The sequence below is a fragment of the Prenolepis imparis genome, unplaced genomic scaffold, assembly GCF_030444845.1.
Source record: "Prenolepis imparis isolate NDT839.2.m4 unplaced genomic scaffold, iyPreImpa1.0 SCAF_13, whole genome shotgun sequence".
Taxonomy (NCBI): domain Eukaryota; kingdom Metazoa; phylum Arthropoda; class Insecta; order Hymenoptera; family Formicidae; genus Prenolepis; species Prenolepis imparis.
In genome coordinates this window covers 1590105-1713411 of record NW_028141171.1, presented here as the reverse complement: position 1 = coordinate 1713411, position 123307 = coordinate 1590105, and the positions used below count along the sequence as shown (strand labels likewise).

General features: G+C 36.6%; 2 protein-coding genes and 6 pseudogenes across 2 annotated transcripts; 5 read left to right on the top strand and 3 right to left on the bottom strand.

Moving 5' to 3' along the window:
- Window positions 1-21676: 21676 nt before the first annotated feature.
- Window positions 21677-48330, top strand: LOC145944795 (uncharacterized). The gene is made up of 4 exons (XM_083053347.1): window positions 21677-21730; window positions 21898-22046; window positions 22116-22315; window positions 48164-48330. Exons 1-4 carry the CDS (start codon window positions 21677-21679, stop codon window positions 48328-48330), a joined length of 570 nt encoding a protein of 189 aa, XP_082909473.1.
- On the top strand, window positions 33337-35177 carry LOC145944720 (cyclin-C-like; annotated as a pseudogene).
- LOC145944719 (cyclin-C-like) lies at window positions 41077-45095 on the bottom strand (annotated as a pseudogene).
- LOC145944718 (uncharacterized) lies at window positions 46814-48097 on the top strand (annotated as a pseudogene).
- A 5785-nt stretch (window positions 48331-54115) lies between the features above and the next one.
- On the bottom strand, window positions 54116-55613 carry LOC145944794 (uncharacterized; annotated as a pseudogene).
- Window positions 55614-69629: 14016 nt separating this feature from the next.
- LOC145944543 (uncharacterized) lies at window positions 69630-70157 on the bottom strand (annotated as a pseudogene).
- A 6206-nt stretch (window positions 70158-76363) lies between these two features.
- On the top strand, window positions 76364-86400 carry LOC145944793 (uncharacterized). Its single transcript, XM_083053346.1, has 4 exons — window positions 76364-76663; window positions 76872-79355; window positions 79485-79796; window positions 85276-86400. The coding sequence occupies exons 1-4, from the start codon at window positions 76364-76366 to the stop codon at window positions 86398-86400; spliced, it is 4221 nt and encodes a 1406-aa protein (XP_082909472.1).
- A 1768-nt stretch (window positions 86401-88168) lies between these two features.
- On the top strand, window positions 88169-108382 carry LOC145944792 (ATP-dependent DNA helicase Pif1-like; annotated as a pseudogene).
- Window positions 108383-123307: the final 14925 nt, after the last annotated feature.

The window sequence follows — 123307 nt, the reverse complement described above, 5'->3', positions numbered from 1 at the left end:
GTGGAAGACATACGAGCAGAGATTTAGCTTACAAATGTTCTTTTTCCTGCTTTATTCTATCGCTGATAATGAGGCTCTCCAGATAAAACCTTTTCGCGTGCACGTGTCCGGAATTACCCATCAGCACTGGTCTTGGCAGTTCATCATCGTTCGCGGTATGTTTTGCAGCATGCTTTCTTCATTGGAAGCGTCTACAGAGAGATGATCATATTGAATTTAATAATAATAAATTATTGGAAATTAAAAATTACTTGCAAGGAAGTTATGCAAGACTATGTGTTTGCGTCGGTCGATAATAACATTTACATAAACGGCAAAATGAAAAAATGGCAACGTGTTAATCACATGAGATATTCCATGCAGCCCATAAATATGGCAAGAATGAAGATTCTACGATTCAAATATTTATCAGAATAAATGCGAACGAACGAAACAAATGACAAGGCTGAAATATTTAATTCTCGAGTTCAAATCTATGTTAAATAGATTAGACGAAAAAAGTAGCATCAATTTATAATAGGCTCGTTTTAATAAATAATACCATAGGTGGTCCCAATTTACTTCGATATAAAGATACAGCACATCAACATCCCCATAAGGTTACAACAATCTTAAATTGTAAGATTGTAACATTTCACGGAGATTAATAAACCTGCCATTAACCTCCCAGTAACATGTGCATGTTCGCCAAAACTCATTCCCTCAACATTCCAGAGACCTTGCAGGGCATGTCGTATTAATATTCATATAACATGCCAATAACCTTTAATATTATTTTTAAGTAAGAAATATCCCATATAACAGAAATATTGCAGGCATAATTAAAATGTTACAGTGATGCAATTTACATATTATAAAATAGTCATATATATATATAATCTATAATTATATGTAAGATCACTTTACAATACGTAAATTGTATCACTGTAACATTTTAATTGCATTTTTTTATTTATTCCAACATTTTATCCATTCAATTTTTGAATTTAACAAAATCAGTTTAATTTCTAATTTCTAGGGTTGAAATCAAACTGATAGGTATAGTTATCATATATATGTAGGATCGGAATTATTTTAAATTATAATATTGTATCGCGTGAATAATTTATCTTAGATATTGCGAATCGATAATAAAAGTATTTGTCTCGACCGTTATATTTACTCGAGACAAACTCGGTATTATAATATGGACGCAAACAAAACAGTGTAAGTCGACTCGGATTGTTTCGTGAGACAACCAAGTAAAAACAATATCTCCGATTACCTTGACGAGGTCGTAAGACAAAGCAATAACCGAAAAGTCAAGAATTATCTAGAAGTCTAAGCGAAAGAAATAAATACAGCCGATTAACTGTCGGAAAGGACAGTCCTCGCTCGAATTTAATACCGTTGACATTGCCAAATTATATTGTATCTTGAGCCAAATATATTCTATCTTATTTTTCACTGAGCGATTTAGAACAATTTCTTTACTGCCGTTCATCTGCGCTTACAATTTTGGGGGCTCAGCCGGGATCTGACGTGAGTTGACGCTGCGAAGGGCAGTGAACGGCTGCAACGCGAAATCGATAATTGATAATTGTTCCACAAGTATTGATTTTTCGCGATTGTTGTGAAAATTGGTTGACGAGAGAGAATGGCAAGCACTGAGAAAGACGCAAACAATTTCACCGTCAACGAACTTAAAGCGATACTGCGAGAGAAGGGCCTGGCGACTACTGGCGCGAAAAATGAATTAATAGCCAGACTTTTTGAGAGAGATCCAGCGAGAGGATGGATGTCGCGGGTGCCGAGTGAGGAGGAGAGTAACGAGGAAGTAGACGAACCGAGCGTGATCGACACTGAGGTCGAATATCTGCGACGAGAAATGGAGTTGTGTCGGAGAGATAAGCAATTGATGGAGCGCGAGCTGCAGTTAATGCGGCGAGAGAATGACTTATTAAGACGCACCCAAAATGCAAATATTGACGGAGGCGAGTCGAGAAATGAAACGATAGCAAGGAGTCCGACGACCTCCCATGAATCAGGCGCAACCAACATCAACGCCATTGCGAGTCTATTAGGATATTTCGAGGGCGACGGCAGCACGTTTGAGTCCTGGGTGAAGCGTGTGGGATCCCTGAGAAGTGCATATAATCTGACAGACGATCTAACGAAAATTTTGATCGGAGCACGCCTGAAAGGCAAGGCGCAAGAATGGTTTCATTCCAATTCGACGTACACCGAGATCGCTGTTGACGAGCTGTTACTCGAGTTGAAGAATATGTTCTTCCACGAGCTGGGAAGAGTGCATATGAGGAAGCAGTTCGAGCAGCGTGTCTGGCGAAGGGATGAGACATTCAACGAATACTTGCATCAGAAAGTAATTCTCGGAAACCGAATTAAAATTGAGGAAGACGAAATGGTCGAATATGTTATTGAGGGAATTTCGGATCCAGTATTACGAGACCAGGCACGAGTGCAACGGTTGCGAACGAGGAGGGCGTTACTTGAGGCGTTCGAGAGAGTGTCGCTGCGAGGGAGAGAGCAGCCGGGAGCCCGAGGAAGCACGGGAGAGCGGCGCGCCCAGGGACGTGACGAGAGAGAGGACTCAGTGGCGACAAAGAGTGTGATGCGGTGCCATAATTGCGGGGCGCAGGGACATCGTGCAGCGAACTGTCCTTCTAAAGCAAAAGGTACACGATGTTTCGAATGTAAAGAATTTGGCCATATTGCGGCGAATTGCGAGAAAAAGAAAATTAAAATTAATGAAGTTAAAAGTGCGTGTGATATCGCGAAAACGGAGCGTAAATATCTTAAAGACGTAAAAATTGATAACGAGAATTTAGTCGCGTTAATTGATACGGGCAGCGATTTGTCACTAATTCGCGAGGATCAATATTTAAATATAGGGTCACCGAATTTGACCCATCGAGAAATTGTGTTTCGGTATAGGCGCACAGAACTTTAAAACTAAGGGAAAATTCGACATTGAAATTAAAATTGATGACGACTATTTCTTAACAAGCCTATCGGTAGTGCCGAACGAATTGCTGCAATATGACTTGATTTTAGGAACCGATTTAATAAACAAAATTAATTTATATGTCGAAGAAGGGAAAATTACGGTGCGAAAACCTAGTGCGGAGATCCGAGCGGCGAACAGACTCCCTGAAATTTTTAAAATCGAATTAACGAGCGAGTCTAGCGATGTCGATTTATCTCATTTGACGAGCGAGCATAAAAATAATGTAAGTGACATAATTAATAAATATAATCCCACCCAAAAATGCGAGACCGAATATAAAATGACTATTGTACTTCGCGACGATGAACCGGTTTATCAAAGGCCGAGGCGTTTGTCTCCGTCGGAGAAGGAAAAAGTTAGCGCACATGTAAACGAATGGTTGACCGCGGGTATTATTCAACCTTCGCTTTCAGACTACGCGAGTCCAGTAGTCCTAGTACAAAAAAAAACGGAAGAAATGAGATTGTGTGTCGATTATCGGCAATTGAATAAAAAAATAATTAAAGATCGATACCCACTCCCATTAATTGATGATCAATTAGATGCGTTGCAGGGGGCATCGGTATACAGTACAATCGATTTAAGAAACGGATTCTTTCACGTGCCGGTAGAAAAAGAGAGTAGGAAGTACACCTCCTTCGTAGTTCCGGATGGACAATACGAGTTTCTCTACGCGCCTTTCGGTTTATGCAATTCTCCGGCAGTATTCCAGAGATTCATAAACCAGATCTTTCGAGAACTGATTAGGGACGGCGTGGTTTTAACCTACGTGGATGACATAATTGTCCCGTCTGCGAATTTTGAAGTCGCGCTGTCGGGCCTTGAGAAGGTTTTGTGCGTTGCTGAGAAATTCGGATTAGATATCAATTGGGGGAAATGTAAATTTTTGCAAACTAGAGTTGAGTTTTTGGGCCTAATTATTGAAAATGGTTCGACGCGCCCAACCGAACATAAGACGGAAGCCGTGATGAGATTCCCGCAGCCGAAAACGATAAAACAAGTACAGAGTTTTTTGGGACTGACCGGATACTTCCGGAAATTTATTAAAAATTATGCGCTAATAGCCAGACCTTTGAGCAATTTGTTAAAAATGAATGTGAAATTTGAGTTCGGCGCGAAAGAAAAAGAAGCCTTTGATAAATTGAAATTTATATTGAGCGAAAAACCGCTGTTAAGATTGTATAAGCAAAAAGCGGAAACAGAATTACACACCGACGCATCGATGTACGGTTTCGGCGCTATATTGTTCCAGAAGTGCGATAACGATGGTGCTTTGCATCCGATATACTACGCGAGCGGAAAAACTACGGACGCCGAGGCGAAATATACAAGTTACGAGTTAGAAACTCTAGCAATAATAAAGGCTCTGCGAAAATTTAGAGTCTATTTGTTGGGGATTAATTTTAAAATTGTGACAGATTGTCAAGCATTTGCGTTAACAATGAACAAAAAAGATCTGTGCGTTCGCGTCGCTAGATGGGCTTTACTATTAGAAGAATTCAGTTACACTATTGTACATCGTCCGGGTAAGAATATGATTCACGTGGATACCTTGAGTCGAAACCCGTTACCTCATAGTATGTTAATAAGTGAATCAGAAGAGAGTATGGTTGCGAGAATTCGGAGGGCCCAGCGAGAGGACGTAAATTTGCGAGATATTTATACATTAGCTAATAAAGGAGAGAGAGACGGTTATGTAGTGAGAAGCGGACTGTTGTATAAAGAAAACGAGGGCGACCTACAAGTAATTGTCCCGAAATGTTTACAAGCGCAGGTAGCTCGTCACGCGCATGAAAACGGTCACTTTGCGGTTAAAAAAACCGAAGCGTTGATTAAGCAAAATTATTGGTTCCCAAACATGCGTAAAATCGTCGAAACTATAATTCGGAATTGCGTAAATTGTATTTTAGCAAACAAAAAGACAGGTAAATTAGATGGGTACCTAAATCCGATATCTAAAGGTCATGTACCTCTTGAGACATATCATATCGACCACCTAGGACCGCTTCCTTCGACGAAAAAAAGATATCACCACATTTTCGTTGTCGTAGATGCATTCTCTAAATTCGTATGGCTTTTCGGAACGCGATCGACTAATACAGCAGAAGTAATAGATAAGCTTGATAAATTGGCGGTTAATTTCGGAAACCTGAGAAGAATCATTTCGGATCGAGGAACGGCCTTCACTTCGAATGAATTTCATGAGTACTGTCGAAAAGAAAATATCGAACACGTATTAATTACGACAGGCGTTCCTCGGGCGAACGGGCAAGTAGAAAGAATAAATCGAACATTGATACCGGTATTGACAAAATTGACCGCTCCTAAACCAGACGAATGGTACAAATATTTGAGTCAAACTCAGCAATATTTAAACGCGATATCGAGTCGAAGCACGGATAAAACTCCATTTCAAGTAATGTTCGGTACGCATATGAGGCTGAGAGATAATCCGCAATTATCTAGAGAATTAATTGAAGAGGAAATGGAAGCGATGTTCAGTATTGGTCGAGATGAGTTAAGAGAGCAGGCGCAAGAACGTATAATGCGCACACAAGACGAGAATAGGCGAAATTATAATAAGCGCCGTAAAAAAGCGAAGCAGTATCGCGAGGACGATTTGGTAGCTATTAAGAGAACACAGGCCGGACCAGGTTTAAAATGCGCCGCTAAATTTTTAGGACCATATCAGATAGTTAAAATTTTGCGCAACGATAGATATGTCGTTAGAAAAATCGGCGACCACGAAGGACCGATCGAAACTTCAACAGCCGCCGATCACATAAAACCATGGCTAGAAAACGACGATTCTTGCGATGACGATAATAATCATGACGAAATCTGAGGACAGATTTAATTGTCAGAACGGCCGAATGTAGGATCGGAATTATTTTAAATTATAATATTGTATCGCGTGAATAATTTATCTTAGATATTGCGAATCGATAATAAAAGTATTTGTCTCGACCGTTATATTTACTCGAGACAAACTCGGTATTATAATATGGACGCAAACAAAACAATGTAAGTCGACTCGGATTGTTTCGTGAGACAGCCAAGTAAAAACAATATCTCCGATTACCTTGACGAGGTCGTAAGACAAAGCAATAACCGAAAAGTCAAGAATTATCTAGAAGTCTAAGCGAAAGAAATAAATACAGCCGATTAACTGTCGGAAAGGACAGTCCTCGCTCGAATTTAATACCGTTGACATTGCCAAATTATATTGTATCTTGAGCCAAATATATTCTATCTTATTTTTCACTGAGGGATTTAGAACAATTTCTTTACTGCCGTTCATCTGCGCTTACATATACTTTTAATAAATTTTATTAGCTATTCTTTGTAAGCTATATATTTGTTAAAAGTAAATGGCAGATTTAGTTGTTCATGTCTTTTTATTTTCTATCTCTCTTCTTTGGTAAACATATGGTTGTTTCCTTTAGTTATTTTTAGTTTTCACTAGTTTTAAGTTGGCGCGTTTTTTCGCTTCTTCGTTTTTTTCCTGTCTAGGCTAAAAGTGTGCATTTTATTATTACAAATATAAGTATTTACTTAACAAAGTTATCCAAGTTTTTTTTTATATTGCGCACCCATAAATTTCCAAAGCTAACAATATTCTCATAACTATAACTTAAGTACGAGATAGACAGAGCATAGCGTCACATAGCGGTAAGCGATGTGAACGAAGTAGCATAAATGTATTTTATATATAATTATATAAATTTATATATAAATTATAAAAGAGCTCATATATAATCATGTCAGATTATATATGAAACATCATATATATTTGTATATATTTTATATTGTTATATATATGATTATATATATAAAATTTTTTACCGGGAAGATTACTGGAATATTGAAATAAGATTCTATTAATCTTCCGATAATATTATCATGTAAGATTATATTGTAAAGTTAGTGGTATATACCAGTAACCTTACAATATAATCTTACATTATAATATTGTCGGAAGATTACTGGAATATTGAAATAAAAGGTTTTATTAATCTTCCGACAATATTATAATGTAAGATTATATTATAAGGTTAGTGTGGTATATACCAGTAACATGATCATTAAATGTGTAAGGTTGTAACCTCCCTATAATCTTATTGCAATGTTCGGTGCTGTGAGAGATTCTTTACAATGACTTACAGGTCTCTTTTTCGTTTTTATTTAACAGCAATATTTCTTTATTATATATTATATGTATACTATATTCATTAATCTTTCTGTATTAACAAAAAAGTACATAATTATTTTCCTCCAATATATACATAATTATTTTTTAGAAACTGTATTGTTTCATAACTAACATTTTAATGTTTGGAGTTTGACATTCAAATAAATTAACAAATATTGAGTAATTATCATTTGTCTTGTTCGGAATTTGATTTATTTTTATATATTTGTTTGATAGTATGCAAATATATTTATTTGATAGAGCTTATTTGCTCTATTGCAAATGATTTTGGATTTATGGGAAAGTTTACAGGTTTTGGAGGCGGATATATATATATTCTGCTATCATCGAGTATTACAGAAGATGAAATCACGAATATTTCAACACACTTAATGGAAAAGGATTTTCATGTCATAAAGTACCAGCATCAATTATGTGATGAAGTGAGAATTGATAATTGATTTTATTAAAATTATTACGATAATATATAAATTATTTGATAATAACAAATAACTAAAGGTAAAAAAATGTGATAAGATTACTTAAAACTGTCGTATTTTAAGGGAAGTAGGAAAAACCATATACATTATTTTCAATATATATATTTTGTTGCTTAAAGTTCGCGGTCTCTTAATGACGTATAAAATTATCAAAGGTGAAAAAATCATTAAATTTTTGTATTTCTTGTAAAATATATCGAAAAATATTAGTTTTTTTTCGTATTCTATCCTATCCTACTTTAAGAATATAAGCGATGTTGCACTGCAATAAATATGCAGAAGATTTTTTCAATTTGTAAATTAATTAGTATACAGAATGCTTCATGATTTAAATGATATGATACAATTTGTGAATAAAAAACGATTCGAAAATTAGAATTATATTATTTCTGCGAAGCAAAAGAAATTATTAAATAAAATTTATTTAATCAACATTATTCATTAGATGGACTAATATATATCTATTAGTTGCGAGGTTGATAATATCCGTGTTACATATTATCCAACGCATGTCTTATGGATGTATGTTTGTGTGAAAAGTAGGCCTGGTTAAATGATTTTGATTTAATAATTTTTCCTTTGTTATAATATTTCAAATATATTATAATATTTCAAAATTTTTATTTTTTATTACGTTATGCTATATAATTCATGAGCGCGAATTATGAATCATATGTATATGTATATCCATGATTTATTATCACATGTTCTACTTTTGAAAGTATTTGGAGATAAATTTAAATAAGTTATACATGCAATTATTAAAGTAATCAAAAAATAATATTTTGATATATTTTAATACTATCGAAAACGAGTGGTATATGAAAAGATTAATTTATTTTCATAAACTCTTGAAAGGAATTTACATGTTTTTTTTCACTTTTAACTTTATTATTTAATGTAATTGAATTGAATAAAAAATGGAAACCGTAATAGAGATAATAAAGTATTTGTCGAATTAACATATGAATTATTGTATTATTACTTAAAAAGATGACAGCAAAGTTCTCTTTTGCGCTAATAATGTATATATACGAAAATGATTACATTACTACAACGTAAATTAATTACGACAATTGAGTTTGCGCAATATGTATTAAATAGCCTGATGAAAAAAGATATTTGTTTGTATTTCATGTCTTTATATATCTTCCGTTCTATATACTAAAAATTTATAAAAGATTTAATGTGAAAAGAATGTAGATTAATATATGATGAAATGATGCACGATGCATCAACACAATTTAGCCGGAATTGAAATTAAATAAACGATTCAAATTATTTAATTAACTATTATACACACGTCGTATATGTATTGTATAATAACATAGCAAAACAGACAGATAGACGAGGAGAGAATGAACAAAAGACGATAATATTCGTAGTTCACAGTTCCGTTCAATGCTCGGAATCGATAAATAAATTTCAGATGATTAATCGCGGAGAGACGCTAAATTCAATCTTTCTAACAATATATATATATATATATATATATATATATATATATATATATCAAAATGTAAGATGTGATTGCCAGTCGAATTTTATTCATATTGTATATATATATATATATATATATATATATATATATACAATATATATATATATATATATATATATATATATATATATATTCTTTAGTCTTACTGCATTGACAAGATGATCCAGTACATAATTATCTGTTAGAATATGTACCGTTTTATAACTAACATTTTTCATGTTTTGCAGCGATACATTAGACGGACTCATCTATTATTGAGGAGATATAATTTGTCGGATCGGGCATTTGATAATATTTGCGCAATTGCATACGATTATGAATTAGCGGGAAAGCTTACAGGTTTTGGACCTGAATATGTATACATTCTGCCACCACCAAGCTTTACAAACGATGAAATTATGGGAGTTTCGACGCAATTAAGGGATCAGAATTCCACCATTATAAATACTACCATCAATTGTGATGGAGTATAAGAATTGATAATTAATTCTATTATAATGATCGATTATGTATAAATGACTACATAATAACAAATGATTAAAATGTAAAAAATGTTCAAAAACAAGATTACTAACTTAATTACTGTGGTATTTTAAAGAAAGTATGATTCAACAATATACAATTTTTTTTCATATACAATTTTGTTTAATATAAATATATATATTCTATCCTATTGCTTAAAGTTCGTCATTTTTTAATCATTGTCGTATTAAATTATGAAAAGTGAAAAATCATTGAATATTTTTCTTGTAAAATATATGGAAAATATTAGTTTTTTTCATATCAATTTTATCTTACTTCAAAAATACATGATGGAAATGCCTTAAGAATATAGGCTGCAATAAATATAATCTCGAAGACTCTTTCGATTTGTAATTATAATAGATTATAAGTTAACAGATATACACAGTATTTTCGATTCCATGAATACATTTCGTAATTTGTGACTGAAAAATAAATCGAAAAGTTTTGAATTATATTTCTTTCTGCAAAGCTTAAAAAAATTATCAAATAAAAATTATTTTTCAGTGTTTTTCATCAGGCAGATATATGTCTATGAGTTGATAATGAACGTGATATAGTCACATATCATTCGTCATATGAACTTCGTCTGCCTAAAGACTCAGGCTGGTTATGTGATTTTTATTTTATTAATAATTCTTTTAAGCATCAGAAAATCTTTTCAGAATCTTTCATTTTTTATCAGGCAATAACACAATATAATTTGTGGGCGCAAATTATGAAAAAAATAGGACACATAGATTCTTGTGATTAATTGGTCTACATTTAATTATGAAACAAGTGTAAATAAGTTATACGTGCATTTACTAAAATAATTAGACAGAACGTTTTCGGCATATTTTATGAGTATTGAATACTAATGGGTACTAGTGGGATGTAAAAAATCTAGTTATTTTCATAAACAACTAAAAATATTTACATGCTTTTTCACTGTTAATATCATTATTTAAAGTGTCTTAAATAGAAAAATGACAATTGTAATAGATACAATAAATTATTTGTATTGGTAATTAACATGCGAATTAATGTATTATTAAATGGATAGATGTCAGAAGAATTATTTATCTTTTGCCTAAGAATATCTATAACGTGATGTAATGTAACTGATAACGTGGAAAATGACTAATTTACTACTACGTAAAACAATTACAATAATTATTCCAATTGGATTTGCTCAATATGTAGTGTAGCTTGAAAAAAGATGTTCATTTTTATTCCATTTGTTTATTTATATATATATATATATATATATATATATATCTTTAATTTTACTATAGATTTATGAAAGATTTAAAGAAAAAAATGTAGATTATACACTCCGCACAATAATTAAGGGATCAAAAAATTATCTAACAAATAGACAAATTTTAAATAGTTGTAACTTTGTTTCAAAAAATAAAAATTTTAATTTTAAAAAAGGGTTTCAAAGCTTGAAATCTCTACTTTTGAAAGGTTTTTCACAGCTCTTTTTCACTATCTTCAATTCTGGTATTTTTTATATACAGAAAATGACGGACTTAACGAAATTGGAAAATTTTCTTCTCACTTTGTAGACGTGTCGCATGCACAAAAAAATTTGAAAAAATTTGTTTACTTTTCTACGTTAAAGCCTGAAATGTTCCCTGCAAAATCGTTTTCTAAAATTTAAATTTAAATTTTTCCATATCAAGTAATCAAGAATTGAAGAGAAAGTGATCATTTTAATCATTCATAACTCTTAAACTCTGTTAAAACTCCTGTTACGTCCTGTGGACTCCACGATTCTTTTCTTTCGGAGAATGCAAGGCGATATTTGAAATATTGCAGCTGCACTAATAAACTGTGATCTGAGCGAGAAAAACATACACAGAGATAGTTTAATAATAATAGTAAAAAAATCGTTACGCCCTGTGGACTCCACGATTATTTTCTTTCGGAGAACGCAAGGCGATATTTTAAATATCGCAGACGCACAGATAAACCGACAATCTGACAGGCGAGACAAACATATTCCGAGACAGTTCCATCGTAAAAGTAAAGAGTAAATACAGAACTTGAGAAGCAAACAGATCAACTCATAAAATTCAAACTATAACTCATTATATTCTAAGAAGTTAAACTATAGTCGACAGTTCTCTAAACGAAACCAACACTCGGAAACTAATAAAAATTTAGAAGAAAGACTAACAACGATAACCGAACCTAAACAATTCTCGCCTGACAGATCGTCGTTACGCGATATCTGGCTGAGATAAATTCGAGAGGGTAATAAAAATATCAACCTCACTTGACTACAACAAATTCTCCATTGGTCGAAACCTAGAGCTCTAAACAAAAGCCCTAACCAATCGTAGTAATTGTAAAATTAAAAGAGACGCCTCCGGGACCTAAAGAGCGTCATTGAAAAATTTCCTATTCGTCAGGAAATGTTAATAAACCAATGGAGAGGAGGAGCAAGAAGGTTTATATACCCGCGATATCCCTCGAGAGATTAGATTTTAATCCGAACTTTCGAGCGTAGTTTGCCGTGTACAAACTATCCGAGCTCGTATCTAGACTCTTCGGACTTTTTTATACTTTCAATTTCGAAATCCGCTTTCAACTCAAATTCCGACGTTCGTTAGAGTGCAAGTGAAAAAAACATAGTGGAAGTCCGGAAGACCACACAACCAGACTAGAACCTTGCAGCCATTATTAACAACGCACTCTACTAACAGTAAGTCAAGACACACATATATAAAGTACAATTTTCACCCCGTATCAAAATAATTCTTGGATTTAAGATAAAGCCATCTTCTTTATCTCCTTTTGCGCAAGTCCTATCATATCCAACCCTAAACCTTCTTCTCCCTCTCTCTTCCGCCCCGAAAATCACTCAGGATTTCCCGTGATAACGGTGAGATCCGTGATTTCACCCATCTACAAAAATCACTCAGGATTTCCCGTGATAACGGCGAGATCCGTGATTTCACCCGTTCCAAAAATCACTCAGGATTTCCCGTGATAACGGCGAGATCCGTGATTTCATCCATCTCCAAAAATCACTCAGGATTTCCCGTGATAACGGCGAGATCCGTGATTTCACCCGTTCCAAAAATCACTCAGGATTTCCCGTGATAACGGCGAGATCCGTGATTTCACCCGTTCCAAAAATCACTCAGGATCTCCCGTGATAACGGAGAGATTCGTGATACCGTTTCCCATACCTTTCCCGTACTCAACATTATCCAGTCTCTCTCCCTCTCTCTCTCTCTCTCTCTCTCTCTCTCTCTCTCTCTCTCTCTCTCTCTCTCTCTCTCTCTCTCTCTCTCTCTCTCTCTCTCTCTCTCTCTCTCTCTCTCTCTCTCCCCCTCTCCCTCTCCCTCTCCCTCTCCCTCTCCCTCTCCCTCTCCCTCTCCCTCTCCCTCTCCCTCTCCCTCTCCCTCTCCCTCTCCCTCTCCCTCTCCCTCTCCCTCTCCCTCTCCCTCTCCCTCTCCCTCTCCCTCTCCCTCTCCCTCTCCCTCTCCCTCTCCCTCTCCCTCTCTCTCTCTCTCTCTCTCTCTCTCTCTCCCTCTCTCTCTCTCTCTCTCTCTCTCTCTCTAGAATCCTACAAGCACAAGGAATAAGAAATAGAATTAATAACGACAGAATGGAAAGAGAATAGTATTCCAAGAATTATTTTGAAATTGCACTCCATCGCCTCGATCGATTTTTCTTATCGTTCGTCATTCTTAGTGGACGACTTAAGAAAGCGGACTTCGAGAGCTGGAGCAAAGCATGCGCGAAATCGTCGGAATCGACGCCTGAGGCAAGAAGTGGCTCGGGCTACGGCCGATTCATTCCCGGACGATAGTCCAACCCAGGAATTATTAGAGCGCTTAATTACAGAACACATTCATATAATAAATAAACACAGCAGAAATAGGAACCCTGACACTCCCCTTGACCCTCTGATTTCCTCTCCAGAGCCATCGCACATTCCATCTTCTGCACCTCAGAACCACCCTCCCTCTCCTTGTCACAATCATTCTCCCTCCCCCTCACCACTTAATATAGAGTGTGACGAAGGTTGCACTTGTCAAGAGGTAGTAGAAATCCCCTTCATTTATAACGAGGCCTACTCCTTTTTAAGGAGACACATCGGGCATATTCCATTCCAACACGAAGACGAATGTTATAGATTGCTCCTTTCTAATTTCCCTATACTAGAGCTCCCACTCCCAGAAGGTGTTTACACCTGCGGGCCAGACGATCCCGATGAAGAGCAGTTCATGAGAATTGTAGCGGGAAGTCTCCCCGGCGCCCTCATCCCTATGTTTACCCCTATCCATCCCAACCCTATCGGATTCCCCGTCGATGTCCTCCGCGCCTTCCTTTTCCCCCCTGCCGTCGAAATTACCGAACTCTCATAAACTAGCATTCTCTCTCATACGCACACACATGGACATTATTTTTATATATCTATTATCGTTTAAATTATTGTAACCACCAATCGGGATCCTAAAATTTAAACAATAACTCTTTCCCCTTTCTGCCCCGATTGAAGACCTCCGTATCTATGTATCACCCGCGATTTATACACAATCACTCACTCATACACACGAGCATCTATTTCTTTTCTTTTTTCTCGACTAAGAGAAGTACACAATTAGAATAAATAATAATAATAATAATGTATAAGTATAATATGATTCTTATGAATTTAATTCTTCTTTTCTCGTTCTTTAAGAGTAAACTAAATTAATTGTTTTAATATGAAGCCTAATACTCTTTAATTTATAACCCGTTCCCACTCATTCCCGTAAACCAAGATCGCACAAGGTCCCATCCTGCGCAAAAGAGATTAAATTCTCTTGCCGAAAAGGGACCACCGAGTGAACGGCCCTTTAAATAGAGTAAGAGCGACCCTTGCGGTCGTTGACCTATTTGGGCCCAGACGTTCGTTCAGGTCGAACAGACGGATTGTCTGCCGTCGTTCGAGATAAATTTAGTTACGTCCTTCCTTTCGACTCTTCCTTCCTTGAGTCTGGACGTAACACTCCGTTAAAAATCATCGTACAGCAATTTTAAAACTGAATTTTTAAAGTTGAATTTTTGATCTATAGTATGATATAGTGGCCGAATTTTCTTTTAACTCGTGAACTTCTTTACAAATAGGTAAAAATAACGAAAAAATTCGCGAGTTTTCTCTTTTTTGTTTAAACTTCGAAAAAAATTACGCAAGGTGACTAAAAAAATTTATTAAAATTGCTGTACGATTATTTTTAACGGAGTTATGAACGATCAAAATAAAAATGATCATTTTCTCTTCAATTCTCGATAATTTGATAAGGAAAAATCGAAATTAAAATTTTGAAAAACAATTTTGCAGAGAAAACTTCAGGCTTTAATGCGAAAAAGTCGAAAAACTTTTTCAAATTTTTTGTGCATGTGACACGTTTACAAAGTGAGAAAAAAATTTTCCATTTTGTTAAGTTCGTTCTTTTCTGCATGTAAAAAAATACCAGAATTGAAGAAAATGAAAAACAGCTGTGACCTTTCGAAAGTAAAGATTTCAAGCTTTGAAAACCTTTTTCAAAATTTAAATTCTCACTTTTTGAAACAAAGTTACAGCTATTTAAAATTTGCCTATTTTTTAAACAATTTTTTATCCCTTACTAATAAATTATTATTAGTAAGGAATGTATTTTAATCCGGATTATTCCGTCGGAATTCATGATAAATCCTATCCATCCATCCATCCTATATGAAAAAAGTCGTGAAACGCATGAAATGCGTGTTTGAAGTCGAAATGTACCGCGTGTATTGTTGCCTCTTTTCCGCGTATGTGATTGGCGGTCGTGAGAGAGATGTGTGAACGTAATCACCAAATTCGTAGTTCGGTGACAGTTTGGTGACGTTTCGTGACACATCGTGAGTGGGGTTCTTATCTTACTTGCCACTTCATTTTTATAGCTGTTATTATTTCGGGAGAAAGTGTTAATTATAAACGAAAAGTTTTGCCGACTTCTTATTTGACGTATTTTGATGGTGCATTGATGGTGCATAATGTGAAATGAGACGCAGCATATTAGTTCGTGAAACAAGCATGATATAATCTCTAACAGTATTACTTTTTAGTCAAGGAGAAACTCAATGTTATGAGGTAATTAAATAATTATTCAATTAAATTGTGTGTGTATATATATATATATATATATATACAGTGATATTCCATCTCATTGTGTATTTAAAAAAATTTCAATTAACGGCAGAACTATTAGTAGAGATACTATGCCGATTCTAAACCATGGGGCTCCGAGGGGGGTGCGGGGCGCGGGGGTATCTCCTTGGCGCGGGGTATGACGTCACGCGGGGCGGGGGTATCTCGGTTGGCGCGGGGGCTGACGTCACACGGGTTGAGGGGATTTCGACAAAGGAGGGGGAGTTTTCTGAGTGCAATATTTGTAGATGGTATCTTTACGACTTTTTTATGAGGGATCTTAGACATTTTCCCAACAGGCAGGGCCGGATTAACGTAATGGCCAACCCGGCTTTTGCCGGGGGCCTCGCAATTAGGGGGGCCTCAAGTTTGTTGAAATATTTTCCAAAAAAAAAGAAAAAAAAACCATTTAACAGCAAATTAGCAAATGAAAACTTTTTTTTAATTTGTGAAAATTCTCGTAGCGCTCGGTGCTTGACGCTCAGTGATGCGCCAACGATGCCGACAGCGTCGAGCCGTCAAGCCGTCGAGCCGTCGAGCCGCCGAGCGCCGCCGAGTCGCCGAGCGCCGAGCCGCCGAGCACCGAGCTACGATTTTCATTTCTTGTATGCGCCCCCACCACGCGCTCCGGCAGCAGGCAGCTAGCGTAGCGTCCCGAAATCCGAAATCACTGATAGCTGATAGCGGCGGCAGCGGCGCGCGGCGCTTCGACTCTATTCGACAAGTCGGCAATAGGCTCCATTTGTCCGCTACTACTTCTTGCGCTCGCTAGAGAAATGTAACTCTAGATCAAGGAACAGCTTCGTATATTTTCTAAGAGATAATTTAGTTTTTTAGCGCTCAGGGTTAATGAAACTTCTAAGTTTTGATTGAGAATAAAGTAATTTATTTCAAACGCTTGTAATAAGAAATACTAAAAAAAGAGAAGCCAGGAAATTAATTAGTGTCTTTTTTGTTGCTTTGTGTCTTTCTATTTCCTTGTCTTTTGCTATTTTTTACGGCACATTTATAGCAAATTGAAACGAAATTTTGAAAGTGGAGCTCAAAAAAGGAAAAAAGTTAAAAAAGAAGAATTATTCATTAAAAATCTGAAAAATATAAATTCGTATTTTCAAACAACAAATACTAGCACTGAAAATAGTACAGATGTCACTACTCTGTCTGTTAATTTAGATTCATCTGTGTCTAATTCTTCTTCCATTTTACCTGTCGATCAAAATGATAATACTGAAACTGTCATTTCTTATTCTGACAATGACAACGGATCTAAAGAACAGAGTACAGATCCACCATTGGAACCACATGTTTTGGAAATCGGTCCATCTACATCTAATACTCCCAACTATATTGAATCAAATTATACTGATGATCGGATAAATGATAATGGACAAAGTGCTATTCCTCATATTTCTGATAGTCAATTAAATGAACCAAGTTCAGATCCAGCTTTATGGGAGCTTTTTCGAGGAAGTCGAAACGCATTACAGGAATACTGGATTAAAAATGGATTTACAAAATGCCAAAATTTCGATATACATGCGGATTATAAGGCGTCAGTTCGAAACTATGAAAGTATTGAAGGAAACAAAAAAATCAATCGACCCAGAAAATTACAAAATTCCTATTTTTACCGGGAACTTCAAAATGGAGAAAAGGTTAAACGCGAGTGGGTTTTATATTCGCCGTCTCAAGGCAAAATTTTTTGCTTTCCTTGTAAATTGTTCAATGAGTCGGATACTTCATTTACAACTGGCTTTAATGATTGGAAACATGGATTAAAATCCATTTCAGATCATGAAAATAGCTCTGAGCATAGAAAAAATTTATATACTTATATCAGGCGCACAAAAGTAGTCGGAAGAATAGATACTGAACTACAACTTCAACTTAACGAAGAACGTAATTACTGGATCGAAGTATTTCGAAGAATAGTTGCTGTAATAAAATTTCTAGCATCAAGAGGTTTGCCTTTTAGAGGTAGCAATGAAATTTTCGGTTCTAACAGAAATGGTAATTACTTAGGAATGTTAGAACTAATAAGCGAATTTGATCCATTTTTGCGCGAACATATAAAAAAGTTTGGAAATAGTGGACGAGGAAAAACTTCTTTTCTTTCCTCAACAATATGTGAAGAATTAATCGAGATTATGGGGAAAAAAGTATTTATGGGAATTATAGCCGAGATACGACAAGCGAAATATTATTCTATTTCAATAGATTCAACGCCTGATGTAAGTCATGTAGATCAGTTGACTTTCATTATCCGATATTGTAAAAACGGTAAATCAGTTGAACGATTCTTAAAGTTTATACCGATTTATGGGCACGACGCAGAGAATCTGTGTGAAGTTGTCATCAAGTTTCTAAATGAAAATGATATATCCATTTCAAATTGCCGAGGCCAGTCGTATGATAATGCCGCAAATATGGCTGGACGATATAATGGATTGCAGGCCAGAATTAATGACATTAATTCTTTAGCATTTTTTATTCCCTGTAGTGCACATTCTCTAAATCTTGTTGGCGTTCAGGCCGCAGAATCAACAGAAGAAGTTTGTAAATATTTTGATTTCGTTCAAAACCTATATACTTTCTTTTCTGCGTCAACGCACCGATGGGCTGTATTAATAAGAGCATTAGCTACTTTAGGTCCAAGACAAAAAGTAGTTCAAAATTTGTCTAATACGCGCTGGTCAGCTCGTGCTGATGCTGTTTTCGCATTAAATAATGGATATAAACCTATCAAAACAGCTTTAGAAACACTCATTACTGCTGAAAATGAATCCGAAGAAACTAAAACCCGAGCTACTGGTTTGAAGAAAAATATGGAAAGATTGGAAACGGTTTTTCTAACTATTTTTTGGAACGATGTATTAATGAGACTTAATAAAACGAATAAGATGTTACAGAAAACAACGTTGACCTTGTCTGTTGCTGTCAAAATGTTGAAATCTTTAACGTTATATATTAGCGAAAAGAGAAATAAATTTGATTGGTACGAAAAGCGTGCAAATGAGATTGCGCCAAATTCTGTTTACAAAGATATTAACAAACGCATCAAAAAACGTAGTACTCGTTTGACTTATTTCGATAATACAGATACACCAGATCCAGATGTGATTCTAGAAGGAAGTGAAAAATTTAAAATTGAAACTTTCTTGCCTATTATTGACACACTTTTAAATAATTTGACTAAACGTTCTAAAGCTTATGAAAACATTTTTGAAATATTTGGATTTTTGGAAATTTTGACTGATATAAATGAACAAACGTTGACAAATTCATGTACACATTTTGCTTCTATTTACAATAAGGACGTAAATGAAACAGAATTGATATCAGAATGTTTTCATTTAAGAGCATATTTGAAAAATGAATTAAAAATTAATTCACACTTATTGCAAAAAGAAAAATTTTCTACAGAGAAGGAGGAATTTAAAGATGGGACAAAAGATATAGAAGGTCAGGAAAAAATAAAAAAGCAGGAGGAAGAAATGAGTGAATCGGAAAGAACTACCAATAGAGAAAGTGACAGTGATCAAGAAGCAGATCTTAATGAAGAAAAATCTGAAAATGCCTCAATACAAAAATTAAATTTAAAAAGTTTGTATTACTATTTATATGAAAATCACCTCTTTGAAGCTTTTCCAAATGTAGAAATAGCATTGCGCATTCATCTCTGTATGATGATCAGTAATGCTACAGGGGAGAGATCATTTTCAAAATTGAAATTAATTAAGAATGTTTTAAGAAATACAATGACAGAAGGAAGATTGAACAATTTGAGTATTATTAGCATTGAAAACGAGTTTTTTAAAACATTAAATTTCAATGATGTTATTCAAGATTTCGCGAATAAAAAGTTAAGAAGACGTTTGGTACATTAATGTGATTTATTTGAAAATTATATATATATATATATATATATATATATATATATATATATACTAATATTAACACTAAGATATATATTAAAAGAAAGACAAATAAAAATTTTTTATTGTTCATTAAAAAGTAAAAAAAAAACAAAAATCTCAAAAAAATAATAAAAAAAAATCATAAAAATCATAAAAACTATACAATAAAAAAACATAAAAACTATAAAAACACAAAAAAAACAAGAAGAAAAAACTCCATTGACGGGTCTCCACCTTGACGTGGTAATGGAGCTTAGGAATACGATTTCTGACCAAGAGAAACCCAATATTTAATAAAGCCAAATAGCCAGTATTATTGGACATGGTACTAAGGGGCCTCATTACAAGAGATAGCCGGGGGCCCCAAACATGTTTAATCCAACCCTGCCAACAGGTATAGAACAAACGCCGATGATCGACAATTTTGTACCCTCGTTAGTATAATTTTATTACGGAAGCGCCGATGTCCGGCTGCTCGAACTTGTCAACGGAGCATTCTAGAATCCATAAAAAACTATGTTTTTTTTTCATTTTATGTCCATAAAATCATTAGGATATTATGGAAAGAAATGAAGATTTTAGGGCCGACGCTGCGACGAACATGTCTAAACGTTATTTATAGGTGCAAATGTAAAAGCGTTGACGTAGGGCAGCTTTGTACCCTCGCGGAAAATCGGTCGTAAACGAGAGCGAAACATCTTCCTTAATATTTTTTTTTAAGGAAGAATGCAACGTATCGGCGCCAACGTTCGGCTGCTTGTAACCGGAGCGTTCTAGAATTCATAAAACTATGTCTCATTTTATGGACATTTTATCATTAGGATATTATGGAAAGGAATGAAGATTTTAGACCCGACACTGCGACGAACATGTCAAAACATTATTTATAGGTGAAAATGTAAAAGCGTTGACGTTCGGCAGCTTGTATCCTTACTCCTCTATCCTTAAAACCGATATCTCGGGAAACTATCTTTTGAGATACGCCAAATGTTAAAAAAAGAGACAGAATTAGGTGAAATATATAAGGAGGATGAGAGTGCGTCAAACCATAGTACGATTTGAAAGCGTATAGATGCAGCAGTGAAAAAAGTTTAGTGGCTACTTTCTTGTGTCAGAAGTGTCAGTGGCATAATAGTGAATAAAAGAAATAATGGAAAACATCGAGCAGACTGAACGCGACCTGTTGGAGCGGTCCCACCAAGTCACCACTTTGGGCGAATATTTTGAATGGGCGCTACGCTGCGAGGAGTTTATCGAAGAGCTCGAAGAAAACAGCCGTAACAAGCGTCCGTGACTCTCGATTGGATATAGACAATCTTTGGTGGCTAGAATCGCGCGACTCGAGGGTGCAAAAATTCGATTGCAGAAACAATTTATATCCAGTGGTGGTGAATACAGTGGCTACAATAACACGGAAAGACTCGTTTGGCGCGAAATTGATACGGCGTTCGAAAGTCGCATCTTGACCGGTGCGGTAATAAACAATAATTACATAGAACCTCGTCAATTTCTCGAGGATGCCAAAGACATTGTGATCGAACACGTGCAGAAAGTGATGCAAAAACACATTAATGTAAAAGTGAACACCGTGTTTAATGGCGAGTTTGTGTCCGGTGATAAACGCGCCAACAAAAGTGTCAATACAAAAAACTATGAACTCTTTCACACGTCCGATTTACACGAGCGCCGCGTTATTGAGCCCACGCTAGCATCGTTAGAAGAGTTTCAAGAACGCGATAGTGGTTGGGCGTTGTCACAAATAATTAACTTGACTATAAATATGAACAAGTATAATTCAATGCGCGCGGGGTGTTATCTAAACTTGCCGCGAGAAATTGTGACAAAGAGAGCGGTGGTGAACATGCGATCAACGGACAATGCATGTTTCGCATGGTCATTGGTGGCCGCTCTACATCCAGTTGCAAAATATAGTGAGAGAACATCGTCATATCCTCATTACACGACAGTGCTAAATTTACAAAGCATTGAGTTTCCAGTGACGTTGAATCAAATTAAAAAGTTTGAATTAGCAAATAACATCTCAATCAACGTTTACGGCATCGAGAGGAAGAAGGAATTATCTATTCTTCCGATACAGCTTACTGATCGAAAGAGAGAAAAACATGTAAATATGCTGTATGTGGAGGAGGACGACAACGTTGGGCATTTTGCGTATATCAAAAATCTGTCTCGCCTCGTAAGCTCGCAACTGAGCAAACATGGTCACAAGAAATATATCTGCGATCGGTATGTATATTTATTGCAATAAAATTATATAAAATAATTGTAAATAAAATTGTAATTTTTATTTTACAGATGCTTGCACTTCTTTAATTTGAGCGAAAAATTGGAGACTCACATTGCGGACTGTCGAGAAATGAACGACTGCGCTATCCGGTTACCAAGCGATAAAGACAAGTGGCTCAGCTTCGACAACTACAACAGAAAGGAGCGACTTCCGTTTGTAGTGTACGCCGACTTGGAATGCGTTTTGGCAAAGACCGAAGAAGCGACAAATTATCACAAGGTATTCAGCATCGCTTATTATATACATTGTTCATACGACAACTCGTTATCCGCGTATAATTCTCGCCGTAGCATCGATTGCGTTTCATGGTTCGCCGAAGAACTTAAAAATTTAGCGCATCGCGTAAAGGATATTTTGTCTGATAATGTCCTCATGACAAAATTAACGCAAGATGAATGGGAAAAAGTTCATAGCGCCATGCAATGTCACATTTGCGAAAAACCGTTTGCGCTGGATGATACACCCGTACGCGATCATTGTCATCTGACCGGGCGATACAGGGGTCCCGCGCACTCAAACTGTAATATAAATTACAAAGACTCTTATGTCATTCCTGTAGTTTTCCATAATCTATCCGGCTATGACGCACATTTTATCATAAAAGAAATAGCTACCGCCTATAAAGAAAGCGTAGATGTGCTTCCAATAACAAAAGAAAAATACATTTCATTTACGAAGACTGTCAATAGTACCGACGACGATAAAGATCGGAAAGCTTGCGTGAAATTACGATTCATCGATTCATACAAATTTCTCAGTGCCAGTCTTGACAAATTGGCATCCTTCCTCGATAAGGATAAGTTAAAAATTTTGCGTTCCAATTTTTCCGCATTATCCGTTCACAATTTCGAATTATTAACGCGAAAAGGTGTCTTTCCGTACGAGTACATTGACTGCGTGGACAAGCTGCAGGACACGCATTTACCACCACGCGAATCGTTTTACAGTTCTTTAACCGGTGACACTGTATCCTGGAGCGAATACGCACACGCCGTCAACGTGTGGCAGCAGTTCTCCATTCAAACCTTGGGTGAATACAGCGATCTATACTTAAAAACTGATGTCTTGTTGTTGGCAGATATATTTGAAAACTTTCGCAACACTTGCATCGCGAGTTACGGACTCGATCTTGCGTCTTATTATACTCTTCCCGGGTATACATGGGACGCCATATTAAAACATACACGCGTAAATTTCGAACTGCTTACCGATATCGATATGCTCGAAGTAGATTTAGAGTATCCACAACATCTTCACGACACGCACGCTGACCTACCGTTTTGCCCGACGCGCGACAAGCCGCCCGGCAAGCGGGAAGATAAGTTTCTCGCAACGCTATGTGACAAGAAGCGTTACGTCATACATTATCGCAACCTGCAGCAGTGTACACGTCACGGTCTACGTGTCGTAAAGATACATCGTGTATTACAATTTACTCAATCCGCATGGCTCCGCGATTACATTGAACTAAATACAAAATTTAGAACACAAGCGAAAAATGATTTTGAGAAAAATTTGTACAAATTGATGAACAACGCGGTATTCGGCATAACTATGGAAAACGTTCGAAATCATGTAGATGTAAAATTATTGACAAAGTGGGACGGACGATACGGTGCGGAAGCGATGATAGCGAAACCAAATTTCCATAGCAGGAGCGTCTTTTCGGAAAATTTAATTGCCGTAGAATTACGTAAACTAGAAGTAAAATTTAACAAACCAATCTATGTCGCCATGTGCATACTCGACATCTCTAAAACATGTTTGTACGAATTTCATCACGAGTACATGTCACCGCTCTATCGTGACAGATGCCGGATAATGTACACTGACACCGACAGTTTAATATACCATATTAAATGTGAAGACATGTATGAAAATATGAAACGCGATATCGCTAGATTCGATACGAGCGATTACGCTATGGATAATGCGTACGGTATACCGCTCGTGAATAAAAAAGTACTGGGTCTAATGAAGTATGAAAATAATGGCACGATAATGACCGAATTCTTTGGGCTCAGAGCAAAAATGTACGCTTTGCGAGTGGATGGCAAAAAGGACACTAAAAAAGCAAAAGGTGTCAAAAGTAACGTTGTCGCGAGAACGATAACATTCGACGATTATACGCGGTGCCTGAATGACGAGATTGAAATGACACGTCAGCAGTCATGTATTAGATCGAAATTGCACGAAGTGTATACCGTCCGCGAGACAAAAATTGCTCTAAGTCCGTACGACGATAAGCGGTATATCATACCTGATTCGACTGACACATTACCATGGGGACATTACCAGATACCCTTATAAAATATAATGTAATATAATGTAACATATGTGTATGTATTTCATATATTGTAACGGAAAGGATGTTTTAATAAAGATTTTGTATTTCATATATATTTCATGTATATTTTTATATTTTAAATACTTTATATGTTGTACACATTATTTTTTTAATTTTAAGAAATTAATAAATACAGTTTGTATGAATTAGATTGCATTATCCATATGTATTCAAGAGTTGTGCGAATTGTCAAATCCCAGCCATTTCACGTAAACCTCGTCACCTCTCCTGCGCAGTACTTTTTCCACGAGATACACGTCTGGATAATTTGCGCGATGCAACTCATGCTCGTAAAACGCTCCAGCGATAGATGTTTTGCGATAGTCCTCCAGTAGATAGGTTACGGGATTAGTACGCTGCACTCTAACAATTTTAAACACTTCGGTTGTCCAATTTGGTGTGTAACACTTCTCGAAAAGTTTCTTGTACTTGCTAACGCGTACCGGGTCACCTACTTTGAACTTTGCCGGAGGAGCAATCTTTATGTTAATATATACCGTTTTTAAAAGTATATCAGCGATCGCGGGGGTGACGCCGGCGGGTCGCATGCCGATCGTTCGATGCTTGCGCGCATTGTAATCCGATACGAGTCGTGGTAACGCGTCGATCCACTTGTAAGTTCCGTTCAGCGTAAACATCATCCACATGTCGTTCTTCAGCGTGCGATTGAATCGCTCGACGACCGATGCCTTTATTACTGAATATGTAGAATAGTGATTGATGTTATGTTTCCGCATAAGCCGTTGCACGTCGGCGTTGTAAAATTCCTTCCCCATATCGGTTTGCATGTTTCTCGGGCATCTCTTGCTATCTCGAATTATCTCGGCGATAGCGTCAGCCGTCTCGCTTCCACCTTTACTCTTGAGTGGTATGGCCCACGCGTACTTGCTCAACACATCGATGACGGTGAGTATGTAGTGATAACCTTTGTTGAAACGAGAATACGGACGCATCTCGACGATGTCGGCTTGCCACAGATCATCGTATCCCCGCACTATGACATGTCTTCGGGGAAAATTTTTCCTTGCCGGCGCGTGCAGTTCGTTCAACAACTGCCGTCTCTCCAAACTATGTTGTTTCTTCGCTTCGTCGGTTTTTCTCGATCGCCGTTTGTCGCTCGTTTTATGATTCATTTTCGTTTGCCGTTCTTCAATAGCCATTCTTGAACCGTTCCTGACCCGTTCATAGCCGTTCTTGACCCGTTCTTGAGCTGTTCGTAGCCGTTCCTGACCCGTTCGCAGCCGTTCCTGACCCGTTCTTGAGCCGTTCGTAGTCATTTCTGACCCGTTCAAAGCCGTTTCTGAGCCGTTCGTAGTCGTTCGTAGCCGTTCTTGAGCCGTTCTTGAGCCGTTCTTGCGTTGTTTACTTCCGTTCTTGACCCATTCGAAAATCGTTCTTGATTCGTTCTCTGCCTTGTTCACAGTCGTTTCTAACCCGTTCGTAGCCTTTCCTGACCCGTTCACAGCCGTTACTGACCCGTCCGCAGCCCTGCTTGAGTTGTTTGTAGCCTTGCATGTAGCCGTTAATGACTTGTTCATAGCCTCGTTCGCAGCCCTGCTTGAGTTGTTGGTAGCCTCGTTCGCTGTTGCTAGGCCGTTCATAGCCTCGTTCGCAGCCCTGCTTGAGTTGTTGGTAGCCTCGTTCGCAGCTGTTGCTAGGCCGTTCACTACCACTGCCACTCATTGTAGTTAGATAGTAGTTCGATAATCCTTCGTAGCTGTTCGATAATTGTTCGTAGCCGTTCGATAACCCTTCGTAGATGTTCGATAACCGTTCGATAGCCGCTTCTAACCCGTTCACTGCTGCTCATTCAGGTTGATAGCCGTTTCTGAGTTAGCGTTAGCCGCGCGTTGAAGTTCGTTTATCACAATCTGTATTGCCCGCACGTCCTTCTCGAACGAAGTCAGCTTCTCATCTGATTCTTTCTGTTGATTCATCAATCTTTTAACGCAGGATTCCACATACAGTTTGTTGACGGCATCGGTGTCAGCCTCAGGTTGCGCTACACGACGAATCTTCCGCGACCTTGCGTCATAGTCCGTAACGACGCGACACAGAGCGTTTTCGTGCACATAACTTTTCACCAATCTATCCCAAGAACCGCTTGTGTCGGTTGCATCATTTCTTGGTTCGAATAATCCAAATTTGTTGATAGGCATTTTTTTTCCCCGATATGAGTGACGCCAATCGACTGATTAGATTTGTCGAGACACCATTCAATTTATAATAATGCCTGCTTCGCGAAGTTCCTCGATGATCGACAGGATCTCATTGTCGTGAGCGTTGTGGCCAGCTCGGCGCGATGCGTCCAGCAATCGTACCCGATTCACTAGCTCGTTGGGGTCATTCCAGTGTATGTAAACGATCTTATTGTCGGTTAGCGCCATCGCGTGAGGCATGAATACTCCCTTTCCAGATTTTTTCTTTTCACTCGATATCAATGGTGCGATTATATGTTTGTACTTGTATCCCCTGTTACTTCGTAATAGGCCTTGTGTGTCATAATTGCGTTTATGCGCGTTCGTCACCAATAATATGTTCTTGTATTTATGCATATCATCCTCCGTGTAAATGTTACCATCGGGAATTCTCTTGAAGATCAACTCGTATAATCCTGGTGTACCAATGTACCTCTCTTTGTCTATAATTATAGAGTCATATTTGTCAATGTCGAATCGTTTGTTACCGAGACGCATTTCATCCTTGTCGAAATAGACACCGTACACGTGATCGATTTTCCTTTCTTTGTCGCTACCGAGGAGAGTGCTCATGTACTCTTGTCCCAGTGGTCCCAAGTGCTTTCGCAACATTTCTTGACCTTCCAGCGTTTGTAATGTGTTTCGAACAAACGATGTTTCGAGCGTGCTGCCCGAGGTTTCGAAAACATTTTCATTTGCGAGTGTTTCGGGTATCATAGGTTCTACGATTCTCGTTGTCGCGAACGGTGTAGAGGTTATCATCAGTTCATCCAGTAAAGCATCCGATGTACGCGGTGTCGATGAGCGATTCGGGTTTGACCGTTTCCTCTTTTTCGGTGTCGCATCATCCTTCTCCTCTTCCTCCTCCTCCTCCTCCTCCTCCTCCTCCTTGTACCGCTTGATGGGTAAGATTTTAATCTTTGCGGTACTTTCCGGCTCGTTTTTCACCGCGATCGAGTTGTCGACAATCTTTTGTAGCTGCTCAATAATAGGTCTAAAATGGGTCTTGACCGCGATATCGTCATCGATCTTACCGGTCTTCAAAGCGCGATGTTTCTTGCGGATTGATTCACTCGTTTTCGCAATCTCCTTCGCTATCTTTTCACGCTCGCGAATATTATCGTTCTCAGCCATGTCGGTAGTGTCGAACGCTCGTGTTTCACCTCTCTCGATAGAACATTGGCAACGACTAATTGTTTTGCGGTATCGCGAACACGTTAAATCCGTTTATTTAACGGCCGTTCGTAAGCGAGCTATCCTTGTCTATTACTAGGAATCCATACTTTTGCTGCCAACAAGTACGACATAATTCACTAAAATCCTCGTATGACATGTCGGTATTCACGTGATCATTGTACGCGTGTTTCAAGTTGGTACCATCCTGTTTAAACAAGATTAGCAGGTTTGCGTTGTCGCGTATAAGATGTTTCGGTATTCTTGCGTATGTCTGACAGAGATAGAAGCAGTGGACGTTCGAGTGGCGTCCCATTGAAAAGTACTCTCTTATCGTATTTTGTTTGTCGCACGCCACGTCATCGAAAACGAAAATCGAGTTTGGACATGCTTCGTTCGGTGGAACGACGTCACTGTTATTGGAGAATGTAAAATAGCCGATTTCATCGATCGACGTTAACAAATTCTCTAGATACCGATATTTTGGCTGTTGCAGGGGCTTTGAGTACACGTACACGTTTTCAAAGAGGACGCCGTGCGGGCTTTCTAGCAAACTAATCAACACGTTAGTTTTACCGCAATTCGAGGGGCCGCAAACGATCGCGCGTATAGTAGTCGGCAGTATTGTACCGTGTCTACGCATCTCCGCGTTGTCCCCCATCGATCGTAATCTGGCGTCGTAATTCGTCACGCGTGTCGCGAAAGGTTGTCGCACGAAATTCATTTTCACACTCCTGACTGGATCGAACGTCTGCCTATTTATAGCTGCGCGGAACCGCGAATTGCTCAGTAACGAAAAAATGTTTGTCTTGCTATCAAGTCCTTACGATATTTGTAATTTGAGCGCCGAACAGCTACAATTTGTGTCGAAAACAGTTTTATTGCGAATGTGCGGCAATTACGTCCACTGCGTGTGGGACAAGCTTCCGGAACATATAAAGGCGGATTTAGAGGTTCAAACCTATCGCCGCTGTTTCGAACATTATAATCGACCGTGGCAGCGAACGCACATTGACGGTCCAGCGCCGATGATAAAAGATTGCAGCGAATGTCAGCAAAAATAGATAGAGGCCTATTAAATCTCGCGATAAACGCACTTCCGATCGAATTCCATATCCCCGGCTATCAGTTTTGCGGTCCGGGCACGCGACTACAAAAGCGATTAGCCAGAGGCGATCGAGGTATCAACCCATTGGACGCGGCGTGCCATGAACACGATATAGCGTACTCTCGACGCAACGATCTTATCGAGAGACACGCGGCAGATAGGATACTCGCCAAGGAAGCGCAAACTTGCATCGTTGCGAGAGATTCGACTCTCGGTGAGAGAGCCGCCGCCACAGCTGTCTGGGCAGCGATGAAAGCCAAGACGAAGTTCGGTATGGGCCTGAAGACGACAAAGACGAAGACGTTTTACTATGCCCTCCCGCTGACTCATTGTCAGAGGTCAACAAAAGGTTTTCATAAAAAAATGTTTCATTCACAAAAGTTGTGGGATTATGAGAGAGACATTTTGTCGTAAGCATATAGTCTTATTCCAGGTGGAGATATTTTTGAGATTTCGAGGTCATCATTACTCATTTAAACGAAACTACTTATAATTTTCTTAAAAAATATGCGTAGTTGTTATTTTAAAAAGAAATGCATTATTTAAAATAAAACATCCTGTATGGCTTAATTAATATTTTTTTATTTCTGCAAAAAATAATAAGTTTCTCACAATAAAAAAATCCATTTATTTGATATTAAATCATTGAAGAAAATTTTATTTCTTTTAAAATTATACAAAAGGTATTTATATGTTCTTTCTATCAAAACTATTTTTAATTTTTAAATAAAAAGTAAATGACTTTTCTTGTAATTTATAATGTTATTTATATAAAAACTAATGTGTGTGTGTTGCGATGTGCATATTTTTATTACAAGATTTTATTATTATAAATCATAAACTTGTTTTCACATTGTAATCTTCAATTTAATACAATTTCTTGTTTTAAAATTAAGCAATTATGACGACAACAGCAATTCTAATCAATTTTCATTATCTTCCGATTTTCAGTTTACAAATAATTCGTAATGCGAAAATAGGTTGTCTAGATAGCTTTCCCAAATGATATCAAAGTATTAATTGACTAACGAAAAAGTTTTAAAATTTTTGTCAGCTTTTCAGCGTATTAAGAAAATCTTGAATTTTAAATCTTAAATTCATGGCCTTTTATATAAAGAGCAAAATAATTGTGATTGACAGGTGATCGTAATGCTGCGAAATCATGAATTTATTGTTACACGCTATCTCTGGCATCGGAGGTAGCTTTTATCACATCTATAATATGATGGATCCAATCACTAACATTTTATACTTAATCATCTGGTGATCTCCTACCGCAAACTCCGTAACTGAAAAGACAGCCTTTATAGCAATCCGCGGTTAGTCACGTGCAAGAAAATATAGAGGAAAAGTACATATTATAATTTGAAAAAAATGAAAATATAATATTCATATTGTGCAATGTTCAGTTTAAGTCAATTCAGATTTCTTCGATGTTTTTCAAACATAAAGAAGAACAACTGTTTACATTTACAGAGTTCTTGGCTAAGATCTCCAAAGTATGCTATACGTATTGCTAAAATTCTTTCATTCTTTTGTAATTCTAATACTTTTGTCCTTTCTTTTGTTCAAAAAAGTGATACATTATCTCTAACGCTGTTTTTGTTGCGAAAAATATTTTTTCTCTCTTATTTTTTTTCATTCTCTCTCATTCTCTCTACTTTTGTTCTTTCGTGTTTCTCTCTCTCTCTCTTCTTCTCTCTCGCGTTCGACACAATCATATCGATATGAAATATTTTTATTTGTAAGTAATGTTTTGTTTCATTTTTAATTTATGTTTTCTCTACTTTTTTGATAGTTCTTCTTTTATCTCACGAGATCTTTTTTTCTTTTCTTCTTGTGTTCCAATTGTCATTAACGTCTACTGTTCATAACGATATGATTCGGATATAGAACTCGCAATAAAACGATAGAATTATAAGATCATGTAATTAAAATAAGGATAAGTTCAGTGATACATATTTTTTTAATAAATATAATAAATTTTAATGAATAATTCAATGTGTTCTATTTTAAAGCACAAAACACAGAAGATAAAAAATTTTACAAAATCACTAATAATGCGTTATAGTTAAAACTTCAAATTTCAAATGTTTCTTTTTTTTATTTAGAATGATTTTTTGCCGAGTCTTCTTCTTTGTATATACTAATGACGGTTCAATTTTAAAGAAAGAAAAAATCATACTTCAAGAAATTTCTTTGGAATTCTCTGTCGCAATTGTATATCTAAAATATGAGTATACATATATACAATATTAAAAGATCAAAAATAATTTATAACTTTATAATATAAAGTCGGTTTCTGATTTAAAACAGACATTGAATTAAATCGTCGCATTGCTGGCATCATCATTGCATTTATCATAGTTTAGTCTGTAACAACAACAAAATATTGTTGTATTGAATTACAGACGAAATTCACTTCACGCGCTGCTGCTGAATGTCAGCGTAAACTCGCGCAATTTCACTGGCGCGTCGAGATCCGTATGTAACGTCTCGCTAGATTAGCCGATCTTTTGCTCTTCTTTTGTTTGTAATTTAAAGATATTAAGAACTACTACTATACTATTGCTACTATTACTACAACTGACATTCCTGACTTTAATATTTTATATTTTTTTTGTTTGTCTTTATCGATTTTGTAATAATTTTTTCGGAATAATCACAATTGAAAATATTACAATTACAATTTTAATGCAATAATTTTTATAATTTTTCCTTTTTTAACAAAATTAACATTAAAAAATATTTTAAAAACTGAGAAAATCTTATACAGATTTTGCTAAACTTATAAATAATATTTTTCTTATTGTTATATTATTGAGATTATTTCATAAAAAATTGTATTTTTGCGACGTTCCTCAGATTTTCTCTTTTTAAAAATAAATATATATTACATTGAATTCTTCTTAAATATGGTTCGGTTACACATAAAAATAAATTTGGCAACGTCACTCATTACAAGTGTCTCTATAGATACAATTTATTTATTATAATACAATTATATGAAGACGACATATACAGTAGTCATACTTTTTAGTCGGTTTTCTACGTCGAATAATCGTAAAAGTTGGTCTTTTTATTTTTGTATTTGTAAAATTACAAGGTCAATAATTTGTTTATGTTTCTTTTAATATTCCTAAAGACTACTTCTAACATTTATCTGCTTTTTTGTTATTTTCTTATTAGTAATTTGTTCTAATTAAATTAAAATTTAAATTCAAAATACGAGATTTTCGCTTTGTGAATGCAATATATAGAAAAAAATACAATTTTTGATAGCGATTATCTTGCGTTCCAAACAATCAATTATTTTTAAATTGTATAAATGTGTAGGTACCATATTTATTAATGTATAGCCATATTTATTAATGTATAGCTAAATTTTTCAAATTTTTCTTGTTAGTTTTGATTCCCGAGACAACTATCTTAAATATGCAACCCACTGATTTATAGTGACAATAGCAATCGTTCGACGTCAAAAATCATTCGACGTCAAGAATCATATATGAGTAAACAAAAAAGAAAAAAGAAAGCAGGAATTTTTTCACCAGTTTTAACAGATTTATGCAAGTAGTCGGTCCTCAAAGTGAAGTAAAGTGTGAAATAAATAATTTAGGAAATTTTTAATAAACAAATTATTAAAAAATGTTTAGTAATTTTTTAATAAATTGCGAATATCTTAATCCCTCTGTCAATGATGAATACTCGGGTATCTAAAACAAGTTTTTTCTCCTTGAAACAAAATTCTAAAGACCTTTGTATTCGAAAATCTCGTAAAATATAACGAAAAAGTTTGTTCAATGCACTGCTATGCAGATGCTATATAGAAATTGTCATAGTATATTATGTGTTATAGTGTATGGTACCTCACATTGATGAAAATGTTAAAAATTATGCATTAAGATGCAGAAAAATTAATGTTAGAAATTTCGTATTATATTAAGAAAAATATTTTTAAGATATGAAAGTAAATATCTTATATACATATAATGTTTAATGTACTAAAAGCTATCAAAAAATGTCTTTTTTCATTTATATGTATTTCGCGCGCGTTTACAGTTGTATAAAATCTTATATGAAATGTAAATTTTATTTATGTATGTAAATACTAATATATATATTGATATAAATCTATAGTTAATATTTTTTTTACTTGTCAAATAATTTCAATTTTAAACTACAAGCCTCAAGACAGTGCACGTTAATTTTAATCTCAAATTTAATTTTTATTTAATATATAGAATATATAGATAAATATATAGAATGATAAATGAGACAATAGAAAGTAGATATTTGGAGAAAAAGTTTTTACGAATGTGTTATTTAAACCTGTTATTCTAACAGGTAAAAATGCAAAAAATTGCAGTTAAAAAGGTCACAAGCAGAAATTTTCGAGCAATATGGATATTGATTCAAGTAACATTTCCTATTTCAAAAAACACTGTGTTTGTAAATGATAAATAAATAATCAAAATAAAAATTTTTTGACAAACAAAAACCTGTTACATAAATTCGATAAATCCAAATATTTCTTTTTTTCATGTTATATTTTCGTATGTAAAAAACTTTGAATATAATTATGTTTTTCTTGAAATTATATTTTTTATTCCGTTTAAAACGATCATTAAAAAGTTATAGAAACGATATTAATATTTTTTCACGACAGTACACAATAGCTGCAAAAAAGATTTATTATCCATAGCTGGTAACAATCCTTAATCCGGTAACGTCGCGATGCCAAGTCACATAAAAAATTAAATCCGTCCGTTAAGAGTGCATATGTCATGTATTATCAAGAGACACGGTAGTGTCTCGCGCCTAGTATGGGCGAAGCCGACCCCTCAGAAGCGAGGCACCGTGTATCTTTACGCGAATCGGACAGTTGAGATAATCATAGATTTCGGATGCTCAATAACGGCTGAAGCGATCGAGTTTTTACTAGGCTTAATCAATAGATTGAGTTCGAATTATATAATGAGTGTTTTTATTTTTGCTCTACATGCTTTGTAAGCAGAAATATCATAATACAAAGTATAAATATAAAAAATTTCTTGTAAGAAACGTTTACGTCGTCATCATTATCATCATCGTTCACGCAAGTCCCCATTGTGCATGCGCGATTCTTGTACAGTTCCAACTTTTGGTGGCGTTTCGTGATTATGTTTATTACCACAGATAGATGTGTGCTCATAGATTATAATCGTTAATGTCCTTTGTCTGGACCCAATTCTTGAGCTTCGGGAACTTAGCCGGTCAACTTTGACTTTTTACATTTTTGTTGGTGATGTCAAAAATAAAAGTCAAATAGAGAAAAATGTATATATTCTTGTAGTCAAATGCTTGACTCTTTCAAAAATAAGCTTCATAATAAAGAGTAGCTAGGTTACGGTTTAGACATACCATGTTTTATAATTGTACAATATAGTCTATGCATACATAATTATGTATTTATTATTTCTGTTTTCTGTTATTAGTGATACAAATGTTAGATGAACAATTAACATTGAGGCAATAAGTGATAGCTACTGCAATAGTATTTTAAAGTTTTATGCTCGCAATAGCTTAAAATGTATAGATCCTTTATTATTAGCTCCTACGGCATTCTTTTTTGCATCAAAAGTAGGAGAATTTGGAGTAATTTCTAATACTAGATTGATAACGACAATGGGAACTATAGGTACGTTTTGTGAATATATTCTCTATTATAATTTATTAATGATTAATATGCTAATTATATTTTATTGTTATTTTTTTTCAGTTGAAAACAATTATGCATACACAAGAATTTCCATATCGTACAAATCATATTTTAGAGTGTGAATTTTATCTTTAACACTCAGATTGTTGTTTAATAGTATATCAATCATACCCCCTTATTATCATTAATTCAGGATGTGGGACCAGATGATAAATTACTTACTCTTGCATAGCGTATAATTAATGATAGTTTAAGATATATGTTTATTATATCCTTCTTATCAAATAGCTATTGGTAAGCAGTATTATTTTTACAATCTAGTGTGTATTAAAAAGAAATTTTACATTTAACAATGTCTATTTTTTTTTTTACAGATTGTCTGCAACTAGCTTGTCTGCTAAATTGTGGTTCACAGAAATAAATACAGATTTGAAAAAGATTCAAGAAATAGCACGGTATATAATTAATCTATATGAATTGTGGAAGAGATACAGTAAGATAAACATTGAAGAGTGGAATAACTACTCAAATAGTAGGGTATGATGATGACATTGATGACGTTTCATTCACATCAATATCTAACATAAATAATCAAATATTTTCTATATTGCTTTATATAATTATTTGCAACATGTACACAGTAAAATAATAGAAAAAGGACCGCCTCAATTATCACCTAATATTGTAAATCAAATTAAGCTGTGGGAAAATGAAAGAAAGATTCTTGTTCAGCGAAGGTGTTTTATATAGTCAATTTCTTTCACAAATTGATAATATTGTCTACATTTTTTATATATTTTTACCAATCATCACATTTATACAACAAAGAACCATTTAAAATTCGATAATTCATAATAAAACTTATTGTAATTTTGTACATCGAAATAAATGAATTTCACGTTGGAAAAAAATTCGGCTATTTCTCTGGCATTCTTTTAACATCAAATTTCTGTAGCAAATTAGTACATTTAGCTGGCTCTTCATATAATGTTTACAATTAATACTTGTATGATGGAAAAAAAATAATTAAATATACATTTACAGTACTAACATTCAATATTGCAGATAATGAAATTAGACATGCAATTAAAGTGCAAACTGATAATCCATTATACATATATATTAGATATTCAAGAAAATTTAATAAAATTCAATCATAATTAGTTAAAATGTAATGTTTGTCGTAACTTTTAACCATGTTATAGATAGATAGATGTGTTTATTAGATCCCCTATGGGTTACAATTATTTTACAACTATTTGATAGCTTACGTCTAAACTTATTTCTACGTACGCAACTTAATCTAGCTTATCTCTACCTTCTTATTCTACGCTCCTCTCGCTCTCTCTCTCCCTTCCTAACCTCTCCTCTCCTCTCTTTCTTTTCTATATCAGACTGTTCTCTCTCTTACATTGCTTCGCTATTTACATTTCCTTAACCTACTCTTAATCTAATTGGACCTCCGTTTCCGCTGTACCATTTTATTCTCTCTTTATCTTCTCTCTCTCTCTCTCTCTCTCTCTCTCTCTCTCTCTCTCTCTCTCTCTCTCACCCACCTTCTCTTTCTCTCACCCACCTACTCTTTCTCTCACATCCCCTCTCTTTCTCTCTCTCCGATTCTTATGCTCTCTCCACTTTCCTCACTCTCTCCTTCCCTCCCGCCTTTCCCATGTTTCCTCCTCCCTCTCGCATTCCCTACATTTCTTCTTCTCTTCTCCCTCCCAATACCATCCCTCCCTCATTTCATTCCCTAGTCTAAACCTTATCACTCTTTTCCATCTCTTCTCTGTCCATCCTTTTTTTAAGTATTGCGGAATTCCTTCTTCCCTTATTTCTCCATACCTTTTATTGTATCTCGACTCCTCTATTTTTTCCTCTCTCTCCTCTTTCTGCCTGCTCTTTTCCCAATTTTCTCGTTCTTCGTATGGTACCCCTCCCTCTTCTCCCTCCCTTACTCCTCTTTCGCTCAAGAACTCCCTCCTTTCCTGCTCCCATTTTCCTGTTATTTTCCCTCTTCCCCACCTTTCTTTCAACTCTCCAGCATTTCCTTGCTATCTCTCCTCCTTTCCCTTCTTCTAATCTATTTTCGAAGCTCCAAGCTCTTTTTCCCGCTCTTCCTCTCATCATCCCTCTCCTCAATTCTTCTCTTATCGTATACCCTGGAGTTCTTCTATCCAGACCCATCGTCCATCTCATAAATCTTTCGTGCACTCCTTCTATCGCTTTCCTTTCCCTCCATCCCCATATTTCTGCTCCGTATCCCATCACTGTCCACACCAATGTATCATACAGCCAAAGTCTTTTTTCCCAGTCCTTCCCCCATAATCTCTTTCCTATTCCCCATACCTCTCTCATCACTATTGCTGCCCTTTTCCCTGTCTCCCTGACGTGCTCTTCCTGTCCTCCATTCCTTTGTATCTTATATCCTAGATATTTCATTGTCTTTACCTCTTCTAATTTCTTTCCCTTCCATCTCCAGTCTATTTTTCTGCTTCTTTCCCCTCCCCTTCTGAATCTCATTACCTTTGTCTTCTCCTCATTCAATACTAACCCCTTCTTATCTAAATATTTCTTTAGCCTGCTCAGCATTGCCCTCATCTCCTGCTCCTCTTCCGCTAATAGCACTATATCATCCGCATACGTCAGTGAATATATTTTCCCCTCTCCCAGCTTCACTCCTCCCCATCGACCTTTTTCTATCTCTTCCTCCAAGTCCGCTATCAGAATGTTGAACAGCGTCGGACTCAGCGGACACCCTTGTCTTAATCCCCTTGCTGTCCAGAACTCACCCCCCCACTCTTTCCTTTACTTTAACTCTATTCCTTGTTTCCCTCACCATTTCTTCCACTCTCACTACCAACCCTTCTCTTACCCCCCTCTCTCTCATTGCTCTTATTACCTTCTCACAAATCGTCCACGCTCACTGTCCACTGAGTCAAACGCTGCCCTCAGGTCTATAAAAACCGCTACCATTTTGCCCCCTGCCTTCCCCAGTTGTCTGTTTATTAGGTAATTTAATGCGTAGATCTGATCCATCGTGCCCATACCCCTCTTAAATCCTGCTTGGCTTCTCGATAATATCCCTTTCTCTTCTACCTCCTGCCTTAACCTCTCCCCTAATACCGCTGTATATATTTTATAAAGTGAGGGCATTAGCGTCACCCCCCTATAGTCCTCTACTCTTTCTCCTTTCCCCTTCTTTATAATCGGTATAATTATTCCATCTTTCCACTCCTCTGGCCATCCCTCCCCCCTCCATACCTTATTACAAATCGTCCACGCTCACCTTCCTATATCCTCTCCCCCATGCTTCCATACTTCGTTTGGGATTTCATCTTTCCCTATCGCTTTTCCGTCTTTTAATCCTGCTATTATCTTCTTCACTTCCTCCCATTCTAGCTCCCTTTCTTCTTGTTCTCCCGCCCTCTCTTTACTTCTTTTCACTACCTTTCCTTCTATTCCTCCTAGCAGTCTCATAAAGTGTTCTTTCCATTTCTCCATCTCTATTTCTTCATTTACTCTTATTCCTCTTTTCCTTTCCTTTCTAACTAGTTCCCAAATCTTTCCCTCTGCCTTCGCTTCCCCTGCCTCTCTTAATATTTTTTCTCTTTCCTCCCTTTTCTTTTCCTCACCGCGTCTTATATTCCCTTTTCCTCTTTCTATATTTCTCCCCGCTTCCTCCCCACCTTCACCATCTCCTCAATTCTCTTCTTACCTTTTTTTCATCTCCCTACATTCCTCGTCCCACCATCCACTTCTCTTTACTTTTTCTCTTTCCCTTTGCTTTTCACATACCTCCAGAGTTTCCCGTACTCTCCCCTTCACCTTTTCTACCTCTTCCTCCAGTCCTTTATCTGCCACTTCCACGGGCCCCAACTCTTCCCTAAATTTTACTCTTCCTGCTTCGTCCCATATCCCTCTTCTTACCCTCCTCTCTTTCTCCTTTCTTCCTTCTTTTCCTCTCTCTTCCTTCTTCATCCATACCGTTACCGGATGATGGTCCGAATCCACTTCCTCCCCTATCTTTAATCTCTCTACCCTCTCTCTTATATCCTTATTCCCTATAATATAATCAATTACTGTTTCTCCTCTTCCCCCTGTATACGTCAACTCTCCCTCCTCATCTCCCTTTACGCTTCCGTTTAATATGAACCATCCCCTTTCTTCCAAATACCCTACTAGTTCCCTTCCCTCCCTATTTATTTTCTTATCCTTAGATCTTCTTCCTCCGCCCTCCTCTTCCAACTCTTCCTTTCCCCTCCAGCCTCCCTCCTCTCCTGTCCTCGCGTTAAAATCTCCCCCAATTATCGTCTTTACTCCCTCTTCCTCTTCCTCCATCCAGCTCTTTACTCCTTCTAATTTCCTTCCTAAGTCTCCGTTCACATACATTCCTACTATCCTCCATTTCTCTTCCCCCACTTTTATCCTACATGTCATCTTCCCTTCCTCTTCATCCTCTTCCACCTCTTCTATTTCTAAGTTTTTTCTCACCACCAGCAAAATTCCACCCATTGCCCTTCCCCTTCTACTCTTTCTTCCCGCTCTTTGTGCCTTCCATGTATAATCGGTAACCTTTCCTTTATTTTTTTCCATCCTTTCGTCTCTAGCCATGTTTCTGTTAGTATTACCACATCCCAACTTCTTACCTTCTCCCAAAATCCCTTTATCCTTATTCTGTATCCCTGCTACATTCCAGAACGTTATACTCCATGTCTTCTCTCTCTCTACCCTTCCCCTATTCTCACCTCTCTCTAACCCTCCCCCCTCCCTGTTGCTCCCTGCTCTTCCCCCTGTTCTCTCCAATCCCTTCCTTCTTCGTCTACTAGTCTATCTTTCTCTTCTTCCCACCTCCACCATTTTCCATCTACTTGCATTTTCCCATATTTCACCCATACTCTTTTTCCTTTTTCTCTTTCTCTCCCTGCTATCTCTTCCATGTTCCATTTCATCCTTCTTTCTTTCCAAGTTAGATCGTCATCTACTCTAACTTCCCTATCTTTCATCTCCCTTCTCTTTTTCATTACTTCTATTTTCTTCTCTACGCTTTTTAGTCTTAGAATCGCCATTTTCTTTTCCTCTTTGTTCTTACCCCCTATGTATTTTGTTTCTTCTACATCGTCTTCTATGCCTAGCTTTTTTATCATCTTTTCTACTTTTCTTTCTAAATCTTTTTCCCCTCTTGTTCCTCTCACTAGTATATTCCTTCTTCTGACCTCCCTTTCCTTTTTCTCTATCCATTTTTCCATCTCTTTTACTCTTCCTTCCGTATCCCCTCCTTTTCCTTCCTTCTTTTCATATTCTATCCTTCCCTTTTCATATTCTATCCTCATCCCTTTCAATCCTTCCTTTAGCTGCTCTATTTTTTTCTCCAATTCCATTCTGTCTTCCATTTTACCTCCCTTTCCTCTATCCTCCTATCCACTATCTTTTCCATTTCCCCTTTAAGTTCCCTTAAGTTTCCTTTCCATTCTTCTTTCATCATCTCTTTCATTCCTCTGAAACCTTCCTTCATTTCCCTCTTCCACTCTTCCTTCATTTCTATCCACCATCCTTCTTGCCTAACTTCTCCCTCTCCTATGCTTTCCTGTGACTCTATTTGTATCTTTTTCCCTTCCCTGGCTGCCATTTTTTCCCCTTCCCAAATCCCCTCCTCTGCCTTTTCCATTTCCTCCCTTTTCCTTTTCAACAGTTCACCAATATTACCCGTACTCCCCCTTCTCACCCATTTCATAATTAATTCCTTTCCTATCTTCCAACCTTTTTTCTTTTCTTCTTCCATCTTTTTATCTCCCTTTCTTCTTTCTTCTATCGAGTTCCCTCTCTATCTACTGCCTACTCCTTGCCTCGTTCGCTACGTTACGGTTTCCACTCTATCACTTCTACTCTCCCGGCCTTTCCTCGCACTTACCCTATCGCTGCCACTCTATCTATCTTTTCTTCCTTGACTGTTCGCTCTCTCCCGTCACGTGGTGTTCTACTTGCCTACCTAACCTCTGTCTCTCTGTCTCCTTTCTCACCCTCCTTCGCCGTTCTCCCTCCACTCTCTCTTACACCTCTGTTTCCCCCTGCACCTCTCACACCGCTCTTTCCCTCACCGCCTTTCATTTTCTCTCCTGCACCTTCAACTCCTCTATTTCTCTCTCTTTCCAACCACACACTTTTCACGTTGCTTATCTAAACTCACCGGAAACGGAAGTCCTTGACCATGTTATATTGAGCATTATTAAATAAAATATAAGAATATTAAGTAATGCAATATTATTTGTTACATAATTTAAAACATAGTTTTATATAGGAATAAAAATGTATTTTCTACAGATATAAATGCAGAACAATATTTGTTGTCAACTCTATGCGTCTCTGAGCGATATATATAGATATATATGGGAGGCATTTTTAATTCGCTGTAGCAAATCCCAAACATTTGGCAAGGTTCTTGATGTTAATGTTGTGGTGCTGCTTTTTGCTTTGGCATTTAGCCAGTAAACCTTGAATCTCATTCTTTTCATCATATCTCTTCCACAATTCATATAGATTAATTATATACCGTGCTATTTCTTGAATCTTTTTCAAATCTGTATTTATTTCTGTGAACCACAATTTAGCAGACAAGCTAGTTGCAGACAATCTGTAAAAAAAAAAAATAGACATTGTTAAATGTAAAATTTCTTTTTAATACACACTAGATTGTAAAAATAATACTGCTTACCAATAGCTATTTGATAAGAAGGATATAATAAACATATATCTTAAACTATCATTAATTATACGCTATGCAAGAGTAAGTAATTTATCATCTGGTCCCACATCCTGAATTAATGATAATAAGGGGGTATGATTGATATACTATTAAACAACAATCTGAGTGTTAAAGATAAAATTCACACTCTAAAATATGATTTGTACGATATGGAAATTCTTGTGTATGCATAATTGTTTTCAACTGAAAAAAAATAACAATAAAATATAATTAGCATATTAATCATTAATAAATTATAATAGAGAATATATTCACAAAACGTACCTATAGTTCCCATTGTCGTTATCAATCTAGTATTAGAAATTACTCCAAATTCTCCTACTTTTGATGCAAAAAAGAATGCCGTAGGAGCTAATAATAAAGGATCTATACATTTTAAGCTATTGCGAGCATAAAACTTTAAAATACTATTGCAGTAGCCATCACTTATTGCCTCAATGTTAATTGTTCATCTAACATTTGTATCACTAATAACAGAAAACAGAAATAATAAATACATAATTATGTATGCATAGACTATATTGTACTATTGTACAATTATAAAACATGATATGTCTAGACCGTAACCTAGCTATTCTTTATTATCAAGCTTATTTTTGAAAGAGTCAAACATTTGACAACAAGAATATATACATTTTTCTCTATTTGACTTTATTTTCGACATCTAAGTTCCCGAAGCTCAAGAAAGGGTCCAGACAAAGGACATTAACGATTATAATCTATGAGCACACATCTGTCTGTGGTAATAAACATAATCACGAAATGCCACTAGCGCACTCTTATTGTACCAAAGTTAGAACTATACAAGAATCGCGCATGCACATTGGGGACTTGCGTGAACGATGATCCCAGTGAGAAATGATGATCGATTCGACGTCGAATTGACGTCGTATCGATGTCGAATTGACGTCGATTTGACCTATCATTTCTCGCTGGAGATGATAATGAAATGATGACGACGTGGACGTTTCTTACAAGAAATTTTTTATATTGAGATTTTACATCATGATATTTCCATTTACAAATCATATAAAGCAAAAGGACACTTTCTTCATATAATTCGATTTCAATATATCGATTAAGCGTAGTAAGAACTCGATAGCTTCAGCCGTTATTGAGTAATATCCAAACTATGTGCAGAATCATATTATCATATACAAAAATGAATGATATAATCCCTATAAAAACTTACTTTTAAAAAAAAGATAAAAAGAGGCGCCAAGTATTGGCACGCCAGTAACAAAAAATTTACCCATTACAAACCCATGTAAAATCATATGGAAAATTACCTATTGCAAACCCATGTAGAATTGTATGAAAAATTATCCATTGCAAACCCATGTAGAATTGTATTACTAAAGTAATAATATAAAAAAAAATTGCTCCAAGTGAAAGTAGAAACTTTTGTACTAGTGGAAAATTAAAGTTGTAAACCTATATAGAGTCGTATATATAATGAACCAGTAAAAAATTAAAGTTACAAACCCATCTAGAATAGTATTTAATTTAAAAGACTAGGCGCTGCTAAATTTCAAAATTAACTTTAGCATATTGTTTAATTTAGCAGCGCCTAGTCTTTTTAACTAAATACTATTCTAAATGGGTTTGAGTAGTAATACTAAGCCGATTCTAACCCAGGGGCAATGAGGGGGGGTGAGGGACGAGGGGAACCCAGGGCACGGGGGAATGACATCACGCGGGGAGGGGGAATAACGTCACGCGGGAGGCGTCCGCGATGTACCGCGATGTACCGCGAGGAGGCCGCGGGGAGGGGGAAGCGTCCGCGATTTAGGTACCGGGTCCGAGAGGGGGCGCGGGGAGGGGGAGGCGTCCGCGATTTTGGAGCCGGGTCCGCGAGGGGTCCGCGGGGAGGGGGGAGCGACCGCGATTTTGGAGCCGGGTCCGCGAGGGGTCCGCGGGGAGGGAGGAGCGTCCGCGATTTTGGTGCCGGGTCCGCGAGGGGTCCGCGGGGAGAGAGGAATCCGCGAAGGAGAGCGCGAGGCGAACGCGAGAGAGAGATGACGCACGCGAAGGAGAGAGATAGCGGTCGCGAGATAGTGCGAGATGGCTAGGTAGCGTGATGACGCGAGGCGTTCGCGAAGGAGAGCGCGAGGCGCACGCGAGAGAGATGACGCAAGCGAGGTGTATATGCAAGAGCGAGAGAGATAGCGGTCGCGAGATGATGCGGCGATGAAGAGCGCGAGAGCTGATGCAGCGAAGGAGAGCGCGAGAGGCGGACGCGAGAGAGACTTTTTTTATAATAATATTTATAGTAATTTTTAATTAATAATAAGATTTTAATAGGAGGAAAGGAGAGAGGACTTATTCTAAAATAAATACATTTATTTAATATTTTTAATTAATATTTAAAATAATGTTTATTTATAAAATAGGTATGTGTATACACGTGTGATGTGTGTGTGTGTGTGTGTGTATTTACAAAATGTGTGTGTGTGAATTTAAAATATAAAATATACAATATATAAAATATACAGTATAATAATATAATATAAATATAAAATATGAAATATAAATAGGGGATGTGGGGCGGTGTTGAGTGATGGTGCGACGGCGGCGGCATGGCGAGGTGGATGCGGTTTCTGCATAACAAAAAATTTATTAATATTTTCCTATTTTTTTAATTTATTCTAAAATAAAAAACTTACACAGATTACCAAGAAAACTCGTTTGCAATACAACCAGGATTGAGTTCTGTTACATAAAAATTATGAACTCGCCATTCAAAAAAGTCGAGTGGAGAATGATACAAATTATGCGTAAATATGCAATCACACAGGTTTTTCGTGTGACGTTTTTAGAAACCTATTTCGCGCCCGTGTATTGCCTGCACGATTGAATTTACTGGAGTGTTTGTCGATAGTGCTGGAACATTGGTATCTACGCTTAAGTAACATCTGCGTAGCGATCTTCTTATTTCTTCGAGTCGCGCGATTCGAGCGGTCCGTGACTGCAAATCTCCGATCAATAATTTTGGATTTATTTTTATTTCATAAAATTTCCAAAAAAATCTCCATGGTTGTGGGTATTGTCCTTTCAGCAAATCGATACATCCATCGCACTCCAACTCCCATTTACTATAACTCATTTTACGTTCATTTGGATGCACTGCAAAATTTTCTTTTTCGAAGAAATCGGCTTTCTTCAACACATCTTTTTCCAGCGATGCAATGTATTCGTCCTGAGTTAGCATCTTCACATCACTCGCCATTTTCACAGCACTTTAAGTGTTTTAATTTTTAAACAGTTTAATGTGTGCAAATAGGACACACACTGCACGATAAAATTTGATTTAGGGAGCATCTACAGTTGCAACACGTTTTTCCTTCAATTAGAGTATATCTTACAGTTTCATGCAACCGCACAGCACGAACATGTGAGTATAAGTCTGCTACTCGCAGGAAGCATGTAGAACAAAATTTTTCATCTTCATTAGTTTTATAATAAAAGAAAATATTACACATTTTTGTCAGTTCATTAAAATCATTTATATCGGCCTGTTTTAAAACTCGTACACATTTGTCATTAAAGTCATCGCTACACTCACTATTGTAATCAGAATCTGCTGTCGATGATATTTCAATTTCAGATTCTTCTTCTATAATTTCTTCATCATTTACTTCTTCGGCATCTATATCCATGTATTCATCACTATCATCAATTACAATTACTTCTCTATTCATTTTACATTCAAGACTGTCAGAAACGTGACGATGGGGACACATATTATAATGTTGCTCCCCTCTTGATTTTTAATTCTACATCTCTCATGTTCTAACTGGAGTATCACGTCTCAGCTAGCTCATCACTTTTCTAGAGAGCGAAAAAGTTTTGTCAACTATGCACTTATCAGACAGGGAAAAAATAATTAAACGCAGATTAACAATGAAATAATTTATTCGTTAGAAGCATCGTGAAGAATAACATTTACAGCACAAGTTATCAATTCACAATCTATAAGTGATTCGTTGTCAAACATACGACTTTCACGTATCGCTTTTGCGGCATTGCTCGCATCGCAGATATTATCACGTTGTAAAACATTTACAAATTGTTTAAACTTTTCAGTAACAATATGCGTATTTTCACACAACCAGAAATACATATGATCAACACATTTTTCAAAATCGAATAAATGTAATAAAGTTGATGGTTTCATGTACAAAGTATTATCTGATAATGTAATCTTTATAATTTTTGAAGTATGCATATTAACCACTTCGAGTGTCAGATCTCGAATCCATAGTGGAGTTTCAATTAACCGATCAATGTCTGCTCGCTTCTGCATTAGCAATTTCCACGTTTCAATAGACAATACTATTTGATTGCCTCGATTATCTCCGAGAGCTAATTCCACAGAAGATATATTTCCAACGCTGATTCCAATTTCCAAATATTTGTACGATGTTGATGTTAGGGCATATCTTCTTCCAAGAATACGAACCGCACGATGAGCGCTATAAATTTGAGGTTATTTAAAAATCATTATTTAACAAAAAAAAAAGTATTAAAACTTACATATCACATTTCTTCTTGCACAAAACATCGCTCTCCTGAATTCTCGGAGTGTAATAATTTATGCTGCTTAAAAGAACCTTTCACTCAAGTAATCAACGCAATACTAAATAATTATTATTACAATTTTACATTGTTGCATTGCAACTGCAATTATTGCTGACGCGATAATATTTTCAACCAATCAAAGCGCCGATGCACGGCTGCTGTCATCCCCAGGTGTTCAAAACCTACGTGACAAAATCAGCTGATTAGCAAAATGTATCAAAGCGCCAATGTACAGCTGCTATGATATTATCATCCTCAATGAAATCATCGTAAAAATGCAACATATATAAAATTTCAAGCTCCGCTGTACGGCTGCTATGACATATATCATCCTCAGATGATTAGACGTAAAAAATGCAACATATTCACAATTTCAAGCGCCGATGTACGGCTGCTATGACACCATCCTCAATGAAATCATCGAAAAAATGCAACATATCCAAAATTTCAAGCGCCGATGCACGGCTGCTGTCACCCCCAAGTTTTCAAAATGTACGTGACAAAATCGCACCGATTTGCAAACTGTATCACAAGCGCTGATGTACGACTGCTGCTATGACATCACCCCCAAGTTTTCAAAATGTACGTGACAAAATCACACCGATTTGCAAAATTGCAATTTTCAAGCGCCAATGTACAGCTGTTATGATATCATCTTCAGATGAACTATTAGATGTAAAAAATATATCAATTTCAAGGCCGATGAGCCGCACGTGACAAAATCGCAACATACTCGAGTTTTTCAAGTGTCAGTGATCAAATAAAAATGCTGATAAGGAGGCATACTCTGTCAGTATCTTTGTCAGAGGTTCAAGAAGTGCATCTCGAGTAAAGAAATATGGCACAATTGGAAGCAAGTTTGTTGGAGCAATCAGCAAGGGTGAATTCGGTGGAGGAATACATTGTGTGGGAGCAGCAATGTGACCAATACATCGAATCATTGCAAGAACAAAGCCGAATCAAACGCCCACGATTAGCGATTGGAGTTCGACAATCACTTGTCGCCCAAATTGCTCGCCTAGAAGGATTGACAAATTTGGTACGCCGACGTTTCATACACACACAGGTGCCGGATGCAGTACACAAGAAAACAGATTATTTTGGCGTGAGATTGATACAGCGTTTGAAAGTCGCATATTGACTGGTGCGGTAATAAACTATAATTACATCGAACCTCGTCAATTTCTCGAAGATGCCAAAGACATTGTGATCAGACACATGCAACAAGTTATGCAAAAACATTTTAATGTGAAAGTGAACACTATGTTTAATGGTGAGTTCGTGTCGGGTGATAAGCGCGCCAATAAATCAATTAATACTAAAAACTATGAAATCTTTCACACGTCCAATCTACGCGAGTGGTACGAACATCGCATTATCGAGCCCACATTGGCATCTCTCGAAGAGTTTCAAGAACGTGATAGTGGTTGGGCATTGTCGCGAATAAACAATTTGACTATAAATGTAAACAAATACAATCCAATGCATGCGGGATACCACATTAAATTACCGCGAGAAATAATGATGAAAAGAGCGGTGGTGAATGTGCAATCAAAAGACAATGCATGTTTTGCGTGGGCGGTGGTCGCTGCACTGTATCTCGCCGAAAGAAATGTGCAACTAGAATCTTCATATCCTCATTACACGACAGTACTCAATCTCCAAGACATTGAGTTTCCGATGACATTAAACCAAATTAAAAAGTTTGAACTTGCTAACAACATCACCATCAACGTTTACTGTATTGAGAACGGCATCATCCCGATGCGTCTCTCGGAGCAAAAGAGAGAGAAACACGTCAACTTGCTGTACGTGGAAGACAGCAACAACATTGGACATTTCACATGCATCAAGAATCTCTCCCGACTTGTCAGCTCACAATTGAGCAAACATGGTCACAAGACATATATCTGCGATCGGTATGTATATTTATTGCAAATTATATATGTATATTTATTGTAAATTATATATGTATATAAAATAAAATTGTTTATAATTGTAATTTTTACAGATGTATGCATTATTTCGGATCTGAAGACAAACTGCAATCACATACGGTAGACTGCGGAGAGACGAACGACTGCGCTATCCGGTTACTGAGCGAAAAAGACAAGTGGCTTAGCTTCACCAATTACACCAGGAAAGAGCGGCTTCCATTTGTGGTGTACACCGACTTGGAATGCGTTTTGGCAAAGACGGAAGAAGAAAAAAACTTTCAACATCATCAAGTATTTAGTATCGGATACTATGTACACTGCTCGTACAACAATTCGTTATCCGCGTACAATTCTCGTCGCAGCACCGATTGCGTTTCATGGTTTGCCGAACAACTATAAAATTTGGCGCAACGCGTAAAGACTATTTTAACCACAAATGTTCCTATGGTAAATTTAACATCTGACGAGTGGGAAAAGTTTCACAGCGCAACGCATTGTCACATTTGCGAAAAATCGTTTGCGCAAGATGATACACGCGTACGCGATCATTGCCATCTGACCGGACGATACAGAGGTCCCGCGCACTCAAATTGCAATCTAAATTATAAAGAATCTTTTTGTATTCCGATAGTTTTTCACAATTTATCAGGTTATGACGCACATTTCATTATCGAGGATATAGCTACAGCGTTTGAAGGGAGCATTGAATTACTTCCGATTACTAAAGAAAAATATATATCATTCACAAAAACTGTCAATAGTACCAACGATGACAAAGATTGGAAAGCTTGCATAAAATTACGATTCATCGATTCATATAAATCTCTTACGACAAGTCTCGATAAATTGGCATCTTTTTTGGATAAAAACAAACTCAAAATTTTACATTCGGAATTTCAAAATTTACCGATTGAAAATTTCAATCTATTAACACGGAAGGGCGTCTTTCCGTACGAATATATAGACTGTGTCGACAAGTTGCAAGATACGTGTTTACCGCCGCGCGAATCATTCTACAGTTCCTTGACCGGTGACACAGTATCCGAGAGCGATTACGCGCACGCCGAGAACGTCTGGAACCGATTCTCCCTTCGAACGCTAGGCGAATATAGCGATCTGTATTTAAAAATTGATGTCTTGTTATTAGCAGATATTTTTGAAAATTTTCGCGATAGTTGTATCAAAAGCTATGGACTCGACCCCGCGTATTATTATACTCTTCCCGGGTATACATGGAACGCCATGTTAAAACATACAAATATTACGTTCGAATTGCTAACCGATATCGACATGGTTATGTTTATCGAACGTGGTATACGCGGCGGTCTAAGTCAATGTTCCAACAGATACGTTCATGCTAATAACAAGTACATGCAGTTGTTACGTCCGGCGGACTCCACGATTCTTTTCTTTCCCACGACCAAGGCGAAGTTTGTTGTTAGGTAAATAAAAAGGAAGAAAAGAGATAATAATAATCTAAGCGGCACGTATATAATAAAACGAAAACGTGCCCAGCGAAACGGACAGCTGCAGATATCGTGAGCGACCGATAAATATTACAAAATCGGTAAATAAAAAAGACCAGGCGGAAAGATGCCGAAAGCGGATTCTTGCCGACACCCTCGCGAATAATAAGTTAAAATCACATATCGGCAAAACGCAAAGACGGCGAGAGCGGGCCGAAAGCGAGCCCGTCTTTGAGGGGAAAACCAGAACAACGAATTGATAGAACGTGCCAAGCGAAGCGGCACCGCAGCGGAAACTCTCGCGAGAAACCGACAATCATTGTAAATCGGGAAAACACAACGATGGCGGGAACGCACCGAAAGCAAATCCTTCCCTGGTAAGATTAGGGGAAAACAAATAATGAAAACGAAAGTGTGGAAAATAAGATAGCACACCTGCGGGTATTTTCGCGAGGAAGCGGCGAAAAATATAAAGATTAAAAAGATGCCACACGCATCGCCTCTCAGCAAACAAGCTCTAAGCAGCACGTGAGGGCTATAAAGCAAGAACCCGCCGATAAAAGCGGCACTAACAAACGCCAAATATCGCGATATAGGAAAAACTAACAACAAACATCGCCGCCGATATCGAAATCTCGAGACATCCCCGTTTTTGGGAAGCGAGCTCCGTTCGTAAACGACCACAATAAACTTCCGATTCGTAGATCCTTCCAACGCACCCCATAGAAGGGGAAAGGAAAAATATTAAAAAATGCAATTACGAGTTTCTATTCGCGGGATTTTGTTAAGAGGTCGGAACGGAGGGCGTGAACCAAAAAACTGAATATAAACGCGAATCTCAACACTTACCGTGTTCGTGCAAGCACTGACAAGTTCTATTCACGTACAGCTCGAAAATCGTAATTTGCGAGTGGTAATAAGTGCGATTGACCACCTACAAAACCAGCCAGAGCCAGAGCCAGAAACAGACGAAAAGAAGAAATATACTACGCTCACTACAAGTAGTAAGTCTATTTTTTATCTCACACTACTAAAAGGAGTTCTTGGACAAATAATATTATTTAATGTCCAACAGACGTTATAGAGAAGTTCGCTTTAAACCCCCTCGTCCTCAAGCTCTCCTTATCACCGTCGGGTTCCCTGCATAATTGCAGTGAGAGCTCCTGATCTCACGGGTTCCCTGCGTAATTGCAGTGCGAGCTCCTGATTTTGCGGGTTCCCTGCATAATTGCAGTGAGAGCTCCTGATCTCACGGGTTCCCTGCGTAACTGCAGAGTGAGCCCCACGACCTCTCCTTATCTCGCGGGTTCCCTGCGTAACTGCAGAGTGAGCCCCACGACCTCTCCTTATCTCGCGGGTTCCCTGCGTAACTGCAGAGTGAGCCTCCTTGACTTCCCCCACCATACTAACGAACAGAATTATAGAGATGCAAACTTTTCAATAATATATATATATATTAAATAAATATTGAAGTTATAAAAAACATATATTGAGCAAATATTATATCCAAGAACTCCCTTGAAGACTCGCTTCTTATCATTGTCATTATTTAGTGAAAACCCAGCAGCATTCAAAAAGGGTTATAAAACACTCGCGAAATCGGCGGAATCGACGCTTGAGGCGAGAAGTCGGGCTACGGCCGACTCATTCCCGGACGATAGTCCAACGCAAGACTTGTTAGAGCGCTTAATCACCGAACATATTAACATAATTAATAAGCACAGCGGAAATAGAAACCCTGACACTCCCCCATTACCCTTCGATTTCCTCTCCAGAGCCATCGCGCATTCCATCTCCTGCACCTCAGAACTACCTTCCCCCTCCCTGTCTCAGTCGCTCTCCTTCCCCCTCATCCCCCGACATAGAGTGTGGCGAAAGCTGCATGTGCCAAGAAGCGGAAGAATCTCCCACTAATTACACTAACGCCTTCGACTTCTTAAAGGCATACATCGGGCGAATTCCTTTCTCCCACGAGAACCAATGCTATAAATGGCTACTCGAAACCTTCCCCATCTTAGATCTTCCTCTCCCCCGAGGAACTTATTCCTGCGGTCCTGAGGAGCCAGACGAAGAGCAGTTCATGCGAATCGTGGCAGGAAGTCTCCCAGGTACCCTTATCCCCATGTTTACTCCTATCCACCCCAATCCTATCGGATTCCCCGCCGACATCCTTCATGCTTTCCTTCCCCCCTCAACTATTGAAATTTCCGAAATTATATAAATAAAAAAGGAAAAAACAAAAATAAACCCACCCGCACATACTCTCACGTACACTCTAATATTTATTTTTACCTAATTATTAAAATGAAAAATTATTGTAATAACCAATCGGGACCATAATATATTTAGACAATAAATTCTCCCCCCTTCATGTCCCGATTGATGACCTCCGTACTTATGTAACACCCGCGAAACACACACACACACACACACACACACCTTTTTATAGATTAAATCCCGCGCGCGAGCTAATTGTTACTTATGTATACAAATATATATCTATTATTTACAATAGTATTTTATAATGTTCCCACGGTAATGTATCAGTGGTTTCAGGTATGATATACCGCTTGTCGTCGTACGGACTTAGAGCAATTTTTGTCTCGCGAATGGTGTATACGTGCAATTTCGATCTTATACAAGACTGACTACGTGTCATTTCAATATCATCATTCAAACACCGTGTATAATCGTCAAACGTTATCGTTCTCGCGACGACGTTACTCTTGACACCTTTTACTTTTTTGGTATCTTTCTTGCCATCCACTCGCAAGGCATACATTTTTGCTCTAAGCCCTACAAATTCGGTCATTATCACGCCGTTGTTTTCATCTTTCATTAGACCGGGTACCTTTTTATTCACGAGCGGTATACCGTACGCATTGTCCACAGCGTAATCGCTCGTATCAAATTTGCTCACGTCGCGCTTCATATTCTCATATACATCTTCGCATTCAATGTGATATATTAGGCTGTCTGTGTCGGTGTACATTACCCGGCATCTGTCACGATACAGCGGTGACATGTACTCGTGATGAAATTCATATAAACACGTTTTGGAGATGTCGAGTATGCACATGCCGACATAGATTGGTTTATAAAATTTTACCTCGAGTTTGCGTAATTCGACAGCGATTAGATTTTCAGAAAAGATGCTTCTACTGTGAAAATTTGGTTTCGCAATCATTGCCTCTGCACCGTATCGTCCATCCCAATGTGTGATGAGTTTTACATCGACATGATTACGCACATTTTCTATCGTCTTGCCAAATACCGCATTATTCATTAATTTGTATAAATTTTTTTTCAAAATCATTTTTCGCGTGTGTTCGAAATTTTGTATTAAGTTCGATATAATTTCGGAGCCATGGAGATTGAGTGAATTGTAATACGCGATGTATTTTTGTAACGCGAAGGCCGTGTCGCATACATTGCTGCAGGTTGCGGTAGTGTATGACATAACGCTTCTTATGATATAGCGTTGCGAGAAGCTTATCTTCCCGCTTGCAGGGCGGTTTGTCACGTGTCGGGCAAAACGGTAGGTCAGTGTGCGTGTCGTGAAGATGTTGTGGATACTTTAAATCTACTTCGAGGATATAGCCTGTATGCGAATCGAGCGCTATTGACGAGATGTTGAAATTAGATACGTCGTCGACCCATCGAAAATCGGCATATGGCAATGGTTGGCACATTGCCCATCCGTATAAACTATTTACATCAAAATACATGAGATATGATGATGGTTTCGATGGATCGTACGACTGCATACTTGTTATTAGCATGAACGTATCTGTTGGAACATTGACTTAGACCGCCGCGTATACCACGTTCGATAAACATAACCATGTCGATATCGGTTAGCAATTCGAACGTAATATTTGTATGTTTTAACATGGCGTCCCATGTATACCCGGGAAGAGTATAATAATACGCGGGGTCGAGTCCATAGCTTTTGATACAACTATCGCGAAAATTTTCAAAAATATCTGCTAATAACAAGACATCAATTTTTAAATACAGATCGCTATATTCGCCTAGCGTTCGAAGGGAGAATCGGTTCCAGACGTTCTCGGCGTGCGCGTAATCGCTCTCGGATACTGTGTCACCGGTCAAGGAACTGTAGAATGATTCGCGCGGCGGTAAACACGTATCTTGCAACTTGTCGACACAGTCTATATATTCGTACGGAAAGACGCCCTTCCGTGTTAATAGATTGAAATTTTCAATCGGTAAATTTTGAAATTCCGAATGTAAAATTTTGAGTTTGTTTTTATCCAAAAAAGATGCCAATTTATCGAGACTTGTCGTAAGAGATTTATATGAATCGATGAATCGTAATTTTATGCAAGCTTTCCAATCTTTGTCATCGTTGGTACTATTGACAGTTTTTGTGAATGATATATATTTTTCTTTAGTAATCGGAAGTAATTCAATGCTCCCTTCAAACGCTGTAGCTATATCCTCGATAATGAAATGTGCGTCATAACCTGATAAATTGTGAAAAACTATCGGAATACAAAAAGATTCTTTATAATTTAGATTGCAATTTGAGTGCGCGGGACCTCTGTATCGTCCGGTCAGATGGCAATGATCGCGTACGCGTGTATCATCTTGCGCAAACGATTTTTCGCAAATGTGACAATGCGTTGCGCTGTGAAACTTTTCCCACTCGTCAGATGTTAAATTTACCATAGGAACATTTGTGGTTAAAATAGTCTTTACGCGTTGCGCCAAATTTTATAGTTGTTCGGCAAACCATGAAACGCAATCGGTGCTGCGACGAGAATTGTACGCGGATAACGAATTGTTGTACGAGCAGTGTACATAGTATCCGATACTAAATACTTGATGATGTTGAAAGTTTTTTTCTTCTTCCGTCTTTGCCAAAACGCATTCCAAGTCGGTGTACACCACAAATGGAAGCCGCTCTTTCCTGGTGTAATTGGTGAAGCTAAGCCACTTGTCTTTTTCGCTCAGTAACCGGATAGCGCAGTCGTTCGTCTCTCCGCAGTCTACCGTATGTGATTGCAGTTTGTCTTCAGATCCGAAATAATGCATACATCTGTAAAAATTACAATTATAAACAATTTTATTTTATATACATATATAATTTACAATAAATATACATATATAATTTGCAATAAATATACATACCGATCGCAGATATATGTCTTGTGACCATGTTTGCTCAATTGTGAGCTGACAAGTCGGGAGAGATTCTTGATGCATGTGAAATGTCCAATGTTGTTGCTGTCTTCCACGTACAGCAAGTTGACGTGTTTCTCTCTCTTTTGCTCCGAGAGACGCATCGGGATGATGCCGTTCTCAATACAGTAAACGTTGATGGTGATGTTGTTAGCAAGTTCAAACTTTTTAATTTGGTTTAATGTCATCGGAAACTCAATGTCTTGGAGATTGAGTACTGTCGTGTAATGAGGATATGAAGATTCTAGTTGCACATTTCTTTCGGCGAGATACAGTGCAGCGACCACCGCCCACGCAAAACATGCATTGTCTTTTGATTGCACATTCACCACCGCTCTTTTCATCATTATTTCTCGCGGTAATTTAATGTGGTATCCCGCATGCATTGGATTGTATTTGTTTACATTTATAGTCAAATTGTTTATTCGCGACAATGCCCAACCACTATCACGTTCTTGAAACTCTTCGAGAGATGCCAATGTGGGCTCGATAATGCGATGTTCGTACCACTCGCGTAGATTGGACGTGTGAAAGATTTCATAGTTTTTAGTATTAATTGATTTATTGGCGCGCTTATCACCCGACACGAACTCACCATTAAACATAGTGTTCACTTTCACATTAAAATGTTTTTGCATAACTTGTTGCATGTGTCTGATCACAATGTCTTTGGCATCTTCGAGAAATTGACGAGGTTCGATGTAATTATAGTTTATTACCGCACCAGTCAATATGCGACTTTCAAACGCTGTATCAATCTCACGCCAAAATAATCTGTTTTCTTGTGTACTGCATCCGGCACCTGTGTGTGTATGAAACGTCGGCGTACCAAATTTGTCAATCCTTCTAGGCGAGCAATTTGGGCGACAAGTGATTGTCGAACTCCAATCGCTAATCGTGGGCGTTTGATTCGGCTTTGTTCTTGCAATGATTCGATGTATTGGTCACATTGCTGCTCCCACACAATGTATTCCTCCACCGAATTCACCCTTGCTGATTGCTCCAACAAACTTGCTTCCAATTGTGCCATATTTCTTTACTCGAGATGCACTTCTTGAACCTCTGACAAAGATACTGACAGAGTATGCCTCCTTATCAGCATTTTTATTTGATCACTGACACTTGAAAAACTCGAGTATGTTGCGATTTTATCACGTGCGGCTCATCGGCCTTGAAATTGATATATTTTTTACATCTAATAGTTCATCTGAAGATGATATCATAACAGCTGTACATTGGCGCTTGAAAATTGCAATTTTGCAAATCGGTGTGATTTTGTCACGTACATTTTGAAAACTTGGGGGTGATGTCATAGCAGCAGTCGTACATCAGCGCTTGTGATACAGTTTGCAAATCGGTGCGATTTTGTCACGTACATTTTGAAAACTTGGGGGTGACAGCAGCCGTGCATCGGCGCTTGAAATTTTGGATATGTTGCATTTTTTCGATGATTTCATTGAGGATGGTGTCATAGCAGCCGTACATCGGCGCTTGAAATTGTGAATATGTTGCATTTTTTACGTCTAATCATCTGAGGATGATATATGTCATAGCAGCCGTACAGCGGAGCTTGAAATTTTATATATGTTGCATTTTTACGATGATTTCATTGAGGATGATAATATCATAGCAGCTGTACATTGGCGCTTTGATACATTTTGCTAATCAGCTGATTTTGTCACGTAGGTTTTGAACACCTGGGGATGACAGCAGCCGTGCATCGGCGCTTTGATTGGTTGAAAATATTATCGCGTCAGCAATAATTGCAGTTGCAATGCAACAATGTAAAATTGTAATAATAATTATTTAGTATTGCGTTGATTACTTGAGTGAAAGGTTCTTTTAAGCAGCATAAATTATTACACTCCGAGAATTCAGGAGAGCGATGTTTTGTGCAAGAAGAAATGTGATATGTAAGTTTTAATACTTTTTTTTTTGTTAAATAATGATTTTTAAATAACCTCAAATTTATAGCGCTCATCGTGCGGTTCGTATTCTTGGAAGAAGATATGCCCTAACATCAACATCGTACAAATATTTGGAAATTGGAATCAGCGTTGGAAATATATCTTCTGTGGAATTAGCTCTCGGAGATAATCGAGGCAATCAAATAGTATTGTCTATTGAAACGTGGAAATTGCTAATGCAGAAGCGAGCAGACATTGATCGGTTAACTGAAACTCCACTATGGATTCGAGATCTGACACTCGAAGTGGTTAATATGCATACTTCAAAAATTATAAAGATTACATTATCAGATAATACTTTGTACATGAAACCATCAACTTTATTACATTTATTCGATTTTGAAAAATGTGTTGATCATATGTATTTCTGGTTGTGTGAAAATACGCATATTGTTACTGAAAAGTTTAAACAATTTGTAAATGTTTTACAACGTGATAATATCTGCGATGCGAGCAATGCCGCAAAAGCGATACGTGAAAGTCGTATGTTTGACAACGAATCACTTATAGATTGTGAATTGATAACTTGTGCTGTAAATGTTATTCTTCACGATGCTTCTAACGAATAAATTATTTCATTGTTAATCTGCGTTTAATTATTTTTTCCCTGTCTGATAAGTGCATAGTTGACAAAACTTTTTCGCTCTCTAGAAAAGTGATGAGCTAGCTGAGACGTGATACTCCAGTTAGAACATGAGAGATGTAGAATTAAAAATCAAGAGGGGAGCAACATTATAATATGTGTCCCCATCGTCACGTTTCTGACAGTCTTGAATGTAAAATGAATAGAGAAGTAATTGTAATTGATGATAGTGATGAATACATGGATATAGATGCCGAAGAAGTAAATGATGAAGAAATTATAGAAGAAGAATCTGAAATTGAAATATCATCGACAGCAGATTCTGATTACAATAGTGAGTGTAGCGATGACTTTAATGACAAATGTGTACGAGTTTTAAAACAGGCCGATATAAATGATTTTAATGAACTGACAAAAATGTGTAATATTTTCTTTTATTATAAAACTAATGAAGATGAAAAATTTTGTTCTACATGCTTCCTGCGAGTAGCAGACTTATACTCACATGTTCGTGCTGTGCGGTTGCATGAAACTGTAAGATATACTCTAATTGAAGGAAAAACGTGTTGCAACTGTAGATGCTCCCTAAATCAAATTTTATCGTGCAGTGTGTGTCCTATTTGCACACATTAAACTGTTTAAAACACTTAAAGTGCTGTGAAAATGGCGAGTGATGTGAAGATGCTAACTCAGGACGAATACATTGCATCGCTGGAAAAAGATGTGTTGAAGAAAGCCGATTTCTTCGAAAAAGAAAATTTTGCAGTGCATCCAAATGAACGTAAAATGAGTTATAGTAAATGGGAGTTGGAGTGCGATGGATGTATCGATTTGCTGAAAGGACAATACCTCTGGAGATGAAAGGACACAACCATGGAGATTTTTTTGGAAATTTTATGAAATAAAAATAAATCCAAAATTATTGAGATTTGCAGTCATGGACCGCTCGAATCGCGCGACTCGAAGAAATAAGAAGATCGCTACGCAGATGTTACTTAAGCGTAGATACCAATGTTCCAGCACTATCGACACACACTCCAGTAAATTCAATCGTGCAGGCAATACACGGGCGCGAAATAGGTTTCTAAAAACGTCACACGAAAAACCTGTGTGATTGCATATTTACGCATAATTTGTATCATTCTCCACTCGACTTTTTTGAATGGCGAGTTCATAATTTTTATGTAACAGAACTCAATCCTGGTTGTATTGCAAACGAGTTTTCTTGGTAATCTGTGTAAGTTTTTTATTTTAGAATAAATTTAAAAAATAGGAAAATATTAATAAATTTTTTGTTATGCAGAAACCGCATCCACCTCGCCATGCCGCCGCCGTCGCACCATCACTCAACACCGCCCCACATCCCCTATTTATATTTCATATTTTATATTTATATTATATTATTATACTGTATATTTTATATATTGTATATTTTATATTTTAAATTCACACACACACATTTTGTAAATACACACACACACACACACACACACACATCACACGTGTATACACATACCTATTTTATAAATAAACATTATTTTAAATATTAATTAAAAATATTAAATAAATGTATTTATTTTAGAATAAGTCCTCTCTCCTTTCCTCCTATTAAAATCTTATTATTAATTAAAAATTACTATAAATATTATTATAAAAAAAAGTCTCTCTCGCGTCCGCCTCTCGCGCTCTCCTTCGCTGCATCAGCTCTCGCGCTCTTCATCGCCGCATCATCTCGCGACCGCTATCTCTCTTGCATATACGCCTCGCTTGCGTCATCTCTCTCGCGTGCGCCTCGCGCTCTCCTTCGCGAACGCCTCGCGTCATTACGCTACCTAGCCATCTCGCACTATCTCGCGACCGCTATCTCTCTCCTTCGCGTGCGTCATCTCTCTCTCGCGTTCGCCTCGCGCTCTCCTTCGCGGATTCCTCTCTCCCCGCGGACCCCTCGCGGACCCGGCACCAAAATCGCGGACGCCTCCCCCCCCCCCGCGGACCCCTCGCGGACTCGGTTCCAAAATTGCTGACGCCTTCCCCCCCCCCGCGGACCCCTCGCGGACCCGGCTCCAAAATCGCCGACGCCTCCCCCTCCCCGCGGACCCCTCGCGGACCCGGCTTCTAAATCGCGGACGCTTCCCCCTCCCCGCGGACCACTCGTGGACCCGGCATTTAAATCGCGGACGCTTCCCCCTCCCGCGGCCCCCTCGTGGTACATCGTGGTACATCGCGGACGCCTCCCGCGCAGTGATGCAAAATTTCACGCGCGACAGCCACTTCGCGACAGCCATCTTGCATTGGAGGGGGTAGGTCGGCAGCGCAAAGCGCACCGAAAAGATGAGAATCCTTGTCCTTCGAACATAGAAGAGGACAGATATATATCTTTTGTCCTTTATTTTCTTTTGATAGAATAGAGCTACGAATTTCGAGCGAATCCGGAATACTGGCGATAGCGAGTAGGCGATGCGACCCAATATGCAAAAAGAAAATATAAAATATAAAAAATATATTTAATATTATAAAATAATATTAATAAAATTAATATATTTTAATCATAAAGTAACTTATATTAAAAATTTTAATTAAAAATAATTATTAATTAATAATAATTATAATTAATAATTATAAGTATATTTTATATATAAAAATCCACTCTTGGCCAATATATACGCCTTTCTATTAAAAAAGATTTTTTTATCTTTAAAGAAATAATTGTAATAAAATAATATTTTAATTTATAAATATTGTTTAAGATTTTATTCTTTTTATTCCCTATTTATTTTCTACTAATGTACGACGTACATATTGTTGCTCAACGGAAACCGCGAGAAGGTGGTGGTTTCTTCCGTCAAAAAATTTAAAATATTGTATATTGGGAAATGTATTTCAATCATTATATTCGGCTTCCCGACGAGCCGTGTTTACCTTTTTTGCGCGTGTTGATCGTTTTACCGCGCGTCTCGTCTTGTCAAGCAGCTCTCCAATCAGCTGTTTGACACAATAACAATCTAGCGGCAGGTTTTTGACATTTATGTCTTCGAAATTCGTGGAGTCAGCTGTAAACCGTTTTACTATAAACATCTCTCGTTTTCGAGCAATTAGCTCTTGATCAGTATATATATTTCGCTTTAACAAATAGTATAAAGTAACGAAAAATGTGTGTTGAATTGACGAAGCCCCGAAAAGCTCGTAAGCGAAGTTTTGCAGAAGCTTGGCTTACAGACGACCGATACTAATCTTGGGTATGTAAAGTATCATCTGATAGTAGTCTTTATTTTATTGCAGTATATGCAATAAAACTTTTTCGTGCAATTCAACATACATATTAAGACATGCTGATTCCGCGTATCATCAAAATAATATTAAAAAGAATACATTATCATCTGATATTAATAGTAATGATAATGTTGAGATATCAATAAAAAAATCGCGTAAATCAATATTTAAAAAAGAATGGTTAGATATTGAAGAATTTAAACTTTGGTTGCGTGAAGTGCCACATGACGAAAGTTTATTTTTTTGTTTGATTTGCGATAAATCTATCGCTAGTAGTTTATCGCAAATCCATCGTCATGCAGAATCCAAAACACATATAAATATATATAAAAAATATTTAGAAAAAAATCAATCAAATTTAGAAGATTTAAATATGCAAAATAAATCTCTTTTGCCATTTAATGAACGTAAAAAATCCGCGGAAATCAGATATGCAGCATTAATTGCTAATAAAAACATTTCTCATCAAAATGCAATAGAGATTCTTACATTTTTTCAACAAATAGGAGAAGATCCTGACGTATTGAAAAGCATGAGCATGAGTCGAACGAAATGTAAAAGCATTATTACAAACGTTTTGTGTCCGATTGAGACGGATCGTGTCGTCAATAAGTTCAGTTTTTATTCAGACGAAACATCAGACATATCTAATAATAAATGGATGACTTTTTTTGTCCGATACGTTGATTCGGAGACATTAGATGTTCGCTCGCAATTAGTCAAATTAATCGATATTGATGCCAAAGATTCAAGCGCAGAAAAGTTGTTTCAGGCATTTAAATGTGAAATGTGGAAATTGCAGATACCATTTCCAAATATTGTTGCCTTGTCGTGCGATAACGCATCTGTTATGACAGGGAAATATTTATTGTTCAAAAAAAAGTTGGAAGAACTATGTCCACGTTTACTAACTTTAACGTGCCCTTGCCACTCCGCTGCATTAGCAGCGCATACTGCATGTAATAAAATACCTGCGTATTGCAATGAATTTATAAAAAAAATTTCTAATTATTTGAACAGCAGCCCAAAACGTACAGCAATTTTCAGAGAATTTTGTGAATGTTTCCAAGAAACAAATCGCAAAATATTAAAATTATGTGATACACGCTGGCTGTCTCATTATTTATGTGTCGAACGACTTCTTGAATCTTGGGATACAATTAAATATTTTCTTACCGAAATGGTTGTAAGGAAAAAAAAAAATTCTGGAGAATATCTACTGTCTATGATGAACAACGTAGAACTAAAAGCTTATTTTCTTTTTTTTAAATATACTTTAAATTTCTTTAATGCATTTAATGCATTTTTTCAAGCATTAGAAACCAGAATTCATTTATTACAACCAAAATCCAAAAAATTTCTTTTCCAAATCTGCAAAAATTTTTTAAAAGAAGAGCATTTAGAACCATTTTCTGAAAATATTGCATTCTCTCTAAAGGAGAATCAAAAAGATCTTAATGAAGTTACTTTGGGTTCAGAATGTGAGGAATATCTTAACGAATTACTACTGGAAGGTCACGTAGACATTGTTAAAATTATTCGAGAAAATTGTTTAACATTTTGTGACTGCTGCAGAAGAAATTCGTAAAAGATTACCAATAAATGACACATTTTTATCACAATTAATAGTTTTTCAACCATTTGTAAGCTTATTTTATAATGGAGAAACATCATTCAATAACGTTTCTTTTGTCATTAAAACTATTAGCGGTTTTGATGAAGATGCTTTAAAAAAAGAATGGATTGCATTAGCATCAGATTTTAGAATGGAAGAAAAACAAAGCTTCACTAAATTAAATTTTGATAATGCTTGGAAAGAAATTTTACAACGTCGAGACACCAATAATAATGCTAAATATCCTAATTTAAAAAATGTTATAAATACTATTAAATCGCTTCCAAATTCTAATGCCGATCCGGAGAGAATGTTTTCTCTTTTAAATAATGTAAAAACAAAAAAACCTAATAAAATTTCGTCCGCTTCTGTTAATGCTATTTATATATTTAAATCTGCATTAAAGACGAGGGGAGAAACAGCTATAAACATGCAAGTTAATGAAAAACATTTGTTTCTTATGTCGGCGGACAAATTATATGCTACTGCTGTAAAAAAAATAAAAATATTTTAAAGCTACATGCTGCAGACGCTAATGTTGCCGACATACCTGGTCCCTCGTCTTATTAATAATACATTTTATTTAAAAGACGTCATGCTTATAAGCATGTAAGAAAATTGTGTATATAAATATATAATAAATATATATATATATGTATACAATTATATGCATATATGTATATAATATATAATATATATATATATATATATATGCATACAATGTAAACATTATGTATATATATGTATATACACACACACATACACATAATATATTTATATGACGAAGTATATTGGGATGCAATTCACTTTTTATTAATTAATTATATATAATTGACTTTTTATTTCTTTTTTATTTATTTTATTAATTTTTTTATTAATTTTTTTTTATTTAATTACTTATTTATTTATTTTTATTATTTTATAATTTTAATATTTTTTTAATAATGACATTTCCCAATATACAATATTTTTAATTTTTTGACGGAAGAAACCACCACCTTCTCGCGGTTTCCGTTGAGCAACAATATGTACGTCGTACATTAGTAGAAAATAAATAGGGAATAAAAAGAATAAAATCTTAAACAATATTCATAAATTAAAATATTATTTTATTACAATTATTTTTTTAAAGATAAAAAGTATTTTTTAATAGAAAGGCGTATATATTGGCCAAGAGTGGATTTTTATATATAAAATATACTTATAATTATTAATTATAATTATTAATTACTTAATAATTATTTTTAATTAAAATTTTAAATGTAAGTTACTTAATTTATGTTTAAAATATATTAATTTTATTAATATTATTTTATAATATTAAATATATTTTTTATATTTTATATTTTCTTTTTGCATATTGGGTCGCATCGCCTACTCGCTATCGCCAGTATTCCGGATTCGCTCGAAATTCGTAGCTCTATTCTATCAAAAGAAAATAAAGGACAAAAGATATATATCTGTCCTCTTCTATGTTCGAAGGACAAGGGTTCTCATCTTTTCGGTGCGCTTTGCGCTGCCGACCTACCCCCTCCACTGCAAGATGGCTGTCGCGAAGTGGCTGTCGCGCGTGAAATCTTGCATCACTGCTCCCGCGTGACGTTATTCCCCCTCCCCGCGTGACGTCATTCCCCCGAGCCCTGGGTTCCCCTCGCCCCTCACCGCCCCTCATTGCCCCTGGGTTAGAATCGGCATAGTATTTCTACTCAAACCCATGTAGAATAGTATTTAGTTAAAAAGACTAGGCGCTGCTAAATTAAACAATATGCTAAAGTTAATTTTGAAATTTAGCAGCGTCTAGTCTTTTAAATTAAATACTATTCTAGAAGGGTTTGTAACTTTAATTTTTCACTGGTTCATTATAAATACGACTCTATATAAGTTTACAACTTTTATTTTTCACTGCTACAAAAGTTTCTAATTTCACTTGGCGCATTTTTTTAAATATCATTACTTTTGTAGTAAGATTCCACATGAGTTTGCAATGGATAATTTTTCATACAATTCTACATGGGTTTGCAATAAGTAATTTTCCATACGATTTTACATGGGTTTGCAATGGGTAATTTTTTGTTACTGGCGTGCCCATACTTGGCGCCTTTCTTTACCTTTTTTTTTAAAGGTAAGTTTTTATAGGGATTATTTAATTCTACATGGGTTTGCAATGAGTAATTTTTTGTTACTGGCGTGCCCATACTTAACCATATTTTACTTTTTTTTTTAAAGGTAAGTTTATAATACCACAACTTACATGAGAAAAAGAAAGATTATTGATTCTTTTTTTGGAGTTTTTATCTGCTAAGATATAAGAATCACTTGTATTAATAAACTTTAATGTCCTCTGTATAAGTCTTTGCGGTGTCACTGTCTTTATAAGCGGATAATCAATTAGAGCTTTTAACGCTTGGTCTTGATCTATTTTTTTTACGAGCACAGTATCAAAGTTACTAGGATATTTGGATGCTGCATTGTTACGAGGTATAATTTTCCAGTTTTTAATGCCAAATGAACTTAACACAGTTCTTATGTAATTCTCTCGTACATCTGCCTTGTAATAATTTCTTAAATTTAACTATATATTCATTCTCAACTATGCTAGAAAAAAATGTAACGCTTATTTCTTACGTATCGCAACAGGAAGTGCTTGAAGATATAGGTATGTCGTACAGTGAAGATTTGGCGGTAACATTAACTTTATATTTTTTAAAGTTACTGCTTAAATGGCTTGATACAAAGAATATATGAAATAATAATAACAAAGGGACGTAGAGCAAGCATATGTGCAGCTTCATACTATTAATATTGATCGAGTACTACTTGCCATATTTCGCTAATTATTATAGTATACTTATTGTTAGTAAAATCTTGTGCAAATATATTTTTATCAGTTCAAGAAGACTGTGTGTAAAAATAATCTCCCTGTCAATTATAAAATACTCGTGCTTTCCATTTTCAATATTCATGTGTAAAATAAAATTTAATTCTCTTCCTTTTATTTATTTCTCTTCTTCCTATATACTTTTTTCCTTCTTAATTGAGGATTAATATATAATAACTTACCTATAAAAACTTACCTTTAAAAAAAAGGTAAAAAAAGGCGCCAAGTATGGGCACGCCAGTAACAAAAAATTACCCATTGCAAACCCATGTAGAATCCTATGAAAAATTACCCATTGCAAACCTATGTAGAATCGTATGAAAAATTACCCATTGCAAACCCATGTAAAATCGTATGAAAAATTACCTATTGCAAACCCATGTAGAATTGTATGAAAAATTATCCATTGCAAACCCATGTAGAATCGTACTACAAAAGTATTGATATAAGAAAAAAATTGCGCCAAGTGAAAGTAGAAACTTGTACCAGTGAAAAATTAAAGTTACAAACCCATGTAGAATAGTATAATTATAGAGATCTTTCTTCACGCTGGAATTGGAACCCCATGTAGAATCGTATAATTATAGATCTCTCTTCACACTGAAAGTTGCAAACCCATGTAGAATCGTATAATTATAGACCTCTCTTCACGCTGAAAGTTGCAAACCCATGTAGAATCGTAATAATAAAAGAATAAGACAAAACACATAAAAAATAGAATTAAAAATTAATACAAATATTAAAAATTAAAAATTTATGCAAATATTATTAAAATTATTACAAATAAAAAAAAATAAAAAAATTTTTATTAAAAAGACTAGGCGCTGCTAAATTTCAAAATTAACTTTAGCATATTGTTTAATTTAGCAGCGCCTAGTCTTTTTAATTAAAATTTTTTTATTTTCGAAAATTTCAAATATTTATAACTTCAAGAAAAATAAAAATATTGTCATTGATAAGGTAGTTATTTTTGGTCTTTAAATGTATTTTTCGAAATAAAATATTGAAAAAATTTTTAAAAAAATTTAATAGTATTTTAATCAATTTTAACCAAAATTATTTTTTTTTCTCAATGAAACCACTTCGATTTTTTTCAAAAAAATGTATATCATTTTAGGCTTATAAACAAAATTTTTGAGCTATTGGCGAAGAGGAAATTCAAATATTTTCGACTTTTTAAGACTACTTTTCGATTTTTCTTCAATTTTTTTTTCAAAAATCGCATTTTTTGATGTTTTACACAACTCTGATTTAAAATAAGTTTTTACAAAATTAAGAGGCACTTATTTTAAAGTTTTAAGGGTTTTAAGGGTCAGGAAAAAAGAAAATTCTAATATTTTTAATTTTTTTAACATATTGGAATTTTAATTTTTCTTGACCCTTTGATACTTCGAAATGAATGCCTATTAATTTTGTAAATACTTATTTTTTTAATTAGAGTGGTGTAAAACACCAAAAAGTGCGATTTTTGAAAAAAAATTGGAAAAAATGTTGAAAAATAGTCTTAAAAAATCAAAAATATTTGAATCCCCTTTTCGCCAGTAGCTCAAAAATTTTGTTAAGTCTAGAGTGATATACATTTTCTTAAAAAAAATCGAAGGCGTCTCATTGAGGAAAAAAATATAATTTTGGTTAAAATTGATTAAAACATTATTAAATTTTTTTTTTTAATTTTTTCAATATTATTTTCGAAAAATACATTCAAAGACAAAAAAAAATAACCACCTTATCAATGACAATATTTTTATTTTTCTTCAAATTATAAATATTTGAAATTTTTGAAAATTGTTAAAATTAATTTTTTTTTAATGTGTAACTCGGAAATCGATAAAGATAAAAATCTAAAAAAATTCATGGAAACTACTTTTAATGGATACAAAAACATAAAAAAAATGAAGCAAATCAAAAATGGTCTGGGAAAAAAGTCGTTGATTTGGCGTGGAATGCCCCATATATATCATGTAACTTTAGAAAAAAATGTTTCAAACAAATGTATGGTTTGAAGGGGAACATAAGATAATGGCAAAGATTTGACTTTGGATATTCGTTTATAGATCACGTAAAGATTACCTTCAATTTCTTTAATGTCTAGAGAGCTTTCTAGAATACTATCAAAATATTTTTTTTCTTAAGTACTTTTTAAGTTTAAGTGTTGAAGTTAACAATTTTTTGGCATAAAAAATAATATTTTACATTTTATGTCAAAAATTGTTAATTTCAAACCTTATAACTCAAAAAGTACTTAAGAGAAAAATACTTTTGGAAAGCTCTCGAGATAAGCTACAAGAATATGCAATGAAAAATAGTAGATTCTATTTAAGAAATTGAATGTGACCTTTATGTGACTTTTAAACGACTAGCCAAAGGTCAAATCTTTGCCACTATCTTATATTCCTCTTGAAGCCAGACAATTTTTGTTTAAAATTTTTCTAAAATTACATGATATTGAAATATTTGTGCTAGAAAACGACACTATAATTTATAACAAAAATATTGAAAATTGCAGTAAACATCGATATGAAGAGAACTTAGAAAATAATCGTGCTAAACGAAATGAGCAAAATTCAAAAGATATTTGTGTTAAAGAACAAAATCAATATAAGCGAGATTATATGAAACTACGTGCACAAAATCGTATACGTTCTAGAAACTCTCAACATGAACAAGAAAGCCAAAAAGGATTAGATCGTAAATGGCTTTATAATAAACGATATTATGAGAAAAATAAAAAATCTATACTTGCAATAAAAAATCACGAAAACCGGAAGAAAATTATTAAAAAATACGAAAAATTTGGGTCGAAAAACACCATAAAACATTCTTCAGAAATATTTATAAAAAGTATTATTAAAAAACTCTCTCTCAGTATTAAGTCATATTGAGAGACGATTAAAAGCCGAAAAAATCGTACGATGGTGCATATATATTAGAAACAAATATATTCGCAATGTGTACAAAATGTTAGCTTTAATTAAAAAGAAATCAGAAGTGAGTTTGACACTTGTCGCTGAATGTTCTACAAATGAAGAAAAAATACATACATTATGTGGCGATTTTAGACATACAGCATCATCCGAAAATTATTTTATTGATTCTATATACCATAATATAACTTCATCAAAACCTTTGAATACCTTAAAAGAAGAAATTCTGAATATATATAAATTACCATTAATAAAAAATGTAACGTCATCGAAACCTTTGGTAATAGATGGGAATGGACAAGTTGTAAATATATTACCGTTACAAGCAAAAAAATTACAATTACAAGCAAAAAAATCGTGGTTATGCAATAGTTCATGTAAAATTGACGATTTTTTAATTGGCCGTTATCAGAAATTCCTCGAAACTATCAATACTTGTACTTTAAAGAAAGTACCTAAATTTATTCAAAATATTCATAAATGTACTATGAAAACTTCAAATGAAAAATTAGGTCATACGCGTAACTGTCATATTGATTCAAGACTTTGTAAAGGAATGTTTCTTCCTATTTAATTATTATCGCCTCATTTTCCAAAAGTAAGAAATATTAAGCGTTTAATTTATCAAATGATAGCATTTTATCAAGAGATGAAAAATCTCGATAAGGCATCATGCTGATTTAAACACATTAAATAAAATTGTAACTTCTGCACCAGAAAAAGCAGATATGTACAAAAATCAACAGACAGATACAATTCTGAGTGATGATGATATTATTTCTAAATATAATAATGCATTTAAGACTTTAACTAAACGTTCAGCTGATACACGACATATTTGCGCATCATGTGAGAAATTGTGTTATAAAAGAATGTATTTAAAGTTAATAGTATTCAAACACACAAATAGACATTCAAATTTGGAGAGATTTAATGGCACATGTACAACAACAAAAAATTAATGCAGAATATATATGTAATTATTGTGCAGGCAAATTTCGTAAAGGCCTAATGCCTGCATATTGCATTTTAAATAATCTTTTTACAGATGTTGTGCCCGAAATAATATCATCTCTTAATACATTTGAAAAAATTCTTATACAGAGAGCTAAAGCATTTCAAACTATTCTCAAAATGGGAACTGTTATGAATAAAAAATTGCCTCAAAGGCAAATGATGCCAAAAGTTACAGGTAGAGCATTTCATTTACCGCTTCCATTACAAGAAACGATGAATAAATTATGTTCTACTACTGATCCAATAAACGTTAATCACGAATTATATATCTTAGTTAGAGATGTTCCAACAAAATCAAAGATTATTTGGGAAGAGATAGTTAGTGTTAAAAAAGTATTTGACGCTTTAACGTGGTTAAAGCATAACAACGCTTTATACTCTGACATTATACTGCCAAATAATCACAATGAATTACGTTTGGAATTAAAAAATTTAGTATTCCAAATAGAAGACACAGAAGAAAATAATACAGAAACAATATTGGATGATGTAGGATGGCTCTTTATTCAGATGTGTACAGTATTGAGTTAAGGCTACGAATGTTTGAAGAACGAACGAAGAACGATATCGGACCCGCTTTTGGGGGCGTTTCGCCTCTTACGCGCTCGCTCTTATACTCTCGCTTTTCGAAGTGTCGTGGCGTGGTTCTTGTCACCGTCTTTAAGGGACAAGGGTGTCGCCGGCTCGACGGGGTATGGAGTAACAAGGAGTAGGATGTATTTATTCCTACCAATCGTCCATCCTGACACGTCGACTGTCCCAGTCGACCATACGGTGTAGGACTTGACATTTTTACTCGCGTGCCCAGGGTTTCATGCGATCGGCAGATACCACACCGTCGTAGACTAACTGGGTAACCTGAAACCCAGGGATATCGCGTACGACGTAGCGGTCAGACCCTAAGCTCTTGTGAATGACATACGGTCCCCTATATTTTGGAATAAGTTTCTTATTTGCTCCTGCCGTAGTATCCACGTTCGCGATCATGACATAGTCGCCTTCGGCATAAGTGGTTGCTTTTTTATAAGCGCGATCGAATGACTTTTCGTTTGCAGCCTGATTTACTAAGATTTTTCGTGCTGCCTCTTATCGTAACGCCGACAAGTCTCGATCGGTCGCAGTATAGTCACACAAGGTTAAGCGCAACGAATCATGGACTTCGCCTAACTGTTCTAAGCCAAACAATAATTGGCTAGGAGTATTTCCGGTCGATCTACATACGGTGTTATTAATAGAAAATTCTGCCAAATGAATCATTCGATCCCATTTTCCCGGATCGTCGCTCAGTTTGGCTAGCATTGGTGTCAGGAATCGATTCATTCTTTCTACCTGTCCATTGGCTCTAGGTGTAGCAACGGCTATCAGGACGTGTTCTATCGATTGTTCCTTTAAAAAATGTTTAAACTCGTCTGACGTGAAAGCAGTGCCGCGATCGCTTATAACTCGTTGCGGTTTACTGTAAGACCGGAAATAATCCGTTAGATGTTTTACCGACTCGCTAGTCGTAGTCGACTTACACGGATAAAGACGTATGAACTTCGTAAATGCATCTATAATGAAGAATATATATTTATAGCCTTTACCGGTCTTTTCGAGAGGCCCATAATGATCGATATGATAAGTTTGAAACGGCAGGTTACCCTTCGGGATGCTATGTAAATATCCCTCTGACTTTCCGCTAGGCGGTGAAAATTCGATACATTTCAAACAATTTTCTAAATATCTTTTTACTTTCTCCCGCATGCTTGGAAACCAATATACCTTACTGATATTAGCGATTACTTTGCTAATTCCGACGTGGCCAATGTCATCGTGACACGTTCGTATAACATTCTCCATCGTCTGCGGTACATAGAACAATAGCTTTCTTTTATTTATCTTTCGATATACGAGGCCGTCTCGAAGTTCATACATTTTATCTTCGGTTTTTTCTAGTTTACCTCTAATTTTGCAAATCTCAGGATCTTGATCTTGTTTAATTGAAAGAACGCGCTCGAATGTATTGCCCTCCAGAATCAAGATACTATTACAGCGGCTAAGGGTATCCACGTGCGCCATGCGTTTACTAGATCGGTGTACTATCTCATAATCGTATTGTTGCAAAAACATTGCCCAGCGCGCTATTCGTGGGTTAACCGTTTGCTTACTTAACGTAAGACGAAAACTATCGCAATCAGTGACTATTTTAAACCGAACGCCTGACAAATACACATGAAAACGTTTTATCGCATATATAGCGGCTAGACACTCCAGTTCAAAACTGTGATACTTAGACTCTGCAGGCGACGTCCTATGACTGAAATATGATACGGGTCTATACTGTGCGTCGCCTTGTTTCTGTAGCAAGATAGCACCAAACCCACTTATGCTCGCGTCGCAGTGTAACTCGGTTGCCGCCTTAGGGCAATAAATCACTAAGATCGGTTGACTGGCTAAGTATACTTTTAACGCATCGAACGCATTATTCTCCTCGACTCCGAATTTAAAATTGACGCCTTTTCTTAACAAATCATACAATGGTTTCGCGGTGATCGAAAATCTCGATATAAATTTTCGAAAATAGCTCGCTAGCCCTATAAATCGCTGTACATCTTTTGTATTACGAGGCACGGAATAATTAACGATCGAATCGATATTAGCGGGGCTCGGTTGGATACCATTTTCATTGATCAAATAACCGAGATACGTTATTTGATTATACAAAAAATGACATTTATCTAACCGGAATATGAGATTATGATCATGAGCCCTTTCAAACACCTCGCGTAAAATAATAAGATGCTCATCGATTTCTTCTGTAGCAACCATAATATCGTCCATATAAACCAATATCTTGTTTTGCGCGATCATCGACCGAAATACATTATAAATGTATCTCTGAAATACTCGCGGAGCGTTTGTCAGCCTAAAAGGCATTTTCAATATCATACTCATACTGTCCCATGGGCGTTACAAAAGAAGTATATTTAATTGAAGACTCTGCCATTTTAATATGATGAAATCCGTTCTTTAAATCAAAGCAACTATAAATCTTTTTTCCCTTCAGTCGATCTATGTGATCTTCAATTATAGGCGTCGGAAAGTTATCTTTAATTGTTATTTTATTTAATTCCCTGTAATCGACGCATAATCTCCGGACGCAGATCGCCGGTTTTCTTACGCACTAAGACGATCGGACTTGCGTACGGAGAGTTACTTTCTCGTATAATTTTTTCTTTAATCAAATCATCTAGAATGGCGTTCAATTTCTCTTTGTCCGAATACGATAGTCGCCGGACGCGAAAGCTAACAGGCTGCTCGTGTTTTAGACTTATTGTCATTTCCGGTTCGTCTTCCGGTACCGTTGGCTTTCTTTCCGACGAATATACATCGTTATAAGCGTTCCGTACGGCCTCAGCTGTGCTGCGCGAAACATTTTGACTGATATTCAAATCCGGTTGATCAAGCGACTGCCTATCATAATTGATGTGCATGATTTGTTTCTCAAAGTCGTCTTTCTCTTTTATATTATGCGAGATTTTAACTGTTTCGCCGAATTCCACATTTACCGCGGGACTCGCGACAAAATCTCTGCCTAACAACGCGACACTACTCATCGTCGTACTCGGTACCACGAAGAATTTGATCCGAATGTCGATATCATTAATTTTTACATTTTCTTCGAAAATGCCTGAAATATCAATCGGCGAGCTGTTAATGCCGCTAAACTGATAATCGTTTTTCGCGACCGGAATAAGACAAGCAACTGGCACGTACTCGGATTTAATTAGGCTAATAGGTGAACCGGTATCGACTATCGCTTCGAACAAATGTTGACGCGTGTTACATTCGCCTTGAGGGGCCGCATATTTTACAGATACCGTATAGGGATTATTTCCAACAATCGGCTGGACCAAATTAGCCTCGGTCGTTCCGGATCCCTCCGTCGAGCCGTTAGATCGATCGCCTGTTGAATTTTCGGCCGCTACACGCGGTTTCTTGCAGTTTGACGCACGGTGTTCCGGCTCCTTGCAGTTGAAGCATTTGAAGATCTTCTTCTGCGTCGAGTTCGCCGTCTCCCGTTCGGATGAGATTGCCTTGTCCTCCTTGTGGTTTTCTGCAGGTTTTTCCCGAAGAGATTCCGCTCTGCTTTCGGGTTGTTTCGTAAGGTAATGTTTTCGAACGCCTTTAATAGTTCCGGTACTTCCACGAACCGTTGAAGTCGTGCTTGGTCTCGTAGTCGTGGATCAGGTACGCCGTCGATGATGTAATCGATAACTTCGTCATCGTCAATGGGAACTTGACCGGCCAAAATCACTTTTTCATGACAGTAATCGGCGAAGGATTCGCCGGTCTGCCACGTTCGTTTCTCGAAATCTCTTCTTAACGTCAGTCTTTTCGGACATTGATCGAACATCTGTTTCATTTTGTCCAATAGACCCGTGGCAGTCAAAGTGATATGTTCTGGCTTCGAGTGAAACCAATTCAACACTCTGCCCTTCAACTTCGAACCGATTAATACTTTAATAGCTTTATCGTCGAGGTTGTATGTGTCTCGTAACAGTTCGATTTGCTGACGCCATTTAAAGTATTCATTTCCGGTGCCATCGAAATCGCTTAACAAATCTCTTAATCCTCTGATATTGTTGCTGGTGTTCTCACTTATCGTCGGGCTCCTGACGGGAGTTGACGTGCGATCTCTTAAATCGACCTCGCGCTTTATCAACTCGAGCTCGCGTCGAAGCAGATCTCTCTCCCGACGAACAAGTTCGAGTTCGCGGGCGGTCGCGTCATTCGCTTCTCGGGTCGTGCCCTGGTCGGATTCTCCACCCACAGCATTTTCCTGTACGCTTTCTCCATTGTCGGCGTTTTCTTCCTGGCTTAGCGCGTCGGGCGCTTTCTTCTGTAGACGCAGTAGTAACTCAGCCTTGTTGCCATACGATGGCAGACCCCTTTCCCGAAGGAGCTCCCTTAGGCGTACTACACCGCATCCGGATGCGTTTCCCGTGCTTGCCATTATAGAGTAGTTCTTCTCTCACCACACGACACATACAGGGCAACGTGCTACGAATGTTCGCGACAGTAACGCGATAATGAACACTTCGAAATATCGCCCTTTATCCTGCACCTCGCGGGATAATCACACGCGACACACTCGTCTCGACACGCACAACGTATTACGGTGAATCTCTACTCTAACGCACTGATTCTAGCCTCGAAGATCCCACTTCTGAAGTTTGTAGGATGGCTCTTTATTCAGATGTGTACAGTATTGAGTTAAGGCTACGAATGTTTGAACGAACGAAGAACGATATCGGACCCGCTTTCGGGGGCGTTTCGCCTCTTACGCGCTCGCTCTTATACTCTCGCTTTTCGAAGTGTCGTGGCGTGGTTCTTGTCACCGTCTTTAAGGGACAAGGATGTCGCCGGCTCGACGGGGTATGGAGTAACAAGGAGTAGGATGTATTTATTCCTACAATGACAAGTCTAAATTAAATAATTCGATAAAAAAGACGAAAAATGATATGGAAGATATGTTAGAAGATCAACAAAAAGCAATGTTAACTCAAATTGCTGACAAAAATGATGGCTATTACGAACAATATACTATCTATCTCTTATATGAAAAAAAAGCAAATAAAACTGCGACAAGTTTATATCAAATGTTAAAAATTCAAGATTTGCCTTTGGAGAATCGTGAAAAATGTTTAGATTTAATGTATTTTCCAGATATGTACCCTTTTGACATTAATGGACAACATGAGACTAGACAAGTCAAACTTTATGATCATGAATTTATTAAATGTCGTTTGACATCTAAACATTCGCAATACAGATTAAATCAACAATACTTATTTTATTTATTGAATGATGCAAATATCCGTCAATTAAGTCGTGGAATTTTTCATAAAATAAACGTAACTAATCCGCGAGTTCGTTATACAGCTGCAGAATATTTAGACGCAATGTCCAAAGAATTGTTGGAATCTAATCTGAATACAATATTTTCGACACTTCGAAATACGGAACAATATTGGCGTAGACCGAGAAGTGATTTAAATTGTATGACACAGCATTATGGACCTGCGACATGGTTTTTAACATTAAGTCCGAGTGAATGGTTATGGAAAGATTTAGGTGAATATATTCGTGAAGTAAATGGATGGCATGACGCTTCTTTATGCATTAGCACACTTATTGCTAGAGATCCTGTATCAACATCCAGGTTTCTTGATAATAAATTTCGGGCAATGCTTGATTTTATTAATTCCCAAGATAATCCAATTGGAGAAGTAACGCACTATTTCTGGCGACGAGAATACCAAGGTAGAGGTATACAACATTTCCACTTATTAATTTGGGTTAAAAATGCACCGATTTTCGGTGAATCTACTATGGAAAAAGTCTCCAAATTTATTTTACAACATATAAGCTGTAAAATGCCGGATAAAAATATTTCGCCATTATTATACAGGCGTGTTAATACGCATCAGCGACATATACATAACGATTATTGTCTTCGCTCTAAAAAAGTAGGACATAAAGTTATTTGTCGGTGTCGTTTTGGATTTCCTCGTCTCGTTACTGAAACTTTGAATATGAGAGATGTGGCAACTTCAATAGCAGGTAGAAAACAATTGAAACATAAAAGTAGGCTTTACGATCTTCCTCGAATGGATAATGAAGTTAATATAAATAATTATAATCCTGTTCTTCTTACTGTATGGGAAGGTAATATGGATATAAAATTTATTGGTGAAAAATCATCGCTACTTACTTGGTACATTACTAAATATATGAATAAAGCGGGAAAAAGTGAGTTGTCTGATGCTGTTTGAGATTCAATCAAAATTAATCGGAATTCCGTCGATAGATCGAGAAGCGTTCCTCTTCTCATTTCGCACGAGCGAAAGACCATAATAAGCGCGATCACGTGTCGCGCGACGCGTCGCGTGCTCCAATTCGCTAGCGAGCTACTCGTACACGTGGTTGAGGCGCGATCCAATGACAGAAATCAAAATAAGCCGAAACAAAGGGCTCTGCTCAGCAAGCCGACGCGTGATCACCTGATGTTCCCCTGACAGAATTTCAGGCAGGTCTCCCCGCGATTACACTCTTAGTCAGTCGTTCTGTTCGTCGACATCAATCTTTCGTCACGACTCAGAACATTTTCGTAGTTTTTGTGGGCGTCGTCCACAACTTCAATTTCATAATGAAATTTACAGTCCTGCCATTCGTTCGTGCCTTCGACATTTCAGACGATATTTCCTGTTATTTTGTGAATTAATTTTGATGTGACTCTCGTTTTCACATTTATTATAATAAAAGTGATTGTGATCATTGACGATACTGGCAGTCAATTATTGTCCCCTGCCTCCAGTGAATCTGACGGTTCACATCCACATCGCTTCGGGTGCAATTCGTGCACCGACTCCAGCAATCGGGCGAACGATCCCGAACATTTTGGTCCTTCGAGCCGGATCGAAGCGCGGGTGGAGGCAACGGCAAGTGACCAAGGAAAAACCTAGTTTGTCTCGTTTTGTATAATGGCGGACAAGCTAAGAGTACAACAACAAAACCAACAGGGAGTCGAGCGTTTCCTTGAGAATTTCAAGAAGATCGGAAAAGTAAATCTGACCCCCGCAAAAATCCGGTCCAGAATCTCAGCTCTAAAGGAACTCTGGACACAATTTTTGACTGAACATGCGAGGTTGGAGGAGATAATCTTCGAGCCGACCCGATCGACTCTCCCTTACTTCAATGCCAATCATTTTGAGAAAACTAACGCAGATTACCTCGATGCCCTGGATTACATGGCGGAGTGCTTGGAGGAACTCGAGCCGGTAGTAAGTCCGAATCAGTCATTTTCAGACTCGCGAATACGGACGGACACAGCCGCATTATCTCTACAACACCTCCCTCCCATTAAGTTGCCGCCTTTCGATGGGAATTATGATGAATGGGAACAGTTTCGCGATCGTTTTACTACGTTAATTCGCGATAACAGAATTAACTGATTTCGCACGCATGCATTTTTTATCCTCGTGCCTAAAGGGCTGTGCATCGGAATGTATCGCGGAAATCTCTGTTACCGCTGCCAATTTCGAAATCGCTTGGACTACCTTGACGTCGCGCTACGAAAAGCGGCGCTCTCTTAACACACATATATCTACGTTGCTCAATTTACCAGCCTTAACGCGCAAATCGGGTTCCGAGCTGCAGAATTTATACGATAAAGTTACTGTCGCGTTAAAATCTCTGACAAATCTGAATCGAAATCCCGCAGACCTTTGGAACGATATCCTCGTTTACAGTGTCGTTCAGAAACTCGATCCGATAACGCGTAAGGCTTGGATTTTAAAGGACAGCGACAAGGATACACTGCCTCAATACGATGATCTCCTTCGGTTTATTAAATCTCGCTCTCGCGGGCTGGAAAATTGTGCAACAGAAAAATCGATTAAAACAGGGTCAAAACCCGCATCAGCGACTCGCGTTCACGCCGCCTACGCTACAACGAATGTACAAGCGAAGTGTCCGTTGTGCCAAGCGTCGCATTTTATAAACGCTTGTCCTACATTCGTAGGGAAGAATCCGAGTCAACGTCGGGAAACTGTTAAACAATACAACCGCCGTTTCAACTGTCTAAGCGAGAAACATTCAGTTCAATCATGTAAAAGTAAATACTCTTGTCGCGTTTGCCATAAAAAACATCATTCGATGCTGCATTATGACTCGGATTCTAGCGCGAGCCCGTCGGAAGTAGAAAAATCGAAATGCTCATCACCACAAACGCCAACTCCGCAAATCGAGGTAACCTCGCTCCTCGCCTCGAAATCAACGCAACTTCGATCGCAAATTCTTCTAGCGACGGCCTGGGTCACCGTGCGTGTTTCGTCCAATCGTACTGCCATTGTGAGAGCTCTGCTTGATCAGGGCTCCGAAATGACATTTATTTTCTCAAATCTGGCGCAAAGTCTGCGAGCGAAGCGTATTCGTATGCCTACGTCCGTTACCGCCGTCGGAGGTATTCACGCCGGAACCTTTCGTCACGCGACACAAATTTTTATTTCTCCGCGTCACTCTCTGGCTCAGTCGTTCTCAACTACCGCGCTCATTTTAGGATCGCTAACCTCTTATACTCCGAAACGGAATTCGGATATGTCGTCTCTTTCTCATCTCGCGAATTTACCATGGGCTGACGCGGATCCGACTAGTCTTGATCCTATTGATATTATTATAGGGGCTGATTTCTATAACGATATCATTCTTGATGGGGTTAAAAAAGGGGAAATCGGAAAACTTATCGCGCAGAACTCCGCCTTAGGATGGGTAATATCAGGACCCGTCGGGTCATTAGAGGGGAAAGCTAGCTCGACTTCAACAATGCCTTCGGTTCATTGCTATCTCACTAGCATCTCTACTCGTCATGTGTTTCCCACTCTTTCCCTTGAGGAAGAGTTACGCCGGTTTTGGGAAGTCGAGGAGCTTCCACGACAATCTATGTTCACACCGCTCGAAAAACAGTGTGAAGAACATTTTTGCTCGACTCATTCTCGCGATTCTGACGGAAGATATGTAGTGCGCCTTCCGTTTAAAAGTAATCCTCCTCTTGTAATCGGAGAGTCTCGATCTCGTGCGGAGAGAGTGTTAACCTCATTGACGCGGCGCCTTCAAAATAACCCGTCGTTGGCCGCGGAATATCGCGACTTTATCTCGGAATACGAACGTCTGGGCCATATGAGACCTACACCGACACCTCAAAGCCAGGAACAATATGTATATATTCCCCACCACAGCGTGATCCGAGAAAATAGCGCTACCACCCATCTTCGCGTTGTTTTCAACGCTTCGAGCGTTACGTCCAACGGCACTTCATTAAACGATCACTTACTCGCCGGTCCGAAGTTGCAAACAGATATTACCGCAATTATATTACAATGGAGACAGTACAAGTACGTATATGCTTCCGATATCGCGAAAATGTATCGCCAAATTCGAGTCGATCATCGCGATATTAATTATCAACGAATTTTATGGAGAAAAACGCCTTTCGAATCTCTGACCGAGTACCAATTGTTAACGGTTACTTATGGCATGACCTGTGCGCCATATCTCGCCCTTCGTGTTTTGAGACAACTAGTCGAAGATGAAGGTCAACACTTTCCTCTAGCAGTCCCGATTCTTCGCGATAATATTTATGTTGATGATGTTCTCTTCGACGCGGACAATATGACTCTCATTCGACGAATGCGTGATGAAATAATTGCTCTATTGAACTGCGGCGGATTCGATTTAAGAAAATGGACGAGTAATTCGCCCACTCTCCTCAATGATATCGCCCTCGCAGCTCAACGCTTGGCCGGTAATAAGCCATTCGCTCCCGCCGAATCAATCAAAATTCTCGGAATTGGATGGAACCCCGTCAATGACATTTTCGAATTTAGTATAGCTCTACCGGAAAAGGCCCCCGCTAGCAAGCGCATAATTTTATCCTCCATCGCTCAATTATATGATCCGTTAGGCTGGGTCACTCCGGTAATTATAAAAGCGAAAATTTTTATGCAAGACCTATGGAAAATAAAACTAGGTTGGGATGACCTAATTCCCGAGACCCAACTATCGAGATGGGAAGAAATTTATACTCGATTTGCGCACCTCCGCCAGGTGCAAATAAAGCGCTGGTGCGGACTCGGATCGGACACCGACCATGCGGAAATCCACGGATTCGCAGACGCATCGAACAATGCCTACGCTGCGGCGGTATATATTAAGGTCGTTACTACGTCAGGCCAAGTCACGATTACACTACTTGTCGGCAAATCCAAAGTCGCGCCTTTAAAACCGCTCAGCGTTCCACGCCTTGAATTATCGGCCGCCTTATTGCTGGCACGTCTTGTGGAGTTCGTGTGGGGATCGAACGGTTACAACGATATTCCGTGTTATTGTTGGACGGATTCCACCATCGTGCTCGCTTGGGTAACGCAACACCCTTCGCGATGGAAGACGTTTATTGCCAATCGAGTCAGTGAAATCCAATCTCGCATTCCTAACGGTGAATGGAGACCAGTGACGCAAGATTTCACGCGCGACAGCCACTTCGCGACAGCCATCTTGCAGTGGAGGGGGTAGGTCGGCAGCGCAGAGCGCACCGAAAAGATGAGAACCCTTGTCCTTCGAACATATGTAGAAGAGGACAGGTATATCTTTTGTCCTTTATTTTCTTTTGATAGAATAGAGCTACGAATTTCGAGCGAATCCGGAATACTGGCGATAGCGAGTAGGCGATGCGACCCAATATGCAAAAAGAAAATATAAAATATAAAAAATATATTTAATATTATAAAATAATATTAATAAAATTAATATATTTTAAACATAAATTAAGTAACTTATATTTAAAATTTTAATTAAAAATAATTATTAATTAATAATAATTATAATTAATAATTATAAGTATATTTTATATATAAAAATCCACTCTTGGCCAATATATACGCCTTTCTATTAAAAAAGATTTTTTATCTTTAAAGAAATAATTGTAATAAAATAATATTTTAATTTATAAATATTGTTTAAGATTTTATTCTTTTTATTCCCTATTTATTTTGTACTAATGTACGACGTACATATTGTTGCTCAACGGAAACCGCGAGAAGGTGGTGGTTTCTTCCGTCAAAAAATTTAAAATATTGTATATTGGGAAATGTCATTATTAAAAAAATATTAAAATTATAAAATAATAAAAATAAATAAATAAGTAATTAAAATAAAAAAAAATTAATAAAAAAATTAATAAAATAAATAAAAAAGAAATAAAAAGTCAATTATATATAATTAATTAATAAAAAGTGAATTGCATCCCAATATACTTCGTCATATAAATATATTATGTGTATGTGTGTGTGTGTATATATATATACATATATGTTTACATTGTATGCATATATATATATATATATATATTATATATTATATACATATATGCATATAATTGTATACGTATATATATATTTATTTATATATATATTTATTATATATTTATATACACAATTTTCTTACATGCTTATAAGCATGACGTCTTTTAAATAAAATGTATTATTAATAAGACGAGGGACCAGGTATGTCGGCAACATCAGCGTCTGCAGCATGTAGCTTTAAAATATTTTTATTTTTTTTACAGCAGTAGCATATAATTTGTCCGCCGACATAAGAAACAAATGTTTTTCATTAACTTGCATGTTTATAGCTGTTTCTCCCCTCGTCTTTAATGCAGATTTAAATACACAAATAGCATTAACAGAAGCTGACGAAAATTTATTACGTTTTTTTGTTTTTACATTATTTAAAAGAGAAAACATTCTCTCCGGATCGGCATTAGAATTTGGAAGCGATCTAATAGTATTTATAACATTTTTTAAATTAGGATATTTAGCATTATTATTGGTGTCTCGACGTTGTACAATTTCTTTCCAAGCATTATCAAAATTTAATTTAGTGAGGCTTTGTTTTTCTTCCATTGTAAAATCTGATACTAATGCAATCCATTCTTTTTTTTAAAGCATCTTCATCAAAACCGCTAATAGTTTTAATGACGAAAGAAACGTTATTGAATGATGTTTCTCTATTATAAAATAAGCTTACAAATGGTTGAAAAATTATTAATTGTGATAAAAATGTGTCATTTATTGGTAATCTTTTACGAATTTCTTCTGCAGCAGTCACATAAAATGTTAAACAATTTTCTCGAATAATTTTAACAATGTCTACGTGACCTTCCAGTAGTAATTCGTTAAGATATTCCTCACATTCTGAACCCAAAGTAACTTCATTAAGATCTTTTTGATTCTCCTTTAGAGAGAATGCAATATTTTCAGAAAATGGTTGTAAATGCTCTTCTTTTAAAAAATTTTTGCAGATTTGGAAAAAAAAATTTTTGGATTTTGGTTGTAATAAATGAATTCTGGTTTCTAATGCTTGAAAAAATGCATTAAATGCATTAAAGAAACAGGGTAGTTAAATTAATCGACCACACTAGCCAATGAATTTGTCGAAGCTATAACTTTATCGACCATATGGTTGTGGTCTTTATAAAGTACAACTTGAAATTATTAATTACAAATTTTTCTTAAGTGAGAAAAATATTGGTCCGAAAGTCGCTGAATCGGGAATCGAACCCGAGTCTTTCGCTTGCCGGGCGACTGCTCTTACCTCTAAGCTATTCAGACCCTTCGAAACAATACTTTTCTCTTTTTGCTTTTATATAGTTATTTGTAAATAACGCCTTGTATATCCGCCGGCGTATACTAAACAGTTGGAAAATCATCTATACGGGTAGGCTCCATGATTAGGTCCAGGAGCAAATTTAAATATGTTTTTTATTTTTTATATATCGCTAGTAAATTAATCAACAGGGTAGTTAAATTAATCGACCACACTAGCCAATGAATTTGTCTAAGCTATGACTTTATCGACCATATGGTTGTGGTCTTTATAAAGTACAACTTGAAATTATTAATTACAAATTTTTCTTAAGTGAGAAAAATATTGGTCCGAAAGTCGCTGAATCGGGAATCGAACCCGAGTCTTTCGCTTGCCGGGCGACTGCTCTTACCTCTAAGTCTAAGCTATTCAGACCCTTCGAAACAATACTTTTCTCTTTTTGCTTTTATATAGTTATTTGTAAATAACGCCTTGTATATCCGCCGGCGTATACTAAACAGTTGGACAAATTCATTGGCTAGTGTGGTCGATTAATTTAACTACCCTGTTGATTAATTTACTAGCGATATATAAAAAATAAAAAACAGCATTAAAGAAATTTAAAGTATATTTAAAAAAAAGAAAATAAGCTTTTAGTTCTACGTTGTTCATCATAGACAGTAGATATTCTCCAGAATTTTTTTTTTTCCCTTACAATCATTTCGGTAAGAAAATATTTAATTGTATCCCAAGATTCAAGAAGTCGTTCGACACATAAATAATGAGACAGCCAGCGTGTATCACATAATTTTAATATTTTGCGATTTGTTTCTTGGAAACATTCACAAAATTCTCTGAAAATTGCTGTACGTTTTGGGCTGCTGTTCAAATAATTAGAAATTTTTTTTATAAATTCATTGCAATACGCAGGTATTTTATTACATGCAGTATGCGCTGCTAATGCAGCGGAGTGGCAAGGGCATGTTAAAGTTAGTAAACGTGGACATAGTTCTTCCAACTTTTTTTTGAACGATAAATATTTCCCTGTCATAACAGATGCGTTATCGCACGATAAGGCAACAATATTTGGAAATGGTATCTGCAGTTTCCACATTTCACATTTAAATGCCTGAAACAACTTTTCTGCGCTTGAATCTTTGGCATCAATATCGATTAATTTGACTAATTGCGAGCGAACATCTAATGTCTCCGAATCAACGTATCGGACAAAAAAGTCATCCATTTATTATTAGATATGTCTGATGTTTCGTCAATAAAAACTGAAAACTTTGTATTTTGAATTTTATTGACGACACGATCCGTCTCAATCGGACACAAAACGTTTGTAATAATGCTTTTACATTTCGTTCGACTCATGCTCATGCTTTTCAATACGTCAGGATCTTCTCCTATTTGTTGAAAAAATGTAAGAATCTCTGTTGCATTTTGATGAGAAATGTTTTTATCAGCAATTAATGCTGCATATCTGATTTCCGCGGATTTTTTACGCTCATTAAATGGCAAAAGAGATTTATTTTGCATATTTAAATCTTCTAAATTTGATTGATTTTTTTCTAGATATTTTTTATATATATTTATATGTGTTTTGGATTCTGCATGACGATGGATTTGCGATAAACTACTAGCGATAGATTTATCGCAAATCAAACAAAAAAATAAACTTTCGTCATGTGGCACTTCACGCAACCAAAGTTTAAATTCTTCAATATCTAACCATTCTTTTTTAAATATTGATTTACGCGATTTTTTTATTGGTATCTCAACATTATCATTACTATTATTATCAGATGATAATGTATTCTTTTTAATATTATTTTGATGATACGCGGAGTCAGCATGTCTTAATATGTATATTGAATTGCACGAAAAAGTTTTATTGCATATACTGCAATAAAATAAAGACTACTATCAGATGATACTTTACATACCCAAGATTTGTATCGGTCGTCTGTAAGCCAAGCTTCTGCAAAACTTCGCTTACGAGCTTTTCGGGGCTTCGTTAATTCAACACATATTTTTCGTTACTTTATACTATTTGTTAAAGCGAAATATATATACTGATCAAGAGCTAATTGCTCGAAAACGAGAGATGTTTATAGTAAAACGGTCTACAGCTGACTCGACGAATTTCGAAGACATAAATGTCAAAAACCTGTCGCTAGATTGTTATTGTGTCAAACAGCTGATTGGAGAGCTGCTTGACAAGACGAGACGCGCGGTAAAACGATCAACACGCGCAAAAAAGGTAAACACGGCTCGTCGGGAAGCCGAATATAATGATTGAAATACATTTCCCAATATACAATATCTTAAATTTTTTGACGGAAGAAACCACCACCTTCTCACGGTTTCAGTTGAGCAACAATATGTACGTCGTACATTAGTACAAAATAAATAGGGAATAAAAAGAATAAAATCTTAAACAATATTTATAAATTAAAATATTATTTTATTACAATTATTTCTTTAAAGATAAAAAATCTTTTTTAATAGAAAGGCGTATATATTGGCCAAGAGTGGATTTTTATATATAAAATATACTTATAATTATTATTAATTAATAATTATTTTTAATTAAAATTTTAAATATAAGTTACTTAATTTATGTTTAAAATATATTAATTTTATTAATATTATTTTATAATATTAAATATATTTTTTATATTTTATATTTTCTTTTTGCATATTGGGTCGCATCGCCTACTCGCTATCGCCAGTATTCCGGATTCGCTCGAAATTCGTAGCTCTATTCTATCAAAAGAAAATAAAGGACAAAAGATATATACCTGTCCTCTTCTACATATGTTCGAAGGACAAGGGTTCTCATCTTTTCGGTGCACTCTGCGCTGCCGACCTACTCCCTCCACTGCAAGATGGCTGTCGCGAAGTGGCTGTCGCGCGTGAAATCTTGCATCACTGATGGAGACACGTATCCATTGAAAACAATCCCGCTGATTGTGCCTCGCGCGGAATACTCGGTGACGAAATTATCACTCACGATCTATGGTGGCACGGACCTGACTGGCTGCACTCCACCCCCGAAAATTGGCCTTCTAACAATCCGCGTCTTCTCCTGCACGTTCCTCTGGAGGAGAAAATTACGTCACTGTTATGCGTTCAACCAAGAGCCACGTGGGACCTCGCTACTAAATATTCCTCCTGGCCCAAATTAATTCGTGTTACCGCTTATATTATTAAATTTATACGCATGTGCAATTGTGGTCGGTCTTTCAAGGACAATCTATTCGCATCGCTGTCGCCCTTCCAGTCTAATAACCCGGCCCCAAAAAGTTTTACTCTATCTACAGTCGAGTGCGCCGCTGCACGAAGTTTCTGGCTTAAGAGAATTCAAGCGGAATTATTCTCCAAAGAAATAACTTCTCTAGTCAATAAGCAACCCTTCCCCGCGAGCAGTTCGCTTCTATGTCTTCGACCGTTCCTGGATAATGACGGAGTTCTGCACGTGGGTGGACGGCTGGATAAAGCTCCCTTTCCCTTTTCTTTTCGACATCCGATCCTCCTGGGTCCCCATCCGTTAGTAAAATTGATTGTGAATCAAGCCCATTTGCGAGCTTTGCACGCCGGAACTCAGCTCACGCTGAATCTTTTACGTCGTGATTTTTGGATCATTCGCGGTCGCAATATCGTTAAGTCCGTGATCCACACTTGTGTGGCATGCACTCGCGAACGAGCCGCGATCCCTACTCAGCTGATGGGATATCTCCCCGAACCGCGAGTGTCCTCGTCAGTTCGTAGTTTTTTGCATTGCGGGGTCGATTATGCGGGACCTGTGCAAATTCGTACTTCCGCGGGTCGAGGTTTTGCATCACGCAAGGCTTACATAGCCCTCTTCGTTTGTCTCGCGACCAAAGCGATACACTTGGAATTGGTCGGAGACTATTCCACTTCCGCCTTCCTAAACGCCTACTCGCGTTTTTGCGCTCGTCGCGGTCTCCCACAGGCGATGTACTCTGACAATGGCACAACCTTTGTCGGAGCCGATCGAGAATTAACGTCAGCGTACCGATCTACTTTACGCGATCCTAACTTCTTAAATTCTACTGCCTCAGATAATGTTTCGTGGAACTTTATTCCCCCCGCTGCTCCGCACTTCGGCGGACTATGGGAAGCGGGCGTGCGAAGCGTGAAACATTATCTACGTCGCGTGCTTGGTAATCATACGCTCACTATCGAGGAATTTACGACCTTGTTATGCAGGATTGAAGCCTGCCTTAATTCCCGCCCGATTGCGCCTTTGTCGGATACACTGGATGATTATGAATGTCTAACTCCCGGCCACTTTCTGATCGGCTCCGTTCTGAACGTGAATCCAGAACCATCGCTAATTCACCTCAACTAGAATCGCCTATCGCGCTGGCAACTTGTGCGACACCTTACCGAGCGCTTCTGGAAACAATGGCATACCGATTATATTAACACGCTACAACAAAGGACCAAGCTGCGAAAAACAAAACTGCAAATTCGAGTCAGACAACTCGTCCTCCTTCGAAATCCGACACTCCCTCCATGTAAGTGGGAACTCGGCCGAGTGACGACGTGTCATGCGGGCTCTGACGGTTTAGTGCGAGTGGTCACTGTCAAGACCGCTGCTTCCGAATATCAGCGTCCTATTGTCAAATTGTGCGTATTGCCGATCAATAGCGAAGCGACGAGCAATTAACCGATTCGACCAATTTCGTGTAAAAACCAATTAGAAATAATTTCAGCGATCGGCGATACGGTCGCCTATCTGGATGTTTAAAATCCTTACGTTAATTCTATCCGCCATGTCGGGCGGAGTCACCGGTGGATCTCGGCGCCGGAAAAGCGATTACTCACGTCCTCGCATGTAACTGATTCATGTACATCTTCGCTCGTGCGACGTCATCTCGTTTACGTCTACAATGAAATTCCAATAACATATAGTTTAATCAGCTGATCGGTACAAGGCCTTTTTCGAAACTATCGTTCATCGTATTTCAAGGCGGGCGGTATGTTTGAGATTCAATCAAAATTAATCGGAATTCCGTCGATAGATCGAGAAGCGTTCCTCTTCTCATTTCGCACGAGCGAAAGACCATAATAAGCGCGATCACGTGTCGCGCGACGCGTCGCGTGCTCCAATTCGCTAGCGAGCTACTCGTACACGTGGTTGAGGCGCGATCCAATGACAGAAATCAAAATAAGCCGAAACAAAGGGCTCTGCTCAGCAAGCCGACGCGTGATCACCTGATGTTCCCCTGACGGAATTTCAGGCAGGTCTCGCCGCGATTACACTCTTAGTCAGTCGTTCTGTTCGTCGACATCAATCTTTCGTCACGACTCAGAACATTTTCGTAATTTTTGTGGGCGTCGTCCACAACTTCAATTTCATAGTGAAATTTACAGTCCTGTCATTCGTTCGTGCCTTCGACATTTTAGACGATATTTCCTGTTATTTTGTGAATTAATTTTGATGTAACTCTCGTCTTCACATTTATTATAATAAAAGTGATTGTGATCATTGACGATACTGGCAGTCAATTATTGTCCCCTGCCTCCAGTGAATCTGACGGTTCACATCCACATCGCTTCGGATGCAATTCGTGCACCGACTCCAACAATCGGGCGAACGATCCCGAACAGATGCTATCCTTAGTAAGACTAATAATAATAATAATAATAAATCACTAGCGAGTTATCTTTGGAATATTGCTTTGCGATTTACGAATAATAGAGAATGTGGAGCTTTGGAAGCTGCTGATACATTGTTAGGTATTCCTTTATATGGAACTGATCGAAATACAACTTTCAAGTTAGATGTTAACCAAAAACGATATAGAAACTTAAAAAGTCGCAAACAAATTTAAGCTCTTGATGCTGATTCTGCAGATATATTTTATCCATATTTAATAGATAATCATTATCCATATAGACCATATGAACTAGAAAATGTCTCTTTATGAATTTGCACAATGGTATATCTCGAAAATCAAACCGAAAAATAAGAATATTGAATATTATAAAATAAGTAATGGTTATTATCTTAAACCGGGGGGGGGGGGGGGCGACAACGTGGACATCTTATTAATCATTATAGATATGATGTTAATACACAGCCGGAAAATTATTTCTTTTTGTTATTGCTTATGTTTAAACCATGGAGAAAATTAGAGGATCTTAGAAATGAATGTGATACTTATGCTGAGTCGTTTTACAAAGTAAAACTGCATCTTGTAGAAGCATTGCAATATCATGAAAAATTAGAAGAATTGCAAAAAGCATTTGAAGCTGCAAAACAGTTAGTTCAGCAATACTTAGACGATTTACAAAAACAGCAGTCTCAGGATGATCCTAAAAATGCGATAGGTGTTCAAAATATAGAGGCTGGTGAAGCAATGCAAAATTTCAAAGATCTTGGTGAGTAATTTGAGAAATTGATGTATCTGAAATGATAGCAAAATTAAATACGGATCAAAAACGAGTATTCGATAAAGTTATCAATACTGTAGAATCAGATAACTCGATTTTACGATTATATGTTAGTGGAGAAGGTGGTACTGGAAAAAGTTTCTTAATCAAAACTATTAAATGCTGGATAAAACAAAATCTCAACAAAGATACTGCTGTAGCAGCATTTACTGGTATAGCAGCATTTAATATAGATGGTTTGACAGTTCATAGATTGCTTCAATTACCCGTTGAACATGGTCATACTCCTAAGTATAAACAATTATTTGATCATGTATTGAAAGTTTTACGAGCAGAACTTAAAGATGCTATTCTTTTTGTAATTGATGAAGTGTCAATGATATCTAATTTAACTTTAATGTACATACATCTTCGATTGTTTGAAATATTTGACTCTAATGATTGCGATGATGGTTGGTTTGGTCAAAAACACATTCTTTTATTTGGAGACTTGCTTCTATTACCTCCTGTACATGAAGATCCTATTTTTATACAGTTTGTAGCAATACATATATATATAAACCCCCGTTACCCGGTCGATTACCGCCGGAAGGCTGCGCCCGGCGAATACCGGTCGGGCAATGCAGCAGGCGCGATGCGCCACATTTTAATTATACATTGTTAGGGCCATTATGCCAACCGTCATTCGGCATACCGCTCCGCGCTTCGCGTCGCATCGAAACACGAACGATCCCGAGCGCGAACGAAGTTCGCTGAACAGGCTCTCGATCGAGATCTGGAGCCATATAAAAAGAGCGGCTCCAGACGAGAAGACTCACTCCAGTTTCCGATCCGCTCAAGAGCTAGTACAACTCCTAGAACCGAACCAGATACCAGAAACTAGCTAACGGCGAGTTACGGGGGTCGGGTGTACTCTGCCTCCGGTGAGCGTTCTCACCACCGCCGCCTAGCCAGATCCTATCTACCTATCCTATTCACGAGCGAACGACCGAGGGGATCGGGAGTGCCCGGTCTCTACCGAGAGTTATCGAAACCGCTCACTTCCGTTTGGATTACGGTACCGGACAATACCTCGAGGTAGGGAGTTCCCTGCCTTGGACGGGAGTTCCCGTCACCGGCAACCGTCCCCGGGGAACCATAACATCCTTGGGTAATAACCGCAAAATAATCCCGCGTCCCCATACGATTGTAAACGACCAAAACGCGCGGATAACGCGACGCGCGTTCGATATATCAAACGCTCTCTCGGGCACGAGAGAGCGTGCATAAAAACGCGCATACCGAAGCCACGCGCTTCACGCGCCGTCACCGCTCGCGCGACAACATCAACACGCGACCGAGACAGTTCAAAGGCTCGGCCCTTTAAACTGTCTATAAACACGGGCCTGGGGCAATAACCCCGTGCATACACGCGACCGAAACATATGATTTCGTTACGAAATATTATATCGCGGATTCACACAAATACTACATTAATACGAACATTTATAACACGAATTCACACGAACTGTTGTTACACAATTACACATACTGCGAGACTGCGAACACACCCACACACACACGCTCTATGCATTTGTACCACACTAAAGTAAGCAAATATATCACGTTCTTTATTTTAAGCATTAACTCGCCGTCTTGTGTTTCGCGAAACCGTTTCCCGAACCTAGCGATCCCGACTGAGCAACGTCCGGCCGTATCGGGAAAAGCGGCCGTTACAAGTTATTAAATGAAAAAGTTGCTAAATATCTTGATTTTTTAAATGCTATTAATTTATGGACTACATTATTCGACTACGATGAATTGACAATCAATATGCGCCAGAAAGGAGATAATTCTTACCGTGAGTTATTATCGAGAATTCGTATTGGTTTAGTGACAAATTCTGACTGTAAAATTCTCGAGAGTAAAAAAATACCTTTCAAAAGTGATTCTTTCAAATCTAGATTAAATTAATTATGTGATTTTATTAACAGTTTACCATCGGACACTGTTTGTTTATTACCTACTTGTCATATGTGTGATGTCCTTAATGATGCAATGTTAAGTCGCATTGTTTTCAAAGAAATATTATTAATTGCTGAAGATACCATTGAATGTGTTCCATATGTAAAAAAGAAAGTATTAAAAGTATTGTCAAATAACGATGATGATAATTCTAAAACAGCTATACTTTCAAAACAAATCGTAATTAAAATTAGAGCAAAAGTTATGATTCGACGTAATATCGATGCTAGTTTGGATTTTGTAAACGGTACAATTGCTAAAGTAATTTCAGTTATACAAGATACGTTTATTAATGATGTAGAAAAAATTAAACTTCTTTTACCATTGTTACGTCCTGTGGACTCCACGATTCTTTTCTTTCGGAGAACGCAAGGCGATATTCGAAATATCGCAGACGCACACATAAACTACGATCTGATAGGCGAAGAAAACATATGCCAAGATAATCTAATAATAATAGTAAAGAATCGTTACATTCTGTGGACTCCACGATTCTCTTCTTACTGAGAACGCAAGGCGATATTTTAAATATCGCAGACGCACAGATAAACCGACGATCTGACAGGCGAGACAAACATATTCCGAGACAGTTCCATCGTAAAAGTAAAGAATAAATACAGAACTTGAGAAGCAAACAGATCAACTCATAAAATTCAAACTATAACTCATTATATTCTAAGAAGTTAAACTATAGTCGACAGTTCTCTAAACGAAACCAATACTCGAAAACTAATAAAAATTTAGAAGAAAGACTAACAACGATAACCGAACCTAAACAATTCTCGCCTGACAGATCGTCGTTACGCGATATCTGCCTGAGATAAATTCAAGAAGGTAATAAAAATATCAACCTCTTGACTACAACAAATTCTCCATTGGTCGAAACCTAGAGCCATAAACAAAAGCCCTAACCAATCGTAGTAATTGTAAAATTAAAAGAGACGCCTTCGGGACCCAAAGGGCGTCATTGAAAAATTTCCTATTCGTCAGGAAATGTTAATAAACCAATGGAGAGGAGGAGCAAGAAGGTTGATATACCCGCGACATCCCTCGAGGGAGCAGATTTTACTCCGGACTCTTGAGCATAATTTTCCGCACACGACTTACCCGGGCCTCATACTTAGACCTTTTCGGACTTTTCGAACACGATTCATTTGAAAATTCGGCCTCGCTCAAACGCAGATTTCGACGCTCGTTTTGTGTGTAAATAAAAACAGAGAGTGAGTGCGACAGCGACAGTGAACAATAGTGAGTGCACAAAACCGGATACAGATCAAGCCAGATCTCCACCTTGAGGCGCTTGACTCGACGCAACTCCGTTTTTCGAATATTCCATCAGCGCACCCCATAAGAAGTAAGTTATCAAGTGTGCTATATTCCCACCTCTATACTTAAAAATAATTCTGGGACATCATTTAAATTATATTTGCTTTCCTTTTTTTTTATTTATTAATTTATTACCCTTGTTTACTTCTAACTCTGAAAAAGTCTTTCCTCCCTCCATCCTTATCTCTCTCTCTCTCTCTCTCTCTCTCTTGAAATCACTCCGGATTTCCTGCGATAGCGGAGCAATCCGTGATTTCTTCCACCTCCTCTCTCTCTCTTTTGAAATCACTCTGGATTCCCCGCGATAGCGGAGCAATCCGTGATTTCTTTCATCTCCTTATATCTCAAAATCACTCTGGATTTCCCGCGATAGCGGAGCAATCCGTGATTTCTTCCATCTCCTTATCTCTCGAAATCACTCTGGATTTCTCGCGACAGCGGAGCAATCCGTGATTTCTTCCCTCTCTCTCTCTCTCTCTCTCTCTCTCTCTCTCTCTCTCTCTCTCTCTCTCTCTCTCCCTCTCTTGAACGAACAAATAAGTAATAAAATTACTAACTAAATTATTAAATAATTAAAATATCAAAATTATATAAAAATAAATATATATATACATCCCTTTTTTATCTCTTACAAGAACTCCCAGAGTTATTTTTCAGTAAGAACTCTCCTTGTCCGGTTATTTTATTGTTCGCTCTCGTAGTGGAAAATTCAAGGAGACGACCCTCGCGAACCGCGGCTAAATTGGCGCGAAACCGGCGTAATAGGCGGTTGAGGAAAGCGTTGGGTCGGAGTCTGGCTGCGGGCGAAACCTTCGGCTCCTTAAATAATATTAATGCACCGACTCACACGGACACAACCAATACATATCACCCTACGGTCTCTCCTATTTCTTCACCCGAACGTACAGAAACCCCCCGCTGATTCCGTCCCCCGCTTCCCCTGCTTCTGCAGAACCTTTCGACTCTCCGCGAACTCCTTCTCCTTTTCCTCCCGAACCCGCTATACCTCAGCGGGCCTCTTCCCCTCACTCCTCTGTTTCCTCCGGAAACGCTGATTCTCCGCGGAGCCCTTCTCCCTTTCTTCCCCCTGCTTCTCCCGAACGCCCTGATCCACCTAGATCTCCGCCTCCGGCTCCCTCAACAATCATCCTCGAGGATTCTCCTCCCTCATCCCCAACGTCCTCTGTAAATAGGGAACATCCGGAGGAGTTCGAAGTAGTAGATATCGGCGACGACGATTCCGAAGAATCAGAATCGCCCGCCAAGCTCTCATACGAGCAATTTAGAGCTTGGTTGATAAATCAGCTCCCAGGGATATGAGAAGTCCCTGAGGGAGCTTTCACAATTGGTCCAGGCCCTGAGGCCTTACGAGAATTTTTAGAGACCACAGATAGAAATAACATCATCCCCTGGTATGTTCCCGGGCGCAGATATCCCCTAGCCGTCCCTGCACACCTTCTCCTACGAACTTATCCCCCCTCCACCGCCAAAATTACCGAACTAATATGACCCTCACACAAAAGAACACGTTCTTATATTTCTATTAATTATTTAATGAAACAATTTAATTACCAATCGGGACCTTAAAATTTAAACAATAACTTATTCCCCTCTCTGTCCCGATTGATGACCACCGTACTAATGTATCACCCGCGATCCATACACATACACTCACACTTTCATTAGCGAACATCTCTGATTATTATTAATATTATCATTATGTATAGAATTTCGTTTGCTGCGTTATATTAGAAATAAATTTATAATTGTAACGTAAATGGTTTCTGTTATTTTATAATCCGTTCCCACTCATTTCCGTAAACCGAGATCACACAAGGTCCCATCCTGCGCAAAAGAGATTAAATTCTCTTGCCGAAAAGGGACCACCGAGCGAACGGCCCTTTAAATAGAATAAGAGCGACCCTTGCGGTCGTTGACCTATTTGGACCCAGACGTTCGTTCAATTCGAACAGACGTGCCGCATGCGTTTGTTCGAGAAGTAATTTAGTTACGTCTTTCCTTTTGACTCTTCCTTCCTTGAGTCTGGACATAACACCATCAGGTTTAGAATATGAAATTGAAAGAGTATGTGTTAAATTTCAGGTGATGGATAGAGCGTATGTTATCAGAAAACAATTTTTATTATTTTTAAGTTACGGCATCACTATTCATAAAAGCCAAGGATTAAGTTTGCAAAGTGCTATTATGGATATTGGCAACTCTATATTTAGTTGTGGCCAAATTTATGTTGCTTTGTCGCGAGTAACATCTCCAGAAGGATTACATTTAATTAACTACGATCCTTCAGCGGTAAAAGTTAATGAAAAAGCTATTATTGAATATAATCGTCTAAAACAGATACACAATCCAAAATCAGAAATGATTACTGTGTCAAAAGAATGCTATCGTAAAATGAAAGATATTCTATGGGCGTTACCAAAAGTAGTTGCTTCTGTTCAAAAATCAAGTTCAATCAAGTTCAATCAAGATCAAATAATTCAACAAAGTACTGCTTGGGTCATACATGGTTTTCAGAATACAGACAAAGTTTCATGTTATGCAAATACAGTGTTGCAATGTTTATTACATTTAAATTTTATTAGACAACAGTTGATTAATTGCGATAAAACAGATGTTTTACGTATATTGATGCATCGATATGAAAATGGAATGTCTAATCTAAATACATATGCAATACGGCAATATTTAGGAGAATATTTTTCGAGTATCATAAAACGAAATGCGTATGATTTTCTTACGGCACTTTGTGAAAAATATGATTGTATAAGAAAGATACAACATTAAATAACATCTACCAAGCGATGCAAAACATGTGTGGTAATACAAAAATTATTGTCAATAATAATAACGCTATTTCGATTTCTCTTGATAATTTAAAGAAGAAAAGTTATAATCTTAATGATTTATTAAATGCTACGTTTTTACATTGGTGTCAGTCACATAATGAATCATGTGAATATTGTACTGGAAATTATATAATATTTAAAAATGAAATAACATTAACAAGAGAAATAGTTGTTATTCGTTTTATAATATTTTTATCACAAAATGATAAATTAATAAAAGCAGCACACAAATTAAACTTATGTACTGTCCCAACAACTAATAAGTCTATATTCACCAAAAAAAAAAAAAACACAAATAACATATATAACATTACAATATAACTCCTAAAATAATTTATATATTGCATATGTGAAAAATGCAATATCAAAATTACGTTAACGTAACATTCTTTGATATCACAAAAATTGCAGTATGCGATATATTACATTATGATATTTATACGATATTGCATAATATTACAGTGTAATATATTACATGGTAATATTTGCAAAATATTGTAGTAATATTTTAAAATTATATATCACACACTGCAATATAATATAAATATTACAAAATATTATATTGTGATATATCGCACTGTAATATCTCAGTAATATTTCCGTAATATTTCATTCTTATTCTAATATTACCGCAATATTGTAATATCACTGTAATATTATTGCAATACCACATGCTGTGTGGGAAGTATTAATAGCAGGACAATTGTATAAGACTGTAACGAGCCCTTTGCGAGGCAATTACTATTCTTACGGCGCGCGCGGATAGCGCGTCGTGATCAGAGTTCGCGTTGGGTTGAGGCACAACGAGTTTTCGGTCTCCTTAAAGAAAGATTATTTATTCTACGTTCTTTTGCTCGTTATACATATAGTACTTACAAGAGTGCGAGCTATTTACATTTGTCATGAGGGTCGCGGTATATACAATCGTTCGTGCACGGCTTAGATTTCGCGGGATAGATATATACATATATATATAAAGGGCGCGCGCGAGAGAGAGAGAGCGCGCGAGCGTTCGATATATCGAGGCGGTTGCCGAGAGCGACTCGGCGGAGCGCGCGTATGCGCGTGCCCCTTTACTTGCGCGGGTCGCTGCGGCACGAAACCGATAATAAATATACCGGCTTTTCTCCGCCTTCGGGGATTTTCGGTACATGTCGCTCGGGTTGTTTTTAATCCGCGGTAATTTGTTATTGCGCTCGGTGTCGCCGCTCTCGGATCGCCGTGTTTCGGCGTCGCTCGGGTCGGTCGGTGCCATCGGCTCCCTTCGGCGACTCTCGGACGCGCTCGTTGTGCTGACCGGGCGGCACGCGGTCGTTGCGTGAGCCGTGTTATCGCGGATATTAAAAGGGCGCGAAGCGCCTCTGCTCTTTGCCCAGCGGATGATAGCCGGGCGGCAGACTTCCGGCGGCAGGCATGCCGGGAACGATGGGGGGCTGCATCGTTACAAGAGGATGAATGCTATACTTCATCATGGTTCGTGTATCGATGAAGGTCATTATGTAAGTATATGTAGAGAAGGAATATCTAATAATTGGATTGAAATTGATGATGCGCAAGTTAAAAAAAGACAGTGGCCTAGAGGTGCTAAAGATGTTTGTATAATATTTTTACAAAAGATGGCTAATAAATAATACATCTTGAAGGATAAAAGATAATGATTATATTTGTGATTAAATTTGTGATTAATATTTAATCATTTAATAATTGTATTTTGATCAATCCCATATAAGAGAATGTATCATAATGTATTTGCAATATTGTAAATTATATTCTATATTCTATATTTTATATTCATTAACTATGAAAAAATATTTAGATCGTTAATAATCTGCCTTTATTACTTTTATTAAAAATAGAATTATATAATTTGCTTCTTCTGTTTTATTTACATATTTAATGACGAACCAGATAGATAAGCAGCAACGATTATCCATCAATAGACCAGAAGCATTGATTGCGAATAATAATTGTATATTTCTAATGACACATTGATAATTACTCGTTATTTTTAGAATATAGAATATTTAGAATAAGAATAATAAAAGAAATTTGAAAGATATTCATAGTAAGCAAAGAAGACCGTCGTATTTCCATAAAATATGACGGGGGGTGGTGGCGGGTACTTTGCTTATTTATTATTTATTATAAAGATATTTAACGCATATTTTACAAAAAAAAGATATAATCCCTAAAAATTTACCTTTTCAAAAAAAGTTAACATACTACAAAAAAGAATGATATAATCCCTAAAAACTTACCTTTTCAAAAAAGGTACAATAAAGGCGCCAAGTACACGCGCGCCAGTGAAAAATTACCCATTGCAAATCCATATAGAATCGTACATTGCAAACCCATATAGAATCGTACCAATGAAAAATTATTCATTGCAAACCCATGTAGAATCATAATTGGAAATATATGTAGAATCATACCAGTGAAAAATTACTCTTTGCAAACCCATGTAGAATCGTATGATAATTACTCATTGCAAATCTATGTAGAATCGTATAATTATAAATCTCGCTTCACGCTGCAAGTTGCAAGCCCATGTAGAATCGTACTAACTAAAAAAATTATTTTTATCAAAAAGTTGTATAAAATATTTGTTTTAATTTTTTAGATATATCCTACAAAAATAATGATATAAAAAAAATTGCGCCAAGTGAAACTTGTACCAATGAAAAATTAAAATTGCAAACCTATATAGAGTTTTATATAATATAATAAAAAACTTTCCTTCACACTGAAAATTGCAAAGCCATGTAGAATCGTATAATTATATCTCTTTTTACGCTGGAAGTTGCAAACCTATGTAGAATCATAATTTACAGAAATATTTTATAAAAAAAAATTGTACAAATTTTAATAATTATTCATATTCTGAAAAGTTTAATAAAAAAAGATAATATAAAGCAAATATAAAAAATTGTGCAAATAGAAATTTGCACATTGCTTCCTCACCATTTTATTTCGCTAATTAAATTGTTTTTTTAATTATGGCAATGTGCAAGTTAAGCTTCCTCTATGAGGAAGCCATAATTGAAAAACCATCTTAATCAGCGAAATAAAATGGTGAGGAAGCAATGTGCAAATTTCTATTTGCACAATTTTTCCCATTTTTTACTAACAAACCCTATATACAATTACAAAATATTTTCTTAAAAAAATTGTTTTAAAGATTTCTATGCTAATGTGTTTTGAATGTTATATAATTCGTCAATTTACAATTAAAAGAAATTCACCAATTCTCAACAAATTTAATATCAATCATGCTTTAAGGATATTTTATTCAGGACTTTCAAAAAAAAATTTTTAATTTTAAAATAATTAAAAATTTTATAAAAAATAAACCTTTTTAAAAATTCTCCACAAATTAAATATCAATCATTCTTTAATGATATTTTTAAAAGTTCGATAAGTTCAATATTTTAAAATTTACGAATGTTAAAGCATGTACAAACATTTTTGAAATTGATAATTTTATAAAAAAAAAACACTTTTACTGATCCTCGTCAAATTAAAGAGCAAACATCCTTTAATGATATTCTATTTATGTAAAAAAATTTATGTAAAAATATTTGTCTGATATCTCAAAATTCATGGAAGATAAAATAACCACATAAATTTTTTTAAAAAATTTTATAAAAACTTTTTAAAAAATGAACTCTTTTACCAATCCTTGTTAAATTCAATACCAAATATCCTATTGGTACTTTATTCATGTAAAAAAAAATTAGTGTGCTATCTCAAAATTTGCGAGAAATAAAAATGCACATTTTTTAAAAATTCAAAATTTTATAAAAAATGAATCCTTTCACCGATCATCGCCAAACTCAATATCAAACATCTTTAAATAATAGTCTATTTATGTAAAAAAATGTATCCAAATATCTTAAAATTTACGGAAATTAGAGCAACCACTCTTTTCCGTTTACCTGCTCTACCTCCGTACGAAAGGTGGTACAGTTATTACTGAACAGCCTATATACACTCGTCAAAAAAATTATCGCAACACGTAATTAATATCAAAATTTATCATAAATTCAAATAAGCGTATCTCCGCGAAAAATTGTCGTATTTCAAAAATTTTTTTTTATTTTAAAGGGTAAAGTCTCTACTTTAAGGAACTTTCGTTCGATTTTGATTTTATTTTTTCCCCCTTTCTCCATCCCTTTAAAAGGAGGGACGTGTTTTTTTTTTTCAAAAAATTGCATAGTTTGGCGAATTATACGGAGTGTACTAAATTTTTTTCGCAAATATAACTATCGTAAAATATAGACTTTTCTCTACAAATTTTTAAAAAAATTGAATACCGTACGATTTTTTTTCGCGAAGTTACAGCATATCAAAGTTACCTATGCATTTTTGCCTATGTATTCAATTACCGCCAACCTTAGCATTATTTGATGGGCACTACGGGGAAGTTGCTGGTCGGATTTTGCCCATCGCCAGGGATATATGTGTTCGTATTTAAAATTTTATATTTCTGCCTCGTCTTCGGATGACCTCTTGCAGGCGCTCACGCATATTAATGCAGGCTGTAATTGTGGCTTGCAGAATTTCGAACCATATTCAATGTAGGGCTGCTTCCAATTGCTGGAAATTGGTTGGTAGTCTTTCAAAATCATGCAGCCATCTTCCCATAAAAGGTCATCCAAAGACGAGGCAGAAATACACAATTTTAAATACGAACATATATCCATGCCCCAACACACACACACACACACACACACACACACACACACACACACACACGATGGGCAAAATCCGACCAGCAACTTCCCCGTAGTGCCCATCAGATAATGCTAATGTTGGCGGTAATTGAATACATAGGCAAAAATGCATAGGTAACTTTGATATGCTGTAACTTCGCGAAAAAAAATCGTACGGTATTCAATTTTTTTTTAAATTTGTAGAGAAAAGTATATATTTTACGATAGTTATGATGATATTTGCGAAAAAAATTTAGTACACTCCATAGAATCCGTTTAACTATGCAATTTTTTGAAAAAAAAACACGTTCCTCCTTTTAAAGGGATGGAGAAAGGGGGAGAAAATAAAATCAAAATCGAACGAAAGTTCCTTAAAGCAGAGACTTTACTCTTTAAAATAAAAAAAAATTTTTGAAATACGACAATTTTTCGCGGAGATATGCTTATTTAAATTTATGCTAAATTTTAATATTAATTACGTGTTGCGATAATTTTTTTGACGAGTATATATGTATAAGAGTGTCCGATTGTTCTCGTTTCACCTCTCGTGGGAAGGTAGTTTAACCTATTAAACCGAGTAATAAAGTCCTTTATCATTTGCGATTTTTGCAATTGTTACGTCCTGTGGACTCCACGATTCTTTTCTTTCGGAGAACGCAAAGCGATATTCGAAATATCGCAGACGCATAAATAAACTACGATCTGATAGGCGAGGAAAACATATGCCAAGATAGTTTAATAATAATAGTAAAGAATTGTTACGTCCTGTGGACTCCACGATTCTTTTCTTTCGAAGAACGCAAGGCGATATTTTAAATATCACAGTCGCGCAGATAAACCGACGATCTGGCAGACAATGCAAACATATTCCGAGACACCTTCATTGTAAAAATAAAAGAATACATACAGATCAACTCACAAAATTCAAACTGTAACTTATCATATTCTAAAAAGTTAAACTAGTCGACAGTTCTCTAAACGAAACCAACACTTGGAAAGACTAATAAAATTTTAGAAGAAAGACTAACAACGATAAGCGATTCTAAACAATTCTCGGCTGACAGATTGTCGTTACGCGATATCTGCCTAAGATAAGATCGAGAGAGTAATAAAAATATCAACCACACTTGATAGCAACAAATTCACCATTAGTCGAAACGTAAAGGCCTAAACAAAAGGCCCTAACCAATCGTAGTAATTGTAAAATTAAAAGAGACGCCTCCGGGACCCAAAGGGCGTTATTGAAAAATTTCCTATTCGTCGGGAAATGTTAACAGACCAATGGAGAGGAGGAGCAAAGAGGTTAATATACCCGCGACATCCCTCGAGAGAGCACATTTTTACTTCGAATTTTCGGGCAAGCTCAGTTTTTTTACACACTCGATCCTTTTTGAAGCCTCGCACGAACTTAGACTTCATCTTCGAACATTGACGCTCGTTTGGTGTGTGTGAGCACTTAGTGCATCACTGAAAGAAAGTGACTAATAGCAAGTGCGAATTGGATATACAAGCCAGATCTCCACCTTGAGGCGCTTGACTCGACGCAACTCTGTTTGAACATTTTATCAGCGCACCCCATAAGTAGTAAGTTTATCAAGAGTGCTACATCTACACTCTTATACTTGAAAATAATTCTGGGACTTAAATTAAATTACCCTTGTTTCTCCCTTTTATTTATATATTTACTATTCTTGCTTACTTCTAACTCTCAGAAAAACCTGTCTTTCCTCCCTTCCTCCTTACCCCCTCACTTTGGAAATCACTTTAGATTCCCCGTGATAGCGGAGCAATCCGTGATTTCTTCCCCTCTTCCATCTCACTTCCACTCTAAGATCATTCAGGATCTCCCGTGATAATGGCGAGATCCGTGATTTCGGCCACCCCGAAGATCACTCAGGATCTCCCGTGATAACGGCGAGATCCGTGATTTCGTCCATCCATAAGATCACTCAGAATTTCCCGTGATAACGGCGAGATCCGTGATTTCGTCCATCCCGAAGATCACTCAGGATCTCCCGTGATAACGGCGAGATCCGCGGTTTCGTCCACCTCGAAAATCACTTAGGATCTCTCGTAATAACGACGAGATTCGTGATTTCACCCGTTCCAGGATCACTCAGGATCTTCAGTAATAACAGAGAGATTCGTGATACCGTTTCCTATATCTTTCCCCTACTCAACATTATCTAGCCTCTCTCTCTCTCTCTCTCTCTCTCTCTCTCTCTCTCTCTCTCTCTCTCTCTCTCTCTCTCTCTCTCTCTCTCTCTCTCTCTCTCTCTCTCTCTCTCTCTCTCTCTCTCTCTCTCTCTCTCTCTCTCTCTCTCTCTCTCTCTCTCTCTCTCTCTCTCTCTCTCTCTCTCTCTCCCTCTCCCCCCCTCTCTCTCTCTCCCCCTCCCTCTCTCTCTCCCTCCCTCTCTCTCCCCCCTCTCTCTCCCCTTCCCCCCTCTCTCTCTCCCCCCCATAATCATACAAACGCGCGCGCGCATAGAATAAGAAATAGAACTAATAATGACAGAATAGAAAAAGATAAGTATTCCCAGAAATATTTTGAAATTGCACTCCATAACCTCGATCGATTTTTCTTATCGTCCGTCCTTTCTTAGTGGACGATTTAAGAAAGCGGACTTTAAGAGCGGGAGCAAAGCGTGCGCGAAATCGTCGGAATCGACGCCTGAGGCGAGAAGTGGCTCGGGCTACGGCCGACTCATTCCCGGACGATAGCCCAACGCAGGAACTGTTAGAGCACTTAATCACCGAACATATTGACATAAATTAATAAGCACAACAGAAATAGAAACCCTGACACTCCCCATTACTCTCCGATTTCCTCGCCGGAGCCATCGCGCATTCCGTCTCCTGCTTCTGCAGAACCGTCCAACTCCCCGTGAACTCCTTCTCCTCTTCCTCCCGAACCCGCTATACCTTAGCGGGCCTCTTCCCCTCATCCCTCTGTTTCCTCGGTGAAAGCCGATTCTCCGCGGAGCCCTTCTCCCCTTCATCCTCCTGCTTCACCCGAACGCCACGATCCACTTAGATCTCTGTCTCCAGCTCCCTTAACAATCGACCTTGAAGATTCTCCTCCCTCTTCCCCAACGCCCTCTGAAAATCGGGAACATCCAGAGGAATTTGAGACTATAGATATCGGTGACGACGATTCTGAAGAATCGGAATCGCCCACATACAAGCTCACATACGAGCAATTTAGAGCTTGGCTAATAAATCAGCTCCCTGGGATACGAGAAGTCCCTGAGGGAGCTTTTACAATTGGTCCAGGCCCCGTAGACCACGAGGCCTTGCGACAATTACTAGAAACCACAAATAGAAATAATATTGTTCTCTGGTATGTTTCCAGGCGCAGATATCCTTTAGCCATCCCTGCACACCTCCTTTTAAGATCTTCTCCACAGCCGAAATTACCGAACTAATATGATCCTCACTCGCATTCACTCACACACACATGCATACATTTTTATATATAAATTAAGTATATATTAAAATTATTGTACTAACAAACCGGGACACTAGTTTTTATTTAAACAACTTCTCCCCCTCTCTGTCACGGTTGATGACCTCCGTACCAATTGTAACACCCGCGATCCACACTCACACTCACTTTCATTAATGAATAAGTCGGCTTGTTATCATTATATATAAAAATGTTTTTCTTTTCCCGTTTGCTGAATTATTAAAAATAAATTTATAATCATAACATAAATGTTTTCTGTTAATCTACACTCGGTCAAAAAAAAACCGCCTACACTTGAAAAGTAGTAAAAAATTGTGAAAATTTAAGAATTTATAACTCAGCAAATAATTATGATATCGAGGTGTTTAAAAAACGAAAATAAAGCTTGAAGTCTATAGTTTGAGAAAATTTTAGTGCCGATTACGTGGAATGATCAGTTTTGCAATGACAAATGATAGAATGTGAACCTGCAAAACTGATGAATAAAAGGTCCACTTTCCTGAATTGCACGGCGTAAATCAGTTGACGTAGCTAAATGGGATAAAAAGCACGTAAAAATTTGAACTTTTCTCTTTAAAATGCGCTTTGGCGGAACTCGATACGATCATTTTTCGCTGAGTTATCGCAATTTGAAAAAAGTCGGTTTTTTAAGGACAAATTGTGATTTAAAATGTGTATCTGCTATCTTTATCAATTCGAACCGTTGCAATTCTATTCAAGAATGTTGCATTGAATGCGGAGGTGTCCCGAAGCGAGCAAATTGTGCCGGGCACCTCGCGCAAATAAAGTTCGAGTAGGATATTCGCGGGGTTTTCGCCGGTAAGAATTCAGCACTACTTCCTCGGGGATCGGAGGGTATCCATGAGGATTTCCCCGTAAAAAAAGGAAAAAAAAGGAAAAAAAGGAAAAAAAAGAAAAAAAAGTAAAAATGAAAAAAAATGAATACGTAAAAAAAAAGGAAAAACAAGAAAAAAGTCACATTGTTTAAAATCACATCTGTGTATGTTTTTTTTTTTCGTTTCTCTGTATTTTTGTTTGTTTTTTCTTTTTATCTTTTTTCCTTTTTATACGCGAGGAAATCCTCATGGATACCCTCCGATCCCCGAGGAAGTAGTGCTGAACTCTTACCGGCGAAAACCCAGCGAATATCCTACTCGAACTTTGTTTGCGCGAGGTGCCCGGCACAATTTGCTCGCTTCGGGACACCTCCGCATTCAATGCAACATTCTTGAATAGAATTGCAAGAGTTCGAATTGATAAAGATAGCAGATACACATTTTAAATCACAATTTGTCTTTAAAAACCGACTTTTTTCAAATTGCGATAACTCAGCGAAAAATGATCGTATCGAGTTCCGCCAAAGCGCATTTTAAAGAGAAAAGTTCAAATTTTTGCATGCTTTTTATCCCATTGAGCTACGTCAACTGATTTATGCCGTGCAATTCAGGAAAGTGGACCTTCTATTCATCAGTTTTGCAGGTTCACATTCTATCATTTGTCATTGCAAAACTGATCATTCCACGTAATCGGCACTAAAATTTTCTCAAACTACAGACTTCAAGCTTTATTTTCGTTTTTTAAACACCTCGATATCATAATTATTTGTTGAGTTATAAATTCTTGAACTTTCGCAATTTTTTACTACTTTTCAAGTGTACCGTTTTTTTTTTGGCCGAGTGTATAACCCGTTCCCACTCATTCCCATAAACCGAGATCGCACTAGGCCTCGTCCCGCGTAATAAAGATTAGGTTCTTTTACCGAAAAGAGGCCACCGACCGAACTGCCCTTTAAATAGAATAAAAGCGACCTTCCCGATCGTTGACCTATTTGGGCCTAAGAACGTTCGTTCGGGTTGAACAGACGGATAGTCTGCCGTCGTTCGAGGTAAGTTTGGTTACGCCTTCCCGCTGACTCTTCCTTCCACGAGTCTGGACGTAACACAATAATTAATGAGTAATTAATTAAAATAAATCGGCCAATTCGCGCAACTACAAGTGCGCGATGAGAAGAGACAGCCTATTCGAGGGTCCAGCATTATGTGTTGCTCGTACATAATTATTGTCTTATTTACTAGAGCGCTTCTCCTTGCTTCATCGCGCGCCTAGCATCCGTGTATCATTAGACTCTTTCTTTTCGCCGTTCGTTTAGTGGGTCTTTTCTCGCTGCACGCTTAAATTCGCATGAATTGATCGATCTTTGTTAATTATTATTATTATTATTAATTATTAATTATTTTCTCATTAATTATTGCGAAAATTACAAAATGATAGAGAATTTTTCTACTCAATTTAACTCATTCTATCTGCCTACGAGAGATGAGACGCGAATGACCGGACACTCTGTATTCATTTACATATGTATATACAGGGTATCTGGTATATGTATATCTGGTAATAACCGTATCACTTCTCGTGTATAGATACAGCGAATTAATCTGAATACAAAAGACTATTTTATATTATTTTGCGATTTTCGCAATAATTAATGAAAAATTAATTTAAAATAATTAGCCAATTCGCGCGAGTATTAGTGCGCGATGAGAAGAGACAACCCATTATTATGCGATCGCGCTAAGGACGCAATAACACTTCAAAAGGAATGTTCTACAAATAACGACTATGTACGAGCGGTGCGTAACGTTGGATCTTCGCGTCGTAGTTGCGTAGCAGTGATCTGTCTCTCTTCTCGCCACACGCTAATTTCCGCTAGAGCTAACCTTTTCTACACGGTTTATCTCACTCTACCTGCCCACGAGAGATGAAACGCAAACGACACCCTGTACAATATATATTATGCATATTTTTATTAAGTTATTATAGGTAGTTTATTTAGCATATATCTACGCACAAAATATATTTCGGGACATCCTCCTTATATTTGTTTAATTAATGCTTATAAATCTCACAAACAACATCCAATTGAATAAAATTGGAAATAATTTATAAAGCAATAAACAAAAAAATATTGATAATTTTGTAGATTTTATATTTTGAGATTTTTGAATAGATACATTGATTGGAGACTGTTCTCAAATTATACAATCGATATACGAAAATGTTCTCAAATTAAACATTTTGCCTCAACATTTTTAAGGTATATATTTTATACTTGTAAAATAATTGTTTTATCTCAATGTTTTTCAAACATATTTAACAATTTAAGTGCTAATTTCTTTTATTGAATTTATGACAGTCAACGCATAGTTTGAGGACATATGTTTTTATCAATCTAATAAGTTTTTTCTTTCATGTTCTCTTCAAGTTCTCTCTTTCTTAATAATAAATAGAATTCATAAATCTACTATATAAATAAAAGACAGTCAACGCATAGTTTGAGGACATATGTTATTGGATAGCGCCACTATGTAATCAAAATCATATAAATTAAAGTCTCAAAATATACGTAGGACACAAAAATAAAAATGACCCTAAAGTATGCAAAAGACCGCTAAAAATTTTGAGACCAGACCCCAAAGTATTGAAATGTCTCCAAAATATACGCTCCAGAAAATGTCCCCAATAGATTCTTTGTGCATATATATGTATACAGGGTGTCCGGTAATAGTCGCATCAACCGTCGTGTGCAGGTAGAGCTAGTTAAACCGAGTAGAAAAGTCCTCTACCATTTTGCGATATTCTCAATAATAAGAGAGATATTAATTAATAAAGATCAGCCAATTCGCGTGACGACGGCGAGAAGAGACAGCCCAGTTTTATGTCGTTACTAAGCATGCGGCGAAAAGAAACAGTATAATGTTACACGGTTGCTAAGCGCGCGATGAAGCGGGGAGGAGCGCTTTACAAAAGACAGTAACTTCATACGAGTAGCGCTAACTTTGGACCCCCGAGTGGGCTGTCTCTTCTCGCCGCACGCTTATCATCGCGCGAATTGGCTGATTTTCTTGAATTTATTTCTCTCTTATTATTGAGAATATCGCAAAATGGTACAGGACTTTTCTACTCGGTTTAACTAGCTCTACCTGCACACGACGGTTGATGCGACTATTACCGGACACCCTGTATATCTCACACAAAAAATGGACGCATTTGTATTACGTGATGAACGATCTCCATAAAGGAATAAAAATGCATCGATTTTCTTAAAGATAAGAATATTTAATCAAATTACGATTACTACTTCGTTTTTCATTCGTCTATTTCTAGTTTATTTGCTACTTAATGTAAAACTCGCGTTTGAATATTTTAGTCTACAGCGTTACGTTATAGCTCTCTTAGATAATAAATAATATTGTAAAATATTGTAAAATATTGTAAAATATTGTTTAGAAACTGCAATAATAATTCAATAAACTTTAAAAAATCAATATCAAATATTTTGTGTCAATAATATTGACTGTCTAGGGAAGTGTGAGGCCATATTAGTCTCGCGACGCGTTGCGCCGTCCTTGCCTGTCCGTTGTATCGGACTCGTAATTCGCTAACTTTTTTCAATTATAACTCAAAAACTAAGCTTCGGACAAAATTTTGCAAAAGGAAAAATCGTCTCAGAATACGTTCAAGAATATGACATTTCAAGGACATCAGGTTGTTTTGAATCACCCTGTATATATATTATATTGTTGTGTCCTCGTCCTTGTGGTTGTTTTTCCGTCGACTGGTATTGGGACACAGTTTATATTAGAGAAGTTCATCTCCGAGTGTGTTGTCATGGGGTTGTGTTTAAAACAAGAAAGCGCTGAGTTGGAATACGGCTGTCAGCCAAGTCAGACGTTTTTCGAATGTATTACTTCGAATTATTTGTGTTCTTGTTCCTTTTATTAAAGTCCATTAAAATTATCAAACGCGTGATCATTTCCGGCGCGAGTATTGTGTAAGAACGAGAGTTTGCGTAACGTACGCTTCGAGATATCGAAGCCGGCCTGCGGACGCAACAATATATATAGGGAAAAGTGGGGCAAAACCGGGTACTTTTTTGGATTTGTCTTCCTACAAAAATCAGAAGACAAAAAAAATCTACTGACCGTTAGTAAACCTTAAACTATGAGAAAATAAGGCTAGTTGCTGAAAAAAAATGTTTGCTTAACCAACAAGATTTTTCGAAGTAGTCTAAATACCCGGTTTTGTCCTACTGGTAGGGTAAAACCGGGTACTCATTCAAAAGCGTGTAAATCACCTTGCAATTACGAAATCTTGATTTTTTAAAATCATAATACAATACAAAAATGTATAGAGAGAATTTTCTCTTAGAATTTATCCTAAAAATCATAGTAATCGTGGGACAATATAGTATGGAAAGAATTTTATGAGAATTTCTCTGATTAATGTTTATCATAATATCTATCACAATAAAATATAAAATATGTTTGATTAATTTTACTAAAAGTATGGTAAAATTAAACATTTTTTTAAAATTCTTTCCATACCATATTGTCTCACGATTACCATGATTTTCAGGGTAAATTCTTAAGAAAAAATTCTCTCTGTGTATTCTATAAACAAAAATCACAAATAAAAACAAATATTTCGTTCTACATAGCTGCAGAACTCGTGGGCCCACACTTGGCATGTAACGCACTGTATCTAGCCTTCGATTGATGTTGAGTACAAATTATTGCATAAGATGCAGACTACATCTTTTTTTTTCTAAAGATAAACTGTCTTCTTCTTTTTCTTATTATTTATTATAATTTTTTAATCCTATATTTTTTGTACCCGATTTTGCCCCACACGTAGATACTCGGTTTTGCCCCACGAAGAAAATAATAAACACGGCGGCTGTATATTCCGACGTAAAAGAAACGATGAAAACTAATGCGATCTATATTTTTTAATATGTCCAGAATTCAGTTCTGCATTTATAAAAATAGATGCTTTTGTTGTAGAGACGAGGAAAAAGTCCATGACGATTTGATTGTTGCTCCGATATCAATCTTTTGTTTCGAAAACTTCAAACTTCTCTCAAAAAAGAAGTATCGTGTATATGTGGACACGGTTCATTTTAGAATAATGGTGTCAATTTAACTAATAACACAAATTGGTTACAAATAAAAATACCTATCACGAAGAAATAGAGGTACCCGGTTTGACCCGCCTACCCGGTTTTATCCGACTTTTCCCTATATATATATATATATATATATATATATATATATATATATACACAATAACTATTACTATTATTTTATTATCTACTAGAGAATAATAATAAAAGCATAATTTGCGCTCTGAAATATCGCATGTCCTGGATTTGTGTGATTTGTTTTATAATAAAGTATAATTACAAAGTAAAGAGTAAACATTGTATTTATATAAATAAATAAAAAAATATATTTAGTATTTCCTATAATTTCTGCTTTCAATAATACTGTACTGACGATACATGCCCAATAATTTCATGCTCTTGCAACGGACTTTCCTTCCAGTGCCGCGCAACTTCGTCACTTTTCTCGGTATCTCTACACAAAAAAAATTAGACAGATTGCTTGGGCGCCAGGTACGGTCAGGCCGCACCACTCAAAATAACCCGATAATTACTTCTACGATAGTGACGGCTTAAGCTCGGTAACTCAGTTTCTTAATTGGCAGAGGGGCGGGATTCTTAATGCGTGGAATCGTACTCGGGGCTTCGGAGAGAAGGAGAGTCATTAAATCGGCACACTGACATATTTAAATAAAAGTTAAATAAATATATTTCATTTTAGAAAATGGATTGCAGTTTCACATTATGTATTTACGGCCTCGTGACTCGGTAGATCCTCGATACTCGAGGTGTTACCACACAATTATGGTTCGATATTTATCGCTACCGAGGGGAACATATCCCGGATTATATTTCAATCGAGGAGGCGGGGGAGAAAGACATTTCCCAAATTACAAGACTCAAATACTCGACACAAGACAATCAGAAACGAAACTCGATAATTAATTAAACTAACAGTTATACACAAAATTCTGGACTGTCGACTCGGTACGGCTCTCCACGGAGAGAGAGAGAGGCTGCGCAGTTCTTACTTTAATAGCGAATCTCGGTACGGGCCTCGCGTTTCGGACACTCCCGAGGGCTCGGTAACGAAAGTAATTAACAATGACCTTGATAACAATCTTAACCGTGTTACTGGAGACGCGAGTCCCCGCCGAGTCCGCTCTTACCGAGACTTTGAAGTGGTGGCCTTACAATAATTTGTCGTCCGTCGGTGTCGCACGTGGTTCGCACGCCGCAGTCTCGTCGAACAGTGTACGACTCTGGGCTCACGGCACGCCGGTAGCCGGCGTCGGTGGCGCTGCGCGCGCCGCCTATAATCGATCCTGGATCCTCTGTCGACGATAGTCGATCCTTGTGGGCCTCGTTGCCCCGGTATTTTCGAAACGGCTCTCGGTACTTTTCGGAATGTTGGTGCGGATATTGTGGCTGCTCGCTGCACGTTCCGAATAATTGCTTCTCTCCTTCTCTACTGCTGTTGACTTGTGGGGGAACCCGCCGAGAGGTGATCAGTCTCCGACGGTTCCGCTTTCCTCGGGACGGGGCCGGCGGCCCCACTGGAGCAGCCATCCCTGTCTCGGGATGTTGGTACCTTTTGATGGGCTCCTCCGCTTAATTCCGTCCGCTATCCGAGGCTGTAAAACGTATCCGGCAGTAACGGGCCCTTACATATTTATTCTATTTATGGACAATAAATACCTTACTTTTCCGTGTTACCCGGCGTCCCCGAGCGCACCGCTTCCACCCAGGTCGTCCACTCTTGCTGCAAATTCCGCCATCCCACGATGGCTGCTCCCTTCGATACATCAGGGCCTACTCTGACCACTCACTTCCACTCGGTAAATCTATCGGACTTAATTAACTAAAAGCGAGTCGACGAAGAAAAGTTCGTCGCTCGCCGACCCAAAATTCGTCCTCTCTCTCGATCCTTCCTCGGCCGGACCGTGCCGGCCCTGTGACGGGCGTTAAAAAACGTCACGTCACACTCTACATAAAAATATGCCGTTCCTCTATAATGGCAAGGAGCTGTTAAAGTTTTAAATTATTGAATTTTTCGTCATCTTATAATATTTTAGTGCATGAATATATAAAATGTATATTCAAAAACCACCCATCTAGGAGATAAGTTCACATGAACAAAATTTTAATTAAAAATATAAATTAAATAATATTCGTTATTTTACAAGTCGCTAGTATATAAAATAATAAATGGTAAAGTATTCGACCAAACTAGCAATAGTGCTTTATTAAGCTCACAACGTTTCGACCATGTGGTTGTGGTCCTTTTCAAGTGAGATACACTGGAAATTACATATATATATATTAATTCGATCGCCGCATTGATCAGTCTTAGAATAACAAATTCAATCTTAGAAAATAAAAGTACTTACAGATACGTTATCATTAATTATAGGATCGGACGCAGTATTGTTTTATATATTATTATTAAAAGAGAAACACATCGTATCCATGTGAAGGATCGTCGGTAAATGATATAAACAACGACTAAGCTATATTAAACAACCTGTATTATTTTGTCATAGATATTAGGTAGGCTATCCGTGTCTTTCTGTAGGTTAATTGTGTTATTAAATTTTTTGATAAAAAACATTTCTGCTATTTCTCTCTTTCTAACATATTTTTCACTATGCAAAATATTGGGAGTTTCCCAATCAAATTCATGACCGGATTCAGATTTATGTTTACTTAGAACCGAATGATTTGTCGTGTGCAATTTGACATTATTAAAATGTTCTTTTATTCGTGTGCGCAGGTGTCTTTTTGTTTGTCCAATGTATGAGGCACTGCAATTTTTGCAGTCAATTTTGTATACTACGTTAGTTTTAAGATCTGTAGGTAGATTATCTTTGCAGCATTTTATAACTGTATCCAATTTTTTTGGTACTTTGTAGACTACTCTCAATCCATTGTTTTTTAACGATCGTGCGATATCGTCACTAACATCTTTAATGTATGGTAAGCAAATGTATGGGGTTTTTTCTTGTCTAACGTTACTTGTGCTATTGTTAAAATTATTTGTATGGTTGTTGTTTTTTTGTTTTGGAACATTAATTCTGTTAGATATAAATCGTTTAATGATTCGTTTGGGAAAGCCATTGTTTAGTAAGATATCTTTTGTTATTTCAATATTTTTATCATGAAATTGTTTGTCAGATAACAAAATAGCGTGATCGACGAGATTGTAAATGGTGTTAACTTTGTAATTGAAAGGATGATGAGAGAAAAAGTTAATGTATCTGCCAGAACTAGTAGGTTTCCTAAACCAATTGGTTTTAAGTTTGTTATCGTCACGAATAATAGTTGTATTTAAAAAATTAATAGATGAGTTATATTCAATTTCATATGTGAAACGTAATCGCTCATGGTAGTTGTTGAAAATAGTTAGTAATTCTTCTACATTTGTACGTGGTATTATAGCGAAAATATCATCCACATATCTGTAGTACATGGGGACTCGAAAACTCAAGGTTTCTAGGCAGTGTGTTTCAAGATCATCCATGACAATGTCTGCTATGATAATCCTGACATTATAGTCACCAGGGCGGACAAAGGCCAGACCACTGTTGTTCTGGACAAAGTTGATTATTTGCAAAAAATGCATGCACTGTTAAATGACTCTTTAACATACAAAAAATTAAAGAAGGATCCTATTAAACCTCTAACTATAAATATTGGTATGCGATCTAGAAATTTCATGTATTCTATGGTCGTGGCGCAAAAATAAAACAGTCTTTGTGAAAGAGTGTCGTCTGTCTGTCGGTCTGTTTAGTTTGTCGCATGTAAGAATTAAAATATTAATATACATTCTACTAAAACAAACAGTTGTAGTCATTTGTGTTGGGCACGCTTATTCTAAAAAGCTAACATTGGTTATGGGCCCAGTATTAGCCCATTCGCGAGTGATTTACTTTCGTGCGTGCAAAAAATAAATAAAAATAAAAAAAAATGACCGACGCGAGCACGAGTACGTTTCTTCCTATTGCGAAGTTAAGAGGCAGGGAGAACTATTCCACATGGAAGATAGCCATGGAAAATTTATTAAGTCTGGATGGCTTGTGGAAATCAGTTCTTGGAACTGAGGAAAATGTAGAAAAGATCGTAAGGGCAAAGGCGAAAATAGTTCTGAGCGTAGACGAGTCACTCTACATTCACGTGGCGAAAGCAGCTACGGCACAAGAAGCTTGGAAGAATCTCGAGACGGCATTTGAAGATAAAGGTCTTACTCGCAAGGTGGGTTTACTTCGAAAAATCACAACAAGGTTGGAAAATTGCGAGTCTATGGAAAGATATGTAAACGAAATCATGTCTACCGCGCATCAGTTAACAGCCATTGGTTTTGAAATTAATTAAGAGTGGCTCGGAACAGTTTTACTAACGGGATTACCCGAACAGTACCAACCAATGATAATGGCACTAGAGAGTTCCGGCATGAATATAACTGGTGACTCAGTAAAGACAAAATTACTGCAAGAATCAATCTGCTACGTTAAGTCAAAATCAACAAAGGATACCGATGCGGCCTATCACGTGAAACGACAAGGAAGAGGAGTAAAACCGAAAGTGCGATCGAAGAACATAACCTGTTGGACATGTGGCAAAGTAGGTCATGTATCTAGTGAGTGCAACGAGAAAAAGAAAGACGATAAAGACAAGAAACGAATTGACAAGAAAAATAGTGACGCAAGTGTTAAAGTAGCGTTCTTAGCACATAACCTTCAAACTATTAAAGACTCAAATTGGATAATAGATTCGGCAGCATCGGCACATATGTCACCGAATAGGGAATTATTCACCTTTTTGGAAACACTTAGTGCATCAAACGTGATTGTTGCGGACAACAAACGGTTGTGTGTGAAAGGTAAAGGCACAATAACGATATCGGGACTAGTGAATAATCAAATTCGTGATATTAATATACAGGACGTGCTATATGTTCCCGAACTCGGTGTGAATTTGTTATCAGTCCGAAAAATAACTGAAAGAGATTATGTCGTAAAATTTGACGAACATACTTGTGATATATTAAACGCTGACGGTGAAATGTTGGCAGTGGCTAAGCCAATAGACAATATATACAAATTAGCGCAATCACTTAATACCGCGTATAGTTGTAAAAGTGACAATACTTTAATATGGCATAGAAGACTTGGCCATTTAAATAGAATCAGCATGAAGATTTTGCGAGAAAAATACGCGTTTGGCATGAAATTTGAAGATCCGGATATGATCGTCCATGTGAAGTTTGTGCAAAAGGTAAACAAACACGGCAGCCATTCTCCACAACAAGGAAGAATGAAAGAAGAGCATCGAAGCCTTTGGAGTTAGTCCACACGGATGTATGCGGCCCGATGGAGGAAACGTCTATCGGCGGTTCAAGATATTTTATACTATTCATTGATGACTATTCAAGAAGACTGAGCATTTATTTTTTGAAAAATAAAAGTGAAACTTTCGACGCTTTTAAGACTTATAAAGCATACGTGGAAAAGCACACCGTTTATAAGATCTTAGCATTGCGGTCTGACAATGGACGTGAGTATGTAAATGAATCATTGAAACAATTTCTTTGTGAAAGGGGGATTCAACATCAGTTAACAATCCCGTATACACCCCAACAAAATGGCCTAGCGGAGCGGAGCAACCGTACTGTGGTAGAAAAGGCACGCTGCTTACTAGTGAATGCTGGTTTTCCGAAGAAATTTTGAGCCGAGGCTTGTTCAACGGCGGTATATTTAATAAATCGTTCACCGGCAAAGCGGCTGATGGGTCAAACATCTTACGAGGTTTGGTCGGGAAAAAGACCTGATTTGTCCCACTTAAAGATTTTTGGTTGCAGGGCAATGGCGCACATTCCGAAAGAACTTCGTCGTAAATGGGATGAAAAGGCAAGATCCTGTTTATTTTTAGGCTACTTGGAGCATACGAAAGGATATCGTTTGTATGATGAAGAGACAAACAAAATCTTCAGAAGTAGAGATGTAATTTTCTATGAGGATGCAGCATCAAATACAGAGAACGAAAAAATTCCATATATAGCCTCAACCACAGTCGACTCTGAAGATGAAGCAGATTCAGTGGAGGACAGCTCCAGTGCTACAAAAGAAAGTTTCAAGACGCCTGAAGGAAGAGAATCAGAATTAAATCCTGAGATAGAAGAGCAACAGGATACGGATGATGAAATTATAGAGCTGACTGATGATGATGATAGTTCAGAAAATAATTCTCAATCACAGGAGAGAGAAGAGTCAACACCGCGTCGTAGTAGTCGTCCTCCGAAACCGAAAAATTGGTCAGATTATATAACCTATAAGGTATCAATCGAGCCCATAGGATCGGAACCTAAAAATGTACAGGAAGCATTAGAAGGTTATTATAGTCAAGAATGGAACTCGGCAATGAAAGAAGAGTTTGATGCACTAATCCAAAATAAAACTTGGGAGTTGTGCTCACCACCAAAAGGAAAGAAAATTCTTAAAACACGATGGGTTTTCAAAATAAAGCAGAATCTTCAAGACGGATCTCAAAGATTCAAAGCACAATTAGTAGTTAAAGGCTACGAACAAATACCGGAGGTGGATTATCACGAGACTTTCTGTCTGGTAGTCAGATTTAGTACATTGCGATGTTTGTTTGCCATAGCGGCTAAACGAGATTACGACATCGATCACCTGGATGTGATAACAGCTTTCCTCAACGGCGATCTCGAAGAGGAAGTATACATGGAGCAGTCTGAAGAATTTAAGAAGAAAGGATGCGAGAAACAAGTTTGCAGGCTCAAAAAGGCGTTATATGGCTTGAAGCAGGGCCCCTATGCTTGGAATAAAAAATTGGATCTAACACTACAAGAGCTGAAGTTTAAACGTTCAGAAGTGGATCGCAGTTTATACATAAGAAAAGAAGATAATGGAAGCATAATGTATATAACAACATATGTGGATGATCTGCTATTGTTTTCAAACAATAAAAGTCTAAAGCAATCAGTTATAGGAAAACTTGAGAAAAAGTTTAAAATGAGAAACTTAAGTCCTATCTCAAGAATCCTTGGAATCAACGTATAACGAAGCAGAAGCAATAAAGAAATCATTCTTGATCAAAAGGACTACGTGGAAAACATCTTGAGAAGATTCAACATGGAAGAATGTAATCTAGTAAAGACCCCGTTAGATACAAATCAAAAATTAACAAAGGATATGGGGCCAACGACGGAATCAGAAGAAATCTCAATAAAAAACATTCCTTATAAAGAAGCGCTAGGCAGTCTGATGTATGCCTATTTAACAACCCGATCAGATTTAGGTTGCGCGATTTCAACTTTAGGTTTGTTTGCTGAAAATCCGGGAAAAGCTCATTGGAATGCATTGAAACGCGTATTACGCTATTTAAAAGGTACGAAAGATTATCAGCTAAAATTCGGTAGTTGTGAAATCGAAAAACTTGTCGGTTACTCCGATGCTAATTGGGCCGGTGATTTAGATAGTCGTCGCTCAACGAGTGGATATGTATTTTTATTAGGTAATAACACGGTATCTTGGTGTTCAAAGAAATAACAAACAGTTTCACTCTCGACAACGGAGTCAAAATACGTAGCGATAGCATTAGCTAGCCAGGAACTGTTATGGTTAAAAGGACTTTTAAAGGACATTGAAAATAAATGTGTTAATAACCCAGTGAGACTTTACTCCGATAACCAAAGCGCTATTAAGTTGATGCGTTCAAATAACTATCATGCTAGATCCAAGCATATAGATACAAAGTATAATTTGTAAAAGAACTTGTTGTGTGCCTCGAGCAAGGCACTGGGGTTGCGCCGAATTAAGGATGAGGATCCTCGGGTCGTGCAGGACTTCGTAGGAAGTTAGGAGGATTATACTCTCTTCTTTTCGTTAAATACACTTTTATTGGGGATCGAATATGGTTTCACTTTATTTCTCGTCCTTTCTTTAATTATATATTCGCGTAACATTCGATGTTTGGTTAACGAGCGTATATTCGTATTCCTCTCAATAATTTAGATCTTTGTTAGTGAGTCTCGTTCTGATGTTCCGGGTTCTTATTAGCGACCACGTCTTGATGTTTAGGAATTGTATTCGAGACTGCCTTCGCGGGCGGGCTCTCCGTCTTATATCTTCTTTTGTTCTTTGATTTTCAACGGGCGAGGCCCTTGGAAACAAGTCCCCGATTGGTTAACAATATTCACGCGTTTTTGGTCTAAATGCAAGCGAAGCAGGTCGAAGTCCCTGGCCTTCGCTTGCAGCTCGCGATTTCCGTGCTTCGTGCGTATTTCGCTGCGTTAGCGTTTTCGTTCGACGAGCGTTTGGCGAGAGCGCTCGTTTATAAGTAAAAATGTTTTATAATATTCTTATTCCTAATAATTACTGGTTATAGTTCGGGCTATAACAAACTCGTAGCGAATAATGTCATTAACTTATTGTACATTTCTAGCGAAGAAATGATTGCTGACGCTCTAACAAAGCCTGTAACTAACGACAAAAACAAATATTGTAATAGTGGCATAGGTTTGAGCGAATAACTTGTTTTATGTTTTTCTATTTTAATTTCTAGTTCGAGTGGAGGAATATTGGTATGCGATCTAGAAATTTCATGTAGTCTATGGTCGTGGCGCAAAAATAAAACAGTCTTTGTGAAAGAGTGTCGTCTGTCTGTCGGTCTGTTTAGTCTGTCGCATGTAACAATTAAAATATTAATATACATTCTACTAAAACAAACAGTTGTAGTCATTTGTGTTGGGCACGCTTATTCTAAAAAGCTAACAATAAAATTAAACACGTTAATTAAATCCTGGCTTACCAACGACCTTATTGACACAACAACCTATAAATATTTGAAGTGCACTAACGGCAATCTCCCACGTTGTTATGGACTTCCCAAGATCCATAAGAATGGTTTCCCATTAAGAATCATTGTCTCCACACTTGGCAGTCCACTTTATAATATATCCTGTTACATACACAACATAATACACGTTTCCATCAAAAGGCCTACGTCATATGTTAAAGACGGTTGGTCTTTCGTTGAGAACATAAAAGAGAAGAATATCAATGACAATGAACTAATGTTATCATTGGACGTTACGTCTTTGTTCACTAACATTCCCAAAGACTTAGTTCTGAGGTCCCTAGAAAAACGATGGGTTGATATTAGCAATAATACAAAGTTAAATTTAGCACAATTTTTACACGCAGTCGAAACTATTCTAGAGTCAACAAGTTTTTGCTTTGATGGACAATTTTATGAGCAGATGTATGGCAGTCCAATGGGTTTCCCATTGTCGCCAATCTTAGCAGACATTGTCATGGATGACCTTGAAACACACTGCCTAGAAACCTTGAGTTTTCGAGTCCCCATGTACTACAGATATGTGGATGATATTTTCGCTATAATACCACGTACAAATGTAGAAGAATTACTAACTACTTTCAACAACTACCATGAGCGATTACGTTTCACATATGAAATTGAATATAACTCATCTATTAATTTTTTAAATACAACTATTATTCGTGACGATAACAAACTTAAAACCAATTGGTTTAGGAAACCTACTAGTTCTGGCAGATACATTAACTTTTTCTCTCATCATCCTTTCAATTACAAAGTTAACACCATTTACAATCTCGTCGATCACGCTATTTTGTTATCTGACAAACAATTTCATGATAAAAATATTGAAATAACAAAAGATATCTTACTAAACAATGGCTTTCCCAAACGAATCATTAAACGATTTATATCTAACAGAATTAATGTTCTAAAACAAAAAAACAACAACCATACAAATAATTTTAACAATAGCACAAATAACGTTAGACAAGAAAAAACCCCGTACATTTGCTTACCATACATTAAAGATGTTAGTGACGATATCGCACGATCGTTAAAAAACAATGGATTGAGAGTAGTCTACAAAGTACCAAAAAAATTGGATACAGTTATAAAATGCTGCAAAGATAATCTACCTACAGATCTTAAAACTAACGTAGTATACAAAATTGACTGCAAAAATTGCAGTGCCTCATACATTGGACAAACAAAAAGACACCTGCGCACATGAATAAAAGAACATTTTAATAATGTCAAATTGCACACGACAAATCATTCGGTTCTAAGTAAACATAAATCTGAATCCGGTCATGAATTTGATTGGGAAACTCCCAATATTTTGCATAGTGAAAAATATGTTAGAAAGAGAGAAATAGCAGAAATGTTTTTATCAAAAAATTTAATAACACAATTAACCTACAGAAAGACACGGATAACCTACCTAATATCTATGACAAAATAATACAGGTCGTTTAATATAGCTTAGTCGTTGTTTATATCATTTACCGACGATCCTTCACATGGATACGATGTGTTTCTCTTTTAATAATAATATATAAAACAATACTGCGTCCGATCCTATAATTAATGATAACGTATCTGTAAGTACTTTTATTTTCTAAGATTGAATTTGTTATTCTAAGACTGATCAATGCGGCGATCGAATTAATATATATATGTAATTTCCAGTGTATCTCACTTGAAAAGGACCACAACCACATGGTCGAAACGTTGTGAGCTTAATAAAGCACTATTGCTAGTTTGGTCGAATACTTTACCATTTATATAAATTAAATATTTTCAAACATTTTTCACGAGTTTTTATTCTCGAAAAATTTGATTTTATATAATTCAGGATATTAATTATATTAAATTGTATAATTATTTAATCATAAAAATTAATATATACAATTATTGGATATTTATTCGTGTGTACGTACACACATATACATATTATACATATACATAATTGTATAATGTAATAATTTATAATTATAGTTATTGACATAAAGATCAAATTATGTCATAGTATAAGAGTTGTATAGATTTTAAACAAACTAAAAGCAAATAATTTTCCAGTTATGATTTTCTAGAAAACAAAATTTTATATAAGAAAAGATTTCACTGTATATTTTCTTTATTTATAATTATACTCTCTTTTTGTGGTTGTATCTTAACATCCCAGTAAACACAAAGTAACAGTAACATAACATCAATGTTATAATTTCCCACTCAACAATGTAACTGTTACATACAAGGCATGTTATATTGCAGTTACATTGTTGAGTGGGAAATTATAACATTAATGTTATGTTACTTTTACTTTGTGTTTACTGGGATCACCGACTAGGTACTAGTAAAGACGGTCAGCCCTGGGTAAATTTCTGTCTCTACCAAATGGGCTCGGTGGGCCCGTCATACGGTCAGTAATGATTATATTAGTTATTCTCCAACCTGTACGGAGGATAACTAACAAGAACATTTTACCGACTTTATCTTACCAAATTCCTATCTCATTATTTATATATGAATATATAATTATTATAATTATGTTGAATATAAACTATATAATGACACTAATATAAATAAAAAAAATAATATATAAAAATAATATAATTATAATAAAACAATAATAATATTAATAATTATTAATAAATAAATTAAATTTAAAAAATTAAAATTAAAATAATATACAAATTAAAAAAATACATATATATATATAATTATCGTATTTAAATATTTTGAATATTGTAATCTCTTTAAAACATTGTTTAGAGATTATTATTATTAATATACTTTTTTTAAAATTTATATAATATATATATTATTTAGTATATATTTCTCTCTCTTTTTCTCTCCCTCCATCTCATTCCCTCCCCCCCCCCTCTCTCTCTCTCTCATTATTATCATTATTTTTTATTTTATTTATTTTTCTATTTGTTTTATTTATGTGACAATAAATGGCTTTCTTGCACTAAACTTTTTATATTTTATATTACATATTTTTAAATATACTATAATTTTATTAAATTAATGACATTTTTGCGATTAAAATGTCATCAATTACAACATAAATTGGATAATTCTTCACTGAACAAGTAATTAAAATTACATATTTAATTAAAAATTACCCGATTTATATCGTGTTTCATATCATTTTAATCGTAAAAATTTCATTAATTTATTAAAATTACTTTTAAACTGATAAATGTAAAATAAAAGTTTTAAGTTTTTATTTATAAGCTGTTTATATTCATGAATTGCTATAGATGGGGAAAGCCGATTGTAAGCGACTTCGGAACTCTTTGATATATGATAGGTCTTCTCGCGCTCGCTCTTCGTTGACGGTCTCGCTCTTGCTTTCGCAGGAAGACGCGATTTTCGAATCAGTTTATCTTTCTGAGCTGTTCTAGCACGTCGAGAAGATAAACATCTTATGAAATAAAAACTATAACTTTTATTTTACATTTTATTGGTTCGAAAATAATTTTAATGAATTGACGAGATTTTTCTAATTAGAATGACACCAAACATGACATAAATTGGATGAATTTTATTAAAAATGTAATTAAAATTTTAATTACTAACTAATGAAAAATTATCCGATTTATGTCGTGTTTGGTGTCATTTTAATCGCTAAAATTTTATTAATCCATTAAAATTATTTTCAAACCGATAAAATGCAAATTAAAAGTTTTAGTTTTTATGTATAAAATGTTTTCAATCGTGATTATTGTAGATAAGGAAAGATTCCCGATGTCGTCGAAGCGAGAGCGAGAATGAATAAAGAACAAGCGAGATAACGTATCATCAAAGAGTTCCGAAGTCTCTCTCGCGAGGTTCCCTTTAAATATAATCTTTCATATCATATGTCATGTTATTATGGAAAATAAAATTTTTGTATTTCGCATTTTATCGAGTTGAAAATAATTTTAATGGATTATTGAGATTTTTGCGATTAAAATGACCCAAACACGCCAAAAATCGGTAATTTTTAATTATATATATGTAATCAAAATTTTAATCACTTATTTAATTAAAAATTACCGATTTATGTCATGTTTGGTGTCATTTTAATCGCAAAAACCTCATTAATTCATTAAAATAATTTTCAACTCGATAAAATGCGAAATACAAAAATTGTATTTTCCATAATAACATGACATATGATATGAAAGATTATATTTAAAAGGAACCTCGCGAGAGAGACTTCGGACCTCTTTGATGATACGTCATCTCGCTTGTTCTTTATTCGTTCTCGCTCTCGCTTCGACGACATCGGGAATCTTTCCTTATCTACAATAATCACGATTGTAAACATCTTATACATAAAAACTAAAACTTTTAATTTGTATTTTATCGGTTTAAAAATAATTTTAATAAAATGACACCGCAAACACGACATAAATCGGATAATTTTTAGTTAAAATATGCAATTTTAATTACTTGTCTAATAAAAAATTATCTGATTTATGTTGTGATTGATGTCATTTTAATCGTAAAAAATCTCATTAATCTAATAAAATTACATTCAAAAATATAAAATAAAATTAAAAAATGCAAAAAAGCCGCATTTGTCGCATAAATAAAACAAGTTAGAAAAGTAAAATAAAAAATAATAAGCCTCGAGAGAGATTCAATGCTTGCATACAAGAGAAAAAAGAAGAAAGGAAGAAAGAAGGAGAGAGGAGAAAAAGAGAGAAAGAGAGAGAGAAATTATACACACTGCTCGATGTTTCGAAATTTGCCAAATATTATAACGGAGGACTCTTGAAATATTATACTAGAATTCTTCAAAAATTGAAAAAAAGCATTCTTTATTTTTTATGTATAATATTTTTATTCAAAGTAGTAGTTTAAAAAAAAAAAGATATATTGTATATACACATACATGTGTGTGTATATACCTATATATATATATATATATATATATATATATATATATATATATATTATTAATATCTCGTATGTACTCGATATAATATATTTTTTTCGAATTGCATTTCGCGTGTTATCATATAATCTCTTATTTTCAATTACTGTTTCTCACTGCGACCGCAATATTACTGAGATGGCGCTAGCGCGCAGCAATCTTTTTCGAGCGACACAAACTCCCGTAAGACCATCGGTCTTTAATAGTATCTCGTCGGTGGTATAAGTAATCGATCACAGGAAACGTACGTGAGATACAGAGAGATAAGGAATAGAACAAATAATGCAATCAAACAATTAAAGAAGGACTGGGAGAAATTCACGAGTGATATGGAGCACGATCTGTATGGATGCTAAAGGAAAGTATGGGTCATGTTACGAGACAGGAAAAAACCAGTTAATGAACAAGTACGAATTGGTAAAATAACACCAGAGGAATGGCTTTCACATTACGAGAACCTGTATGGCCAAATCAAAGGAAGCAGCAGTGAACAAGAAGCAACAATACCAATAGAAGACAACGACACAGAGACGATAAAACTGCGAAAAGTCCAAGAAAGCATAAAGAAATTAAAAGATAGGAAAGCCCCGGGCACTGATAACATCGCTAACAAAATGATTAAATACGGCGGAATAGACATCATAAAAGAAATTACAAAGCTATACCAAAAGATCATCGTACCGACGACAGTACCTATTGATTGGAAGACCAGCATCACCGTGCCAACGTACGAAAAAGGCGCAAG

What these genes read in the sequence shown, in the direction of transcription:
- LOC145944795 (XM_083053347.1), top strand. Translation starts at nt 21,677, where the DNA reads ATGCATGTTTCGCATGGTCATTGGTGGCCGCTCTACATCCAGTTGCAA. An exon ending in AAGAAATATATCTGCGATCG is followed by an intron (nt 22,047 to 22,115) that starts GTATGTATATTT and finishes TTTATTTTACAG; the next exon opens with ATGCTTGCACTTCTTTAATT. An exon ending in AAAGACCGAAGAAGCGACAA is followed by an intron (nt 22,316 to 48,163) that starts ATTATCACAAGG and finishes GGAATGCGTTTT; the next exon opens with GGCAAAGACGGAAGAAGAAA.
- LOC145944793 (XM_083053346.1), top strand. Translation starts at nt 76,364, where the DNA reads ATGGCGGACAAGCTAAGAGTACAACAACAAAACCAACAGGGAGTCGAG. An exon ending in TGGAGGAACTCGAGCCGGTA is followed by an intron (nt 76,664 to 76,871) that starts GTAAGTCCGAAT and finishes TCGTGCCTAAAG; the next exon opens with GGCTGTGCATCGGAATGTAT. An exon ending in CCACCATCGTGCTCGCTTGG is followed by an intron (nt 79,797 to 85,275) that starts GTAACGCAACAC and finishes CGGTCTTTCAAG; the next exon opens with GACAATCTATTCGCATCGCT.